General features: G+C 46.1%; 1 long non-coding RNA gene across 1 annotated transcript; it reads left to right on the top strand.

Moving 5' to 3' along the window:
- The first annotated feature begins 72,085 nt into the window (after nt 1–72,085).
- Nucleotides 72,086–139,166, top strand: LOC138674294 (uncharacterized). Its single transcript, XR_011320584.1, has 2 exons — nt 72,086–72,131; nt 135,874–139,166. It is a non-coding gene; the product is annotated as an uncharacterized lncRNA (long non-coding RNA).
- Nucleotides 139,167–144,179: the final 5,013 nt, after the last annotated feature.

Raw genomic sequence — 144,179 nt, 5'->3', positions numbered from 1 at the left:
GTCTGTGTTCTTGCTGTTCAGCTCTGGTCAAAGTCCTATCACATTGCATAGGCTCAGGCCCATGCTCAGATAGTACCGCCAAATGGTGCACAGCTTTACGCTCACGCAAGCGTCGATCGATCTGAATGGCCAAGGACATAGACTCATTCAGAACAGCAGGCATGGGAGACCTCACCATGACATCCTTAAGGGCTTCAGAGAGACCCTTTCTGAAGATTGCTGCCAGGGCACATTCATTCCACTGAGTGAGCACAGACCACTTTCTAAACTTCTGACAATATATTTCCGCTTCATCCTGACCCTGACACAGAGCCAGCAAGATTTTCTCTGCCTGATCCACTGAATTAGGTTCGTCATAAAGCAATCCAAGCGCCAGGAAAAACGCATCAACATCACGCAATGCCGGATCTCCTGGCGCAAGGGAAAATGCCCAGTCTTGAGGGTCACCACGTAACAAAGAAATAATGATCTTTACTTGTTGAACAGGGTCGCCTGAGGAGCGAGGTTTCAAGGCAAGAAACAATTTACAATTATTTTTGAAATTCAAGAGCTTAGATCTATCACCAAAAAACAAATCAGGAATTGGAATCCTAGGCTCTGACATCGGATTCTGAACCACAAAATCTTGAATGTTTTGTATCCTTGTAGTGAGATTATCCATCCAAGAGGACAGACCTTGAATGTCCATGTTTACACCAGTGTCCTGAACCACCCAGAGGTAAAGGGGAAAATAGAGACAAAACACACTGCAAAGAAAAAAAAATGGCCTCAGAACTTCTCTTATCCCTCTATTGAGATGCATGAGTACTTTGGGCCACCTGTACTGTTATGACCTGGTGGTCAGGACAATAATGGACCTGGTGGTTAAGAGCACATGGAATGACCTGATAGTTACTGATAATAAGGATGAACTCTGGGACGTGGGAACTCTGCTGACCGCAATCCCTAAACTTATCAAACACACTAGAAATAGCCGTGGATTGCGCCTAACGCTCCCTATGCAACTCTGCACAGCCTAAGAAACTAGCTAGCCCTGAAGATAGAAAAATAAAGCCTACCTTGCCTCAGAGAAATTCCCCAAAGGAAAAGGCAGCCCCCCACATATAATGACTGTGAGTAAAGATGAAAATACAAACACAGAGATTAAATAGATTTAGCAAAGTGAGGCCCGACTTACTGAACAGACCGAGGATAGGAAAGGTTACTTTGCGGTCAGCACAAAAACCTACAAAAAGACCACCACAAGAACGATCCAGGAGTGAACTAGACCAATACTGGAACATTGACAGGTGGCATGGAGCAAAGATCTAAGTGGAGTTAAATAGAGCAGCAGCTAACGAATTAACCTCGTCACCTGTGAAACTCAGAAACACCCACCAGAGGAAGTCCATGGACAGAACCAGCCGAAGTACCATTCATGACCACAGGAGGGAGCCCGACAACAGAATTCACAACAGGGAGGGGGTGTGTCTGTATGTAAAATCGTCCTTAAAACCCATCCTGCGTGATAATATAGGTGAATTTAATGAAAATGTAGAATCCCTGTGGGTGGAGATAAGGGGAGGGGGAAAAAATGATAAATTACTGATAGGGGTTTGTTATAAATATCCAAAAATAATGGAAGTAATGGAGAATTGTTGTGAATTCTGTTGTCGGGCTCCCTCCTGTGGTCATGAATGGTACTTCGGCTGGTTCTGTCCATGGACTTCCTCTGGTGGGTGTTTCTGAGTTTCCTTCCACTGGTGACGAGGTTAATTCGTTAGCTGGCCTGCTCTATTTAACTCCACTTAGATCTTTGCTCCATGCCACCTGTCAATGTTCCAGTATTGGTCTAGTTCACTCCTGGATCGTTCTTGTGACCTGTCTTCCCAGCAGAAGCTAAGTTCCAGCTTGTATTTCTTTGGTTTGCTATTTTTCTGTCCAGCTTGCTATTTTTATTGTTGCCTTGCTTGCTGGAAGCTCTGGGACGCAGAGGGAGCGCCTCCGCACCGTGAGTCGGTGCGGAGGGTCTTTTTGCGCCCTCTGCGTGGTCTTTTTGTAGGTTTTTATGCTGACCGCAAAGTAACCTTTCCTATCCTCGGTCTGTTCAGTAAGTCGGGCCTCACTTTGCTAAATCTATTTCATCTCTGTGTTTGTATTTTCATCTTTACTCACAGTCATTATATGTGGGGGGCTGCCTTTTCTTTGGGGAATTTCTCTGAGGCAAGGTAGGCTTTATTTTTCTATCTTCAGGGCTAGCTAGTTCCTTAGGCTGTGCCGAGTTGCATAGGGAGCGTTAGGCGCAATCCACGGCTATTTCTAGTGTGTTTGATAGGATTAGGGATTGCGGTCAGCAGAGTTCCCACGTCCCAGAGCTCGTCCTTTATTATCAGTAACTATCTGGTCATTCCGTGTGCTCTTAACCACCAGGTCCATTATTGTCCTGACCACCAGGTCACAACAGTACAGGTGGCCATAAGTACTAATGCATCTCAATAGAGGGATAAGAGAAGTTCTGAGACCATTTTTTTTCTTTGCACTGTGTTTTGTCTCTCTTTTCCTCTTTACCTCTGGGTGGTTCAGGACACAAACATGTAAACATGGACATTCAAGGTCTGTCCTCTTGGATGGATAATCTCACTACAAGGGTACAAAACATTCAAGATTTTGTGGTTCAGAATCCGATGTCAGAGCCTAGGATTCCAATTCCTGATTTGTTTTTTGGTGATAGATCTAAGTTCTTGAATTTCAAAAATAATTGTAAATTGTTTCTTGCCTTGAAACCTCGCTCCTCAGGTGACCCTGTTCAACAAGTAAAGATCATTATTTCTTTGTTACGTGGTGACCCTCAAGACTGGGCATTTTCCCTTGCGCCAGGAGATCCGGCATTGCGTGATGTTGATGCGTTTTTCCTGGCGCTTGGATTGCTTTATGACGAACCTAATTCAGTGGATCAGGCAGAGAAATTCTTGCTGACTCTGTGTCAGGGTCAGGATGAAGCGGCGATATATTGTCAGAAGTTTAGAAAGTGGTCTGTGCTCACTCAGTGGAATGAATGTGCCCTGGCAGCAATCTTCAGAAATGGTCTCTCTGAAGCCCTTAAGGATGTCATGGTGGGGTTTCCCATGCCTGCTGGTCTGAATGAGTCTATGTCCTTGGCCATTCAGATCGATCGACGCTTGCGTGAGCGTAAAGCTGTGCACCATTTGGCGGTACTATCTGAGCATGGGCCTGAGCCTATGCAATGTGATAGGACTTTGACCAGAGCTGAACAGCAAGAACACAGACGTCGGAATGGGCTATGTTTTTACTGTGGTGATTCCACTCATGCTATCTCCGATTGTCCTAAGCGCACTAAGCGGTTCGCTAGGTCTGCCACTATTGGTACGGTACAGTCTAAATTTCTATTGTCTGTTACTCTGATTTGTTCTTTGTCATCCTATTCTGTTATGGCATTTGTGGATTCAGGCGCTGCCCTGAATTTGATGAACTTGGAGTATGCTAGGCGCTGTGGTTTTTTCTTGGAGCCCTTGCAGTATCCTATTCCATTGAGACGAATTGATGCTACGCCTTTGGCCAAGAATAAGCCTCAGTACTGGACCCAATTGACCATGTGCATGGCTCCTGCACATCAGGAGGATATCCGCTTTCTGGTGTTGCATAATCTGCATGATGTGGTCGTTTTGGGGTTGCCATGGCTACAGGTTCATAATCCAGTATTGGACTGGAAATCTATGTCTGTGTCCAGCTGGGGTTGCCAGGGGGTACATGGTGATGTTCCATTTTTGTCTATTTCGTCTTCCACTCCTTCTGAAGTTCCAGAGTTTTTGTCGGATTATCGGGATGTATTTGATGAGCCCAAAGCTAGTGCCCTACCTCCTCATAGGGATTGCGATTGTGCAATTAATTTGATTCCTGGTAGTACGTTTCCTAAGGGCCGATTGTTCAATTTATCTGTGCCAGAGCACACCGCTATGCGGAGTTATATAAAGGAGTCCTTGGAGAAAGGTGATATTCGCCCGTCGTCATCACCGTTAGGAGCAGGGTTCTTTTTTGTGGCCAAGAAGGATGGTTCTTTGAGACCTTGTATTGATTACCGCCTTCTTAATAAAATTACAGTCAAATTTCAGTATCCTTTGCCGTTGCTGTCTGATTTGTTTGCTCGTATTAAAGGGGCTAGTTGGTTCACCAAGATAGATCTTCGAGGGGCGTATAATCTTGTGCGTATTAAACAAGGCGATGAATGGAAAACAGCATTTAATACGCCCAAGGGCCATTTTGAGTACCTGGTTATGCCATTCGGGCTTTCCAATGCTCCATCGGTATTTCAGTCCTTTATGCATGACATCTTCCGAGAGTACCTGGATAAATTCCTGATTGTGTATTTGGATGATATTTTGGTCTTTTCGGATGATTGGGAGTCTCATGTGAAGCAGGTCAGAATGGTGTTCCAGGTCCTTCGTGCGAATTCCTTGTTTGTGAAGGGGTCAAAGTGTCTCTTTGGAGTTCAGAAGGTTTCATTTTTGGGGTTCATTTTTTCCCCTTCTACTATCGAGATGGACCCTGTTAAAGTCCAGGCCATTTACGATTGGACTCAGCCGACATCTGTGAAGAGCCTGCAAAAGTTCCTGGGCTTTGCTAATTTTTATCGGCGCTTCATCGCTAATTTTTCTACTGTTGCTAAACCGTTGACTGATTTGACCAAGAAGGGTGCTGATGTGGTCAATTGGTCTTCTGCAGCTGTAGAGGCTTTTCAGGAGTTGAAGCGTCGTTTTTGTTCTGCCCCTGTGTTGTGCCAACCAGATGTTTCGCTCCCGTTTCAGGTTGAGGTTGATGCTTCTGAGATTGGAGCAGGGGCTGTTTTGTCGCAAAGAAGTTCTGATGGCTCGGTGATGAAGCCATGTGCTTTCTTTTCTAGAAAGTTTTCGCCTGCTGAGAGTAACTATGATGTTGGTAATCGTGAGTTGTTGGCCATGAAGTGGGCATTCGAGGAGTGGCGTCATTGGCTGGAAGGAGCCAAGCATCGCATGGTGGTCTTGACAGATCACAAGAATTTGACTTATCTTGAGTCTGCCAAACGGTTGAATCTGAGACAGGCTCGATGGTCGTTATTTTTCTCCCGTTTTGATTTTATGGTTTCGTACCTTCCGGGCTCTAAGAATGTGAAGGCTGATGCCCTGTCAAGGAGTTTTGTGCCTGACTCTCCGGGTGTTCCTGAGCCGGCGGGTATTCTCAAAGAGGGGGTAATTTTGTCTGCCATCTCCCCTGATTTGCGGCGGGTGCTGCAAAAAATTTCAGGCTGATAGACCTGACCGTTACCCAGCGGAGAAACTATTTGTCCCTGATAGATGGACTAGTAGAGTTATCTCTGAGATTCATTGTATAGAGTTGGCTGGGCATCCTGGAATCTTTGGTACCAGAGATTTGGTGGCTAGATCCTTCTGGTGGCCGTCTTTGTCGCGGGATGTGCGTTCTTTTGTGCAGTCCTGTGGGACTTGTGCTCGGGCTAAGCCCTGCTGTTCTCGTGCCAGTGGGTTGCTTTTGCCCTTGCCGGTCCCGAAGAGGCCCTGGACGCATATTTCTATGGATTTTATTTCGGATCTCCCCGTCTCTCAAAAGATGTCGGTCATTTGGGTGGTTTGTGATCGCTTTTCTAAGATGGTCCATTTGGTACCTTTGTCTAAATTGCCTTCCTCCTCTGATTTGGTGCCATTATTTTTCCAGCATGTGGTTCGTTTACATGGTATCCCGGAGAACATAGTTTCTGACAGAGGTTCCCAGTTTGTTTCGAGGTTTTGGCGATCCTTTTGTGCTAGGATTGGCATTGATTTGTCTTTTTCCTCGGCTTTCCATCCTCAGACAAATGGCCAAACCGAACGAACTAATCAAACTTTGGAAACATATCTGAGATGCTTTGTTTCTGCTGATCAGGATGATTGGGTGTCCTTTTTGCCGTTGGCTGAGTTCGCCCTTAATAATTGGGCCAGCTCGGCTACTTTGGTTTCGCCGTTTTTCTGCAATTCTGGTTTCCATCCTCGTTTCTCTTCAGGGCAGGTTGAGTCTTCGGACTGTCCTGGTGTAGATACTGTGGTGGATAGGTTGCAGCAGATTTGGACTCATGTGGTGGACAATTTGACATTGTCCCAGGAGAAGGCTCAACGTTTCGCTAACCGCCGGCGCTGTGTGGGTCCCCGACTTCGTGTTGGGGATTTGGTTTGGTTGTCGTCTCGTTATGTTCCTAAGATTTCTGAGGTTATCAATCCTGTGTCATTTCGTTTGGCCCTTCCTGCTTCTTTTGCCATCCATAATGTGTTCCATAGGTCGTTATTGCGGAGATACGTGGCGCCTGTGGTTCCATCCGTTGATCCTCCTGCCCCGGTGTTAGTTGAGGGGGAGTTGGAGTATGTGGTGGAGAAGATTTTGGATTCTCGTGTTTCGAGACGGAAACTCCAGTACCTGGTCAAGTGGAAGGGTTATGGTCAGGAAGATAATTCCTGGGTTTTTGCCTCTGATGTTCATGCTGCCGATCTGGTTCGTGCCTTTCATTTGGCTCATCCTGGTCGGCCTGGGGGCTCTGGTGAGGGTTCGGTGACCCCTCCTCAAGGGAGGGGTACTGTTGTGAATTCTGTTGTCGGGCTCCCTCCTGTGGTCATGAATGGTACTTCGGCTGGTTCTGTCCATGGACTTCCTCTGGTGGGTGTTTCTGAGTTTCCTTCCACAGGTGACGAGGTTAATTCGTTAGCTGGCTGCTCTATTTAACTCCACTTAGATCTTTGCTCCATGCCACCTGTCAATGTTCCAGTATTGGTCTAGTTCACTCCTGGATCGTTCTTGTGACCTGTCTTCCCAGCAGAAGCTAAGTTCCAGCTTGTATTTCTTTGGTTTGCTATTTTTCTGTCCAGCTTGCTATTTTTATTGTTGTCTTGCTTGCTGGAAGCTCTGGGACACAGAGGGAGCGACTCCGCACCATGAGTCGGTGCGGAGGGTCTTTTTGCGCCCTCTGCATGGTCTTTTTGTAGGTTTTTGTGGTGACCGCAAAGTAACCTTTCCTATCCTCGGTCTGTTCAGTAAGTCGGGCCTCACTTTGCTAAATCTATTTCATCTCTGTGTTTGTATTTTCATCTTTACTCACAGTCATTATATGTGGGGGGCTGCCTTTTCCTTTGGGGAATTTCTCTGAGGAAAGGTAGGCTTTATTTTTCTATCTTCAGGGCTAGCTTGTTCCTTAGGCTGTGCCGAGTTGCATAGGGAGCGTTAGGCGCAATCCACGGCTATTTCTAGTGTGTTTGATAGGATTAGGGATTGCGGTCAGCAGAGTTCCCACGTCCCAGAGCTCGTCCTTTATTATCAGTAACTATCTGGTCATTCCGTGTGCTCTTAACCACCAGGTCCATTATTGTCCTGACCACTAGGTCATAACAGAGAATATCCTCGTAAAGCAAATAGATGAAGCTGCGACTCAAGGAGAAGTCATTATTATGGGGGACTTCAACTACCCTGAAATAGATTGGGGAACAGAAACTTGCAGTTCCAGCAAAGGTAATCGGTTTTTGACAACTATGAGAGACAATAACCTTTCACAACTGGTTCAGGACCCAACAAGAAGGGGGGCACTGCTAGACCTAATATTAACCAACAGGCCAGACCGCATATCAAATATAAGTGTTGGGGGTCACTTGGGAAATAGCGATCACAAAATAATAAGTTTTCATGTATCCTTTAACTCCTTCATGACCCAGCCTATTTTGACCTTAAAGACCTGGCCGTTTTTTGCAATTCTGACCAGTGTCCCTTTATGAGGTAATAACTCGGGAACGCTTCAACGGATCCTAGCGGTTCTGAGATTGTTTTTTCGTGACATATTGGGCTTCATGTTAGTGGTAAATTTAGGTCAATAAATTCTGTGTTTATTTGTGATAAAAATGGAAATTTGGCGAAAATTTTGAAAATTTCGCAATTTTCACATTTTTAATTTTTATTCTGTTAAACCAGAGAGTTATGTGACACAAAATAGTTAATAAATAACATTTCCCACACGTCTACTTTACATCAGCACAATTTTGGAAACAAAATTTTTTTTTGCTAGGAAGTTATAAGGGTTAAAATTTGACCAACGATTTCTCATTTTTACAACGAAATTTACAAAACCATTTTTTTTAGGGACCACCTCACATTTGAAGTCAGTTTGAGGGGTCTATATGGCTGAAAATACCCAAAAGTGACACCATTCTAAAAACTGCACCCCTCAAGGTGCACAAAACCACATTCCAGAAGTTTATTAACCCTTCAGGTGCTTCACAGCAGCAGAAGCAACATGAAAGGAATAAATGAACATTTAACTTTTTAGTCACAAAAATGATCTTTCAGCAACAATTTTTTTATTTTCCGAATGGTAAAAAGAGAAACTGAACCAAGAAAGTTGTTGTCCAATTTGTCCTGAGTACGCTGATACCTCATATGTGGGGGTAAACCACTGTTTGGGCGCACGGCAGGGCTTGGAAGGGAAGGAGCGCCATTTGACTTTTTGAATGAAAAATTGGCTCCACTCTTTAGCGGACACCATGTCACGTTTGAAGAGCCCCTGTGTGCCTAAAAATTGGAGCTCCCCCACAAGTGACCCCATTTTGGAAACTAGACGCCCTAAGGAACTTATCTAGATGCATAGTGAGCACTTTAAACCCCCAGGTGCTTCACAAATTGATCCGTAAAAATGAAAAAGTACTTTTTTTCACAAAAAAATTCTTTTAGCCTCAATTTTTTCATTTTCACATGGACAACAGGATAAAATGGATTCTAAAATTTGTTTGTCAATTTCTCCTGAGTACACCGATACCTCACATGTGGGGGTAAACCACTGTTTGGGCACATGGTAAGGCTCGGAAGGGAAGGAGCGCCATTTGACTTTTTGAATGAAAAATTATCTCCATCGTTAGCGGACACCATGTCGCGTTTGGAGAGACCCTGTGTGCTTAAACATTGGAGCTCCCCCACAAGTGACCCCATTTTGGAAACTGGACCCCCCAAGGAACTTATATAGATGCCTAGTGAGCACTTTAAACCCTCAGGTGCTTCACAAATTGATCCGTAAAAATGAAAAAGTACTTTTTTTTCACAAATAATTTCTTTTCGCCTCAATTTTTTCATTTTCACATGGGCAATAGGATAAAATGGATCCTAAAATTTGTTGAGCAATTTCTCCCGAGTACGCCGATACCTCATATGTGGGGGTAAACCACTGTTTGGGCACAAGGCAGGGCTCGGAAGGGAAGGCGCGCCTTTTGACGTTTTGAATGGAAAATTAGCTCCAATTGTTAGCGGACACCATGTCGCATTTGGAGCGCCCCTGTGTGCCTATGCAATGGAGCTCCCCCACAAGTGACCCCATTTTGGAAACTAGACCCCCCAAGGAACTTATCTAGATGCTTACTGAGCACTTTAAACACCCAGGTGCTTCACAGAAGTTTATAATGCAGAGCCATGAAAATAAAAAATAATTTTTCTTTTCTCAAAAATGATTTTTTAGCCTGGAATTTCCTATTTTGCCAATGGTAATAGGAGAAATTGGACCACAAATGTTGTTGTCCAGTTTGTCCTGAGTACGCAGATACCCCATATGTGGGGGTAAACCACTGTTTGTCGCACGGCAGGGCTCAGAAGGGAAGGCACGCCATTTGGCTTTTTAAATGGAAAATTAGCTCCAATCATTAGCGGACACCATGTTGCGTTTGGAGAGCCCCTGTGTGCCTAAACATTGGAGATCCCCCACAAATGACCCCATTTTGGAAACTAGACCCCCAAAGGAACTAATCTAAATGTGTGGTGAGCACTTTGAACCCTCAAGTGCTTCACAGAAGTTTATAACGCAGAGCCATGAAAATAAAATAAAAAATATATTTTTTAAAAAATGATATTTTAGCCTGCAATTTTTTATTTTCCCAAGGGTAACAGGAGAAATTTGACCCCAAAAGTTGTTGTCCAGTTTCTCCTGAGTACGCTGATACCCCATATGTGGGGGTAAACCACTGTTTAGGCACATGCTGGGGCTCGGAAGTGAAGTAGTGACGTTTTGAAATGCAGACTTTGATGGAATGCTCTGCGGGCGTCACGTTGCGTTTGCAGAGCCCCTGATGTGACTAAACAGTAGAAACCCCCCACAAGTGACCCCATTTTGGAAACTAGACCCCGAAAGGAACTTATCTAGATGTGAGGTGAGCACTTTGAACCCCCAAGTGCTTCACAGAAGTTCATAACACAGAGCAGTGAAAATAATAAATACATTTTCTTTCCTCAAAAATAATTTTTTAGCCCAGAATTTTTTAATTTTCCCAAGGGTAACAGGAGAAATTTGACCCCAATATTTGTTGTCCAGTTTCTCCTGAGTACGGTGATACCCCATATGTGGGGGTAAACTACTATTTGGGCACTTGCCGGGGCTCGGAAGTGAAGTAGTGACGTTTTGAAATACAGACTTTGATGGAATGCTCTACGGGCGTCACGTTGCGTTTGCAGAGCCCCTGATGTGACTAAACAGTAGAAACCCCCCACAAGTCACCCCATTTCGGAAACTAGACCCCGAAATGAAATTATCTAGATATGTGGTGAGCACTTTAAACCCCCAAGTGCTTCACAGAAGTTTATAACCCAGAGCCGTGAAAATAATAAATACGTTTTCTTTCCTCAAAAATAATTTTTTAGCCCAGAATTTTTTATTTTCCCAAGGGTTACAGGGGAAATTGGACCACAAAAGTTGTTGTCCAGTTTCTCCTGAGTAAGCTGATACCCCTTGTGTGGGGGTAAACCACTGTTTGGGCACACGTTGGGGCTCAGAAGGGAAGAAGTGACTTTTGAAATGCAGACTTTGATGGAATGGTCTGCGGGCGTCACGTTGCGTTTGCAGAGCCCCTGGTGTGCCTAAACAGTAGAAACCCCCCACAAGTGACCCCATTTTGGAAACTAGACCCCCAAAGGAACTTATCTAGATATGTGGTGAGCACTTTGAACCCCCAAGTGCTTTACAGAAGCTTATAACGCAGAGCCGTGAAAATAATAAATACGTTTTCTTTCCTCAAAAATAATTTTTTAGCCCAGAATTTTTTATTTTCCCAAGGGTTACAGGAGAAATTGGACCCCAAAAGTTGTTGTCCAGTTTCTCCTGAGTACGCCGATACCCCATGTGTGGGGGTAAACCACTGTTTGGGCGCACGACGGGGCTCAGAAGGGAAGTAGTGACTTTTGAAATGCAAACTTTGATGGAATGGTCTGCGGACGTCACATTGCGTTTGCAGAGCCCCTGGTGTGCCTAAACAGTAGAAACCCCCCACAAGTGACCCCATTTTGGAAACTAGACCCCCAAAGGAACTTATCTAGATATGTGGTGAGCACTTTGAACCCCCAAGTGCTTTACAGAAGCTTATAACGCAGAGCCGTGAAAATAATAAATACGTTTTCTTTCCTCAAAAATAATTTTTTAGCCCAGAATTTTTTATTTTCCCAAGGGTTACAGGAGAAATTGGACCCCAAAAGTTGTTGTCCAGTTTCTCCTGAGTACGCCGATACCCCATGTGTGGGGGTAAACCACTGTTTGGGCGCACGACGGGGCTCAGAAGGGAAGTAGTGACTTTTGAAATGCAAACTTTGATGGAATGGTCTGCGGACGTCACGTTGCGTTTGCAGAGCCCCTGGTGTGCCTAAACAGTAGAAACCCCACACAAGTGACCCCATTTTGGAAACTAGACCCCCCAAGGAACTTATCTAGATATGTGCTGAGCACTTTGAACCCCCAAGTGCTTCACAGAAGTTTACAACGCAGAGCCGTGAAAATAAAAAATCATTTTTCTTTCCTCAAAAATGATGTTTTAGCAAGCAATTTTTTATTTTCTCAAGGGTAACAGGAGAAATTGGACCCCAGTAATTGTTGCGCAGTTTGTCCTGAGTATGCTGGTACCCCATATGTGGGGGTAAACCACTGTTTGGGCACACGTCGGGGCTCGGAAGTGAGGGAGCACCATTTGACTTTTTGAATACAAGATTGGCTGGAATCAATGGTGGCGCTATGTTGCGTTTGGAGACCCCCTGATGTGCCTAAACAGTGGAAACCCCTCAATTCTAACTCCAACACACCCCTAAACCTTATCCCAACTGTAGCCATAACCCTAATCACAACCCTAACCCCAACACACCCCTAACCACAACCCTAATTCCAACCCAACCCTAACCCTAAGGCTATGTGCCAACGTTGCGGATTCGTATGAGATTTTTCAGCACCATTTTTGAAAAATCCGCGGGTAAAAGGCACTGCGTTTTACCTGCGGATTTACCGCGGATTTCCAGTGTTTTTTGTGCGGATTTCACCTGTGGATTCCTATTGAGGAACAGGTGTAAAACGCTGCGGAATCCGCACAAAGAATTGACATGCTGCGGAAAATACAACACAGCGTTTCCGCTCGGTATTTTCCGCACCATGGGCACAGCGGATTAGGTTTTCCATATGTTTACATGGTACTGTAAACCTGATGGAACACTGCTGCGAATCCGCAGCCAAATCCGCACCGTGTGCACATAGCCTAATTCTAAAGGTATGTGCACACGCTGCGGAAAACGCTGCGGATCCGCAGCAGTTTCCCATGAGTTTACAGTTCAATGTAAACCTATGGGAAACAAAAATCGCTGTACACATGCTGCGGAAAAACTGCACGGAAACGCAGCGGTTTACATTCCGCAGCATGTCGCTTCTTTCTGCGGATTCCGCAGCGGTTTTACAACTGCTCCAATAGAAAATCGCAGTTGTAAAACCGCAGTGAAATGCGCAGAAAAACCGCGGTAAATCCACAGCGGTTTAGCACTGCGGAAAAATCCGCAGAGGACCAGAATACGTGTGCACATCCCGAACCCTAACCCTACCCCTACCCCTACCCCTAACCCTACCCCTAACCCTACCCCTACCCCTAACCCTACCCCTAACCCTAACCCTACCCCTAGTTCTTACCCCAACCTTAGTGGAAAAAAAAAAAATATTTATTTTTTTTATTGTCCCTACCTATGGGGGCGACAAAGGGGGGGGGTCATTTACTATTTTTTTTATTTTGATCACTGAGATAGGTTATATCTCAGTGATCAAAATTCACTCTGGAGCGAATCTGCCGGCCGGCAGATTCGGCGGGCGCACTGCACATGCGCCCGCCATTTTGGAAGATGGCGGCGCCCGGGAAAGAAGACGGACACCGGCAGGCTCGGTAAGTATAAGGGGGGGGAGATCAGGGCACGGGGGGGCGTCGGAGCACGGGGGGGAGGCGTCGGAGCACGGGGGGGGGGGGGCGTCGGAGCATGGATGAGGATCGGTGTGCGTGCGGGTGGATTGGAGCACGGGGTGGGGGATCGCTGTGCAGGGGGGTGGATCGGAGCACGGGGGGGATCGCTGTGCGGGGGGTGTATCGGAGCACGGGGGGTGTGACTGGAGCACGGGGGGTGTGATTGGAGCACGGGGGGAGCGGACAGGAGGACGGGGGAGCGGAGCACAGGACGGAGGGGAGCGCTGCACAGATCGCAGGGCTGGGGGGGCGATCGGTGGGGTGGAGTGGGCGCACATTAGTATTTCCAGCCATGGCCGATGATATTGCAGCATCGGCCATGGCTGGATTGTAATATTTCACCAGTTTTTTAGGTGAAATATTACAAATCGCTCTGATTGGCAGTTTCACTTTCAACAGCCAATCAGAGCGATCGTAGCCACGGGGGGGTGAAGCCACCCCCCCTGGGCTAAACTACCACTCCCCCTGTCCCTGCAGATCGGGTGAAATGGGAGTTAACCCTTTCACCCGATCTGCAGGGACGCGATCTTTCTGTGACACAGCATATGCGTCACAGGTCGGATTGGCACCGACTTTCATGACGGATACGCTGTGTCACAGGTCGGGAAGGGGTTAAAAAGATGTGTAATAGAGGGGTTACACGGACACTAAACTTCAGGAGGGCAAATTTCCAATGGATGAGAGAGGATCTTGGTGCAATTAAGGCTACTTTCACACTAGCGTTAACTGCAAACCGTCACAAAAACGTCTTTTTTCCGAAAAAACAGATGCGTCAAAAAAGTGGAAAACGTATGCAACGCATACAGCATTTCGACGGATCCGTCGCAAATCCGATAAACGGTTGCGTTGAAATGCTGGATGCGTTGCATACGTTGCATCCGTTTTTACCATCCGTTTTTACGACGGATCCGTTGTTAAAATGGGAGGCACCAAAATTTGATTGGCTACTGGAAAATAAGGGAAATCTATATACTGACTGTATTTACAGCCCATCTTTGAGGGTTTTAGTTTAGTGGCAAGGATGGATGGTGTACTTGGGAGGATTGCGAGATTGGTTACTGACGTTATATTTGAAACGAATCGCCTGGATATCATAGTGCGGGAGAAGGAGGCGGCAGCAGAAAGACGGAGGATGCAACGGAGAGTGCGACGATTCTGGATACATCCGATCAATGAGCTGCGGATGACCAGGGGTGTCCAGTCCACTCTCTATCTGGAGTTGCGGTGCAACCCACAGAAATTCTTCAATTATGTACGGATGAGGATGGAACATTTTGATTTTTTGGTTGGAAAACTAGGGGATGTCATCCAAAGGCAGGACACAAGGATGAGGCTTGCCATCACACCGGCGGAGCGGCTCCTGGTGACACTGCGGTAAGCATCTTTTTTTATGTGATTGCTCATATTGAATGTTATTACATGCTGCAGACAATACTGTGCTGACACATTGCGCAGCATTTTCTGCAGCATGTAATTTTTTGGTTTGTTTGAGGCCATCCCACTGTTTTTTTTTTATGTGATTGCTCATATTGAATGTTATTACATGCTGCAGACAAAACTGCGCTGACACATTGCGCAGCATTTTCTGCAGCATGTAATTTTTTGGTTTGTTTGAGGCCATCCCACTGGTTTTTTTTTTATGTGATTGCTCATATTGAATGTTATTACATGCTGCAGACAAAACTGCGCTGACACCTTGCGCAGCATTTTCTGCAGCATGTAATTTTTTGGGTTGTTTGAGGCCATTCCACTGGGTTTTTTTTGTTGATGGTCTGTGCAATTTTTTTTTACATTTTTTTTTTCTGCAGCTTCCTAGCTACGGGTGAGTCTCTGACTTCACTCCATTTCCAATTCAGGCTGGGGACTTCCACTATTGGCGGAATAGTGAAGGACACATGTCGGGCTATTTGGGACACTTTACAGCCGGAGTATATCCCACAACCATCAATGGAGATCTGGTTGAGAAGTGCAGAACAATTTGAGAGAATTTGCAATTTCCCAAATTGTGTTGGTGCCGTGGACGGCAAACACATAAGGATTGCTAAACCGGCAGAAACAGGATCCGAGTACTACAACTATAAAAAATACTTCTCCATTGTACTCATGGCTATTGCTGACGCCAACTGCCGATTCCTTGCTGTGGACATAGGAGCGTATGGCCGGTCCAACGATTCGCAAGTTTTTAAAAACTCTCCAATGGGTCGTTGCCTGTATGGAGATACATACAATTTCCCGCCAGCCAGACCGCTCCCAGGAACAAGTGAACCAGCCATGCAATATGTTTGTGTAGGTGATGAAGCGTTTCAACTGTCGCCGCACCTACTGAAACCTTACAGCAGCCGTGAATTAAACCGTACCAAGCGGGTATTTAATTACCGTCTTACCAGAGCAAGAAGAGTAGTAGAGTGCTCTTTTGGTATATTGACGGCAAAGTGGAGAGTTCTGCTGACGGCAATAAAACTGGAAACCAAAACTGTAGACGATGTTGTCAAGGCATGTGTGGTGCTCCATAACTGTCATTTCAAAGGAGCCCGTTTCCTTGGATGACGAAGAATTGGAGACAACCTTGTGGGATTACCGCAGTGCCTCTGTTCGCTCCACAGGTTCTGTTACTAGGATGAGGGACCAGTTTGCGGATTATTTTTTGTCACCTGTTGGGCGGATTCCATAGCAAGACATCATTGTGTGACATGTTTTTCATGGCTTTTGTTGTTTATGTAAAAATTGTGTTTCTGGCAAAAAAAAATAAAAATCCCAAAGCGTGGTTTGCTTGGTAATAAAACCATTGTGTTATACCTTTCAAACGTCTGGTGTTTCTTTTCATTTAACCTTTAATAGTTACCATATTACCTTAATGAATCCACACACACAGAGAATAGATTTTAAATCAGAAAGATTTTTATTTTAAATCTTGAATTTTTTTTTAGCATTTTCTAAAAACATTTTGTTTTTCTTTTCAAAATAACTTTTGTTTTGAAAATTTATAAACTTATTTTGTTACTACAAGTCTTGGTAGTGTTGGGTGGAGTAACTATGGGAGGAGGGGCTGGAATGTTGGACCACGTCGGTAGGTGGGATTGGGGAAACCCTACTTGTTTGGTCTGCAGTGGAAGGGTGGTGAAAAGCAGGAGGCTGACCAGAGGGGGGTTGTGTTCGGGTATTTGTAAAACTGAATGGGGAAGGAAAGCTGGGCAAGGAAGAAGAAAACACTGGGGAATACATTTGGGTTGTGGGTCTGGTTTGGTATTGGGACTGACATTGATATTGGGGGGCATGGTGTTGAAATGGTGACTGGGATGTGTGGGGAGGTGTGGGGGTAGATTGGGGTTCGTGGAGGACCTTGAGTAGAGCATTATGGCAGCTATTCATTACCCGCATCTGCTGATCAAAAGAAAGCTTTTCCATGCTCCTGAGCATGGATTGAAAAAAAAAGATTTGCCGGAGATTGACTTACATCTAAATGCAGCTTATCCAAGCGACTGCTGGTTTCATGGTGGGTTTCACTGATGCGTGATTGCACCATGTTGAAACCAGCAGTCACTTGCTCTCCCAAAATTTTAAAAGAACTTTGGAAGGATGCATTTAGATGTAAGAACTCAGGAGCATAGCTCCTTTCCTGACCCCTCTGTCGCTGCCGCCACGAACCTAACGGTGGTGTAGAGGTGGCAGGGTCAGAGGGGTGGGGTAAAGGGAACGCTATCTGTTGACCATCAGATGCGAGTAACGAAGGCTGCGCTCCAGTGCCTGAGGTGGATGAAGTGGAGGGGTCAGAGGTGTGGGGCCTACCGACGTGGTCCCAGTTGGCGGACTCAGGAGGGATCGCTCCAAAAAAAAATTAATATATTGATATGAAAAAGCCCGGACTGAAACAAAAGTTTTGTGATTAGACAGGTTCTTACTAGGATGTTGAATACTTACACTCTACTCAGCATGGTTCGCCTCAGGAAGAAGAGGGCAGGGGCGTATCTGTAGCTCCTCTTCTTCCTTCCTGCTGAGCCACTCGGGGCCTGCATCTCCTCGTTGAATTCCCTCTTAAAGCGATCCCTCAGTGATCGCCACCGATTCCTAACTTTGCCATCTGTGAAGACAGGAATGAAGAAAAAAAAAAAGGTAAATGCAAGACATTACATTCAGCTCTAAACATCACTGAAAAGTGAATACTTACATAGTTTGCTCTGCTGCTGTGGAAGAAGGTCCTCCCACCTTGGAAAGATGTTATGGCATACTTCCAACCAGAGCCGACAGGTGACACTGGTATCAGCATGCCTGCGGTCAGCCATGTTCCACAGCGGCTCCCGCTCGCGAACCTCCTCGATTAGGGCTTCGATTTCTATATCAAAATCTTCGGCGGGAGCACACTGTGAAGCCTGTGAGAAAAAAAAAATAAAAAAATAAAAATTAGTAGACTGAAAAACAAAATTACCAATCGAAGCCCCCCAAAAAACCAACTCACTGATGGCCGACCGCGGCGTCGATTCCGCCGACTCTGGGAGCGCCTGGGAGAACCTTCACGCTGTGCTGGAAGTTCAGCAGCAGCAGCAGCAGGAGCAGCAGGAGACTGAAATAAAGGATAAAAAAAATTAGCTTTAATGTATGTATATGTTTTCTGTTTTGTGTATGGTGCAGTGTGATGTGTGAAGCAAGTGTTTCGCCACTACTTACAATTGGTTTCTCCTCCACTTGGATGTCTCCACCCGTCTCGGTCCCTTCTGACAGCTCCTCATCGGATTCTGATTCCTGTTTAAACATAATAAATGCATGTAGTGAACAAAAATGATGTAAATTTAAAAAAAAAAATTTGTTTACTTACCGATACGCGCTGTTGCTGTGGAGGAGGGCTGTCAGAAGAGGACATTGTGTTCCTGGTGTTAAGGCCGGTGGCTGTGGTCCTGGTGGCTACGGCCGGTGGCTGTGGTCCTGGTGGCTAAGGCCGGTGGCTGTGGTCATGGTGGCTACGGCCGGTGGCTGTGGTCCTGGTGGCTACGGCCGGTGGCTGTGGTCCTGGTGGCTACGGCCGGTGGCTGTGGTCCTGGTGGGTCTGTAAGTTAAAAGACACTTGCAATCTGCTCTACACATTGAAGTAGCAGATTTGGGGTCTTCAAAACTTACTTTGAAAAATTTGAGGATGTGGTCCTGCTGGCTACTGCCGGTGGCTGTGGTCCTGGTGGCTACGGCCGGTGGCTGTGGTCCTGGTGGCTACGGCCGGTGGCTGTGGTCCCTAGTGTATCTGTAATATAATAAGTATAATGGATTTATAGTTAGACCACCGCAGAACTAGGTAATGTTTAACAATAAACACCCTGTTTTAAAATGTGAGAAATAGGTGAACACCAAAACCCAAAAACAGGTGCACGTTATACCATTCATTTCCATGTCCCCCAAAAAAAAAAAAAAAAATTAAAATGTGAGACACCATGGAAAAATATTTTTACCACATTTTTTTTTTAAAAAATAACCTCCCCCAAAAAACCTTCCAAGGATAACCTTTAGTAAAAAATGAGCCCTCAACCAACTCTGTATTGCATGTGTAACCATTGGTACATACACCAGTTTTAAATTTACCTTTATGAAATTATACTACGGACAATTTTTTAATAAACAGTTTATTAATATTTTTTTTTTTTCGTTTTTTTTTTTTTTAAATCACAATGGAGCAGAAATGCTCTTTATTTTAAATACAAGTACATCAACTGGGAATGGTTTCACCATTAAAAAAATCAACACTTTTTAAAAAAAAAAAACCACTCACACATTCTAACCACAAGCTGCAGACCACTAGACTTTGCAATAATACATCAGATGAAAAAAAAAAAAAAAAATTCACACAGGCTGCAAAAACCACTATACTTAGTAAATACCTCAAAAAAGTACATTAACCAATATGGCATTGACAAATGCACATGCAACCAACAAGACGCACACAAACATACCTGCAAGCAGAGTCATAACACAAGCATAACACATGAACAGGCATAATATTGGCGAAGGCATAATAAGGTGCAGGCACGTGAACACATACATACAAAAGCACACAGCAGTACAAAAATACACACACACACACACGGCCATCAGTCCTCCGGCTGGAGCTTGATGTCTTCACAGTGGCAGGCCTCAGGGTGGATCTGGACTCTAGCAGGGCACTGGCTGTTGCAGGACGACGGCAGGCCTCAGGTTGTATTCAGGTTTTAAGCTCTTGCTGTAGTCAGTACGTCATACACAAATGCACACACACACACACAAATGCGCACACACACACACACACACACACGGCCATCAGTCCTCCGGCTGGAGCTTAACGTCTTCACAGTGGCAGGCCTCAGGGTGGATCTGGACTGTAGCAGGGCACTGGCTGTTGCAGGACGACGGCAGGCCTCAGGTTGTATTCAGGTTTTAAGCTCTTGCTGTAGTCAGTACGTCATACACAAATGCACACACACACACAAATGCGCACACACACACACACACAAATGGCAATACTCACACTGTTGGAGTGTGTCTGGAAGGTCCTTGCTGCCAGGCTGGGGTCTTGCTGTCAGGCTGGGGTCTTGATGTCCGGCTGGGGTCTTGATGTCAGGCTGGGGTCTTGATGGCAGTCTTGCTGGCTTCTTCTTGCTCTGTCTTCTTTTTGGCATATGTGGGGTTGAAGGCCCAGGCCAGGTTTATATAGATTTGGGGATGTCTGGCCAATTAGCTAAAAAATCCTGGTTCTGAGCATGCTCAGTAGAAAAAAACGTATTGCAGCGCTGCATTGCGTCGTACGACGTGTCTCGACGCATCCGTCGCTCATAGACTTTCATTGTAGCCAAAGACGCATGCCGCTGGATGCGTCGGGACACGTTTTTTTGTCGGAGCCAAAAAACGTTACAATCTATGTATTTCCAGACGACGTGTCGCCTAATTTTGACGCATCCGTCGTACGACGTATACCGACGTATGCCAATCCGTCGCAATACGTCGCCAATACAAGTCTATGGGGAAAAAACGCATCCTGCAAGCACTTTTGCTGGATGCGTTTTTTCGGCAAAACGACGCATTTGAACGTATTGCAGTTAACACTAGTGTGAAAGTAGCCTAACTGGGACGATATCCTGAGACACAAAAATACACAAAGAAAACGGGAGACATTTATTAGCATCCTGGATAGGACCTGTGCCCAGTATATACCGTATGGGAATAAACATACTAGAAATAGGAGGAAACCAATATGGCTAAATAGAGCTGTAAGGGGCGCAATAAGTGACAAAAAGAAAGCATTTAGAGAATTAAAGGAAGTAGGTAGTGAGGAGGCATTAAATAAATACAAAAAATTAAATAAATTCTGTAAAAAGCAAATCAAGGCAGCAAAGATTGAGACAGAGAGACTCATTGCCAGAGAGAGTAAAAATAATCCTAAAATATTCTTTAACTACATAAATAGTAAGAAACTAAAACATGATAGTGTTGGCCTCCTTTAAAATAGTCTGGGTGAAATGGTGGATGAGGATGAGGAAAAAGCCAATATGCTAAATGACTTTTTTTCATCAGTATTTACACAAGAAAATCCCATGGCAGACAAAATGACTAGTGATAAAAATTCCCAATTAAATGTCACCTGCTTAACCCAGCAGGAAGTACGGCGGCGTCTAAAAATCACTAAAATTGACAAATCTTCGGGCCCGGATGGGATACACCCTCGAGTACTGCAGGAATTAAGTACAGTCATTGATAGACCATTATTTTTAATCTTTAAAGACTCCATAATAACAGGGTCTGTACCACAGGACTGGCGCATAGCAAATGTGGTGCCAATATTCAAAAAGGGGGCAAAAACTGAACTCGGAAACTATAGGCCAGTAAGCTTAACCTCTACTGTGGGTAAAATCCGGGAGGGCATTTTAAGGGATGCTATACTGGACTATCTGAAGAGGAATAACCTCATGACCCAGTATCAGCACGGGTTTACTAGGGACCGTTCATGTCAGACTAATTTTATCAGTTTCTATGAAGAGGTAAGTTCTGGATTGGACCAAGGGAACCCAGTGGATGTAGTGTATATGGACTTTTCAAAAGCTTTTGATACGGTGCCACACAAAAGGTTGATACATAAAATGAAAATAATGGGGATAGGGGAAAATATGTGCATGTGGGTTGAGAGCTGGCTCAGGGATAGGAAACAAAGGGTGGTTATTAATGGAGCACACTCGGACTGGGTAGCGGTTAGCAGTGGGGTACCACAGGGGTCAGTATTGGGCCCTCTTCTTTTTAACATATTTATTAATGATCTTGTAGGGGGCATACAGAGTAGAATTTCAATATTTGCAGATGACACTAAACTCTGCAGGGTAATCAATACAGAGGAGGACAATTTTATATTACAAGATGATTTATGTAAACTAGAAGCTTGGGCTGATAAATGGCAAATGAGCTTTAATGGGGATAAATGTAAGGTCATGCACTTGGGTAGAAGTAATAAGATGTATAATTATGTGCTTAATTCTAAAACTCTGGGCAAAACCGTCAATGAAAAAGACCTGGGTGTATGGGTGGATGACAAACTCATATTCAGTGGCCAGTGTCAGGCAGTTGCTACAAAGTCAAATAAAATAATGGGATGCATTAAAAGAGGCATAGATGCTCATGAGGAGAATATAATTTTACCTCTATACAAGTCACTAGTTCGACCACACTTAGAATACTGTGCACAGTTCTGGTCTCCGGTGTATAAGAAAGACATAGCTGAACTAGAGCGGGTGCAGAGAAGAGCGACCAAGATTATTAGAGGACTGGGGGGTCTGCAATACCAAGATAGGTTATTACACTTGGGGCTATTTAGTTTGGAAAAATGAAGACTAAGGCCATGTGCACACGTTCAGTATTCTTCACGTTTTTTCGCTATAAAAACGCGAAAAAAAACGCTTACATATGCCTCCTATTAATTACAGTGTATTCCGCATTTCTAGTGCAAATGTTGCTTTTTTTCTGCAAAAAATCGCATTGCGGAAAAAAAAGCAACATGTTCATTAAAAATGCGGAATTGCGGGGATTCCGCACACCTAGGAGTGCATTGATCTGCTTACTTTCCGCATGGGGCTGTGCACACTATGCGGGAAGTAAGAAGATTATGTGCGGTTGGTACCCAGGGTGGAGGAGAGGAGACTCTCCTCCACGGACTGGGCAACATATAATTAGTAAAAAAAAAAAGAATTAAAATAAAAAATAGTCATATACTTACCCTCTGATGGCCCCGGTGTCTTCCTGCCTCTCAGCGGTGCATGCTGCCGCTTCTGTTCCTATAGATGGTCTGTGTGAAGGACCTGCGATGACGTCGCGGTCCTGTGATTGGTCGCGCGACCGCTCACGTGACCGCGACGTCATCGAAGGTCCTGCACACACACACCATCTATAGGAATGGACGCCGCTGAGGAGATCGGCTGTCTGCAGGGTGAGTATAACCATTTTTTTAAATTTTTTTTATTATTTTTAAACATTCTATCCTTTACTATAGATGCGGCATAGGCAGCATCTATAGTAAAAAGTTGGTCACACTTGTCAAACACTATGTTTGACAAGTGTGACCAAGGTGTCAGTCAGTTTTCCAAGCGATGCTACAGATCGCTTGGAAAACTTTAGCATTCTGTAAGCTAATTACGCTAACTACGTTTTCTTCAGGAAATTTCTGCAAGAAATCCTGACGTGTGCACATACCCTAACGGGTGATCTTATTTTAATGTATAAATATATGAGGGGACAGTACAAGGACCTTTCTGATGATCTTTTTAATCATAGACCTGAAACAGGGACAAGGGGGCATCCTCTGCGTTTGGAGGAAAAAAGGTTTAAGCATAATAACAGACACGGATTCTTTACTGTAAGAGCAGTGAGAGTATGGAACTCTCTGCCGTATGATGTTGTAATGAGTGATTCATTACTTAAATTTAAGAGGGGACTGGATACCTTTCTGGAAAAGTATAATGTTACAGGGTATATACACTAGATTCCTTGATAGGGCGTTGATCCAGGGAACTAGTCTGATTGCCGTATGTGGAGTCGGGAAGGAATTTTTTTCCCCAATGTGGAGCTTACTCTTTGCCACATGGTTTTTTTTTTGCCTTCCTCTGGATCAACATGTTAGGGCATGTTAGGTTAGGCTATGGGTTGAACTAGATGGACTTATAGTCTTCCTTCAACCTTAATAACTATGTAACTATGTAAATGAAACGCTGTGTCCTGTTAGCGAACACAGGATGCTGCAGACGAACGCTACTGGGATCCCTGAGATTTACCCCCACTAAGCTGGTGGTTGATCCCGCTCTGACCCTCGTTGGCTTTTGAGCCCGCGTCTGAGGTCGCCCCGAGTCAGATGCAAAGATCAAGCGGGAGTTCCCACCCTCAACTGACCAGTTGTCAGGATAAGTTAAGATTACAGCACAGAGTGCGTGCAGTGCCGTGCAGGCGTACACTGCTGGTTTGACGCAGTACAGATCGTGCTCTGGTGTAGGATAGCACTGTCAGGTGCTAGGTAGCTCCAACATTCACGAACATTCAACAACGCAAGGAATGGGAATGATTAAGGAGCAATCACCAGAACAAGCACACATCCACACACACGATAATAGGTTTATACTGTATTAGCGTGTGGCCATGCGAACCTTTTATAACTGTAGCTCTCAAGGACCTTCCTAGTGGTCCAATAGGAGCTGCTACAGGACCTGAGCGTGTGACCCCCAACGTTCAATGGGAGGTCATCCTGTGGGCATGCTCAGTATGGGAAAAGCAGGACTTAGTCCCTGAAGCGCCTGCTCACTGCTGATCAGTACTGGCTACAAAGGCAGAGCCTGGAAAGGCAGCAGTAACCAAGTGCACAGTATCAGCTTGAGCCAGACGCTGGGACCGACGTCTCTGCTGAGCAGGCTCCACTGCGGCTGGAGGAGAATGGGAGACCGCAGCGGACATAGCTCGAGATTCCCCCTGTGCAGCAGCGGGAACTCAAATCCTAACATTACCCCACTCCTAGGGCACCCCTTCTTGGACCTGGCTATGCTCAAAGGCCGCAATGAGCAGCGGAGCCCGAATGTGCCCAACGGCTCCCAGGTCCTGTCCTCTGGGCCATGACCGTTCCAATCCACCAGATAGAATTTTTTGCCACGTACCACCTTACACCCCGTGATAGCATTCACCTCGTAATCATCCGTGGACGAGCCTGATGTCCAGGCAGATGATTCGGAAAGCCGAGACATGTGAACGGGTTTTAGGAGGGAGACATGAAAGGTGTCGGTGATACCTAGGCGTAGAGGAAGGGCCAACCGATAGACCACAGGGTTGACTTGTTCCAGGATCTTGAAGGGGCCTATATAGCGAGGCGCAAACTTAGTGGACTCAACTCGCAGCCTGATGTTATGGGCGGAGAGCCACACTAAGTCGCTAGGAGCAAAGGTCGGAGCGGGGCACTGATGTGCATTGACAGAAACCCTCATTCTCTCCTTGGAGGCACGGATGGCATCCTGTGTGCGGTCCCAAATGTCACGTGCCTCCACCGCCCAGTCTGCCACCCTAGAATCGATGGACGACACGGGCATGGGCACAGGGACACGAGGATGCTGTCCGTAGTTAAGGAGGAATGGGGTCTGCCTTGTGGAGTCGGCTATGGTGTTGTTCAATGCAAACTCCACCCATGGTAGCAAGGATGCCCAGTCATCCTGCCTGGCGGAGACAAAATGTCGCAGGTATGTGACCAGAGTCTGGTTGGCCCTCTCTACCAACCCATTCGTCTCGGGTCGTATGCAGAAGAGAGATTCAGCTCAATGCTGAGTAAACAACAGAGCTCTCTCTAGAACCGAGGCACAAACTGGGGACCCCGGTCACTGACAATTTTGTCTGTCATGCCATGTAGGCGGAAAACATGTTTAATGAACAACGCCGCCAAGGCCCGTGCAGAAGGTAACTGTGGAAGTGGCACCAAGTGCACCATTTTAGAAAAATGGTCGGTGACTACCCAGATAACGGTGCAGCTACGAGACTTGAGTAAGCCCACCACGAAGTCCATCCTGACCATCTCCCAGGGCCTGTCTGCCACCGGCAGGAGGTAAAGTAGCCCAGCAGGCCATTGCCGAGGAGACTGGCGCAGGAGACACACGGTCAAATATAGTTCCCGACTTCACGGGCCATATGCGGCTACCAGTACGTCCTCGCCAGAAGCTCAAATGTCCTCTTGGTCCCAAAATGTCCACCCACCCTGGAAGAGTGAGCCCAAGAGAGAACCTCTGGTTGCAAATTAGATGGTACAAAAGTCTTGCCTGGGGGCACAGACTCTAGTGAAACCAGAGCCACAGTTCTCAGGCTCTCTGAAGGGACAATAAGACGAGGCTCCTCCTCCCCCTCCTCTGATGACACAAAGGAGCAGGAGAGAGCGTCGGCCCCAGTGTTCTTCTCCCCGGAGAGAAAAAATGGAGGGTAAAGTGGAACTGGTAGAAGAACAGGGAACATCTGGCCTGGCGAGAGTTTAGCCGCTGGGTGGTTTGTAAATACACCAAATTTTTGTGGTCGGTGAATACTTGGAAGGGGTAGCGAGTCCCCTCCAGAAGATGCCTCCACTCCGAAAAGGCCAACTTAATGGCTAGCAGCTCCTTGTCTCCAATGGAATTATTCCTCTCCGCTAGTGTGAAGGTCTTGGAGAAGAAGGAGCAAGGATGCTTAAGACCTTGAGCATCCTTCTGGAAGAGGACAGCTCCAGCACCGACGGTAGAGACATCCACCTCCATGATAAATGGTTTATCAACATCGGGGCGATGTAAAATGGGAGTGCCAGCGAAGTGTGACTTGATAGCGAGGAAGGCCTTGGAGACCTCATCCGACCACATTTTTTATGATTAGCTCCCTTCTTGGTGAGGGCAACCAGGGGAGCTACCAAAGTTGTGAAGTGGGGAATGAACTGGCGATAACAGTTGATGAACCCCATAAAGCGCTGCACCGCTTTGAGAGAATGGGTTTCCTGCCAGTCCATCACAGCCTGTAGCTTGGCAGGATCCATAGCCAATCCTTGGGCAGAGATGATATAGCCCAGGAAAGGCAAAGACTCCTGCTCAAACACACACTTCTCCAACTTGGCATAGAGGGAGTTTGCCCGTAGGAGGTCGAAGACTTTGCAAACATCACTCCAGTGGGAGTCTATATCTGGAGAGTAGATAAGAATATTATCCAGATGGACTACAACCGAGGTGGAGAGCATATCCCGGAAGATATCGTTCACAAAGTCTTGCAAAACGGCTGGGGCATTACAAAGCCCAAAGGGCATCACCAGGTATTCATAGTGCCCATCTCTGGTGTTAAAAGCCGTCTTCCACTCAACCCCCTCACGGATGTGTATCAGGTTGTGAGCACTCCGCAGATCAAGCTTAGCAAATACCCTCGCTCCACGCAACCCATCGAAGAGCTCAGATATCAAGGGCAGATATTTATTCTTAACGGTGATGGCGTTAAGACCCCTGTAATCTATGCATGGACGTAGTTCTCCGTTCTTCTTCTGCACAAAGAAGAACCCTGCCCCTGCAGCTGACACTGACTTCCTAATGAATCCTCTTGCCAGATTCTCCTGAATGTACTGAGACATTGCCTCTGTCTCCCGGAGAGATAACGGGTAGACTCGACCCCAGGGAGGCTCAGCACCAGAGGAGAAGTCAATAGGACAGTCATAGGAGCGGTGAGGCGGAAGGGTCTCTGCAGCCCTCTTGGAGAACATGTCCGCATATGGCCAATAGTGCTAGGGGAGAGAGGAAAGATCTGCGGGTACTTCAGTTGTAGCAACCTGAACGCACTCCCTCAGACATCTACCCTCACAAGATTCACTCCATCCCAGAATTCTCCCTGAGGACCACTCTATATGAGGAGAGTGGTAGCGTAGCCATGGTATCCCAAACAGGACCTCATCAAATTCCTCCGGAATGACTAGCAGAGAGATAATCTCCTGATGAGATGGAGACATGGATAAAGTAAATAGGATGGTTTGTTGTGTTATCTGTGAGGGCATTATCACCCCATTTACCACTTGGACGGTCACAGGTTTGGCAAGCATCACCAGGGGTATTGCGTGTCGCTGGGCAAAGGGAGATGACATAAAATTGCCCTCTGCCCCGGAAGCCACGCAAAGCTCTACCATAAGAGTGTATGGGCCTATGGTAATTGTCCCCTTGAAGGACAGTTTGGAGGAAAACGTCGCCGTGTCTAGTGTACCTCCTCCTATAATCACTAGACGCTGACATTTTCCCGACCGCTGGGAACATCTTGAGGCGAGATGTCCTGACTGCCGGCAGACATGACAGATGTTGAGTGCACGAGCGGTCCGGCACTTAGATCCCGCTCGTGACACCTCCATGGCCTCATGTGACTCAGACACCTGGACCGGAGATTTCAGAGGTTTGGCAAAGGTGGGAGCCAGCCGAAACTTTTGCCTACACTGGGCTCGCTCCAACCTTCGCTCATTAAAACGAAGGTCGATGCAAGTTGATACAGCTATTAACTCCTCCAGTGTGATGGGAATCTCCCTGGTGGCCAAAGTGTCCTTCACATGGTCAGCCAGCCCCCTCCCAAATACAGGGATGAGGGCTTTATCCGGCCACTCCAGCTCAGATGCTAAAGTCCGAAAGTGGACGGCAAAATGGCTGACCATGGACGAGCCCTGGGTCAATGCCAGCAGTTGGAGCGCCGTATCATGGGTGACTCGAGGTCCTAAAAAGACCTGTTTCAGAGTACTCAGAGCGGAGCACTCTGCACCACATAATCTTTGTGCTCCCACAGGGGCGTAGCCCACTCCAACGCCCTGTCCGACAGGAGGGATATAATGAATCCCACCTTTGCCCGCTCTGTGGGAAAACATGCAGCCAGGAGCTTGAGGTGTATAGCACAATGGCTCACGAATCCCCTACATGACTTGCTATCACCAGAGTATTTATCTGGCAGTGGGAGGCGGGATAAGGTCAGAACAGAGGTTACAGTGGACAATCTTGCTGCAGCCACGCTAGCAGCCTGAACAGCTACTGTGGTAACATCCACAGCTGAGGTTGTACGCTCGAGAGCCACCAACCTGCCCTCCAGCTGCTGGATGTACCGCTGCAACTATTGTTTATCTGCCATTACTACCCAGACCCTGGCACTAGTATAATATTACGGCTGGCGGAATGCACAGAATAGAATAAAGATGGTAAAGGTGCATTTGCAGCCTGGGGTCCACCGTGCAGAGATGGAACCTGCTGCTAAGTAATGGCGGCACTATATGGCGGTACTACGCCGGATTAAACTCGGGTTCAGACACCTGGTAAGAACTAAAGTGAACTCTGTTGCTTCACAGAGTCGCAGTGAAACAAATGAAACGCTGTGCCCTGTTAGCGAACACAGGATGCTGCAGACAAATGCTAGTGGGATCCCTGAGATTCATCCCCCACTAAGCTGGTGATTGATCCCGCTCTGACCCTCATTGGCTTTTGAGCCCGCGCCTGAGGATGCCCCGAGTCAGATGCAGAGATCAAGCGGGAGTTCCCACCCTACACTGACCAGTTGTCAGTAAGGCCGGACTGGCCATCGGGCACTTCTGGCAAATGCCAGAAGGGCCGGTGCCAGTAGTGGGCCGCTGCACGCTGACTTACCCCCCCCACCAGCGCCGCCACCGCATTCAGCTATACCAGCTTCTATGACACCGGTTCAGTTGAATGCAATGATGGAGGAGAGAGCGTCTGCTGATGACTCCTCTCCCATCATTCCCAGCTCTGCCTCTGACACTGCGGGTGCGCGCGCACTCACTGTGTGCCAGGCAGTGCAGCGGCAGCCGCCGAAACAGGAGCAGGGAGCAACGAGGGCATGAGGAGAGGTAAGGAGTGTGTTTTTTTGTTTTTTTTTACTGAACTGTGGGGCCATTCTCGGGGGGGAGGAGAGATGCGGGCTGGGCTGTATACTACTATGTGGGCTGTGCTGTATCCTGCTAAGTGGGCTGTGCTGTATTCTACTATGTGGGCTGTGATGTATACTACTATGTGGGCTGTGCTGTACACTGCTACGTGGGCTGTGCTGTATACTGCTACGTGGGCTGTGCTGTATACTGCTACATGGGCTGTGCTGTATAATGCTATGTGGGCTGTGCTGTATACTACTGTGTGGGCTGTGCTGTATACTACTGTGTGGGCTGTGCTGTATACTACTACGTGGGCTGTGTTATCTGCAATGCAGGTTGTGCTATATACTATGCGGGTTGTGCTATATACTCTGCGGGCTTTGCTATATACTATGGGGTGTATATTATATTCTATGGGGGAGGCCGTGTTATATACTATGTGGCTGTGTTATATACTATTGTGGAGGTATATTATATTCAATGGGGGGAGGCTGTGTTATATACTATGGGGGTATATTATATTCTATGGAGGAGGCTGTGTTATATATTATGGGGGGCTGCATTATATTCTATGGGGGCTAAATTATATATTATGGGGAGGTGGGCTGTATTATATTCTATGGGGGGCTGTATTAGATTTTATGAGGGATGATTGCATCATACTCTTTGATGGGGCTGCATTATATTCTGTGGGGAGGTGGGCTGTATTATATTCTATTCAGAACTTCATTATATTCTATGGGGGGCTGAATTATAGTTATATTTTTTGAGAGGTGATTGCATCATACTCTTTGAGGGGGCTGCATTAAACTATGAGGGGGGCTACATTATATTCTATGGAGTGGCTGCATTATACTCTGGGGTGGCAGCATTATACTCTGGGGTGGCTGCATTATACTATATGTGGGCTGCATTATACTGTATCGAGGACTATGGGGAATACATTATACTATATGAAGAACTATGGGGTGCATTATACTATGGGAAGTGAATTGTACTACATGGATGACGATGGTGGTGCAGTATACTATATGGAGTACTATGAGGAGTGTATTATGCTATATGGAGGACTGAGCAGTGTATGTTAGGGTTGAGCGAAACGGGTCGAACATTTTCAAAAGTCGCCGACTTTTGGCTAAGTCGGGGTTTCATGAAACCCGATCCGACCCCTGTGCGGGGTCGGCCATGCGGTACGCGACTTTCGCGCCAAAGTCGCGTTTCAATGACGCGAAAAGCGCCATTTCTCAGCCAATGAAGGTAAACGCAGAGTGTGGGCAGCGTGATGACATAGGTCCTGGTCCCCACCATCTTAGAGAAGGGCATTGCAGTGATTGGCTTGCTGTCTGCGACGTCACAGGGGCTATAAAGAGGCGTTCCCGCCGACCGCCATCTTACTGCTGCTGATCTGAGCTTAGGGAGAGGTTGCTGCCGCTTTGTCAGAAGCAGGGATAGCGTTAGGCAGGGTCCATTAACCACAAAACCGCTTGTGCTGCAGCGATTTGCACTGTCCAACACCACCCTCGGTGTGCAGGGACAGTGGAAGTTTTTTTTTTTTTTTTTTTCCCCTCAGCGCTGTAGCTCATTGGGCTGCCCTAGAAGGCTCCCTGATAGCTGCATTGCTGTGTGTACGCCGCTGTGCAAACCAACTGCTTTTTTCAAAGCACAAATCCTCTTGTTCCTTCCTTTCTGCACAGCTATCTTTTTTGTTTGTCCACACTTTTTATTTCATTTGTGCATCAGTCCACTCCTTATTGCTGCCTGCCATACCTGGCTGAGATTACTGCAGGCAGGGAGATAGTAGCTGCCTGCCATACCTGGCTGAGATTACTGCAGGCAGGGAGATAGTAATTGTAGGACATTCCCTGTTTTTTTTTTTTTTTTTTTTTTGGTGGGAGATTAAGATTGGCAATTTGGCATTTCTGCTAGAGTGCCATCCCTGTGTGTGCCATCTCTCTCACATAGTGGGCCATAGAAAGCCTTTTCATTTTTCTGTATTTTTTTTTGTGGGGTGTATAAATTCTCCCTGATAAAAATACAGTGGGAGATTAATATTGGCCTTTGGGCTTGTGTGCCAGTCCTGAGTGTGCCATCTCTCTCACAAATAGTGGGCCATAGAAAGCCTATTTTATTTTTTTTGGGGTTTTATAAATTCTCCCTGAAAAAAAGGGAGATTAATATTGGCCTCTGGGCTTGTGTGCCAGTCCTGAGCGTGCCATCTGTGCCAGTCCTGAGCGTGCCATCTCTCTCACAAATAGTGGGCCATAGAAAGCCTATTTATTTTTTTTTTTGGTTTTATAAATTCTCCCTGAAAAAAAGGGAGATTAATATTGGCCTCTGGGCTTGTGTGCCAGTCCTGAGCGTGCCATCTGTGCCAGCCCTGAGCGTGCCATCTCTCTCACAAATAGTGGGCCATAGAAAGCCTATTTAATTTTTTTTTTTGTTTTATAAATTTTCCCTGAAAAAAGGGAGATTAATATTGGCCTCTGGGCTTGTGTGCCAGTTGTGAGCGTGCCATCTGTGCCAGTCCTGAGCGTGCCATCTCTCTCACAAATAGTGGGCCATAGAAAGCCTATTTAAATTTTTTTTTGGTTTTATAAATTCTCCCAGAAAAAAAGGGAGATTAATATTGGCCTCTGGGCTTCTGTGCCAGTCCTGAGCGTGCCATCTGTGCCAGTCCTGAGCGTCCCATCTCTCTCACAAATAGTGGGCCATAGAAAGCCTATTTTATTTTTTTTGGGGGTTTTATAATTTCTCCCTGAAAAAAAGGGAGATTAATATTGGCCTCTGGGCTTGTGTGCCAGTCCTGAGCGTGCCATCTGTGCCAGCCCTGAGCGTGCCATCTCTCTCACAAATAGTGGGCCATAGAAAGCCTATTTATTTATTTTTTTTGTTTTATAAATTTTCCCTGAAAAAAGGGAGATTAATATTGGCCTCTGGGCTTGTGTGCCAGTTGTGAGCGTGCCATCTGTGCCAGTCCTGAGCGTGCCATCTCTCTCACAAATAGTGGGCCATAGAAAGCCTATTTAAATATTTTTTTGGTTTTATAAATTCTCCCAGAAAAAAAGGGAGATTAATATTGGCCTCTGGGCTTCTGTGCCAGTCCTGAGCGTGCCATCTGTGCCAGTCCTGAGCGTCCCATCTCTCTCACAAATAGTGGGCCATAGAAAGCCTATTTTATTTTTTTTTTGGGTTTTAGAAATTCTCCCTGGAAAAAAAAAGGGAGATTAATATTGCCCTTTGGGCTTGTGTGCCAGTACTAAGCGTTCCATCTCTCTCTCTCTCTCTCTCAGTCAGTGGGCCATAGAACGCCTATTTTTGGTTTTATTTGTTTTATAAATTCTCCCTGAAAAAATCATTTTATTTTATTTGGTTTCTAAATTCTTCCTGATAAAATCTTTTTTTTTTTATTATTTTTTTTTCTAAAGTCTCCCTGAAAAAAAAAAAAAAAAACAGTGGGAGATTAATATTGGCCTTTCTGCTTGTGTGCCAGTCTTGACTCCTGGGTGTGCCATCTCTCTCTCTCTCTCTCTCTCTCTCCAATTGTGGTCCATAGAAAGCCTATATTTTTTTTCCTTGATTTGGGTTCTAAAATCTACCAGAGAAAATAACTACATCAATCATTGGTAGAAAAATATTGGCCTCTGGGTTTGTGTGCCACTCCTGACTCCTGTGTGCGTCATCTCTCAGTCAGTGGGCCATAGAACGCCTATTTTTGTTTTTATTTGTTTTATAAATTCTCCCTGAAAAAATCATTTTATTTTATTTGGTTTCTAAATTCTTCCTGATAAAATCATATTTTTTTTATTATTTTTTTTTCTAAAGTCTCCCTGAAAAAAAAAAAAAAAAACAGTGGGAGATTAATATTGGCCTTTCTGCTTGTGTGCCAGTCTTGACTCCTGGGTGCGTCATCTCTCAGTCAGTGGGCCATAGAACGCCTATTTTTGGTTTTATTTGTTTTCTAAATTCTCCCTGAAAAAATCATTTTATTTTATTTGGTTTCTAAATTCTTCCTGATAAAATCACATTTTTTTTATTATTTTTTTTTCTAAAGTCTCCCTGAAAAAAAAAAAAAAAAACAGTGGGAGATTAATATTGGCCTTTCTGCTTGTGTGCCAGTCTTGACTCCTGGGTGCGTCATCTCTCAGTCAGTGGGCCATAGAACGCCTATTTTTGGTTTTATTTGTTTTCTAAATTCTCCCTGAAAAAATCATTTTATTTTATTTGGTTTCTAAATTCTTCCTGATAAAATCACATTTTTTTTATTATTTTTTTTTCTAAAGTCTCCCTGAAAAAAAAAAAAAAAAACAGTGGGAGATTAATATTGGCCTTTCTGCTTGTGTGCCAGTCTTGACTCCTGGGTGCGTCATCTCTCAGTCAGTGGGCCATAGAACGCCTATTTTTGGTTTTATTTGTTTTCTAAATTCTCCCTGAAAAAATCATTTTATTTTATTTGGTTTCTAAATTCTTCCTGATAAAATCACATTTTTTTTATTATTTTTTTTTCTAAAGTCTCCCTGAAAAAAAAAAAAAAAAACAGTGGGAGATTAATATTGGCCTTTCTGCTTGTGTGCCAGTCTTGACTCCTGGGTGCGTCATCTCTCAGTCAGTGGGCCATAGAACGCCTATTTTTGGTTTTATTTGTTTTATAAATTCTCCCTGAAAAAATCATTTTATTTTATTTGGTTTCTAAATTCTTCCTGATAAAATCATATTTTTTTTATTATTTTTTTTTCTAAAGTCTCCCTGAAAAAAAAAAAAAAAAAACAACCAAAAAAAACAGTGGGAGATTAATATTGGCCTTTCTGCTTGTGTGCCAGTCTTGACTCCTGGGTGTGCCATCTCTCTCTCTCTCTCTCTCTCTCTCTCTCTCTCTCTCTCTCCAATTGTGGTCCATAGAAAGCCTATATTTTTTTTCCTTGATTTGGGTTCTAAAATCTACCAGAGAAAATAACTACATCAATCATTGGTAGAAAAATATTGGCCTCTGGGTTTGTGTGCCACTCCTGACTCCTGTGTGCGTCATCTCTCAGTCAGTGGGCCATAGAACGCCTATTTTTGTTTTTATTTGTTTTATAAATTCTCCCTGAAAAAATCATTTTATTTTATTTGGTTTCTAAATTCTTCCTGATAAAATCATATTTTTTTTATTATTTTTTTTTCTAAAGTCTCCCTGAAAAAAAAAAAAAAAAAAAAAAACAGTGGGAGATTAATATTGGCCTTTCTGCTTGTGTGCCAGTCTTGACTCCTGGGTGTGCCATCTCTCTCTCTCTCTCTCTCCAATTGTGGTCCATAGAAAGCCTACATTTTTTTTCCTTGATTTGGGTTCCAAAATCTACCAGAGAAAATAACTCCATCAATCATTGGTAGAAAAATATTGGCCTCTGGGCTTGTGTGCCACTCCTGATTCCTGTGTGCGTCATCTCTCACTCAGTGGCCCATAGAAAGCATATAGTTTGTTACATTTGTTTTCTAAATTCTCCCTGCAAAAATCTTTTTTTTTTTTTTGGGGGGGTTTCTAAAGTGTTCCTGAAAAAAATAAAAATAAAAAAAAAATAATAGTGTGACATTAATATTAACATTTGTGCTTCAGTGACAGTCCTGCGTGTGGGGCATCTCTCTAATTTGCAGCCACCAAAAAAAGAGTGTGTAACATTGGGCCTGATTTTCGCTGTGGTCTCACCAACCTGTAAAGGGGTAGCTAAATCATACTGAAGTTATAGCTCACCGTGTAAGTTGTGTGACTGCAACAAATAACGTTAGTTTGGTTACGTTTTTAAAACAATGAGGAAGTCTAGTGGAAGAGGTCGTGGCCGGGGGCGTTCATTGTCAGCTGGTAATGAGGGTAGTGGTAGTGGTGGAGCATCAGGTGGTCGTGGGGGAAAAAATATTGCACCTAAGTCTGGAGCTGTGGAGCCAGGTTCGTCGTCCGGCTACACAAGGCCTCGAACGCTCCCTTTTCTGGGATTAGGAAAACCGCTTTTAAAGCCGGAGCAGCAAGAGCAAGTTTTGGCTTATCTTGCTGACTCAGCCTCTAGCTCTTTTGCCTCATCTCGTGAAACTGGTAAAAGTAAAAGCAGCGCGTCGTTAGTGGATGTTCACGGTCAGGGACAAGTCACTTCCTTGTCCTCTTCAGCAAAAACAACAACAGAGAAGAATGCAGCAGGCGACACAACGGGTTACTCCATGGAGCTCTTTACACATACCGTCCCTGGCTTAGAAAGTGAAGCAGTTAACAGTCCATGCCCATTACAAATTGAATCTGACATGGAGTGCACTGACGCACAGCCACAGCCAGACTACTATGCTGGTCCTTTGACTCAGACCACAACATTGCCCTCGCAGGGTGCTGATCAAGAATCAGACCCTGATGAGACTATGTTGCCCCATCACGAACGCTATACCACCGAACGACACGGTGACACAGACGAAGTTGCGCAGGAGGTACAAGAAGAGTTATTAGATGACCCAGTTCTTGACCCCGATTGGCAGCCATTGGGGGAACAGGGTGCAGGCGGCAGCAGTTCTGAAGCAGAGGAGGAGGAGGGGCCGCAGCAGGCATCAACATCGCCACAGGTTCCATCTGCCGGGCCCGTATCTTGCCCAAAACGCGTGGCAAAGCCAAAACCTGGTGGAGGACAGCGTGGCCATCCGGTTAAAGCTCAGTCTGCAATGCCTGAAAAGGTATCCGATGCTAGAAAGAGTGCAGTCTGGCATTTTTTTAAACAACATCCAATTGATCAGCGCAAAGTCATCTGTCAAAAATGTTCTACTTCCTTAAGCAGAGGTCAGAATCTGAAAAGTCTCAATACTAGTTGCATGCATAGACATTTAACCACCATGCATTTGAAAGCTTGGACTAACTACCAAACGTCCCTTAAGGTTGTTGCACCCTCGGCCAATGAAGCTAGTCATCAACGCAACATCCCTTCCGGCAGTGTAGGACCACCATTTAGCGCACCACCTGCTGTATCTGTGCAGGTATCTTTGCCAGGCCAAAGCAGTCAGGGTCAGGGAATCACCAGTTTCGTAGTAGGAAACACTGCATCTAGGGCACCGGCGGCAACAATACCATCTCCCACCGTCTCTCAGTCTGCCATGTCCACCGGCACCCCCGCTAGTTCCACGATCTCCAGCTCTCCAGTCCAGCTCACCCTACATGAGACTATGGTTAGAAAAAGGAAATACTTAGCCTCGCATCCGCGTACACAGGGTTTGAACGCCCACATAGCTAGACTAATCTCGTTAGAGATGATGCCCTACCGGTTAGTTGAAAGCGAAGCTTTCAAAGACCTGATGGACTACGCTGTACCACGCTACGAGCTACCCAGTCGACACTTTTTTTTCCAGAAAAGCCATCCCAGCCCTCCACCAGCATGTTAAAGAGCGCATCGTCCATGCACTCAGGCAATCTGTGAGCACAAAGGTGCACCTGACAACAGATGCATGGACCAGTAGGCATGGCCAGGGACGTTACGTGTCCATCACGGCACACTGGGTAAATGTGGTGGATTCAGGGTCCACAGGGGACAGCAAGTTTGGGACAGTTCTGCCTAGCCCACGGTCTAGTAAACAGTTGTCTGTAGCCGTTCGCACCCCCTCCTCCTCCTCCTCCTCCTCCTCGTCCTCCTGCAGAAGCAAGAGCTCGTCCACAGACCGCAGTCGCACAAACACTCCATCCGCACCTGCCACTGTTGCACACCAGGTCTCCCATTATGGGGCAGCTACTGGCATACGTCAGCAGGCTGTATTGGCTATGAAGTGTTTGGGCGACAATAGACACACCGCGGAAGTTCTGTCCGAGTTCTTGCAGCAAGAAACGCAGTCGTGGCTGGGCACTGTAGATCTTGAGGCAGGCAAGGTAGTGAGTGATAACGGAAGGAATTTCATGGCTGCCATCTCCCTTTCCCAACTGAAACACATTCCTTGCCTGGCTCACACCTTAAACCTGGTGGTGCAGTGCTTCCTGAAAAGTTATCCGGGGTTATCCGACCTGCTCCTCAAAGTGCGTGGACTTTGCGCACATATCCGCCGTTCGCCTGTACACTCCAGCCGTATGCAGACCTATCAGCGTTCTTTGAACCTTCCCCAGCATCGCCTAATCATAGACGTTGCAACAAGGTGGAACTCAACACTGCACATGCTTCAGAGACTGTGCGAACAGAGGCGGGCTGTTATGTTTTTGTGGGAGGATACACATACACGGGCAGGCAGTAGGATGGCAGACATGGAGTTGTCAGGTGTGCAGTGGTCGAAGATTCAAGACATGTGTCAAGTCCTTCAGTGTTTTGAGGAATGCACACGGCTGGTTAGTGCAGACAACGCCATAATAAGCATGAGCATCCCCCTAATGCGTCTGCTGATGCAAAGTTTGACGCACATAAAGGATCAGGCGTCTGCACCAGAGGAAGAGGAAAGCCTTGATGACAGTCAGCGATTGTCTGGTCAGGGCAGTGTACATGACGAGGTACCGGGCGAAGAGGAGGTGGAGGATGAGGAGGATGATGGGGATGAGTATATTTTTAATGAGGAAGCTTTCCCGGGGGCACGGGAAATTGGTGGCGTGGCAAGGCCGGGTTCTGGTTTTTTGAGGGACACAAGTGACGTAGATTTGCCTGCAACTGCCCCTCAACCAAGCACAACCGCAGATTTGACAACGGGAACTTTGGCCCACATGGCGGATTATGCCTTGCGTATCCTCAAAAGGGACACACGCATTACAAAAATGATGAACGATGACGATTACTGGTTGGCCTGCCTCCTTGATCCTCGCTATAAAGGCAAATTGCAAAATATTATGCCACATGAGAACTTGGAACTAATATTAGCAACAAAACAATCAACTCTTGTTGACCGTTTGCTTCTGGCATTCCCTGCACACAGCGCCCGTGATCGTTCTCACACGAGCTCCAGGGGCCAGCAGACCAGAGGTGTTAGAGGGGCAGAAATCAGAAGTGGCGTTGGCCAGAGGGGTTTTCTGACCAGGTTGTGGAGTGATTTTTCTATGACCGCAGACAGGACAGGTACTGCAGCATCAATTCAAAGTGACAGGAGACAACATTTGTCCAGTATGGTTACAAACTATTTTTCATCCCTTATCGACGTTCTCCCTCAACCGTCATTCCCATTTGATTACTGGGCATCCAAATTAGACACCTGGCCAGAATTGGCAGAATATGCATTGCAGGAGCTTGCTTGCCCGGCAGCTAGTGTCCTATCAGAAAGAGTATTCAGTGCTGCAGGTTCAATACTAACAGAAAAAAGGACTCGTCTGGCTACCCAAAATGTAGATGATCTAACCTTCATTAAAATGAACCACAACTGGATTTCAAAATCTTTTGCCCCACCCTGCCCGGCTGACACCTAGCTTTCCTATGAAAAGGTCTTGCCTGTGGACTATTCTGAATGACTTTTCCAATCTCGTAATTTTCTTCACCTGATTGTCCAGCATACGACATGTTTCCACCTCACGAAATGGCCAAACTCCCCACACGGGGCCGTGCTATCGCCACTTTGCGCTTGGACCCTTGAGAGTGCTGTTTGTCTGAAGAGGTGGGTGTGGCCGCTTTTGGTCGACGGCACTGCCACTGGGTCCCTCATAGTACAATAAAGTGTCTCTGGCGGTGGTGGTGCGCACCCAACGTCAGACACACCGTTGTAATATGAGGGGCCCTGTGCCTGTAACGCCGGCCACAAGACAGTTCCCCCCCCCAGCTCAAACAGTGCTCTACCACTAGCAAAATTATCTCTCACAGCTTCACCAATGTGTAGTCTAGGCGCTGACATCCTTCAATGCCTGGCACTGACAATACCATTGTTTTGACATTTTTGTTATGTTAGGCCTTCGAAGCCTGTCTGCGGTCCCTTCTTTCTACAACTACTACACTGACCAGGCCACTGCTGGCCGTGTTACCCTGGAACCAATTTAAAGTGCCTACAGCCAGCCCAATTTTGTTATGTTAGGCCTTCGAAGCCTGTCTGCGGTCACTCCTTCCACTAGACTTCCACTGACCAGACCACTGCTGCCCGTGTACCCCTGGAACCAATTTAAAAGTGCCTACAGCCAGCCCAAGTTTGTTATGTTAGGCCTTGGAAGCCTGTCTGCGGTCACTCCTTCCACTAGACTTCCACTGACCAGACCACTGCTGCCCGTGTACCCCTGGAACCAATTTAAAAGTGCCTACAGCCAGCCCAAGTTTGTTATGTTAGGCCTTGGAAGCCTGTCTGCGGTCACTCCTTCCACTAGACTTCCACTGACCAGACCACTGCTGCCCGTGTACCCCTGGAACCAATTTAAAAGTGCCTACAGCCAGCCCAAGTTTGTTATGTTAGGCCTTGGAAGCCTTTCTGCGGTCACTCCTTCCACTAGACTTCCACTGACCAGACCACTGCTGCCCGTGTACCCCTGGAACCAATTTAAAAGTGCCTACAGCCAGCCCAAGTTTGTTATGTTAGGCCTTGGAAGCCTGTCTGCGGTCACTCCTTCCACTAGGCCTCCACTGACCACACCACTGCTGTCCGTGTACCCCTGGAACCAATTTAAAATTGCCTACAGCCATGTGTTATTATTTTAGGCCTTCGATGCCTGTCTGCGGTCACTCCTTCCACTAGGCCTCCACTGACCACACCACTGCTGTCCGTGTACCCCTGGAACCAATTTAAAATTGCCTACAGCCAGCCCAATTTTTTTATTTTAGGCCTTCGATGCCTGTCTGCGGTCCATTCTTTCAACTACTACTACACTGACCAGGTCACTGCTGCCCGTGTACCCCTGGAACCAATTTAAAATTGCCTACAGCCATGTGTTATTATTTTAGGCCTTCGATGCCTGTCTGCGGTCACTCCTTCCACTAGGCCTCCACTGACCACACCACTGCTGCCCGTGTACCCCTGGAACCAATTTAAAATTGCCTACAGCCAGCCCAATTTTTTTATTTTAGGCCTTCGATGCCTGTCTGCGGTCCATTCTTTCAACTACTACTACACTGACCAGGTCACTGCTGCCCGTGTACCCCTGGAACCAATTTAAAATTGCCTACAGCCAGCCCAATTTTTTTATTTTAGGCCTTCGATGCCTGTCTGCGGTCCATTCTTTCAACTACTACTACACTGACCAGGTCACTGCTGCCCGTCTACCCCTGGAACCAATTTAAAATTGCCTACAGCCATGTGTTATTATTTTAGGCCTTCGATGCCTGTCTGCGGTCACTCCTTCCACTAGGCCTCCACTGACCACACCACTGCTGTCCGTGTACCCCTGGAACCAATTTAAAATTGCCTACAGCCATGTGTTATTATTTTAGGCCTTCGATGCCTGTCTGCGGTCACTCCTTCCACTAGGCCTCCACTGACCACACCACTGCTGTCCGTGTACCCCTGGAACCAATTTAAAATTGCCTACAGCCAGCCCAATTTTTTTATTTTAGGCCTTCGATGCCTGTCTGCGGTCCATTCTTTCAACTACTACTACACTGACCAGGTCACTGCTGCCCGTGTACCCCTGGAACCAATTTAAAATTGCCTACAGCCATGTGTTATTATTTTAGGCCTTCGATGCCTGTCTGCGGTCACTCCTTCCACTAGGCCTCCACTGACCACACCACTGCTGTCCGTGTACCCCTGGAACCAATTTAAAATTGCCTACAGCCAGCCCAATTTTTTTATTTTAGGCCTTCGATGCCTGTCTGCGGTCCATTCTTTCAACTACTACTACACTGACCAGGTCACTGCTGCCCGTGTACCCCTGGAACCAATTTAAAATTGCCTACAGCCATGTGTTATTATTTTAGGCCTTCGATGCCTGTCTGCGGTCACTCCTTCCACTAGGCCTCCACTGACCACACCACTGCTGCCCGTGTACCCCTGGAACCAATTTAAAATTGCCTACAGCCAGCCCAATTTTTTTATTTTAGGCCTTCGATGCCTGTCTGCGGTCCATTCTTTCAACTACTACTACACTGACCAGGTCACTGCTGCCCGTGTACCCCTGGAACCAATTTAAAATTGCCTACAGCCATGTGTTATTATTTTAGGCCTTCGATGCCTGTCTGCGGTCACTCCTTCCACTAGGCCTCCACTGACCACACCACTGCTGCCCGTGTACCCCTGGAACCAATTTAAAATTGCCTACAGCCAGCCCAATTTTTTTATTTTAGGCCTTCGATGCCTGTCTGCGGTCCATTCTTTCAACTACTACTACACTGACCAGGTCACTGCTGCCCGTGTACCCCTGGAACCAATTTAAAATTGCCTACAGCCAGCCCAATTTTTTTATTTTAGGCCTTCGATGCCTGTCTGCGGTCCATTCTTTCAACTACTACTACACTGACCAGGTCACTGCTGCCCGTGTACCCCTGGAACCAATTTAAAATTGCCTACAGCCATGTGTTATTATTTTAGGCCTTCGATGCCTGTCTGCGGTCACTCCTTCCACTAGGCCTCCACTGACCACACCACTGCTGCCCGTGTACCCCTGGAACCAATTTAAAATTGCCTACAGCCAGCCCAATTTTTTTATTTTAGGCCTTCGATGCCTGTCTGCGGTCCATTCTTTCAACTACTACTACACTGACCAGGTCACTGCTGCCCGTGTACCCCTGGAACCAATTTAAAATTGCCTACAGCCAGCCCAATTTTTTTATTTTAGGCCTTCGATGCCTGTCTGCGGTCCATTCTTTCAACTACTACTACACTGACCAGGTCACTGCTGCCCGTCTACCCCTGGAACCAATTTAAAATTGCCTACAGCCATGTGTTATTATTTTAGGCCTTCGATGCCTGTCTGCGGTCACTCCTTCCACTAGGCCTCCACTGACCACACCACTGCTGTCCGTGTACCCCTGGAACCAATTTAAAATTGCCTACAGCCATGTGTTATTATTTTAGGCCTTCGATGCCTGTCTGCGGTCACTCCTTCCACTAGGCCTCCACTGACCACACCACTGCTGTCCGTGTACCCCTGGAACCAATTTAAAATTGCCTACAGCCAGCCCAATTTTTTTATTTTAGGCCTTCGATGCCTGTCTGCGGTCCATTCTTTCAACTACTACTACACTGACCAGGTCACTGCTGCCCGTGTACCCCTGGAACCAATTTAAAATTGCCTACAGCCATGTGTTATTATTTTAGGCCTTCGATGCCTGTCTGCGGTCACTCCTTCCACTAGGCCTCCACTGACCACACCACTGCTGCCCGTGTACCCCTGGAACCAATTTAAAATTGCCTACAGCCAGCCCAATTTTTTTATTTTAGGCCTTCGATGCCTGTCTGCGGTCCATTCTTTCAACTACAACTACACTGACCAGGTCACTGCTGCCCGTGTACCCCTGGAACCAATTTAAAAGTGCCTACAGCCAGCCCAAGTTTGTTATGTTAGGCCTTGGAAGCCTGTCTGCGGTCACTCCTTCCACTAGACTTCCACTGACCAGACCACTGCTGCCCGTGTACCCCTGGAACCAATTTAAAATTGCCTACAGCCAGCCCAATTTTTTTATTTTAGGCCTTCGATGCCTGTCTGCGGTCCATTCTTTCAACTACTACTACACTGACCAGGTCACTGCTGCCCGTGTACCCCTGGAACCAATTTAAAATTGCCTACAGCCATGTGTTATTATTTTAGGCCTTCGATGCCTGTCTGCGGTCACTCCTTCCACTAGGCCTCCACTGACCACACCACTGCTGTCCGTGTACCCCTGGAACCAATTTAAAATTGCCTACAGCCATGTGTTTTTATTTTAGGCCTTCGATGCCTGTCTGCGGTCCATTCTTTCAACTACTACTACACTGACCAGGGCACTGCTGGCCGTGTACCCCTGGAACCAACATCAGAAAATATAAAAATAAGTATTTTGCTTATAAAAAAGAAAATACTGGTGAGATATCAAATGCAGACATTTTAACATTAAAAACAAACACACAACTAAAATCTGGTACAGTACTAAAAATGGCCACCAGCTACAATTACTTTCTCCTGCAAGTAGTTAACTGAAAGTTTTTTTAAATTGAAAACACACATATGGCATCCACCGAATGTTGTCCTGTCGCGTCTTCTTTATATTATTGCCGAGAAGATGCAAAATAATGAAAATAATAAAATCATTAATTACCAAAATAATAGAGAAAGTCAACACCACATTGCAAATAAACATTCATTCCAAATAAAGAAGCAGGGCGCGTCCGAGGGTGAGTATATACCTAATAAGAATCTAATCACCCTCGGACGCGCAATGCTTATTTCCAACAGCCTTCCTTCCTAAGAATCATCCCTTCCGTGGTGTAGAGAGACGTTGTGTTACACTCCAAGGTGTTCCCCAGGTTGCCTTTCCTGAGCTTCGATCTACCGGCTCTCGTTTAGTAGTTGTTGGAAACTACGCTGCATTAGGCCTTCAAATTGGGTATGGGGTGTAGAGAGATGGTGTGTTCCACTCCAAGGTGTTCCCCAGGTTGCCTTTCCTGAGCTTCGATCTTCCGGCTCTCGTTTAGTAGTTCTTGGAAACTACACTGCATTAGGCCTTCAAATTGGGTATGGGGTGTAGAGAGAGGGTGTGTTACACTCCAAGGTGTTCCCCAGGTTGCCTTTCCTGAGCTTCGATATTCCGGCTCTCGTTTAGTAGTTGTCGGAAACTACGCTGCATTAGGCCTACAAATTGGGTATGGGGTGTAGAGAGAGGGTGTGTTACACTCCAAGGTGTTCCCCAGGTTGCCTTTCCTGAGCTTCGATCTTCATGCTCTCGTTTAGTAGTTGTCGGAAACTACGCTGCATTAGGCCTACAAATTGGGTATGGGGTGTAGAGAGAGGGTTTGTTACACTCCAAGGTGTTCCCCAGGTTGCCTTTCCTGAGCTTCGATCTTCCGGCTCTCGTTTAGTAGTTGTTGGAAACTACGCTGCATTAGGCCTTCAAATTGGGTATGGGGTGTAGCGAGAGGGTGTGTTACACTCCAAGGTGTTCCCCAGGTTGCCTTTCCTGAGCTTCGATCTTCCGGCTCTCGTTTAGTAGTTCTTGGAAACTACACTGCATTAGACCTTCAAATTGGGTATGGGGTGTAGAGAGAGGGTGTGTTACACTCTAAGGTGTTCCCCAGGTTTCCTTGCCATTGCTTCGGTCTTCCGACTCTCGTTTAGTAGTTGTAGAAAAGTACACTGCATTAGGCCATACAAAATGGGTATGGGGTGGAGAGAGATGGTGTGTTACACTCCAAGGTGTTCCCCAGGTTGCCTTTCCTGAGCTTCTATCTTCAGGCTCTCATTAAATTGTGGTTAAATGGAACAACTGCATTTGGCGTACTAGTTGGTTTGGGGCCTACTATCGGTGTCTGCCACTCCTTGCTGTTCTCCTCCACTGAACAAAGCTGTGCCGCCTGTTTACTACGGTTGCCAATTTTGAACTGCATTTCGACTACTTACTGATTTGGCCCTACTCTCTGTGTCAGCCTCTCATTCCAGTTGTCCTCCACTGCAATGCCCCCTGGTTATTCCTGTGTTACCAATTTTGAACTGCATTTAGCCCACTTTCTTCTTTGGGCCTATATCTGTGTTTCCACTTCATCGTGCCCATTGCCCAGCCAGTGATAGATGAGTCTGCTGGTACATTGACCCATAACGCAACATTCCCCGTGCACGCTACACAACAACATTGTGACCCTGCTGAAAGTCAGGTTGCTCTTCCCGCATACCATACCACCTTACACGGGGACAAAGAGGAAGGTGCAGATGAAAGTGCAGGTTCCTTCATCAGGTGGGGGGAGGAATACTAGTTGGCGACGTCACTGGCACAGGGCCTCTCATAGTACGCAAAAGTGTTGCTGCCGGTGGGAGGCGCCCCCGCCGTGCAAACACACCGCTGTACTTTGAGGGGCCCTGTGCCAGTGCCAATGCCAACGAGTGGGCCCCCCCTGCTTGCTCAGGTTCACAGCACTTGCAAAGTTGAAATACTTACCTCTCCCTGCTCCACTGCCGTGACGTGGTCCAGATTTCCTGGGCCCACTAATTACTTGAACCAGCCCTACCCCCCACAACTTTAGCCAAATGACCCCCAATTTCAAATGCCTTCCAATTATTATAAGGTAAATTACGCTTGACAAGCTTCATTAAGAAGAATGGATGGTTTTGACATTAAAATGGGCACTCTAGGTGTTTTCCTGGCCCCCACTCACTGCCGACTATGCTGCCCCATTGACTTGCATTGGGTTTCGTGTTTCGGTCGATCCCGACTTTACGTCATAATCGGCCGATTTCACTCGACCCGACTTTGGACATAGTCGGGTTTCGCAAAACCCGGCTCGACTCTAAAAAGGTCAAGGTCGCTCAACTCTAGTGTATGTTAATATATGGCTGACTATAGTGAGTGTATTATACTATATGGAGGACTGTGCTGCACATTATAATATATGGAGGACTACGGGGTGTATTTTCCTAAACAAGTAAAATGCTGCATATTCAGATTGTTATTGCTGGAACAAAAATCATTGTTATCAGCAGCACATCGCCGGTGTAAACTGTAGATTTGCTGCTGATAACATGATACTGTATGGTGATCTGTTAGTGATCTATTAGTGATCGTTCTGTTCCATCATTATTCCTCAGCTGGTGGAAAGAGGTCGGGAAACAAGCGTTGAACAACTTCAGTATTGTCGATCAAACTCATTTAGCGGCCTGAACTCAGCGCTTGTAAGTACAACCGAAATGTTTTTGTGTGATGTGCAATATGTTAGCATTTGGGGCCCCATTTTAAACTTTCCCTAGGGCTCCACTTTGCCTAAAACCGGCCCTGCCTACAAGTGTACAAAGATATTATACATCCAAACAATAATCAATAAGCATACCATACAAATAGGGCCAACAGTACAGAGGTATCACCCCCCACTAGCACTACCCCAATATATTGGGTTAACAGGACAATGGAGTAAACTAGTCCTACAAATCATAATGAATATTTTATTCATACAAAAATAACTCGTACATCAATTCAATCAGTTGCTATAGTAGCATATACAGAAGGATGAGGAGGAGACATACGAGTGCACTGGGTCCTCAAAGAGGAACCAATATATCCGGGGTAAATTACATGAGAAAAATAATCAATTGTAGACTGAGGTACAACAATACAGAAGACAAATACTCCATTAGTGCTCCTAATCAATCAGTCACACCCTCATGCTTACCCATATGTGAACGGATGGCTCCCCTAAGCAGCTAGCGGCCCCTTGATGCGCGTTTCGCGGTCCAGCTTTCTCAAAAGTAATTCCGCTACAAGGTCCCTCTGGTACTGCAACATTTTAGTACACCTCTCTGCCTCTGGTAGAAGAGATTGAAAGTTCTACTTGTAGCGTGGGTCTAGACGTGTCTCCAACCAGTAATGAGTGTCACCCAAAATTTTTATAATGCGAGAGTCACATGAAATGCCAGACTGCTAACAGGCAAGACTTCCGTGTCCTCACCAACTGGACAACTGATCATGCTGTCCTCCTCCTCCTCCTCCCTGTCCTCAGGCCATCCCCGCTGAACAGACGGTATGACAGCTGTGTTTGTAATACTGTCTATAGCGCATAAAAATAGCTCCTTTTCTTCCTCCTCCTCCTCATTGACTACCAATCCACAATGAGAAGACATGAAGCTGAGTTGAGTGCCATCACCCTGTATGGTTCCTTGCTCCATGTCCTCGTACTCTGCCTGCAATGCATGCTCTTTTATTGTGAGCAGAGAGGTTTTCAGAAAACTGAGAAGCGGGATGGTGATGCTAATTATGGCGTCATCGCCGCTCACCATCTTGATGCAATCCTCAAAGTTTTGGAGGATGGTACATATGTCGGTCATCCATGTCCACTCCTGAGGTCTTATGTGTGGAGTCTGAACTAAATATCGACGGCCTTGTTGATGTTGGTAGTTAACAACTGCGCTCTTCTGCTCACAAAGCCTTTCAAACATAAGCAGCGTAAAGTTCCAGCATGTGGGGACATCATACACCAGCCTGTGAGCTGGAAGCTGCAAACGCTGCTGAAGCACGGCAAGGGTGGCTGAAGCTGTAGCTGACTTTCTAAAATGGGCAGACAGACGGCGTCAGTACACTAGCAGATCCGGCAGCTCCGGGTAGCTTTTCAGAAAATGTTGAACCACGAGGTTAAGCACATGGGCCAAGCAAGGTACACGCGAGAGCTCACCTTGCCTCAGAACCACCACCAGGTTATGGCCATTGTCACACATGACCATGCCTCGCTGAAGGTTGAGCGGTGTCATCCAAACATCTGACTGCTCTTTCAACTTTGTTCGGTTTGTCACCTATGCAGATTAGCTTCAGCACAGCCTGTTGCCGCTTGGCTGAGGCAGTGCTGCAGTGCTTCCAGCTTCTGACTGATGTATTGATTTCAGAGATGGAGGATGAAGAGGAAGAGGAGGTGCAGGTGCTGTAGACTGTGGGGGCAACCCTGATTGACGTAAGGCCAGCAATCCTCGGCGTGGGGAGGATGTGTTCTATCCCAAGGTCCGACTGGGTCCCGGCTTCCACTATGTTAACCCAGTGTGCCATCACTGAGATGTACCATCCCTGCCCACAAGCACTTGTCCACGTGTCCATGGTTAGGTGGACTTTCCCTGTAACAGCATTGTTGAGGGCACGGGTAATGTTGTGGGACACGTGCTGGTGTAATGCCGGTATGGCACACGGGGAGAAATAGTGGCGACTGGGGACAGAGTACCTTTGAATGGCGGCTGCCACCATTTTGCAGAAAGCTTCAGTCTCGACGAGCCTAAAAGGCAGCATTTCTTGCGCAAGCAGAAGAGAAATATTATAATTTAGGACTGTGGAGCGTTGGCAGGGTATTTCCGCTTGCATTCCAAAGACTGGGTTATAGACAATTGAAGGCTGTGCTGGGACAAGGACGTGGACAGGCTTGATGATGGTGCTGCTTTACTGTGGGCCACAACAGGTGCAGGGGTAGAGACATCTTCACATGCACGGTATACTGGGGATTGGCTTCTCCGCAAAACAGTGGAAGAAGCAGGTGTGTGATCTGTAGGCAGTGGTCCTGGAGCCTTGGGTTTGGCCCACAAACTCGGATGCTTTGCTGCTATATGCGTGATCATGCTGGTGGTGGTTAGGCTGGTTGTTTTGGTACCCCTGCTGATGCGCACATGGCAGGTGTTGCAAATGGCCTGTTTGGGGTTATCGGCAGAGTCTTTAAAAAATAACCAGACTCGGGAAGATCTCACAGGTGGAATGGCAACTACACTCATGTTGGTGTTACGGGGAACGGATGCACGCCTTCTGTCTGTGGCCACAACACTGACTCTTCCTGCCTGTTGGGGGGATATGCCTCCTTCCTCCTGTGTGCTGCTGTCCTCGCTATGCAGGACCTCTTGCAAGGTTGGGTCACTCATTATGTCATCCAACACCTCGTCTTCCAAATCCGCACCCTGCTCCTCCTCCTGTCTTTCTGACAATTGTGTCTCATCATCGTCCACCTCTTGTGACACTTTCTCACCATTGTCTTCGTGTGACCAGAGCTGGTCAAAGCTTTGGGCAGCTCTACATGCGATATCATCTGTCCCCACATGAAGTTGACTGGCAGAGAGTCCAGAATCTTGAAATGGAAAACTGAACAGCTCTTCAGAGTGCCCAAGTGTGGGATCAGTTGTCTCAGGGCACTCGGCATGGTGGGAGGAAGGAGGATCAGTGTGAGGAATATCCGGGCCACACTCACGGCTACTCAGACTTGACCGTGTGGAAGATATGGTGTTGGTTGTGGTGGCTAAGTAACTGGAAGCATTATCCGCTATCCAACCAACAACCGTTTCACACTGGTCTGGCTTCAATAGTGGTGTGCTGCGGTCCTCTAAAAACTGGGACAGGCAGGTCGAGCGAGAGGATGTGGGTCTTTGTTGTTGCCCACTTTCACCTTGGCCACAGCCTCGTCCACTGCATGCACCATCACCATCACGTACACTTCCCCATCCCTTGCCTTGCCCAATTTAAATGGACTACTGCACTATTTCAAATCCTCAACACAAATATATTTATAAGTAGTGAAATAATATCTGATCAGTATGCCTGCAAATCTACGATTTTACCAACCCAAACACCAGCCCGGCCACAGCCTGATAGAACAGACTGTATTCAATTTTGGGGGGCTTGTTTGTGAAGTAAATTAATGCTAAATAGTGCTGTATACAATTAGAGTATAAGGCAGCAAAAAAAGGGGTACACCAGCCTACAATGACCAAACTTGGAGCACACTGATATATGAGGGCTCTCACGGAAATACCACAATGGCAAAAATGTGCCCTTTTAATATTTTTTATGCTAAATAGTGCTGTATATAATTTCAGCAACAGACAGCAAAAAAAGTGGTCCTCCGGCCTACAATGACCAAACTTAGAGCACGCAGATATATGAGGGCTGTCACGGAAATTCCACACTGGCAAATATGTGGCCTTTTTGTAATTTTGGAAGCGAAATAGTGCTGTATAGAATTAGAGTCTCAGACAGCAAAAAAAGGGTCCACCGGCCTTCAATGCCCAAAGTGAGAGCACACAGATAAATGAGGCCTTTTTCGGTGAATTTAAAACACAAAAAAAAAAATAATGTGGCACAAGGCTAGCACAAACAACTATGCTATGTATGCCTGACAACCAATGATTTTTCAACAGGCCTCAGTCCGACAGAACAGGCTGTATATTTTTTTGGGGAGGAGGTGAATTTTTGGAAAAAAAAAATCCAACTAGGTATATGGTAAGAAGCTGCAGCTTTGGGAGGGATGCAGTGGGAACAATGGACGCACATACAGTGCCTGCAGGCCTTGCACTGATGTGGATATGCTGTGCCCTGCTTTCCTAGCGCTCCAATATCGGGACCCACGAATTAGCCCTAAAAAGGACTGTTGGTTTCTCAGGAGTTGTGGATGTAAGAGTTGCAGACCTACACTAACTATAAAAACCACGATTCTGACCCTATTTCGGCACCAGCTCTCCCTACTCTCTTTGAAACAGGAACAGAATGCGGTGACCAGGGCAGCGTCAGGTCTCTTATACTCGGGATGATGCTATGCGGCCCAGCCAATCACTGCATGACCACAACAAAGATGGCTGCGGTGTTTCATGGCCTGGCAGACAATCCCTGCACTGTGATTGGGTCTCTAAAGTCCGCCAAAAATGCTGGGTGGAGACATCAGTTACCGCCGAATAATCCCGGAAATGCTTGCTGCTCGCCGTGTACACCGAGCATAGTGATACTTGGGCGAGTAACGAGTAGTGGAGAGCACGTTCGCTCATCACTAGCGCCTTCCTGTAATAATGTCCCCCATCCTGTGACCCTTTCCTGCAATAATGTTCACAAACATGGCCCCTTCCTGTAATGTATGTCTTCCATCCTGGTAGAATGTCCCCCACTTGTGATTGGCCATATAATGTAATCCTGGAACCCCTCCTGGTATAATGTCTCTTTTTCCTACTATAATCTCCATCCTGGACCTCTCCCAGTAATATTTGTTTCCCATCCTGATATAATGTCCTCCCTCCATGGCCCCTCCCAGTGATATACAGTCATGGCCAAAAATATTAACACCCCTGCAATTCTGTCAGATAATACTCAGTTTCTTCCAGAAAATGATTGCAATCACAAATTCTTTGGTATTATTAGCTTCATTTAATTTTTCTTAAATGAAAAAACACAAAAGAGAATGAAGCAAAAAGCAAAACATTGATCATTTCACACAAAACTCCAAAAATGGGCCAGACAAAAGTATTGGCACCCTCATCCTAATACTTGGTTGCACAACCTTTAGCCAAAATAACTGCGACCAACCGCTTCCATCAATGAGTTTCTTAGAATGCTCTGCTGGAATTTTAGACCATTCTTCTTTGGCAAACTGCTCCAGGTCCCTGATATTTGAAGGGTGCCTTCTCCAAACTGCCATTTTTAGATCTCTCCACAGGTGTTCTATGGGATTCAGGTCTGGACTCATTGCTGGCCACCTTAGAAGTCTCCAGTGCTTTCTCTCAAACAATTTTCTAGTTTTGAAGTGTGTTTTGGGTCATTGTCCTGCTGGAAGACCCATGACCTCTGAGGGAGACCCAGATTTCTCACACTGGGCCCTACATTATGCTGCAAAATTTGTTGGTAGCCTTCAGACTTCATAATGCCATGCACACGGTCAAGCAGTCCAGTGCCAGAGGCAGCAAAGCAACCCCAAAACATCAGGGAACCTCCGCCATGTTTGACTGTAGGGACCGTGTTCTTTTCTTTGAATGCCTCTTTTTTTTCTCCTGTAAACTCTATGTTGATGCCTTTGCCCAAAAAGCTCTACTTTTGTCTCATCTGACCAGAGAACATTCTTCCAAAACGTTTTAGGCTTTTTCAGGTATGTTTTGGCAAACTCCAGCCTGGCTTTTTTATGTCTCGGGGTAAGAAGTGGGGTCTTCCTGGGTCTCCTACCATACAGTCCCTTTTCATTCAGACACCGACGGATAGTACAGGTTGACACTGTTGTACCCTCGGACTGCAGGGCAGCTTGAACTTGTTTGGATGTTAGTTGAGGTTCTTTATCCAACATCCGCACAATCTTGCATTGAAATCTCTTGTCAATTTTTCTTTTCCATCCACATCTAGGGAGGTTAGCCACAGTGCCATGGGCTTTACACTTCTTGATGACACTGCGCACGGTAGACACAGGAACATTCAGGTCTTTGGAGATGGACTTGTAGCCTTGAGATTGCTCATGGTTCCTCACAATTTGGTTTCTCAAGTCCTCAGACAATTCTTTGGTCTTTCTTTTCTCCATGCTCAATGTGGTACACACAAAGACACAGGACAGAGGTTGAGTCAACTTTAGTCCATGTCAGCTGGCTACAAGTGTGATTTAGTTATTGCCAACACCTGTTAGGTGCCACAGGTAAGTTACAGGTGCTGCTAATTACACAAATTAGAGAAGCATCACATGATTTTTCGAACGGTGCCAATACTTTTGTCCACCCCCTTTTTTATGTTTGGCGTGGAATTATATCCAATTTGGCTTTAGGACAATTCTTTTTGTGTTTTTTAATTTAAGACAAATTAAATGAAGATAATAATACCAAATAATTTGTGTTTGCAATCATTTTCAGGAAGAAACTGAGTATTATGTGACAGAATTGCAGGGGTGTTAATACTTTTGGCCATGACTGTACGTCCCCTATCCTGGTATAATGTCACCCCTCCTGGGCCCCTTCCAGTAATATATGTCCTCCAACCTGGTATAATTCCCCTCTTACTGGGCCTCTTCTAGTAGAGGGGGGATGTCCCCCATCCTGGGATAATGCCCTCCATCCTGGGCCGTTTCCTCTAATACAAGTCCCTTGTTATGGTATAATGTGCCCCATTCTGGGCTTTTTCCAGTAATAATGTTCCCACTCTTCTCCAACAAATTAAAAAAAAAAAACTATTCTACTCACCTTGCCTCACACACAATGTGCCAGATCCTCTTCCATAGTCAGTTCAGAAGCGGGCAGCTGACTTTATGATGTGCGGCGCCCCAGGGTCCTGGTCGTCACAGTGGTATTGCTTTCCTCTCAAGGAGAGTGATGCTATGTTTGGAGGCAATGAGGGAGAACTCTTTGTCAGGTAACACAATGCATGCAACATGTTCACACTCCATACCAGAAGGGGTAGCTCTAAGCCTGCTTAAGGTGAACTCCCCTATAAGAACATCCTGATCTGGAGGGAAAGGGTTCAGTTCCTGTGAGGGAGACAGAGGGAAAGGAAGCATAGGAGCCGTGTAGCCTAAAGTGCTGCAACTCCTAGGAAACAGACGGATAGAAAGCCGAACAGATTGCAGAGAGTGTAAAGGAAGTCAGAGCAAAGGAGAGGATACCAGAAGGGGACCAGCCCTACACCGAGGGAATAACGACCGTTATGCTTTGCTCCAGAGACCGGCAGGACAGCTAATTGCAAGTTACCTGTCCGCCGTTCACCCATGAGGCACGGTGGCAACCTTTGGACTGTGGATGCTGAAGTCTTCAGTAAAGGTAAAGAGACTGCAACCTTGTGTCCTCGTTCCTCTCTGCACCTCTCACCATCCACCATCTACACACTCGTAAGCCTTGGGGACATACTTCACCTGCGGGCAGGTATACCATCTAGCTGCCATAACATCACCCCAGCGGACCCCTTAAAGCAGCGTCGGTCACCCTGACCGAATACCACAGGTGGCGTCACGAACACAAACTCTATCCCTTTAAAGACCTTTCCCTTTTACACGGACGTCCCAGTGCCACGGACTGGGTCAGCCACCTTGACTTCTCCCTGTGAACCGCAGGACCCGGTACCGAGCACCCCATGGCCCCATGGGGGCAATCCAACTTTGGCGTCATGAACAGGATCTACTAAACCCCGTGAATCGGGTCATGTGCGCCTAAAAGACTGTGCATTGCCGCCAAAAATTGCCGCCATTGCCACACCGCGTGTAGCGCGAGGGGGAGGAGATGTACCTTCATGGGTAGAGCTAGCCAAAAAGGGCGCGAAGCAGGAAGAACGGGTGCCACGCTGCTTCCTGGAATGCCGAAAGTGAAGATGTACAGCGGAGCCGCTAGAGGAGACGTCGGCTTCCATCAGGTTAGCGAGGGGAAAGAACAATGTCTAACCCAGGAGGGGAGTTGGCGACGGTCACAGCCGCAGACCTAATAGCACCCCCAGGCCTCACTGCGGACATTCCCGCAGGCCCCGCGATAGACGCAGCCGCAGGGCTTGTACTGCCGCCAGGTCCCGCAGAGCCCGTCTCTCCCATCAGCCAGCCGGGCACCGGCCCAGCTACAGCGGCCATCATGCCATACATACTGTACCTGGAGCAGCCTGGCTCCTGCAATATTCTGGAGAATCGCATACATTAGCTGACTTTAAAGAAAGACTCTGCAGCCTGCTTGAAGTTTATCCCCTGACAGAGCATCAGAAAGTTCACATTGTAACGGGCCAACTGTTTGGAGCGGCCCTGAGGGAGGTGAAATCCTGGCCAGCTGCAGATAAAGGGACTGTGCAGCGGATCTTTGCTAAGCTTAAAACCACCTTTGACACCTGCACCGCTACAGAAATCAAGTTGAAGTTTTATGGGTGCAAGCAGAGGCCGCAGGATAGCCTATGGGACTATGCCCTTAATCTCCAGGAAGCACTGCGGGCAATCAGGCAGGTTGATCCTAACAGCGTGCAAGATGAAGACAAACTCTTAAAAGAGCGGTTCATTGAAGGACTCCTGTGCAATAACCAAAGGGCCCAACTGCACCTCCTGGCCATGCAGAATCCGGACCTAGCCTTTGCGCAATTCAAAGACAAGACCATCCAGGTGCTGCAGGAATGGCAGCCCAGCCATGCAGTACCCCCTAGGCATCAAGCCCTCCGTACCACCAGGAGGTGGCGCCAGATCCTCAAATCCCTGCTGAGGCCGATGCCCAGATCCTTGAAGATGATTCTCCCGCAGGACTACGTCTCCAGCTGCAGGAGCTGACCAAGAACTTTGCTGTGCTAGCCCAGACCGTGCAGTCCCTACAGGAGGCCCCCAAGGAAAAGATCAAGCTGGCTTCCAGACCGGAGGATGTTCCCTGGCGATGACAGAAGAGGATCCCGCCGACCAGAGGAAGAGATGATGATCGCTATCATCAGGACGGACGACCCATCTGTCGCCGCTGCAATCAGGCAGGCCACATTGCAAGGTACTGTCATATAATCGAGCAACCCCTGGGGCAGAGGGCCAATCCCCAGGAGTAGGACGACCAGGCCCAAACAACTGGTGAGCCAAATATCTGGGGGGACGACCTGTTCTCCCCATTGTGATCGACGGCATCCCCATGAACGCTTTGTTGGACACTGGTTCTCAGGTGATAACTATGTCTTACATTCTATATAAACGTTATTGGGCTGACACAGACATTACTCGTGGCCCTGATGATGATTTCACCATAGTAGCCAGTAACGGTCAGCCATTACCACAAGAGGGATACAAAGAGGTCACCATTAAGGTGGAGCGGGTAGAATTGAAGGCCCAAGGAATGGTGATTGTTGATATTGATCGACGTGAAAGTAACCCCATGATGACCATTGGTACTAATGTCATAGAAAATTGTCTTGCAGAGATTATTGTCTTATTAGAACAGGTGGCGGAAACTGCTGGTTCCAGTGAGCAACGTGTCTTGCAGAAAGAAAGCAGAGCTCTGGTACAGAAACAGCAGGTAGAACTATCTGGTGGAGAAATTGGCCATGCCACAGTGAGTGATTCAATCCCCATCGCAATACCCCCCATGAGTGAAATGTTAATATGGTGTCGGGCAGCAATAGGCCTCAGAGGTAAAGACTACCATGCCCTGGTAGAACCTGTGTATTCAGATAGTAGGTCCACAATCCTGACAGCCCGAGGGGTGGTTGAAGTCCTCAAGGGGAGGGTGCCAGTACGTGTCCTTAACTGTGGAGAGAAAGAGGTCCACCTAACCAAATATGCTACAATTGCCAAACTGTTTACTGTTGATAATAATGTGATACAGGCAACAGAACCCTTGGTCCCGTTCAACCAGGTGGAGGACAAGGGCTCTGCAGGACAAATGGAAGATTGGTGTCGGAAATTACACGTGGGCACTGATGCTACACCGTCACATAAGAAACAAGGGAATTACAGGGTGGTCCATGAGTATGAGAGAGTATTCAGCAAACACCCACTATATTTTGGGCAGGTAATAATAATAATCTTTATTTTTATATAGCGCTAACATATTCCGCAGTGCTTTACAGGTTGCACACATTATCATCACTGTCCCCGATGGGGCTCACAATCTAAATTCCCTATCAGTATGTCTTTGGAATGTGGGAGGAAACTGGAGTACCCGGAGGAAACCCACGCAAACACGGAGAGAACATACAAACTCTTTGCAGATGTTGTCCTGGGTGGGATTAGAACCCATGACCCCAGCGCTGCAAGGCTGCTGTGCTAACCACTGCGCCACCGTGCTGCCCATTCAACATCATAGTACCACGGGAGATCATCCGCCCATTAAATAGAGATACCACCGGCTCATTATCAGTGTGCCAAAGAGATGTTGCGAGAGATGAAGGAGGCTGGGGTAATTAGAGACAGTTGTAGCCCCTGGGCAGCTCCATTAGTCCTCGTCAGAAAAAAAAGATGGCACGATGAGAATGTGTGTAGATTATAGGCAGATAAACCGCATTACACACAAAGATGCATACCCACTGCCCAGAATCGAAAAGTCATTAGCTGCTTTAAAATCTGCTAACTACTTCTCTACCTTGGATCTCACCAGTGGGTACTGGCAGGTTCCCGTAGCAGAGGCGGATAAGGAAAAGAAGGCCTTCACCACACCGATGGGTCTCTGTGAATTCAACTACATGCCATTTGGACTGTGCAACGCCCTAGGAACGTTTCAGAGTATAATGGAGTGCTGTCTTGGACACAAGAATTTTGAAACCGTCTTGCTGTATCTGGACGATGTCATCATCTTCTCGAAGACTTATGAGGACCATCTGGTTCACCTGGCCGAGGTGTTCGAAGCTCTGTCTAGCTTTGGTCTAAAGGTAAAGCCCTCCAAATGCCATCTGTTAAAGCCCAAAGTGCAGTACCTGGGCCATGTGGTGAGTGCTGAAGGAGTGGCCCCAGACCCTGACAAGGTCACTGTGATCAGAGACTGGCCGAAGCCCAGCAACCTCCACGAAGTCCGGCAGTTCCTCGGGTTGGTAGGCTACTACAGAAGATTTATCAAAGACTTCACCAAGAAAGCCGCGCCACTACAAGACCTGTTAGTGGGCCAATCCAAGAAAACCAAAGGTAAGAATACCCCATTTGACTGGGACGACGGACTGGAGAGATCCTTCACTCGTTTGAAGTTGGCTCTGATGGAAGATGAGGTACTGGCTTACCCTGAATATGACCAACCGTTTGTGCTGTACACAGATGCCAGCAACATGGGACTAGGAGTCATGTTGTCCCAGGTCCAGAAAGGTAAAGAAAGGGTAATCGCGTACGCCAGCAGGAAACTTCGTCCCACTGAAAGGATCCCTGAAAACTATGGTTCCTTTAAGCTGGAGTTCCTCGCCATCATCTGGGAAGTGACGGAGAGATTGAAGCAGTACTTGGCCTCGGAAAGATTCACCGTCTTCACAGATAACAATCCACTGACACACTTGGACAAAGCAAAACTTGGTGCCCTGGAGCAACAGTGGATGGCCCAGTTGTCCAATTATGATTTCACCATCAAGTACCGCGCAGGGCACAAGAATGGGAATGCCGATGCATTGTACAGAATGCCCAACTTGCCAGAGATGGGAGAATATTCGGAAACACTCGAAGAAATAGAATTACCAGCTTTCCATCGCCCCAGGGCGACTCAGTATTCCCATCATGTGAGGAACAGGCGCAAGGACAAACAGGACGCCACGCTAAACCCCCTCCCCCACCATGGATGGGCAGAGACCCAGGACAGTGACCCCGTGGTCCATCTGGTGAAAGAACTCCTGACGCAGGCAGGTTCACGCCCTGGTCCAGATGATCCACAAGAGATGCAACAACTGTGGAAGGAGAAAGGCAAACTATTTATCTACGATGGTAAGCTGTGCCGGAGAAACATTGACCTACGCACTCATGAGTTAGTTTGCCAAATAGTGGTTCTGAGACAAGATGCGCCGATGGTTCTGGAAGCATACCACAATGGAGCAGGACATTATGGAAGAAGTTGGAGAGTCTACTTCGTGGAAGGTTCTACTGGGTTGGCATGAGAAAGCCATCGAAAAGTGTTGCCGAGAGTGTGGCTCATGTAGCCTGCGCAGAAAGGACCGTGACAGTTAGAGGGCTCCCCTACAGCCCATAGTCACCAAACAGCCACTTGAACTGGTGGCCTTAGACCACGTGAAGCTAACACCAAGCCGGTCAGGCTATGTCTACGCTCTGACCATCGTGGATCACTACTCCAGATTTCTGGTAGTTGTACCTGTCAAGGATCTGACAGCAAGAACAGCAGCCAAGGCCTTTCAATGGTATTTCTGTAGACCACACGGATATCCTGAGAAGGTACTTACTGATCAAGGACCAGCCTTTGAAGTGGAAGTGTTTCAAGAATTCTGCAACCTGTACAGATGCAAAAAGATCAGAACAACACCGTACCACCCACAAACCAACGGAATGTGTGAAAAGATGAACCAAGTAGTGATTGACCTACTGAAGACCTTACCTATACAGGAAAGGAACTTATGGCCAGAAAAGTTGCCAGACTTGGTAGACTTGTACAACCACATTCCAGTGAATTCCACCAACTGTACTCCAGCATACCTAATGAGAGGAAGATCCAGCAAACTACCTGTTGATCTAGACATGGGAGTCCTAACCCCAGAAAATACCTCGTCTGATGCAGATTGGGATACAGAAAGACAGCAAAAGTACCGCCAAGTACAAGAGTGTGTCGAAAGAAGTCTATCTCAAGCCAGACAAAAACAAGAGCGAGACTATAACCAACGTGCTCCTGCAATTCCCTTGTCACCAGGTGAGCAAGTGTTAAAGCGTAAAAGGAGAATGCACAAACTTGATGATCAGTGGGAAGCAGAAGCATATACCATCTTACCGTCCAACTTTGACAATACTAAAGTCTGTCTTATCAGCAAAGATGGAGGAGAAACTTCGATGGCAGTATCCAGAGACCATCTCAAGAAATGTCCTGATAAATTGAGGAACAGAGAAACCGATCCAGGAACATCTCCACCTATGGAAGAGAAGATGATACACACTGTTCTTGGAGATTTTCATGGAATCAAGTACATGAGGCCATCGTGATACCTGTCTTAACGTTTCCCCAGCAGGAAATACCAGAACAAAATGTGATTCCAGACCATGCTGAACCAGAAGAGACTCTACACCAACAGGTTCAAGCAGCAAATGTCACCCCCCCGAAGTGGAACCAGAAAATCCACCCTCTGCTATTGGTGAATCTGTCAGACCTATGGTGAGTCTAAGAAGACGCAGACTCTTGCCCAATTTACCTACACAATGCAGGCCTACAGATAGCACACACACCATTGGGTCCACTACAGTAACAGCAGACATGTTAGATCAGGAACTGCGCAGGTCTACTCGTAGTACCAAAGGTCAAATCCCAGAACGTTGCAGGGATTAATAATGTCAATAATTGCTGTTTCATGTTTGAATTGTTTGCTTATCTTTGTTACAGGTTTAAAAAAAAATGGACATTGCGGTAATGGACAATGCTTACCCAAAAACTTTTTTGTAAATAGTTTGGCACCTCCAAGGTGCACCCTGGTTCTGCCCAATTTGCCGGCGTGGGTAGAGCCTTTCTTTTCTTCATCTGACCAAAGACAATACCGGATGAACCTTTATACACTTGGGGTTGTAACGTTCAAGTGTCCTCACCTCCCATAAAGGGAAGAATCAGTTATATTAATTTGTTTTATAGCATTTCAAAAATTTGTATATCTTTTGCTAACCTGTAACTGTTGTTTTCTTTTCCCAGTCCGGGAGTACTGGATTTAACGAGAGGGGTGTGCGGCACCCCAGGGTCCTGGTCATCGCAGTGGTATTGCTTTTCTCTCAAGGAGAGTGATGCTATGTTTGGAGGCAATGAAGGAGAACTCTTTGTCAGGTAACAATGCATGCAATATGTCCACACTCCAGACCAGAAAGGGGAGCTCTAAGCCTGTTTAAGGTGAATTCCCCTATAAGAACATCCTGATCTGGAGGGAAAGGGTTCAGTTCCTGTGAGGGAGACAGAGGGAAAGGAAGCATAGGAGCCATGTAGCCTAAAGTGCTGCAACTCCTAGGAAACAGACGGATAGAAAGCCGAACAGATTGCAGAGAGTGTAAAGGAAGTCAGAGCAAAGGAGAGGATACCAGTAGGGGACCAGCCCTACACAGGCTGCCTCCTTCTTAGGCGCAGAATCCTGGTAGCTGGAACATCGAGAGAGTAACGACCTTTATGCTTTGCTCCAAAGACCGGCAAATTGCAAGTTACCTGTCCGCCCTTCACCCAGGAGGCACGTTGGCAACCTTTGGAGGCTGGGGCGTGCTAGAGTCCCTATAAACAGCCTCAAGCCACCAGTCATATGGGTTTGTCCTATCCTATATGGGAGACAGAGAGAGAGACATTACATCTGTGAGGACCTTATGTGAAGCCTTAGGCAGTAAGGATCTACACCACTGCAGTGCAAGGAAAGGCTACTGATTTCCACCGGGACAAGGGGACTCTGGACTTGCCTCCAAACCGGCCGGACTCTGCCTACCCTGTGATCTGGTGCCCTGGACTGTGGATGCTGAAGTTTTCAGTAAAGGTAAAGAGACTGCAACCTTGTGTCCTCGTTCTTCTCTTCACCATCCACCATCTACACACCAGGAAGCCCTGGGGACATACTTCTCCTGTGGGAAGGTATACCATTTAGCTGCTATAACATCACACCAGCGGACCCCTTAAAGCAGCGTCGGTCACCCTGACCGAATACCACAGGTGGCGTCACGAACACAAACTCTATCCCTTTAAAGACCTTTCCCTTTTACACGGACGTCCCAGGGCCACAGACCGGGTCAGCCACCGTGACATTCCCCTGTGAACCGCAGGACCCGGTACCGAGTACCCCATGGGGGTGATCCACATGCAAGCGATGGGCAGCGCTTGACATCACCACCATACGTTGCCAGTGACTTGCATGCAGACTTCAGCTGCTGGCCTCTGATTGCCCGCAGCGTGTATTGCAGTGCAGGGACCCAGTCTGTGTGCCACAATACATTTCACCTGAATGTGCGTCCTCAGACGTACATCCAGCTGAAATACTTGCTGGCGTCGGCGGGCCCCCTTCCAGCACAGGCCTGATCGCTGCTGCACCTGCTGTGACCTGATAGTTACTCCACTGTTTACGTGGCTAAATTACTTCTCCTCTTGAATGCCTAAGTGTTTCTCTAACTATTTCTACAAGGGGCACATTCGACAGACCAACATGCTGCCTGGCTTCACCATCTGTAGTGCTAGATAATGCTAAGATTAAAAATCTCTCTCAATTTGCCTTTTTAGATTTCTGAAATCAATAAAACATTTAAAAAACTATAACATTAGTAAATTATAGTTTCGTAGTTTTAAAGGGAGTCTTTCTCACTCTATTCATGTGTAAGGGGGGTACAGAAACTTTCCCACGTCCCTACCCCTCTTGAAGAAGCGTATAACGTTTTACTGCTGTGTACATATATCATCCTGCTAAGTGTTATGTCTGTAAGTAGAGATAGGGTATGTGTAGTTCCCCGAATTGGAGACTAGATGGGGCACATTAGTGTACATAGTTATTTAGGAGGAGCTAGCAGTGGTTACATTTTCGGGGTACTGGCCCTCGTCAGTGCAAAGTGGAGATCTGGTTTGGCTGATTGAGAGGTGTCTGACCGGGATCCAAGAAGTATCGTTTCTCCTTGCGGAGAGTGACATGATAAGCATGTCAAGGTGAGGAGACTTAAAGCCGCAATGCTCCTCTGGGAAATATGCAAATTGTCTCTTCAGAGAGGAAGAGGACTAGAAGTCAAGTGCCACGTCCCGGTCTAGTGCTAGCGTCCCGGTCAGACGCCTCTCAATCAGCCAAACCAGATCTCCACTTTGCACTGACGAGGGGCAGTACCCCGAAACACAGAAACTTACTAACTATGTTACTATGTTACTATGTTACAGTGTCTGCAAATTGAGATTCTGGTTTGGCTATTATCCTAAGTCATGTGACAAGGCTCGGTAAAGAGTCGACATTGACTGTTAGGATTGCTACTTCCAATAGGTGGCACTAGAGTTCTAGTCCTCTTCCTCTCTGAAGAGACAATTTGCACATTATAAGTTTGAAATGGACTCTGTCTCTTTGTATGCAACAATTCTGGCGGCCGAACTTCAGCCAGCCCGGTGGGACCCTGACAATGCAGAAGGTGAAGCACAAGGTATGCTGCAGCAGGGACATTATATTCATGTGACGGGAGACCAGGGCGCGTTAAAGCACATTCTGTCGGCTATGACTACGGCCCTGTCGCTCCCTCACACATACAACAGCATTACATCCAGGTAAACAGGAGAGGACGCAGAAGAGGGCTCCTGCGCAAGAACAGAGTACGGACCCTCAATATAACACTTATGGGGCCTTGGGTCACTGGCAGGACAAGCTTTCCTTTAGATATCCCCACACTCAATGTCTAAGGATCTGCATGACGGCTATTGGGTGGACAATAATAATAATAATAATTTTTATTTATATAGCGCCAACATATTCCGCAGCACTTTACAATTAAGTGGGGACATGTACAGACAATAAATACAGTACAAGTTAAGACAATTTAAACAGTGACATTAGGAGTGAGGTCCCTGCTCTACAAGGAAATGGGGGGACACAATAGGTGAAAGATCTCCACCTTATTTATAATGCTTATTTCACATTTTCGTCTGCCTCAGCCCCGCCCCTCTCTCCCCCCCCCCCCCCCCCCCAAATTGGCAGAGTTGTGACACTAAAAAGGCAGATCCTGCAGGTATTATGTCATTTGATTACAAAAATAATTGTTTTTTTTCCTGTTGAAAAATCTTAGTTGCTGATGTTTGCATTCACAATGGCAAAAACATTTTGCAGCCAGACATTTGCGCCCCCTGCTGCTCAAATGGACACAAATATTAATATTTACATTATTAAGGTAATAACTTTGTCAGAAAATAGAACAAATGTTATGAACTCATACAATCAGGTATAACAGAATTCGCAAAGAGCTTCACTAGTAAAAAATGATCTGATAAAACCAAAAAGTAACATAAAAATTTCCATTTTCAGATCAGGTAAATGTGAAATACATATAAAAAAAAATCCTTTCTAAATACCAAAATTAACTTTAACAGCAAATGACAGATAATGAGAGAATAATATATTACATTAGACTGAACCACAAATATACAGTAGATAAAATAGACTTTAGACTTAGCTTCCTGTTATAGGGAAGGAAGAGTGTATTTTTTCAAGCAGAGGCATTGCAAGGAGATGCTGGTGAAGTTTGTGCTCCCAGTTCTAGATCTGCAGCAGATAAAACAGTTATTAATCAAAACTGCAGCACACAGCACAGTAAGTGATACATCACTAGAATCAGGGTCTCTGCCCCTACGTTATTCAGCTCTCATGGGGTAGCAAAAACCAGGAGACAGATTATTTTTAATACCGGACAAGCTTACTGCAGTGCACATGCGGGTTACTTTTCCTCTTGAACTTCTAGCAATCAGACCAAAGTGTTCTGGTCGCGCATGCGCCACCAGTCATAATAGTTACCATTGTATGGTGCCCAGGACAGTAGCTGTGGGCAAGTTGCTGCTTCTTTACACCCTGGCATCCTACAATAGACCCTGGCATCCCAGTCCATAAGCGCCGTGCTGTGAAATTTGCTTTTAACTCAACCTTACTGGACAGTTCAATTACATCAGTCTCTGACATGCAGTGTCGGGCACAGCACGCTTCGGTTCCAGTTCCATCAACACAGTAAATTTTAAGGCTTTGCTTACGTTCAGCACAGACTATCCCCGCGCTTCATCCTCTTACCAGTCCCAGGGATTTCCCGTCCGGCCCACAGCACCGCCAGGATGCGTTACATCTCCCCGTTCCCTAGTTTGGGCCGTAGGTCCGTACATTACAGGAAGGTTCACATGAAATTTATTACCAGCCCATTGTTATGACCTGGTGGTTAGGAGCACCCGGAATGACCTGATAGTTAAAACTCACACAGGACAAGCTCTGGGATGTGGAAGCTCTGCTGACCGCAATCCCTAATCCTATCACACACACTAGAAATAGCCGTGCAGCGCTCCTGACGCTCCCAAGGCGCCTCGTCACAGCCTAAGAGCTAGCTAGCCCTAGAGATAGAAAATAAAGCCTACCTTGCCTCAGAGAAATTCCCCAAAGGAAAAGGCAGCCCCCACATATATTGACTGTGAGTAAAGATGAAAGTCACAAACGCAGAAATGAAACAGGTTTCAGCAAAGGGAGGCCAGACTTACTAAACAGACAGAGGATAGGAAAGGAATCTTTGCGATCAGCACAAAAAACTACAAAAAACCACGCAGAGTGTGCAAAAAAGACCTCCGCACCGACTAACGGTGCGGAGATGCCACTCTGCATCCCAGAGCTTCCAGCTAGCAAGACAAAATCATGATATCCAGCTGGACAAGAAAACAATGAACGAATTAGATACTATCAGGAACTTAGCATTTGCTGGAGTAGACAGGTCACCAGAAAGATCCAAGAGCGAACTGAACCAATGCAGAAACATTGACAGCTGGCATGGAGTAACGATCTAAGTGGAGTTAAATAGAGCAGCCAACCAAAGGATAAACCACGTCACCTGTGTAAGAAACCTCAGAAGCAGCAGCTCCACTCTCAGCCACCAGAGGGAGCCCACGGACAGAACTCACCGAAGTACCATTCACGACCACAGGAGGGAGCTCGACAACAGAATTCACAACAGTACCCGCCCTTGAGGAGTGGTCACCAAACCCTCACCAGAGCCCCCAGGCCGATCAGGATGAGCCAAATGAAAGGCACGAACTAAATCGGCAGCATGAACATTAGAGGCAAAAACCCAGGAATTATCTTCCTGACCATAACCCTTCCACTTGACCAGGTACTGGAGTTTCAGTCTCGAAACACGAGAATCCAAAATCTTCTCCACCACATACTCCAACTCCCCCTCGACCAACACCGGGGCAGGAGGATCAACGGAGGGAACCATAGGCGCCACGTATCTCCGCAACAACGACCTATGGAACACATTATGGATGGCAAAAGAAGCTGGAAGGTCCAAACGAAATGACACAGGATTAAGAACTTCAGAAATCTTATATGGCCCAATGAAACGAGGCTTAAACTTAGGAGAGGAAACCTTCATAGGAACATGACAAGATGACAACCAAACCAAATCCCCAACCCGAAGTCGGGGACCAACACAGCGCCGGCGGTTAGCGAAACGTTGAGCCTTCTCCTGGGACAATGTCAAATTGTCCACCACATGAGTCCAAATCTGCTGCAACCTGTCCACCACAGTATCCACACCAGGACAGTCCGAAGGCTCAACCTGCCCTGAAGAGAAACGAGGATGGAAACCAGAATTGCAGAAAAAAGGAGAAACCAAAGTAGCCGAGCTGGCCCGATTATTAAGAGCGAACTCAGCCAAAGGCAAGAAGGACACCCAATCATCCTGATCAGCAGAAACAAAGCATCTCAGATATGTTTCCAAAGTCTGATTAGTTTGTTCGGTTTGGCCATTAGTCTGAGGATGGAAAGCCGAAGAAAAAGACAAATCAATGCCCATCTTAGCACAAAAGGACCGCCAAAACCTTGAAACAAACTGGGAACCTCTGTCCGAGACGATGTTCTCCGGAATGCCATGCAAACGAACCACATGCTGGAAAAACAATGGCACCAAATCAGAGGAGGAAGGCAATTTAGACAAGGGTACCAAATGGACCATCTTAGAGAAGCGGTCACAAACCACCCAAATGACCGACATCCTTTGAGAAACAGGGAGATCAGAAATAAAATCCATGGAAATATGCGTCCAGGGCCTCTTCGGGACCGGCAAGGGCAAAAGCAACCCACTGGCACGAGAACAGCAGGGCTTAGCCCGAGCACAAGTCGCACAGGACTGCACAAAAGAACGCACATCCCGTGACAAAGAAGGCCACCAAAAGGATTTAGCCACCAAATCTCTGGTAACAAAGATTCCAGGATGACCAGCCAACACCGAACAATGAACCTCAGAGATAACTCTACTAGTCCATCTATCAGGGACAAACAGTTTCTCCGTTGGACAACGGTCAGGTCTATCAGCCTGAAACTTCTGCAGCATGCGCCGCAAATCAGGGGAGATGGCAGACAAAATTACCCCCTCTTTAAGAATACCCGCCGGCTCCGGAACACCCAGAGAGTCAGGCACAAAACTCCTTGACAGGGCATCAGCCTTCACATTCTTAGATCCCGGAAGGTATGAAACCACAAAATCAAAACGGGAGAAAAAGAGCGACCATCGAGCCTGTCTAGGATTCAACCGTTTGGCAGACTCGAGATAAGTCAAATTCTTGTGATCCGTCAAGACCACCACGCGATGTTTAGCTCCTTCATGCCAATGTCGCCACTCCTCGAATGCCCACTTCATGGCCAACAACTCTCGATTGCCAACATCATAATTGCACTCAGCAGGCGAGAATTTTCTAGAAAAGAAGGCACATGGTTTCATCACCGAGCCATCAGAACTTCTTTGCGACAAAACAGCCCCTGCTCCAATCTCAGAAGCATCAACCTCGACCTGAAACGGGAGCGAAACATCTAGCTGGCACAGCACAGGGGCAGAAGAAAAACGACGCTTCAACTCCTGAAAAGTCTCTACAGCCGCAGAGGACCAATTGACCACATCAGCACCTTTCTTGGTCAAATCAGTCAACGGTTTAGCAATACTAGAAAAATTAGCGATGAAGCGACGGTAAAAATTAGCAAAGCCCAGGAACTTCTGTAGGCTCTTCACAGATGTCGGCTGAGTCCAATCATAAATGGCCTGAACTTTAACAGGGTCCATCTCGATAGTAGAAGGGGAAAAAATGAACCCCAAAAATGAAACCTTCTGAACTCCAAAGAGACACTTAGACCCCTTCACAAACAAGGAATTCGCACGAAGGACCTGGAACACCATTCTGACCTGCTTCACATGAGACTCCCAATCATCCGAAAAGACCAAAATGTCATCCAAATATACAATCAGGAATTTATCCAGGTACTCTCGGAAGATGTCATGCATAAAGGACTGAAACACAGATGTAGCATTAGAAAGCCCGAATGGCATAACCAGGTACTCAAAATGGCCCTCAGGCGTATTAAATGCTGTTTTCCATTCATCGCCCTGTTTAATTCGCACAAGATTATACGCCCCTCGAAGATCTATCTTGGTGAACCAACTAGCCCCCTTAATCCGAGCAAACAAATCAGACATCAGCGGCAAAGGGTACTGAAATTTGACTGTGATCTTATTAAGAAGGCGGTAATCAATACAAGGTCTTAAAGAGCCATCCTTCTTTGCCACAAAAAAGAACCCTGCTCCCAATGGTGACGACGGGCGAATATGACCCTTCTCCAAGGATTCCTTTATATAACTCCGCATAGCAGCGTGCTTTGGCACAGATAAATTAAACAGTCGGCCCTTAGGAAACTTACTACCGGGAATCAAATTAATAGCACAATCGCAATCCCTATGAGGAGGTAGGGCACCGGATTTGGGCTCCTCAAATACATCCCGGTAATCTGATAAAAATTCAGGGACTTCAGAAGGAGTGGAAGGCGAAATTGACAACAATGGAACATCACCATGTACTCCTTGACAACCCCAGCCGGACACAGACATAGATTTCCAATCCAATACTGGATTATGGACCTGTAGCCATGGCAACCCCAAAACGACCACATCATGAAGATTATGCAACACCAAAAAGCGAATATCCTCCTGATGTGCAGGAGCCATGCACATGGTCAATTGCGTCCAGTATTGAGGTTTATTCTTGGCCAAAGGCGTAGCATCAATTCCTCTCAATAGAATAGGATACTGCAAGGGCTCCAAGGAAAAACCACAGCGCCTGGCAAACTCCAAGTCCATCAAATTCAGGGCAGCGCCTGAATCCACAAATGCCATAACAGAATAGGACGACAGAGAGCAAATCAGAGTAACGGACAAAAGAAATTTAGACTGTACCGTACCAATGGTGGCAGACCTAGCGAACCTCTTAGTGCGCTTAGGACAATCGGAGATAGCATGAGTGGATTCACCACAGTAAAAACACAGTCCATTCCGACATCTGTGTTCTTGCCGTTCAGCTCTGGTCAAAGTCCTATCACACTGCATAGGCTCAGGCCTATTCTCAGAGAACACCGCCAAATGGTGCACAGCTTTGCGCTCACGCAAGCGCCGATCGATCTGAATGGCCAAGGACATAGACTCATTCAGACCAGCAGGCGTGGGAAATCCCACCATGACATCCTTAAGGGCTTCAGAAAGACCCTTTCTGAAAATTGCCGCCAGGGCACATTCATTCCACTGAGTAAGCACAGACCACTTTCTAAACTTCTGACAGTACACCTCCGCTTCATCCTGACCCTGACACAATGCCAGCAAGATTTTCTCTGCCTGATCCACGGAATTTGGTTCATCATAAAGCAATCCGAGCGCCAGAAAAAACGCATCAACATCACGCAATGCACGATCTCCTGGCGCAAGGGAAAATGCCCAGTCTTGAGGGTCACCACGCAACAAAGAAATAATGATTTTTACTTGTTGAGCGGGGTCACCAGAGGAGCGGGGTTTCAAAGCTAGAAACAGTTTACAATTATTTTTGAAATTCAGAAACTTAGATCTATTCCCAGAAAATAAATCAGGAGTAGGAATTCTAGGCTCTAACATCGGATTCTGAACCACAAAATCTTGAATGTTTTGTACCCTTACAGTGAGATGATCCACACAAGAGGACAGACCTTGAATGTCCATATCTACACCTGTGTCCTGAACCACCCAAAGGTTTAGGGGAAAAGAAAGACAAAACACAGTGCAAAGAAAAAAAAATGGTCTCAGAACTTCTCTTATCCCTCTATTGAGATGCATTAATACTTTGGGCCAGCTGTACTGTTATGACCTGGTGGTTAGGAGCACCCGGAATGACCTGATAGTTAAAACTCACACAGGACAAGCTCTGGGATGTGGAAGCTCTGCTGACCGCAATCCCTAGTCCTATCACACACACTAGAAATGGCAGTGGAGCGCTCCTGACGCTCCCAAGGCGCCTCGTCACAGCCTAAGAGCTAGCTAGCCCTAGAGATAGAAAATAAAGCCTACCTTGCCTCAGAGAAATTCCCCAAAGGAAAAGGCAGCCCCCACATATATTAACTGTGAGTAAAGATGAAAGTCACAAACGCAGAAATGAAACAGGTTTCAGCAAAGGGAGGCCAGACTTACTAAATAGACAGAGGATAGGAAAGGTAGCTTTGCGATCAGCACAAAAAACTCCAAAAGACCACGCAGAGTGTGCAAAAAAGACCTCCGCACCGACTAATGGTGCGGAGATGCCACTCTGCATCCCAGAGCTTCCAGCTAGCAAGACAAAATCATGATATCCAGCTGGACAAGAGAACAATGAACGAATTAGATACTATCAGGAACTTAGCTTTTGCTGGAGTAGACAGGTCACCAGAAAGATCCAAGAGCGAACTGAACCAATGCAGAAACATTGACAGCTGGCATGGAGTAACGATCTAAGTGAAGTTAAATAGAGCAGCCAACCAAAGGATAAACCACGTCACCTGTGTAAGAAACCTCAGAAGCAGCAGCTCCACTCGCAGCCACCAGAGGGAGCCCACGGACAGAACTCACCGAAGTACCATTCACGACCACAGGAGGGAGCTCGACAACAGAATTCACAATACTCATGCTGCCAGAATGATATGTACTCCACATGCCTCCTGCCCACTACACCTTAAACTTCCATTTGTCACAAACCTCACATTTTCTGTAACTAATGAAACCAGGAAGTGACTCTACTTTTTACTTGACTAAACACACTTCCAGGCTGGGCTGGTCCCAAACATTTACCTGTATCCTATACTATTCCTATAACTGTACACTAATAAGGTCCACCACTGCCCTATCTATCCTAATGTTTCAACCCATCACTACCTAAGTATTCGCCTATTTTGTACACTTTCCCTACCCCTGAGCTGAGTGTACCAGTGTTATCATAGGCATTACCTTACAGTACCCACACAGCAGCATCAGCACTTATAACACTTTACTGATTTCATATTACACAATAAAATGAAATACATCCCCAAGTCAATATTCACAATGCAAATTGTTGTCTTCAGGGAGCAGTACACGACAGACTCTGTCACAACCTTACACCATGACAGCTTAGCAAGGCTTAACCAGAAGTCTCTTTTCTAGATGAGGAGTCTGCAACTTTATCATGCACCCAAAACACTGTTGCAGTAATCTAGATGACTTCACTCATTGACATTTTGGCTCCATGATCACAGATGCAAGGTGTGATTGGCCAGTAATATTTATTTGTATGGCATTTTCCCTTCCCTAAAATGCTCCTGATGAAGCAGGGCGAAACATACGTTGAGGAGCTGGGATGCGCAGCCATAAGACTTTGCCATGTAAGTTGTCATTTTTTCTTGTCTCTTACTGCTTGTATGTTAGGGTACCGTCACACAGTGGCACTTTTGTCGCTATGACGGTACGATTCGTGACGTTCCAGCGATATCCATACGATATCGCTGTGTCTGACACGCAGCAGCGATCAGGGATCCTGCTGAGAATCGTACGTCGTAGCAGATCGTTTGGAACTTTCTTTCGTCGCTGGATCTCCCGCTGTCATCGCTAGATTGGTGTGTGTGACACCGATCTAGCGATGCGTTCGCTTGTAACCAGGGTAAACATCGGGTTACTAAGCGCAGGGCCGCGCTTAGTAACCCAATATTTACCCTGGTTACCAGCGTAAATGTAAAAAAAACAAACAGTACATAATTACATTCCGGTGTCCGTCAGGTCCCTTGCCGTCTGCTTCCCGCACTCACTGACTGCCGGCCGTAAAGTGAAAGCAGAGCACAGCGGTGACGTCACCGCTGTGCTGTGCTTTCACTTTACGGCCGGCAGTCAGTGAGTGCGGGACGCAGACGGCAAGGGACCTGACGGACACCGGAATGTAAGTATGTACTGTTTGTTTTTTTTTACGCTGGTAACCAGGGTAACATCGGGTTACTAAGCGCGGTCCTGCGCTTAGTAACCCGATGTTTACCCTGGTTACCCGGGGACCTCGGCATCGTTGGTCGCTGGAGAGCTGTCTGTGTGACAGCTCTCCAGCGACCACACTACGACTTACCAACGATCACGGCCAGGTCGTATCGCTGGTCGTGATAGTTGGTAAATCGTATAGTGTGACGGTACCCTTATAGTTCATTAATCAAACTTACTGGCAGATAAGATTTTTTAAATTCTACGATTGTACATATTGTTCCTTCTCCGGTCCCTAGGTTTTTGTGTTTAATGTGTCTTTCTATGGCTGATGTGTGTCCTTTTCATTGGGGTTACCGTGAAATTTTTTTTAACTCATTTTATTGAAAGATAAAAGACAGATCTCAATAAACAAAATGTGAAGAAACAATTGGCTGATTACCTGAATTACTTATTATTCTATAGAGGTGACAAACAACCAATTAAGATTCAAAATATAATTATCAGTTTATTGATACAGAAATACTAAAGAGTTTACTGGGGACTTTTAAATCGATGGAAGTCTTCAAACAGAGGCTGGATTAACATCTGTCTGAGATGGTTTAGTGAATCCTGCATTGAATGGGGGTTGGACTCGATGACCCTGGAGGTCCCTTCCAACTCTAACATTCTATGGTTCTATGATGGCATCCAGACCACTCAGATATTTATGATCTAACCTAAGGATATGTCATCAATATAAAAAAGTCACATACAACCCCTTAAATCACAAGTAATATATGTTTCAAAACATAATGAGAAGGACAATGTCCAAACGCACTTTGGGACAGGCGCCATTCCAGCAGGAGAGGACTTACATGGGTATGTTTTATGTAAACATTTATTAATAAAGATTGCAAACTTTTTAGCAGGGTGTTCTTTTTTTTGGGTAACGGATGTAGGAATAGAAGAGATAAAACTTGAATTTACTGTATTCGCTGGTACGTAAAGGACAGTTTGATCTTTAATATGCAGATAGTCAAGAAACCTAAAATCTCGATATGAGTCCATCCTATTTATCTCCTATTTATGAGCACAAAAAGGCACAAATAGTTAAAGCACTGACATACTAATGAGATAGGACGCCATCGAGAAGGTCCAGCCCTCCTGCTCATGAATACTAGGACCGGGAGGGAATATTATCAGCATTGCTCTACCGTCTGACTGCTCCACACACATCCATCTGTTCCACAGTAAGTACCAGCCTCTGTATTAAGTAACTAACACATCATTTATTTATTTAGTTAGTTTGCCCTTTTCTGTCTTTATTATGTATTCCATTTACTATATTTTTTATTCAGCATTTAACTATTTTATTATTTATTGTCGCACCAATATTTTATCTCATTACATTTGAGCGCATCCTTTGGAAGGATGAGGACATTTTGATGGCCACTTCGTATTGAAATGAGTGTCAGAGACCTAGCCATGTAGGACAAGAGTTGCCATCTAAGCTGAGATTTAGGAGTGTTGACTCCTCCGGTGTTATTTAGGGGGTCAGAGCAATCTGGTGATGAGATAACAACAACAGATGGTAGGAATCACTAAGGCAGGTGACTTCACTTCCAGAATAATGGAACAGTACGGAAAAAAAGTTCTGAGTTCACATTTAAAATTTCATATTTCTAAATTAAATAGCCCAGTTTTAGCAAATCATTACTGCTGACTGCCCTTGTGCAGTTTTGGCATTTTCTGTGCAAGAGAGTAAAAAGTGTGCATTTGCACCTATCCCTCGGATGCAGAAGTGCAGAGCGTGCTACTTATGCAAAACTAATAGTTATGTCACTTTTATTGGCTGTAGTTTTCGACAGGGGGCTGCAAAAATTAAAAGCAAAAATTCTACGATTAACAATCACCCAGACTCGAAATGCATCAGTATTTTTATTGCCCGAGCTACAATTTTAATTAAGTCTCAATTAAGAATTCTTGTTTTTAACTAGCTTTGCTGGATTGAAAACCCTTTTCCATCACTTCAAATAAAGCTGTTTGATACCTCCCAAGCTTTATCCGTACACATTGGAGTGGATTGATCTGGGATTGAGCAACATACATATATTTGATGGCTGAACTGTATCTACCAACTTTCTTATATTTTGAACCTGTCTGCTAATTCATGCCTCCTGATCCACGGGATACATGAATCAAAGACCAGCAACATTTTACAGCTCCATTTCAGAAAAAAAACACTTCATACAGGCAGCTGGGGTTGAAGAGACTTAGTCCAAGAAGCAGGTCCTCGCCGGCCTCACCCCTACCACTTGACTGATAGATATAGCACTATTAATGTATAGAGAAACCTATCTATCAGTCAAGTGGTAGGGGTGAGGCCGACGAGGGCCTGCTTCTTGTATAAAATCAAGTTTATTGAAGCAAATGAACAATACAGAAATGGAATAACGCTGAAACACAGTTGGTTAAAACATTAGGATACAACCCATAATTCAGACATGAAGGTAATGTCCCAGCGGTTTCCGAGTGCTATTGGCCAATGCCAATGTTATCACTTTCGATATAGTAATAATAACTTTCATTATTGTAACAGGTAAACAACAACAAATAAAACTATTCATAACTCACTATAGAGAACGTCACTAAATAGAAAAGGCAGTTAGAAAGAGGGAAAATTAAAGAAAAGAAGAAAGGAGGGAGAAAGAAGGGAATGCGGGTAAAAATAGAAGGGTGCGATAAGTACGGGAAATGCAGCCCCCCCTCGGGTGGGTCCCAGTCCCCATGTAGCAGTGGAGAAGCCAATATATTGTTGACATTGATTTCAAGCCATGGTAGCAAGTTGGGGCAAAGGGGCAGCATCCACATTATGGACGCATCTGGAGCGGTTTCAAATGTAGGTTAGGATCCGGATAGCCACGCGTCCAGCTCTGGGGTCTCCCTGAATACAATCCATGGAGCCCAAACGTTATACAATTTGTCGGGATCCCCAGTGGACTGGTTTATCAATTGTTCCATTCTGTAAATATCGTTCAGTTCCGCAACAAATTCGGAGCATGAGGGGTAGCGATCCTGCTTCCAATATCAGGGAATCAAATTCCTGACTGCCGTGAGAAAATGTCTGAGAAGACTCCTTTTAAACCCAGAGATCGATAGGTCACACAGAGACAAAAGGGCTAGTTCTACCGTGGGCTGTATTTTGCGAATAGATAATTTATTATAAAGATCAAAGACTAACGTCCACAGTTTCTTTATAGGCGGGCATTCCCACCAGATATGGACATATGTCCCCTTTTCTGTTGCGCATCTCCAACAGATATCTGGGATCACCGGGAACATAGCATGAAGAGGACCTGCTTCTTGGACTATCCCCTTGACTGACAGATATAGCATTATTAATGTATAGAGAGACGACCTGTCAGTCAAAGGGATAGTCCAAGAGGCAGGTCCCCGCCGGCCTCACCCCTACCACTTGACTGATAGGTTTCTACTACAGGAAAGAAATATATCTTGGTACCGTGTTAGCCAGTGGATAGAAAAATATTTAGAATTGAGAGTCCTCAGTGGTTGATACCTTTTAATGGCTAACTGAAAAGATGGTAACAAATTGCAAGCTTTCGAGACTACACAGGTCTCTTCATCAGGCAAAGACTAAAACAAATTCTGAAGAATCACATATTTATGCACAACATAGTATAGGGAAAAAAAAAAGGGGAAAAAAAACCATGGATAAGCCAGGTGACATGAAGCAGAATTACCATGGGTTTCTACTATACATTAGTATGTCTACATCTGTCAGTCAGTGGGAGAAAGAAGGGAACAATCCCCTGGGGACCTACCTTCTAGTCAAATTATCCCAGGCCGTCATATTAAGGCATGTTCTCTCTGAAATGTCCCAGTGTTTCAAAGTGAAACATACAAGTGTCCAATACTGGAGCATGGATCAGCTAACAGATTCCCTTAAATGCACAAATAATGTAGTTTGAAAGACCTCATTGACAAGCATACGTCATACCAGCATGATTCCAGCCATGCATGGATCCTAATATCTACAACATAGATGGAATGTAGAGCACTATAACATATCTGTCTGAGAAAGCCACCCAAGAGATCAGAAACAGTGATCAAGTGAAAATGAAATGAAATGGGCAAGTTGTCCGGACTTTGCCACCAAAAGCAGCACCCATCAAACTACTTGGAACTTTTCCTTCTCGCTCCAATGTCCAAAAGACCTGGTGAACAGACCTTCAACCATGGGTATCTGTTGGGCAAGATTAATTATATAGGATGAATTTTATCTGCCTCATCTTGTATTTTGTATTTGGCAGTAGATCATCTTCAGCTCTACTGAAGCACCATGCATACATGTTCACCCCCAGTCCTTTACCTATAGGATTTCGTTATCACGAGATCAAGATTGCATAAGTAAATATTCATAACAGGAACATGGCTATGAAGGATAATGGTGTTGGCTTGTGGCACATGGGGAGATTATGATTTTTTTGGCAACTAGACTGTGACAGATGATCAATGTCAGTAGTTCTGTTCAAAAGGGACATATAGATTTGACCTTAAAATCATCAACATTCTCAAAATCTGTCTCACAGCTACAGAGGCCATCAATGCAATATCAGAAGGCTAGTTTAACAGGTATCTTGTTACTGGGGATTTACAGAACCTATAGTCACAGTCCACCGTGACACTACATCAGAGTTGTGAGTATTCAATCATTTGGATACTATAGGCCCAGTTACGTTGTTGGCCATTATAAGATTTCTGATTACTTCTGTATTTCACACCTGACGATTATCATGTCACAGCATGTATTATTCTTGACTGACACCAGCTACAATCTCATAGTGCGTGCAGACCACCAATGAGATGATGGTATTACGTGAACTGTAGAGAACAAGCCCAGAATTACACATACCCTGTTCCACCATTAGCCTCTTCTTTGATGTGCCGGGTATAGATATTTCATGTAATCAGTAAATGTTATTTTAGTGATAAGAAAAGATTATGTACCTTTTAGAATAAGTTGTCATGCATGAACCATATTAAAGTTGATCTGAAGTACTAAGTGCTTTCAGGTCCGCTCATGTAGGACATTGCCCCTTTTTTCGCCAAATATGTGTATTCCTCATTCAATAACAGTTTTCTGCAATGTGCTGTTCCTCTGTTGTTCATCCTAGAAATTAATGAATACATTGACAAATGGGTGTAACCAGATGGGGAGGTGTTCCTACGCAATATGACTTTGTCCAATTACTGTTGATAATATCAAACTTGTAGGGATACACCCATTTGATCAGGAGAATTTAAACACCCAGTTTTCAACTTACCGTATTCATAAATTTTCCACGAGAAATAACTGTGAGAGGTGCAGTTTCCAAAATGGGGTCACTTATTGGAGGTTCGGCTGTTCTAGCACCTTGAGAACTCTACAAATATGGTGTCTGCAATTTATTCCAGGCAAATTTACACTCCAAAAATCAAATGCTGGTCTCTACCTTCCAAGTCCTGCCATGTGCCCAAACAGTTCATGTTGACCACATATTGTGTGGTCCATTTTCTCCTGCTACATATGTCAAATGAGAACATTTGGGCTATAGCAATATTTTAGTAAAGAAAACAAAATTATTTTAATGTCATGGACCAATGTTCTGCAATTTCTGAAAATTACCAGTTTTTTTAATGTTCACTACACCCCTGCAGATTCACTTTTCTGTTGACTTGGGATAGATTAAGCCTGGGTACAAGATAACATGTCACGTATTTCCAACCCACTTCAGGCCCATTTACACTGACCGATAACGGACCCATCCTTCATTATAATTGAGTCACTTGAATACGTTGAGCAACTGAACGATGTGCCCAAAAATGCTTGTTCCTCATGCATGAAATCATTTACATGAGCAAAAAAATTCTTAATCAATTTTCGTAAATTTTGTAATGTAAATGGAGACTGATTCGTCGACAATTTGACCAATAAAAGGAAGAGTGTAAATCATAAATAAAAGCCATAAATAGCTTTAACCGTGTTCCAAGGCAATAGATCAATAGCAGTTCAAGCTTTGGAATGAGAACATATTTTGAGTTAGTGGGAAAAAAATTGCTTCGATAGTTCGAATAAATATTCTGTGTATTGTTTGTACAGTATGAATTTTTCAAACTAATTTCCATCACTTATAGAATTTGGGACGGATTATCAGCCTGTGTGAGAACGATTGTCAATGTTACGATGTAGCGAATGGTATTGAACTATTTCATTCACGGTTCTCAACCTGTGTCTGACATCACTTGCTAGTCATGAATACAATCTCATCGTTCGTTTAACCCATTACTTGCCAAATTAAAATTTTTACAAGTACGGATTTTTCAGAAAAGGGCGTCCCAATACTCAATTAAAAATGACAAAGACATGATTTCCTATTTTGAAAACATTCATTTTACAAACACAACACAAAAAAATTGGACCTAATTTTAAAAATTATAAAATCTTAATTGCTAGAAGCTAAAGATTAGGCGTCCCAAAAAAAGGGCATTGGTAGATATGGGATAAAGGGAATCGATCACCAGGTTTTTGCCCATCTGAGAGTAGCATGACATAGAGACAGAGACAGCGATGTGTCACTTATTGAGTTCCTTGCGGTCATTTTGAAATCACTGTTTTCTCTGCTGCCGATCTAGCAGATCTCTGATTGCTGAGCCCTGTGTAACCCCGCCCACACCGCCTAGGCAGAAAGCTGTTAATCAGTGGTGGGGGCGGGGTTATACAGAACTCATGGAAGGACTACATGGCAGCAGGTTCACTAGTCCTCAAATTATAATATTCTGCTGACAAAACAGTGATTTTATCAAAGCTACACAAAGCAGCCTAGTAAGTGATATATCACTGTAATTTAGGATCTCTGTCTCTACATTATGCTGCTTTCAGATTAGGTAGTAAAAACCTGATGACAGGTTCCCTTTAAATGACTATCTGCTTTTGAAATTGAACTCTTCATCTCACCTGCGGCAACCAGACGCCACTTGAACCCCTATCATAGCCATAAATAATCACATGTGTCTTTTTCCACTGCAGTCTATGGTAGTAATGCCTCCAGCCAAGCACACAAATCCCTACCCGGCCATTGAAATGAAATCCCTATTTAGTCTACATTTCTGATCTCACATGCAGGAGTGCAGAAGGCAGGCTGGTCAGAGTCAACAGCACTCATATCACATCTGGCTATTGATCCTGCCTCAGATGTGCGTAGGATTACACGAAACGTCAGATAATCCACTTCTGGACACAATCCTACGCTTCATGTCATCATTTCCTGGAATAGAAAAACAAAATACATCATCATACACAAAGAGCATCGCGTTCTTGTACTTAAGTAATTAAAGTCGTAATGGATTTCAGGTAACCGCGAAACTAATGTTCTCTAAATAGAGTTTAATGGTCATTGCCCAAACAGTAATAATAATAACGATGAGGTTAGTGACGCGTTCTGGGCTGAATATGATTTACGTAATCTGGAAATTGCTTACAACACAAAGAATCAGATTTTTAGTTCTACAAAAGATGAGTGACAACCAAAATGACTGCCTTCAATGAGGGTGTCAACCATCTTTCCCACTGAACGGAAAGTTTATGTGGTGTTGTAATAATTACGGAGTGGGTAATGGGCAGTTTAGGAATTCACATTGCTGCTCTCCAATGAATCTGTAGAAGGATAGCGCTTTCCGAAAACAGATCCTTCATAAATTTAGGGCACATCAAGTACAAATTGAAGAAACTATTTTATAAGTTTGCCTTAACGCTTTTATACATTTTATGCAAATGTTAGATGTGCACAAATGACAAACCAGGCAGGAAAATCACAGAACTGGAGAGGCAATGTCCATCAGTTAAAGTCCACCTTACCTGGTTGATAGTTCAATAAAGAAATATTTAGGGCACTGACGGACACAGACATAAGAAGGTCCTGTGCAAGAACAATATATTGGCCCTTTTCAGCCCAATATTGTAGCTCATCAGAATGTGCAATTATTCCTACTTTGGAGGTGATAGTGGGCCCCATTACCTCCTCTGCCCCTGTGTGGCTACACAGATTGCACCAATGGTATATCTGCTCCTGATTTAGGGTATATTCTTGCAATGATTTTTCCCATGAAAAAAAAATGTACTGGTATTTGCAAAGAAATCCATGGCAGAAATTTGAGGCTGAACGTAAAATTTCAGTTGCAGATTTACAGTTTGAACTGCTTTGGGTTGACACTTGGATACATGCCATGGTTTTCTATTCTAGATTTACACCAAACTATTTCAATGATGGACTTTTCTCAAACAGCTTTCAAATCCATAGTGGTGATATGAAAAGAAATGCGGAATATCTATTAAAAGTGGTGAGAAGCAGATGGTGGGCTGTTTTTAATAAAATTCCATTGAGGGCTATGCTCCTCAATCTGTCTTTTTGTGACTATACGCCAAGCATTAAATACAGTAAACATTAGCCAAAACGCACAAAACTTGGTGGGACCAGCCAACCATTTGATGTATATTGGGACCACTGACTCTTCCTTTATACATGATGTTTAGAAAAGTAGGTTTGGGCAATTTAAAAAAGCCTTGTCACGTACCATATATATGTATTTTTTCCCTGGTGTAAATGCCGTAGTTCTCCTGAAACTAGCATTGTTTTTCTGTTCTTCCTGTGCATCGCCGTCCCTGATATGAACAAAAAAACTAACCGTCACATCCAAACACAAATCAGGTCTGAACAGGTGCTTACCTAGAGTCACCAACTCATATACAATAAAACCAAAAGGTAGCGCTCTGTAGCGCCATAGCAAGATTGGCATTAGATCTTGGCAACGAGGATCGCCTTAAAGTGGCTGCCAGGCACACATGAATTGGCCAATTTATGCACTAAGCATTCTAAATTTTTCCATATTTCTAGTGCAGCAATGCAATTCAATTTTCATATTTCATGTTTGCATGCTATAGCACTACAGAGTGCTACCTTTTGGTTTTATTGCCGTTTCTGATACATGGCCCCCTTCTTCCCTGTATGCTAGTCTTGCTAGCCAACCAGGAGTGGTCATCAGTCCTTATACGTAATCTTGACACTCAGCTGAATAAAAAATACTGCATTTATATACAAGGAAGAGGGAGTCATATCTCTGGAACAGAGAAGTGCAGGGACAAAAATTAAACAATATTGGAGTCAAGAGAACAGCAGTATTTACAGCAGGCAAAAATTCAAATTTATAGGTAGATAGACAAACAAATAGATAGCCGGCATAAATCAGTCTCTCTCTCATCATGGGTTATTGCATGCTTTATAATTGGACTCACACCTCTAATGCACATCCTGGATTTGCAGATCGCTGGAGCACCGTGTTCTGTTCCGGCAGAACCTCTGGGAGAAAACATGCTATTTTTGAACCAACTCTCCAGATTAACGGCTAAACCTCACTTACAGGAAGAAATTGGAGAAACAGACTGTACTACAATCACATTAGAGATCATTAAGGCTGGAAAACTTCTAGCTTAGTCAATTTGCCGAAAGATTTCTCTCTGTGGTTGGACCATAAAACTCCCAAGTGAAAGGTAATAAGGCAGAATTACATAGATGAGGCTGGGGATTTTTGCCAAGTTTCAACTCTGTAGCACTGGAAATAACACTTTGAATGTATATAACAAAAATGTTAAGGAAAAGGGTGGATGGAGGTTGTCCAGGGTTCGTAACTTAGAATCAGAGATTACGTCAGAGGGCCCATTCATTACTGCATATGCACCCTTTTTGTCCATTTTGCCTGTTTTTCACATGGGCCTAACTCTTATTTTAAATTGTGTCTTTTTTAAAGTCTGTTTTATATTTCGCCTGTGTCTTTTTTATGTTCAGGCTTTAATAGGGCCGTATTTAGAGTTTATGCTGCCCTAGGCACTTTTAGTGCTGCCTCCCCGATTGGCGAGTATGACACTATCGGCAGTGACTTTGGCACAAATTGCTGATGTGAAAGTAGCCTTTTGCAGCAGATCCGGCAGTTTTTCCACATCTGCCGTGTAACGGATAACTTACAGTAACACTGCAAAATAAGAAAAAAACTTGGCACTCAAGAAGAATTTAGGTGTAAAGAAGATCCTTTAATGTGCATCCACAAAGATATAAGTTTGAACGTTTTTGGTCCACATCTGGACCTTCATCAGAACTATTTTACTGGTATAGTAGGTAAAGCGTGTATAGGGTCAGTGTTGGTTCCAACTGGCCTGGATGCAATGGGAGATCCTGTGGATGTCAGCGCACGTGGAGTATGGCGGAAGCCGCTCAGAGAGAATTCTTCTTGAGTGCTAAGTTTTTTTCTTCTTTTGGAGTGCCTTGTTGCTTCTTTTTCATTTACAGCAACACTGCGTTCGGCCTCATTCATTCCCTATGGGACTTGCGGACATGTGTGGCACTTGCAGTTTTGCCGCGATCTGGCAAATGCTGTACTTGCAGCAATGGGAAAAAACGCTGCTAGCAGTGTTTTTTGTCTCACTGCAAGTGCAAAACCACAAGTGCCGCACATGTCCGCAAGTAGCCATCACTAGCTGTCCCTGCACCTTCCTAGCTCATCCCTAACCATTCCTCTCTGACCTAAAACTACACTAGAAAGCTTTAGAAAAACAATTTATTCACTGACATATTCCTATAATAATGAGGGTTCTAGGCTACGGTGTAGACTGGGATGGGCAGTCTCCGGGTCTCCATTGTCTCTGTGCACACCCTCAGTCCCTGCCTCACTGCCAGTGCACAGACCTCCCTCCACCGGACCCGGTAATGGTCGCTCGCAGTAAGAGGTGTATCTAGGGTTTCTGGCACCCGGGGAAAGAATTCATTTTGGCAACCACCCCGCCAAGGTCATATGCGATTTTCACACTCAGTCATGTACCCACGAGCTGCTCTCCCTAATGCTCTCAATGTTCAGTGAAAAACTGAGAGAAGCAAGAAGAGAAGCTTGTTTTCACAGGACCATAAGTATGAAAGTCGCATATGAGTGAAGTGTCCATGTGATGACTGCTGGAACCTGCAGAGCTGAATCCTGACATTGCAGGCTCATGAATTCTCACAACTAATGCACTGCACACTTTTAGGATTCTCCCTTGCCGGTGGACAGTCATGTCAGCACAAGCATGCGATTTGTATACTTCTGACCACATTCCGACTAGACGTGCCCCAGCCTCACTCAGTTCACTTTCATTGAGTGAGGCCACACATGTCTAGTCAGCATGTGACCACATGTATGTAAATCGCCAGCACGAGAGAATCCGGACAGCGTGCAGTGCGCACTGTGAGAACTCAGAACTCTGCAGTCACAAAGAATGACTGCAGACTTATCACAACATAATGAAAAGAACCTAGCACTCAACTTGATGCTTTAGTGCAAATTTTATTGTAGTAGTACCCAATAAACGTTTCGGTCCCTCATACGGACCTTCGTCAGTAACTACATGTGAGAAAACAAATAACCAAACATAAACAAAAGTAAAAAATAATAATCATACAAAACAAAGTATATACATAGAATATTTGAAAGAGAAACAGCATCGGTATAGGATTCAGGTCAAATATATAAGTGAAATATACGCTGAGGAGAAGTACACCGAATATCGAGGCATAATTAGTTCCACTTCATGTAATAGGAGAGGACAACCAGAAAATGTGAAAGAGGAAGGTAAGGTACATGCCGTACTAATAAGTGGTGAATGAGACCATAGGGTCACAGGGCACTAAAGGAGCAGCGTCTGGGGATATGAGAGAGTCCTGTTAAAGACTCCTATAAGCCAGTTGGATAGTGATGTGGAGGAATATTAGATTTTTTTTTTTTTTTTTCTTCTTCTCTCTCTCTCTCTCTCTCTCTCTCTCTCCGTCCCTGAACTGAAAAGCTGGTGTTACACAGTGCAAATCGCTACAGCGCACAAGCGACAACATGGCGATAGGCGTCCACGCCCCTAAGACCTATGTCATCACTCTGCCCACGCCCCTTCATTGGCTGAAAAAAAAATGGCGCCAAGCGCGTCATACGAAACGCGACTTTGGCGCGAAAGTCGCGTACCGGATGGCCGACCCCACACAGGGATCGGGTCGGGTTTCATGAAACCCGACTTTGCCAAAAGTCGGCGACTTTTGAAAATGAACGATCCGTTTCGCTCAACCCTATTTGAGACAGTTGGGTTTCGCGAAACCCGGCTCGACCCTAAAAAAGTCAAGGTCGCTCAACCCTACTCACTACCCTTAAAGATCACATATCCAAGAACATCGAGAAGCATCGACGGGAGACGGAGGAAAGAAAACGTATTAAATTCAACAGGGACACGGAGGACTACGAGCGCCAGCAGGTATACAGATGGCAGGACAACTTCTCCGGTCGTCGAAATACATCTCGCCAAGCTCCGCGTACCTCCCTCGACTACTCGACATCAGGCTCAGAGCAGGATTTAGGTACCCCTGCTACACTCCCACCACGTTTTTTAGGCCAACAACGCTTCCCATGAAGAAGACCACGAGGCGCGGCCACGGACACAGGAGGAGACACGGTCCAAGGGAGGATCACGAGATCTCAGGTACCAATCCGTTGGTAATTAACATTTCTGACAGACTGCTTGGTGTAGCGGAATACAAAGTACTACAGAAAGGGTTGTCATTCTGCCCGTCATATCAATGTCATACATTTGATCTTGAAATGGATCTCCAACGATTTTTTCGCACTCTCAGACTGAAGGCCTTTTTTTCCACATCCCCAGAATCGCCCTCCATACAGCCCTCAACGGTACCACTTGACTATCCTCTTTCCTCACGGAGTTTAGGCCTCTATACTAAAAGCCATTTCAGACCTCCACATGGCTCACATGCCATGGAATCCTTTATAGGTTTCATCAAAGAGTCGTTCAAATCACTATGTGAGGACATCAGAAGGGGCAGGTTATTTTTTCCCCCCAATCTCTCCTCCATAGAACGACAGGCTTTACGGGGCCTACAAAATGATAGTAGCCTTATTTTCAAACCCGCTGATAAAGGGGGCGCCCTCGTCATAATGAATAGGTCAGATTACCTCAACGAAATTAAACGTCAATTAGATAACTCCACGGTCTATGTTAAATTACGAGATCCCATAGCCGCTATCCGGCAAATCATCTCTGATACACTCTTGAAATATTCTGAACTGGGGGTCCTAGACCCTAAAACACGGGAATTTCTCACTAATTCACACCCAATCACTCCAGTATTCTACACTATTCCTAAAATCCATAAGAACTTGGAGAAACCCCCAGGGAGGCCCATAGTCGCCTCAACCGACTCCATCCTCTCCCCTCTGGCCATTTATTTAGAAAAGATCCTTACTCCACTAATTAGGTCATCCAAGTCCTTCATCCTGGATACAGGATCCTTCCTCAATATCCTTAAGGATATAGGACCCATTCCTCCACACTCCACACTGGTAACCATGGATGTAAAAGACTTGTATACGTCTATCCCTCACATTGAAGGTATTAATTCCGTCCATAAACTTCTGACCCATTCTGGCTTTCTACCTGATCAGATTAACTTGTGTATTGAACTATTGACTATCATTCTTACCCGTAATTATTTTTTGTTTCAGGATGACTTCTATCTACAAATCCGTGGCACCGCGATGGGCTCCAATGTAGCACCCCCGTATGCTAATTGCTACATGGCCGATTTTGAGGAGAGTCAGATATACTCCCATCCTCTGTTTCGTGACAACGTTATCGTACGGAGACGCTACATCGACGATGTTTTCTGCATATGGGGGGGCTCGTTGGAAGCCCTCGCGTCCTTCTTTGATTGGCTAAACACAGCTTGGCCGGGTATTTCTTTCACCATGTCGCATAACACCACACAGATCAACTTTCTGGACACTATGGTCATTCTCCAACCTGATGGCTCTATCACTAGCGACCTTTACACTAAAAGTACCGACCGTAACAGCTTGTTACATTTCACGAGCTTCCACCCTCCTGCCACTAAAAATTCGGTACCCAAGTCTCAATTCCATCGGGTCTCAAAGATTGTATCAGACACGGAACTTAGACCAGTCCGCCTTCAGGAAATGGCCACTAAATTTGCCCAACGGGGTTACCCGCCATCTGTACCGGAAAAAGCTGCCGCTCCTTCACCCCCACGACCCAATAGAGCCTCCAATCGGATCCCGTTCGTTCATTCATATCACCCGTTTGCCAACATTTTACATAGGTCCATATGTCAAAACTGGCACCTTTTGTCTAAAGCATACCCTAACGTAGTCGAATTCCAAAACCCCTTTCTCCCCTGTTTCAAACACCCACCCAACCTGAAGGACTCTTTGGTGTGGGCAGACTTGGGATCAGGTAGTCCATCCCCTCGCCAACGATTTTTACAGAGTCCACGCACAGGGACTTTCCCGTGCCTTAATTGCTCACAATGCCATAACGTCCTTAAAGGCTCCTCCTTCCACCATCCTCGCTCAGGAAAATCATACCGCATTCCAGATTACTTTACCTGCGCCTCATCATGGGTCATATACTTAATTAAATGTCCCTGTGGACTTTTATACGTAGGTGAAACCACGCAACCTATACGTGATCGTGTTTCTAAACACAAGTCAACGGTCCGCTGCAAGAATTTGCTGTTACCCATCCCCCTTCACTTTAACAACCATGGCCATAATGTCTCACAACTACAGTTCCAGGTCATAGAACACATCCCCCCTATCCGTCGTCGTGGCGACCGGGTAGCCCGTCTCAAACGGAGGGAGGCTTTTTGGATTCATACGTTGGAGACCCTTCGTCCCTTGGGACTCAATAGAGACTATGATTTGGCCTCCTTTCTCTGAGAATGCAACTAGACAGTTTTTTCCACATTTATTTTCCACCTCAACCAGGGTAGCCAGTCCGTACCTAATCTACGGCTTTTTCATGTCATGTTATTATTACTTTGGTATTGTGTATTTTTCCTACAGGTTATTACGGACTCCTATAACGCAATTGTTACTTACTTGGACAATGTATCTTATGAATGTACTTTATACCGACAACTGACCCTCTCTCTCTTTTACCACTAGAGCCGTCTGTACTGAGGTCTCTTTGTACCACCCGTATATCACTCTGGATCAAGTCTGTTAGCCGCACCTTGCCTACTCTGTCACATGGCAGAATGATACGCCATAGGAGCACCATCACTACGGAGATCGTTCACCAATCACGGAATCTCCGTTAGGCACTTCATCTCTACGTTTTTTGTCCTAACCTGACTCTTTATTTAGCTATCTGGAACCCTCCCTCCTAGGACTCTTATCCCCCCTACTAGTGTACTGTTTGATAAGGCTACTCTGCCGGCGCTATCCCCTGTGCTCCCCTTTAGCCGCTCTATTGTATCGCTCTATTTCTATAACAACGTGACGTCACTTCTGGGTGCTACACCGCATGAGCTCTTCTCATAGCCGCACACTTAGTTTCACCTCACGCGACGTCACTTCCGGTTCTTCGCCCAGCCGCTGATTGGCTGTTGGGCTGTTCCCGGTCCCGCCCTCCGCCCATGTAGCGGCGGCCCCTCTGATCCCCGATCAGACCAGCGGTGGACACCGCGTCTGACAGCGGCATCATTCTTCTCTGCTACTCTTGGTAACTACAGCACTAGCGCAGCCTTTGCCCTGCTTTCGGTATACCGGTATGTAACTTGCCTCCATTGTTTTCCCACAGTACTACTCCTATCCGGTTTACTTATAAGGTATGCCTCATCTAATATTCCCCCACATCACTATCCAACTGGCTTATAGGAGTCTTTAACAGGACTCTCTCATATCCCCAGACGCTGCTCCTTTAGTGCCCTGTGACCCTATGGTCTCATTCACCACTTATTAGTACGGTATGTACCTTACCTTCCTCTTTCACATTTTCTGGTTGTCCTCTCCTATTACATGAAGTGGAACTAATTATGCCTCGATTTTCGGTGTACTTCTCCTCAGCGTATATTTCACTTATATATTTGACTTGAATCCTATACCGATGCTGTTTCTCTTTCAAATATTCTATGTATATACTTTGTTTTGTATGATTATTATTTTTTACTTTTGTTTATGTTTGGTTATTTGTTTTCTCACATGTAGTTACTGACGAAGGTCCGTATGAGGGACCGAAACGTTTATTGGGTACTACTACAATAAAATTTGCACTAAAGCATCAAGTTGAGTGCTAGGTTCTTTTCATTATATTGTATGAAGGTGTGGGAACCTAACCTTAGCACCATTTCACCAGTAGTGCATACGGTTGTTTTGTATGTGCAGACTTATCACAAACCTGGATATTCCCTTTAATGCTCCTAACATAAATAAAAACATGAGAGTTAGTTAGAATCACAAATAACATTTACATCCAGGTACCTTATAGATGATGTCATCTCTGGAGCCGTTCTCCTTTTCTTCATCTTGTCCAGACACCATGATGAGTTCTCATCCACAGCCGTCTCTGCAGACTTTCATCTTCACCGCTCTTTTGCAGAAAATCTCCACATGATGTCCTTAAAGATAGAAATGTCATTATAATGCTCCTGAACAAAAAATTGCCCCTCACTATATTGTCTGCACAAAATATGACCCCCACATTGTCCCGCTTATGGTACATGCTCTTCACACTGACCTCTCCTTTCCATACCGGCCCCCTCTTCACACTGTCCTCTCACACTGTGTCCCCCCTATAGGGCCCAGTATTTACACTGTACTCTCTCATCACACTCCCCCTCCTTGGTATACTGTTCCCTCCTGGCTGTGCCCTTCCACTGTCCCTCCATGCTATGCTCCCACTACTCAGTTTCTATTCTGTGCCCACTCACTTTTCCCCCTCCATACTGTCTCCTCACACTATTCCCCTCCCTCCTCATACTGTCTCCTCTCACATCCCTCCTATTCACCATACTGTCTCTTCATATATTTACCCCCTCACTTTCTATAATGCCTGCTCACCTGACTCCCCATACTGTGTCTGCAAACATCCCATCACCCTCACTCCCCGTACTCTGTCCACATATATTTTTCACATCTCTACTCATACTGTGCCCACATACATGCCCATACTGTTTCCTCATACATGCCACCATTTCCCAGTACTGTTTCCTCATACATGCCCCCCATTTCTCCATACTGTTTCCTCATACATGCCCTCATTCCCCATACTATTTCCTCATACATGCCCCTATTCCCCTGTACTGTTTCCCATCTCCCCCTTTGCTCTTCATTTTGTGTCCTCAAATCTCCCCCACACATCAAATCCCTCCATCCCCACTCAAATTCTTCACACATAATAAATCTCCCAATCCCCACTCCAATTGCCCCCTCCCCGTGCACTTAATCTTTGATGTCTTCTGCTCCACTGGAGCACTTACCACCAGTGTTTGCCTCTGCAGCACGAGTGAGCAACATCAGCAGCATGATCACATGATCTGATCACACTGCTCACGTCACTCTGACCCGGCAGTCAGAGCATCAACTGTACTCACTTCTGTAAGATGCGGGTACAATTGATCCCTGGGCAGGGGCGGACACTGACAGCTTGGGGCTGAGACAAGAACTGTGTCTGGGCCCCCTCCTTTTATGGTGACAAAGCTATATATATATATATATATATATATATATATATATATTGTAGCATGGCTAAAGGGTTTGTAGTCGATGGGAGGTATGTGCCACATAAGTGCCTGGTTGCTGTAATGTAGCCCGGAGTATTCCTTTCTTGCACATAATCTTGTATATGTGTTTCAGGACCTGTGGTAATGTCAGACCACATGGCTAATCATGTGATGGGTTACTGGGTGGGGTTAGCTCTTTATAAGACTGGCTAATCCTTTACACAGCAGAGATGTGTGGAGGTGAAACCCTCCTGAGTGTGTTACGGCTTCAGGACTGAGCCGGATGAACTGGACACTTGTTTTTCTTTACCTGAACCAAAGGCTATTTGTTTTCTGTTGTTTGCAACATGGTTCATGAAGCAATAAACCCAGTGAACTTTAAAGGAACACGTCTCCTGAGTGTCAGCCGTCGCAGCTGAGTGAGTGAAATCCTTACAATTGGTGGAGGATGCGGGCAGCGTTCCCAGCGGAGACGTGAGTTTATTTTGAATGTCCTGGGTCAAGGCTGTTGCAAGCCAGCAAGCATTGCCGGAGAAAATGGAGGACCTGCTGAAACAATTGGTCCAGATGCAGTCACAGCAGGAGAAAAGGCAGCAAGAGACGAACAGGCTGTTGATGCAGCAGATACAACAGAGCCAGCAGGAGCAACGGCAGCAGATGCAACAAAGCCAGCAGGAGCAACGGCAGCAGTTACAACAGAGCCAGCAGCAGATGCAGCAGAGCCAGCAGGAGCAACGGCAGCAGATGCAGCAGAGCCAGCAGGAGCATCAGCAGCAGATGCAGCTTCTGGCAACCGCCATCCAGGGCAAGGCGAGCGCCCCAACCCCAGGTTTGGCTGATGACACCCACATCCGGAAAACGGTAAGACGCGCGTTGCAGAAAAAGACTCCCGGGGATGATGTTGAGGCCTTCCTGACGGTGTTTGAGAGGGTCGCTGAGAGGGAAAAACTTCCGCCAGAGCAGTGGGCAGAGGTACTTGCGCCATACCTGACGGGAGAACCCCAGAAGGCGTACTATGATTTGACCTTGCAGGATGCCAAAGAGTATCACAAATTGAAAGCCGAGATTCTCGCACGTTTGGGGGTGACACTGACTGTCAGGGCACAGCGAGTTCACTCCTGGGGCTATCACCGGGACAAACCACCTCGTTCCCAAATGTTTGATCTGTTGCACCTGGTCCAGAAATGGCTGCAGCCAGAATCCTCTGCGCCTGCACAGATGGTAGAACGGGTGATGATGGATCGGTTTGTCCATTCCCTCCCGAGGCCTATACAGTCTTGGGTTGCCCAGGGTGATCCCCAGAATGCCGACGAGCTGATCGGACTGGTTGAGAGGTACCAAGGGTTGGAAGGCTCCTTCGGGAGGCAGCCCATGCCGTACTGGGGATCCCAGAAGGCAGCTGAGTCCCAAAAAGGGGTGGTGCGTCCAAGGTCACAAAGGGCGGGGGAGGTGGTGCCCAAGGTCCCCACGGGTGATATTATTTGTTGGAGGTGCCACAAGCCAGGACATATAGCTGCCCGTTGTTCCCAAACCACTGAGCAGATGGACTGCAGCATGGGACGCCGTTGTTCATACTATGCGTATCCAGCTTGCGGTGTGAACTCTCCGCCCAACGAGGGACCTCAAGCATGTCCCGTGAAGGTGAACGGTCAAGCAGTAACGGCACTGTTAGACTCGGGGAGCCTAGTGACCCTGGTGAGGGCCACTTTTCCTCTCCACCTGCTCCCGGGAAAGAAGGTCGGAGTGCGGTGCATACATGGTGATGCAAAGGACTACCCTGTGGCCAGTGTGAACATTGAAACGACATGTGGCACGGAGTCCCACATAGTCGGCGTCGTTCAGGACTTGTTGCACCCTATAATTATTGGCCGGGATTTCTGTTTGTTTTGGGATTTGTGGGGGAAAGGTTCTGAGCTCCCTAGCAAGAGTAGGGAACCAGTGAACCCGGGAAGGGTGGTGCCACACCCAGAGTCAGACAGATTTCCTTTTTGTGTCCTGGCTGGAGATGAGGAGGAAGTGTCCCCTGCATCTGACATTCTGGAGTTAGAGGTATCCGGTGAAAATTTTGGGACTGCCCAACATAGGGACCCCACTCTGAGGGAAGCCTTTAATAATGTCACAGTTATTGACGGGGTGGTACAGGAGCCGGGGGCAGACACAAGATTTCCCCATTTTCTAATGAGCAGGGAGTTGTTGTACCGGGTAACGAAAATAAGGGAGGAGTTGGTAGAGCAGTTGGTAGTGCCGGGTCCATATAGACGAAAGGTGTTGGACATGGCCCATTCACACATCTTGGGTGGACACCTAGGGGTGGAAAAAACGCAGGAACGGGTTGTGCAGAGGTTCTATTGGCCTGGGTGCCACCGGGAAATAGTGAACTATTGCAGGTCCTGCCCTACATGTCAGCTAACTGCTCCCACTCCTCATTTCCGGAACCCCCTTGTGCCACTGCGCATTATTGAGGTGCCATTCGAGAGAATTGCCATGGACTTGGTCGGTCCCTTAGTTAAATCAGCCCGGGGCCATCAGTATATATTAGTCATCCTGGACTACGCCACACGCTATCCTGAGGCAATTCCCTTGAGAAATTCTTCTTCAAAGAGTATAGCTCGCGAGTTGGTCCATGTCTTTTCCCGGACAGGTCTGCCGAAGGAGATCCTGACTGACCAGGGGACACCTTTCATGAGCAAGGTGATGAGGGAACTATGCAAAGCCCTGAAAATCACCCAGTTGAGGACCTCGGTGTACCATCCCCAGTCAGATGGCCTTGTTGAGAGATTTAACAAGACACTGAAGAGCATGCTGAGAAAAGCTATAGAGAAAGACGGTAGAGACTGGGATTGTCTCTTACCCTATTTGATGTTTTCCATTCGTGAAGTTCCACAGGCCTCCACAGGTTTCTCACCGTTTGAGCTTCTGTATGGCCGACATCCACGAGGACTCCTGGATATAGCCAAGGAAACCTGGGAAGCCGAAGTCACGCCCCACAGAAGCGTCATTGAGCATGTGGCCCTGATGCAGCAGAGGATTGCAAAGGTGATGCCTATCGTGAAAGAACACCTTCTCCAAGCACAAGAAGCTCAGGCCAGGGTCTACAACCGGTCTGCAAGAGTGAGGCAATTCAATCCGGGAGACCGAGTTCTTGTGTTAGTTCCGACAGTGGAAAGCAAGTTCTTGGCCAAATGGCAAGGGCCATATGAGGTTGTCGAGAAACTTGGTGAAGTAAACTATAAAATTCACCAACCAGGAAGACGGAAACCATTCCAAGTATACCATGTCAACCTTATCAAGCCGTGGCAAGATAGAGAGCCGACAGTAACTCCATCGTTGTTAAGCAACCCAGAAGATGAGGTTGGAGCGGTTACTATAGCGGAGACGCTATCGGAGTCCCAGAAACAGCAATGCCGGGAGTTACTCCAGAAAAACAGGGACATGTTTTCCGAGTTGCCTGGGTACACGAAGGTCATAGAGCATGAGGTCCTGACAGAGCCCCATGTGCGCGTGAACGTGAAGCCCTATAGAATTCCTGAGGCCCGTCGAGAAATAGTCTCCAAGGAAGTGGAGCGTATGTTGAAGCTTGGAGTCATTGAGGAATCCAAGAGCGGTTGGTCGAGCCCAATTGTCCTGGTCCCAAAACCTGATGGGGAGTGGAGATTTTGCAACGACTATAGGAAGTTGAATGAGGTCTCCAAGTTCGACGCATATCCCATGCCCCGAGTTGATGAGCTCATCGAAAGGCTTGGGCCCGCCAGGTACATAACCACCTTGGATTTGACGAAGGGGTATTGGCAGATCCCCATGGCACAGGAAGCCAAGGAGAAGACGGCGTTTTCTACACCAGATGGATGCTTCCAGTATGTCCGGATGCCATTTGGCCTACAGGGAGCTCCGGCCACCTTCCAAAGGGCTATGGATAGAGTCCTTGCACCCCACAAGGCATACGCTGCTGCGTACCTAGATGATATCGTCATCTTTAGCCCGGACTGGGAGAGTCATCTGGAGAAAGTCCAAGCGGTGTTTGATGCTATAAGAGAGGCCGGATTTACAATAAACCCGAAGAAGTGTGCATTGGGTAAAGAAGAAGCTAAGTACCTTGGATACATAGTGGGTCATGGAGAAATAAAACCCCAAATCAGTAAAGTGGAGGCAATTCAAACATGGCCAAAACCAGTTTCCAAGAAGCAAGTTAAAGCCTTCCTGGGAATCGTGGGATATTACAGGAGGTTCATCCCAAACTTCGCCACAATGGCGGCGCCTCTGACTGACCTGCTAAAAGGGACAAAATCAGTAATGGTTAAGTGGTCCGAAGAAACAGATTCAGCCTTCCAAGAAATGAAAGAGGCTTTATGTAAGCAACCCGCTCTGATGGCCCCAAACTTCAAGAAAGAGTTTATTCTTCAGACAGATGCCTCAGATGTTGGGGTGGGAGCAGTCCTTTCCCAAGAACTACATGGGGAGGAGCATCCTGTTCTCTATCTGAGTAGGAAGCTGTCCTCATCTGAAAAGAACTACTCAGTCGTTGAGAAGGAGTGCTTGGCCATAAAATGGGCAGTGGACACATTGCGGTACTATCTGCTGGGACGTAAATTTAGACTGGTATCTGACCATGCCCCGCTTAGGTGGATGAGAGAAACGAAAGGAAGAAATGCTAGAGTCACCCGTTGGTTCTTAGCCCTGCAGGACTTCAGTTTCCATGTGGAACATAGGGCCGGAAAGCTGCACGGTAATGCGGATGCCCTATCGAGAATCCCTTGTTTAGTGGGGGAAAGTGCCAAGCCCCACGGCTTTAGGCAGAGGGGGGAGGTATGTAGCATGGCTAAAGGGTTTGTAGTCGATGGGAGGTATGTGCCACATAAGTGCCTGGTTGCTGTAATGTAGCCCGGAGTATTCCTTTCTTGCACATAATCTTGTATATGTGTTTCAGGACCTGTGGTAATGTCAGACCACATGGCTAATCATGTGATGGGTTACTGGGTGGGGTTAGCTCTTTATAAGACTGGCTAATCCTTTACACAGCAGAGATGTGTGGAGGTGAAACCCTCCTGAGTGTGTTACGGCTTCAGGACTGAGCCGGATGAACTGGACACTTGTTTTTCTTTACCTGAACCAAAGGCTATTTGTTTTCTGTTGTTTGCAACATGGTTCATGAAGCAATAAACCCAGTGAACTTTAAAGGAACACGTCTCCTGAGTGTCAGCCGTCGCAGCTGAATGAGTGAAATCCTTACAATATATATATATATATATATATATAGAGAGAGAGAGAGAGAGCCACACACACATACATGTGTGTATATTACAGGGCCGGCGTCAGCACCCGGGCAATTGCCGTGGCCCTGGCGAGACGGAGGGGCCCACTCACACTGTCTGGGATACTGCACACACACACTGCTCAGCAGGGCCACCATCAGGTCATTACTGCCCTGACTGGCGTATGGGGCCCGATGAACAGAGGGGACGCGCATCAGGCCCCGTCTCTTCAGGTCACATGCTGACCTCATGGACCCGCCATTAACTTCTCCCTCCTCACTATTCCCCTCAGCGGGGGGAGCGCACTCAGCGCAGGGAATGAGAGCATGGTGTGACAGGGGAGCGGGGAAGGAACAGGAACAGCCCCTGGGAGAGAAGAGAGCTGGGCAGGGAACCGGTGGCTGTGTCCGCAGCTAGCTCCGGGATGTTCCTCATCCAACATTGGCCAGTCTGTGGATGCCCAACCGTGCACTATGGCGGCGGCTGTGGAAGTCACTGGGAGCAGCAGCTGCAAATGTAGCAACAACATCTCCAGCACCGGTAAGGAAGAGAGGATGAGGCACATCTTCCAGACCTGTGATGGGGATGGCGACGGCTATATCAGCAGGTATGGGGGCGCAACTTTCCACCTTGCTCCTGAATAGTTGGCTGCAGGGGGCACTTATTCCCCTGTGAGTGCAGGAGGCCAGCCTGAGAGCCCTTGTGCCCACTGCTGATGCCACCCTCCGGGCCCTGGGGGCACAGTTGCTCCACTCATTCTGCCCTGGTACAGCACATGTCCCCCCCCTGCCCCTGTTCTGCCCACCTTTCCTGGGTACAGTAGGGGGAATCTGCTGGCAGGGTCAGTCCTCAGGGCGCTGCTCCCATTGCCCTCAGAAGAGGAGTTATTTCTAGCAATTCCTGACATTTGTACCCATGTACTTAGAACAGTTTATGAAGGGCAGCACTGGCACATGAGACATCCCAGTACGTGACATTCGGGCCCAGTCTTACAGGATTTATGGGAGATATGACACATCTTAGTTTACCTAAGGCCATGTTCACACTGAGGTGTGAGTGCACTAGAATCTGAAGCAAAAAAATCTGTGGCTGACCCTGTGGTGCTCGATGTGGGGTCTGCGTGTGGAATATCCCATCCCGTCCCATTGTGTACAGCCACCCACTGCAGTGTCCAGTAAGATTGTTCACTAGGTGACATGTCACGGGTTAAAAAAAAAATCCACCGGAATGACCAGCAGCGCACATTACCCACTGGAGATTATGGGGACGATTTTCGGATAGTTCATATGGAAATCTGCTCTGTGTTGACTAACTCTAAGGTCGGCTCATACTGAGGTGTTTTTTCTCATTTTTTGCAGTAGAACATCTTAAAAAAACACCAGTTTTAGAGTTTGTGTAGTAAAACACTGCAAAAAACCATCTGTGTGAACATGTCCTACAAGAGGAAAAAAAACAATCTGTTTTTCAAGAAGAAAATTCTTCAGAAATCATTACTTTTCTCTTGCGTTGTGCACACCTAAAACCTCCTTTATATTAGTAGTTTCTGGACTTTACCTGAGCTCTTTTTCAACACTTTATTCTTAAAACAGTAGCTTTTTTTTTTTTTTTTTAAAGCCGTCGCTCAAAGCGCTGTGTTCCAAATTACAAGCATAGTGGATGAGATTTATAGAAATCCCATGCCATGCATGAACTCACCCATGGCACGGGTTTACGAGCCACAGCATGTTGATTATCTGCAGCGGAGATGCTAGTCTGCATAGTCTCACCCATAGCTATTCATTTGATGCAGTAAATCCGCATGGTTCACTGAACACATGCGGATTTACCTGCATGATTAGAACACAGCGTTTTGGATGCAGCGAAAATACTCTGTGTCCAAAACATTGCTATATCCTGATCATGGGGACATAGCCTAACCTGTGGATTAACACTATATCTGCCTACTAATAGCGTTTGGGGACATGACAAGTTCCCTCTATTGAGTGTATCTGTGCATCATGAATCGTGGTATGTGGTAAAGGGGTAACATAGTAACATAGTTAGTAAGGCCGAAAAGACATTTGTCCATCCAGTTCAGCCTATATTCCATCATAATAAATCCCCAGATCTACGTCCTTCTACAGAACCTAATAATTGTATGATACAATATTGTTCTGCTCCAGGAAGACATCCAGGCCTATAGTAACATAGTTAGTAAGGCCGAAAAAAGACAAAAGGCCGAAAAAAGACAGTGGGGTGGCCCACTGAGACTCTTTCGCCCGGGGCCCTAAAAAACCTGGAGCCGGGCCTAGTATATTACATACCGTATATACTAGAGTATAAGCCGAGGCACCTAATTTTGCCACGAAAAACTGGGTGCAGCGAGAATGGCTGTCCTGTGTGAGTTTGAGAAGCCACAAAAAACCGAGAAAGGGATTTACAGTTTCCAGGAGCACCTCCAGGACCCAGAAGCAAGGAGAAGACCATGTTTCACGGAGCTGGCAGAAAGCCATGCGCACCACCATACTAGACTGTTGGGGGACCACTGGGACTGGATCTCAGTCCCCAACATCACCGTGAGTTTGTTCCTGTTTTGTGCACATGTTAGGGCCTAGTGTAGGCTTCAGTAGTCAGTACACGGGAGCCGTGTGGCCTGCTTAGTAAAGGCCAGGGAGGTTATATGTAGAGTAGCATCATTCTTTGTTTATTGTTTGCATTTACTTGTGTGACATATATTGAGTCTGTAAAAGTTGGAGCACTGTGCTATTTTATGGACAAGCTAAAGAAAATAACTCTTGTAAATTATCTTTTGCCATTGCATACCCCTGTTTGCATCTTCCTCATCCACTTCATTCCTTGCCTTCCAATAAATCTACTTTTTGCTGTTTGCACCTCATCTTGTGTACGGTAGTCTTCCAGCACCGTGGTGGTCCCCCGGCCATCGCTTCAAGTGGCGCTGCGAGCAGGGTACTGTCACCAAGATGGAGGCAGCAGACAGCAACGGCGGGAATGCTAATGTTATTGGAGATGCTGTGGGCATTGGTGGAACCCCTGCAAGGACACTCCCTATGGGCACCATATTTAGTGTGCTACCAAATTTTGACGGCAATAATATGCCACTGTCCGACTGGGTGTCCCGGCTGCAAAGCACCCTGAAGATTTATAACATCAGCCCAGACTTTTAAGCGGACATTGCTTTAACTGCCCTAGAGGGAGAAGCCCATAGAAACGTCTTCCTACAACCAGAACTCACCTGCAGTACCCTGAAGGAGCTAGTGAAGTTCCTGGAAGAGATCTACGGCGAGACTGCTAGCGCCGGACACCTTTGCGCCAAATTTTTCTCTAGGCTGCAGCAGGAAGAAGGAATTTCTCAGTATGCAACAGCACTGCAAGAAGTGTTAGCAGAGGTGCAGAGAAAGGAGGCGGATGGATTTGGCGGCATGGGCTTTAAAGATCGGATACTCTGGGAGCAATTCATCCTGGGACTGCACAGCACATCCTTGAGGCGAGCACTGTCAGAATGGGTCCGGACAGATCCGGCTATTACGTTTCATCAAATCCTGGTGGAAAAGGTGGCCAGAAGTAAAGAAGAGAGCTATGCGTCTGGGGTGATGCGCGTCCAGGGCGCCAATACCAGAGGGGACCTAAACCATCAGGAGGTGCTGGTCCAGGTGGTGCAAGACTTGCAGCGGTCTCTTGTCAATGTGCAAGAGAAACTGACCCAGATGAAGCGAAGGGTGGGAGAACTACAACAGTCTGACCCACCGTACTCATGCAACCATTCTTCGGCCAGACCGATAAGGGATCAGTGGGAGCAAGCCCCCTCCCATCAGGCATCGGGGGCATGAGGAGAGGCTCAAGGTGCCCCCCGGCGAGGAGGAGGCATCCAATGCGAGGAATGTGGAGGACTGGTGCACCTTGCTAGAGACTGTCAGAACTATACTCAAGGCCAGCGGAAGCCGCCATTAAACTACCAACCCCTGCAGTAGTGCGGCACTCTGCGGGGGAGGCGAGGAAAGAGGCCGCTCCATATCATAATGAACACTTGATTGCTGGGTTTCCCATCCTACGTGCTGAATTCAAGGGAGTTCTAGTGTATTGCCTGATAGATACCGGGTCACAAGTGACGACGATGCCAGAATCGTATTTCTAGCAGCATTTCCAGGCCCTAGCCAAGCCAGAAAAAGAGACATTGATCCGGTTGTTTGCTGCCAACCAACAACCAATTCGGTCACAGGGGTCATGTGGATGAATATTCAAATCTGTGGGCAAGAAGTGGGGAGCAAAGGGATCCTGCTAGTCCCTGAGCCTATCAAAGAAGATGTGCCTGTAGTACTGGGAATGAATATCCTACGTGAACTCGATCAGATTATGTTTACCAAATGGGACCTGGATATTGGAAGAATGCTACTACACATAAGCCTACTCAAGAAGCCCTTCAACGACTGATCTGCTTCTGTGGGACGCAGAAGAGTGTGCCATCCTATCAGACCGTAGGGGTCAGCAGGGCTCCTTGTAAAGAACCTGTAGTCCTGCCTCCCAAGCGAGAAACTATAGTATACCTTACAATGGGGACACATCGCAACCTTGATGGGTTGAAATGATTGTTCAGCCTGTGGTAGGCGGAGGAGTGGACCAAGAAGTCATGATAGCTTGTACGATAGCTGTGGTCCAGCGAGGACATGTCCCCATAAGAGCTTTGAATGTGGTCAACGGGGAGGTCACCTTGCCACGAGGGGCAGATCTTGCCCTGGTGTACTTACATAAGGGTGAAGTGGTGAGTTGGAAGGAGATGTCTTTATCGCCGAAATAAGGTGTTGGGTGGACCCTAGCAGTTGCTGCAGGGGCCGAAGAGACACCATCCCCGGAGTGGAGTGGATGGGTCATCCTTGCTCAAATGGAAGTGGATGTGAAGGCTCTGGGCCCTAAGCGTGTGCAAGCAATAGAAGCTATGCTGTGGGAAAATCAGGACGCAGCATTTGCCCATCACGCCGAGGATTTTGGCTGTACTGAAGCCATCACGCATGAGATACCGACCAGAGAAGCTCGTCCAATTCGAGAATGATATGGGCAGATCCCGCCCAAGATGTATCCAGAGGTGAAAACATTGCTGAGGAGATGCTAGATTCAGGAGTGGTGCAGAGTAGTCAGAGCCCTTGGGCAGCCCCGGTGGTGCTCGTCAAGAAAAAGGATGGGACCATCGGATTCTGTGTAGATTACAGGAAACTCAATGCATGCACTCTTCGAGACTCATATCCATTACCCCACATCGAGGAATCCTTGACAGCGTTGGGGAAAGCCAAGTACTTCTCCACCCTGGACCTAGCAAGCAGATACTGGTAAGTAGCCGTGGCAGAGAAAGACAAAGAAATAACCACCTTCATCCTCCCTATGGGGCTGTTCGAGTTTAACCGGATGCTCTTCGGGCTCTCCAATGCTCCGGGCACGTTTCAACGGCTGATGGAAAAGTGTTTGGGAAACTTACATTTTGAGGCTATCCTGATCTATCTGGATGACATCATTGTGTTTTTGGCCTTATTCAAAGAACACCTTGGACAGGTCCTCGGAAGACTGCGGGCTCATAACCTGAAGGTGAAGGCAAAGAAGTGCCACCTTTTCAAGAGAGAGATCGAGTACCTGGGCCACATAGTGTCACAAGATAGAGTTCTACCCTCACCAGAAAAAGTGGCTGCAATTCAGAAGTGGCCAGTTCCTCGAACAGTGAGAGAACTCCAGGCCTTTCTGGGGCTCGCTGGGTACTACCGCCGGTTTGTTCAAGACTTTGCGAATGTGGCGGGTCCTCTCAATGAGTTGCTGAGGAGGACCGCTGGAGTACTGAAGACCCAGTACATCCTTTGGGCCCAGAGACAAGATGAGGCCTTCCAGGCTATAAAGAATGCCCTTACCTCAGCGGCTATTTTGGTCTACGCAGACTTCGATCAACCGTTCCTGTTGTACACAGATGGTAGCCTTCATGGACTCGGTGCAGTACTTTCTCAGATACAGGATGCACAGGAAAGAGTCATCGGGTATGCCAGCAGGTCCCTGCGAGACAGTGAAAGAAACCCTCACAATTACAGCTCCTTCCGGTTAGAGCTCCTGGCCCTGGTGTGGGCCATGACAGAAGTTTGAGGGCTTCCTGACAGGGACCAAGATTCAAGTTCGAACAGAGAATAATCCCCTGGCCCACCTTGAGAATGCTAAATTGGGGGCCTTAGAACGGTGGGTGGCTCGCCTAGCCAAGTTTGACTTTACCATCCGTTATCGCTCTGCTATCGAAAATGCAAATGCTGATGGGCTGTCAAGAGTGACTGTGGAGACTCCAATGGGGGATCTCGATGAACAACTCAAAGAGGAGGAAACCCCAGACTTTTGTAAGTTTAAGCCCCCAGTAGTTGCGGCCCAGTCAAGAAGGGAGGCCTGTGCATTACCCGGTCTCCGGGGAGAACCAATGAGGAATGGGGACATGTTCAGGATGGAGATGAAGGGCTGAGACAGATGAAGTGGTGGGTAACTCAGAAGCGGAAGCCTGGCAAACAAAAGAGAGATGATCTGGACCCTGAAATTAAGAGTGTGTTACACCAGTGGGATAGACTGGAAGTGCGAGAGTCAGTGCTATATCGCAAGAGACAACTGCCAAAAGATATGGAAGTAAGGTGGCAGGTGGTTATCCCAGGAAGAATGGCTCAAGAAGTAGCTAAAGAAGCCCACGAATTTGGAGCTCACTTCGGGCCCTCAAAGACCTACCAATGATTACAGCGGTATGTGTATTGCCCCCAGTTGGAGTCTGGTGGAAGAGATTTGCTGGCAATGTTGAGTATGTGACCTCATTAAGAGTACCGAACAGAGGGCACCCATCCAGACCATACAAACTAAGGAGTCGCTAGAAGTCTTGATGATCGACTCCATCCTCGTGGAACACTCGGCCCAGGGGCTACAGTAGTGTTTGGTGATGACCAATCATTTCTCTAAGTTCGCTGTAGTCACCCCGACTAGAGATCAGACTGCGGAATCAGTGGCGCGAGCCATCTGTCAAGACTTCATCCGGGTGTATGGGTGCCCAAAGCGCATCCACTCCAACCAAGGCGCATGTTTCCAAGGCAAGGTGATGGAAGAACTGTATCGTATGTATGGTGTCGAGCAGTCCCGGACCACCCTTTACCATCCTCAAGGCAACGGAGCATGTGAACACTTCAACCAAACCTTACTTCAAATGCTGAGAGTGTTGGAGGAGGATAAGAAGGCGTGTTGGCCAGACTACCTGCCAGAGTTGGTCTGGACCTACAACAACCATGGGTTATACCCCCTATCTACTGCTGTTTGGAAGAGCTGGACAAGAGATCATTGAGCTGAATTTGGAACAGCCAGAGGAGCTGATGGAGCGAACTGTCACCTCATGGGTAAAAGCACCGGCAACGATTACAAACGATACGGCGGTTTGCCAGGTGGGACAGGGGGAGCCATGTATACAAGATGGGACAGGGTGAGCCATGCATACAAGATGGGACAGGGGGAGCCATGCATCCAAGATGGGACAGGGGGAGCAATGTATACAAGATGGGACCAGGGAGTCATGCATACCAGATGGGACCGGGGGAGCCATGCATACCAGATGGGACCGGGGGAGCCATGCATACAAGATGGGACAGGGGGAGCCTGCATACAAGATGGGACCGGGGGAGCCATGCATACAAGATGGGACCGGGGGAGCCATGTATACAAGATGGAACAGGGGGAGCCATGGATACAAGATGGGACAGGGGGAGCCATGTATACAAGATGGGACAGGGGAGCCATGCATACAAGATGGGACAGGGGGAGTCATGTATATAAGATGGGACCTGGGGAGCCATGCATACATGATGGGACAGGGGGAGACATGTATACAAGATGGGACCGGAGGAGCCATGCATACAAGATGGGACAGGGGGAGCCATGCATACAAGATGGGATAGGCAGAGACATGCATACAAGATTGGACAGGGGGAGCCATGGATACAAGATGGGACCAGGGGAGCCATGCATACAAGATGGGACAGGGGGAGCCATGTATACAAGATGAAACCAGGGAGTCATGCATACCAGATGGGACCGGGGGAGCCATGCATACCAGATGGGACCGGGGGAGCCATGCATACAAGATGGGACCGGGGGAGCCATGCATACAAGATGGGACAGGGGGAGCCTGCATACAAGATGGGACCGGGGGAGCCATGTATACAAGATGGAACAGGGGGAGCCATGGATACAAGATGGGACAGGGGGAGCCATGGATACAAGATGGGACAGGGGGAGCCATGTATACAAGATGGGACCGGGGGAGCCATGTATACAAGATGGGACTGGGTGAGCCATGCATACAAAATGGGACAGGGGGAGCCATGTATACAAGATGGGACAGGGGAGCCATGCATACAAGATGGGACAGGGGGAGTCATGTATACAAGATGGGACCTGGGGAGCCATGCATACAAGATGGGACAGGGGAAGCCATGTATTCAAGATGGGACCGGAGGAGCCATGCATACAAGATGGGACAGGGGGAGCCATGCATACAAGATGGGATAGGCAGAGACATGCATACAAGATGGGACAGGGGGAGCCATGGATACAAGATGGGACCCGGGGAGCCATGCATACAAGATGGGACCAGGGGAGCCATGCATACAAGATGGGACAGGTGGAGCCATGCAAACAAGATGGGATCGGGGGGGCCATGCATGCAAGATGGGACAGGGGTAGCCATGCATACAAGATGGGATCAGGGGAGCCATGCATACAAGATGGGACAGGGTGGATGTTGTGAATTCTGTGGCCAAGCTCCCTCCTGTGGTCGTGAGTGGTACTTCGGCTGGTTCTGTCTATGAGCTTCCTTTGGTGGATGAGAGTGGTACTGCGGCTTCTGAGTTTCCTTCCTCAGGTGATGAGGTTAAGTCGTTAGGTGCTGCTCTATTTAACTCCACCTAGTGCTTTGATCCTGGCCTCCAGTCAATGTTCTAGTATTGGTCTTGCTTTCTCCTGGATCGTTCCTGTGGCCTGTCTATCCTGCATAAGCTAAGTTTTCCTTGTGTTATTTTTTGTTTGCTATTTTTTCTGTCCAGCTTGCTATATTGGTTTTTCTTGCTTGCTGGAAGCTCTGGGACGCTTAGTCGGTGCGGAGGGTCTTTTTGCCCCCTCTGCGTGGTTGTTTGTAGGGTTTTGTGTTGACCGCAAAGCAATCTTTCCTATCTTCGGTCTGTTCAGTAAGTTGGGCCTCACTTTGCTAAATCTATTTCATCTCTGCGTTTGTATTTTCATCTCAACTCACAGTCATTATATGTGGGGGGCTGCCTTTTCCTTTGGGGAATTTCTCTGAGGCAAGCTAGGCTTATTTTTCTTTCTTAGGGCTAGCTAGTTTCTCAGGCTGTGCTCGAGGCGCATAGGTCTGGTCAGGAGGGCTCCACGGCTACCTCTAGTGTGGTTGGATAGGATTAGGGATTGCGGTCAGCAGAGTTCCCACGTCTCAGAGCTCGTCCTATGTTTTTGGGTAATTGTCACGTCACTTTGTGTGCTCTGAACTTCAAGGTCCATTGTGGTTCTGAATTACCTGTTCATAAAAGGTGGAGCCATGAATACAAGATGGAACAGGGGGAGCCATGCATACAAGATGGGACAGGGGGAGCCATGTATACAAGATGGGACCGGGGAGCCATGCATACAAGATGGGACAGAGGGAGCCATGTATACAAGATGAGACCGGGGAGCCATGCATACAAGATGGGACCAGGGGAGCCATGCATGCAAGATGGGATTGGGGGGAGCCATGCATACAAGATGGGATGAGGGAGCCATGTATACAAGACGGGACAGGGGGAGCCATGTATACAAGATGGGACAGAGGGAGCCACATCTTGTATGCATGGCTCCCCCTGTCCCATCTTGTATACATGGTTCTGCTCCCCCTGTCCCATCTTGTATGTATGGCTCAGCTCCCCCATCTTGTATGCATGGCTCAGCTCCCCCATCTTGTATGCATGGCTCAGCTCCTCCATCTTGCATGCATGGCTCAGCTCCCCCGATCTGGTATGCATGGCTCGCACCCCCCCATCTTGTATTCATGACTCAGCTCCCCCTCCATCTTGTATGCATGGCTCAGCTCCCCCTCCATCTTGTATGCATGGCACAGCTCCCCCCATCTTGTATGCATTTCTCCCCATCCTCATTCGTCCTCCTTCTCCTCCCCCGTCCTCCTTCGTTCTACTTCTCCTCCCCACCCTCCATCTCCCCATCCTACTTCTCCCCGTCCTCCTTCTTCTCCCCTGTCCTCCTTGTCCTCCCCGTCCTCCTTCTTATCCTCCTTCCCCTCCCCATCCTCCTTCTCCTTCTTGTCGTCCTTCTCCTCCCCCGTCCTCCTTCATCCTCCCCCTTGCCATCATACTCACCCTCCTCACAGCACGCTGAATGGACTCCCTGCTTCTCTGTCCATATTCATCACCTTAGTGAGCGGTACCACGTGACCGATATGAGCATAGGATGAGCTGCCGGCACTGAGACCAATGGAGCTGCAGGCACCGCTGGAGGAGGGTGAGTATGTCGCCTTCGAGGAGGGGGGGAGTGGGGGAGGTGGAGTGAGGGGGATGGTGGGTGCTTGGGCTTTTGCCCCAGACAAAAAAAACAAACATAAAAAACCAAAAACCTTGTTCAGGTGCCGCCCCCAGCATCCTTCTGCCCTAGGCACGTTCCCTCACGTGATCAGTGGCAAATACAGCCATGGGCCTTAATGTGGACAAGCTTTAGGATTTCAAGTGATTCGTCAATAGTGGTGATGTACACCAGAATTTTGGAGCAAATTTTGCATTATTATCATAACTTGCATGTCTGTGTACTAAAAAGTCGCAAAACAGTAAAAAAAAATATTTTTTCATCACATTCATTTTACAGAAAAAGGTGCCAGTGGACAGCTTTCAGACATTTATGGTATATCAATATAATATTCTAAGACAGTAACAAAATAAACATACTATGCTATAAATAAATAAAAAGCAATCTTAGAATATTACAGTTGGAAGGGACCTCCAGGTTTATTGTGTCCACCCCCTGCTCAATGCAGGATTCACTAACCCATCTAGATGTCTGTCCAGCCTCTGTTTGAAGACTTCCATTGAAGGAAAACTCACCACTAGGGTTGAGCGAAACAAATCGGACAAATTAAAAAATTGCCGACTTTTGGCAAAGTCAGGTTACATGAAACCCAACCTGATCCTAGTGTGGGATCCGCCATGAGGTCGCCGATCTGCGTGCAAAAGTCGCGTTTCGTATGACGCTTTTAGTGCCATTTTTCAGCCAATGAAGGAGGACGCAGAGTGTGGGCAGCATGATGACATAGGTCTCGGTCCCCACCATCGTAGAAAAGGGCATGACATTGATTGGCTTGCTTTCTGTGGTGTCACAGGGGCTATAAAGGGGTGTGCACACTGACCGCCATCTTACTTCTGCCTATCTTAGCATAGGGAGAGGTTGCTGCAGCTTCATTAGGTGAAGGGATATAGATAGGGAGGGAAGATTAACCCCCAAACTGCTTGTGCTGTAGCGATTTCCACTGTCCAACACCACCATTTGTTTGCAGGGACAGTGAAGGTAATATTTTTGTGCATCAGCTCTGTAGCTTATTAGGCTGCCTTATAAGGCTCCCTGATAGCTGCATTGCTGTTTGTACGCCGCTGTGCAAACCAACTGCTTTTTTTAAAGCAAAAATCCTGCTGCTCCTTTCTGCACAGTTATCTTGTTTATTTGTCCACACTTTTGTGTGCAGCAGTCCTTTTTATTGCTGCCATTCTTGTCCTGAGATCATTGTAGGGAGATTGGAAGATATATGAAAAAATACAAGGACTGTAGTACAATTTCAGACACTTTCTGCCACTTAGATTGTGTTGTTATATACACTGGGCCTGAGTTTTGGTTCAGTCTCCCCCCAAAAAAAATGAGATTCAAATTCTCACAAAGTGGATATACTTCTGTCCTGTTAGTTTGTCGTATACCAGCCAGCCACTTTCTGCTGCTTAGATTGTGTTGTTATATACACTGGGCCTGGGTTTTGGTTCAGTCTCCCAAAAAAAGGGAGATTCAAATTCTCACAAAGTGGATATGCTTCAGTCCTGTTAGTTTGTCGTATATCAGCCTGCCACTTTCTGCCACTTACTTTGTGTTGTTTTATACACTGGGCCTGAGTTTTGGTTCAGTCTCTCAAAAAAAAAAAAAGTGAGATTCAAATTCTCAACAAGTTTATATATACCTTCTACCTTGTTTTACAGTACCATATAACGGTTGTTATTTTGGTTAGATTTTCCAAAAAATGAAGTCTCGTGGAAGAGGCCGTGGGCGGTGGTTGCCAGCTGGTACTGATGGTGGTGGTGGTGGTGCATCTGGTAGTAGTGGCAAAAGCACAATAGCAGCTAAGGCTGGAGGTGTTGAGCCAGCGTCATCATCTGGCTACACAAGGCCTCGAAGGCTCCCTTATCTGGGAGTAGGAAAACCGCTTTTAAAGCCGGAGCAGCAGGAAAAAGTTTTGGCTTTCCTTGCTGACTCAGCCTCTAGCTCTTTCGCCTCCTCTTCAGAAAGTTCCAAATATAAAAGCAGCGAGTCGTCAGTGGATGCTCCCGGTCAGGAACAAGTCACTTCCTTGTGTCTTTCACCCGAACAAAAAGTGAAGGATGTGTCAGGCGACACTACAGGTTACTCCATGGAGCTCTTTACACATACCGTGCCTGGGTTAGAAAGGGAAATTGTTAACTGCCCATTACAAGATGAATCGGACATAGAGTGCACTGATGCACAGCCACAGCTAGATTATTATGCTGTTCCATTGACTCAGATCACTACATTGCCCTCGCAGTGTACTGAGCCAGAATCTGTCCCTGATGAGACTATGGTGCCCTGTCCCAAACGCTATAGCACCTTACACGGTGACACAGAGGAAGGTGCACATGACATGGAAGAGGAGGTGATAGATGACCCAGTTGTTGACCCAGATTGGCAGCCATTGGGGGAAGAGGGTGCCGTTGTCAGTAGCTCAGAAGCGGAGGAGGATGATCCGCAGCAGCCATCTACATCGCAAAAGCTGTCATCTGGCAGGCCCATATCAGGCCAAAAACGTTTGTCAAAAACAAAAACAGTTGTAGGACAGTGTGGCTATCCGGTGAAAGTAGCACAGCGTGCAATGCCTGAAAAGGTATTCCATAGTAGGAAGAGTTTAGTATGGCAATTTTTTTAACCAAGATCCGAATGATTAGTCAAAAGTTATCTGTAAGAAATGCTCAAAGACCTTTAGCAGAGAGAATAATCTTCAAAATTTACATACAACGTGCATGCTTAGACATTTAACCAGCATGCACTTGCAAGCCTGGACTAACTACCAAACGTCCCGTACCGTTGGTGCACCTGCTCAGAATGAAGGAAGTCAGCAACGCTACATTGCTTTCCTCACTGTAAGCCCACTGGTTAGGACACCACCAGCAGAAGATGTGGAGGTATCGTCGCAAGGCCAAAGCAGTCAGGGACTCACAAGGTTATTGGTAGGAAACACTGTGTGTAGGCCAACATCAAGAATACCATCACCAACCCTCTCTCAATCTGCCATGTCCACCACCACCACCGCCGCTAGTTCCACCATATGCACCTCTCCAGTCCAGCTCACCCTACAAGAGATTCTTGTTAGGAAAAGAAAGTACTCATCCTCTCATCCGCATACACAGGGTTTGAATGCCCACATTGCTATACTAATCTCGTTAGAGATGATGCCCTACCGGTTGGTTGAAAGTGAAGCTTTCAAAGACCTGATGGTCTATGCAGTTCCACGCTATGACCTACCCAGTCGGCACTTCTTTGTGAGAAAAGCCATCCCAGCCCTCCACCAGCATGTCAAAGACCGCATTCTCCATGCACTGAGGCAATCAGTCAGTAGAAAGGTGCACCTCACAACAGATGCATGGACCAGTAGGCATGGCCAGGGACGTTACGTGTCCATCGCGGCACACTGGGTTAATGTGGTGGATGCAGGGTCCACAGGGGACAGCCATAGTGGGACAGTTCTGCCTAGCCCACGGTCTAGGATACAGTTGGCTGTAGGTGTTCGCCACCCCTCCTCCTCCAGAAGCGAAAGCTCATCCACAGAGCGCAGTCGCGCGACCACTCCATCTGCAGCTGCCAGTGTTGCACACGAGGTGTCCCATTATCGAACAGTTAGTAGCAAGTGGAGCGCCCCCAGACGCAGGGACGAGGGGTACTCGGTACCGGTCCTCTCTGTCTCGGTCCCGGGGTTGTCACGGTGGCTGGACCCGGTCCGTGACCCTGCTAAGGGGCGTCCAATGAAAGGTGGTGAAAGTCTGTCAAGGGTTCATGACGCCACCTGTGGTGTTCGGTCAGAGTGACCGACACTGCTTGGGGTCCTCTGGGGTGATGTTATGGCAGCTAGATGGTATACCTTCCCACAGGTGAAGTATATCCCCAGGGCTTCCCAGTAGTGTCGGTGGCGATGATGTGAGGCGCGGTTAATAACAAGGCCGCAGGGGTGCAGTCTCTTTACCTTTTTACTGAAGACTTCGGGATCCTCAATCCAGAGCACTGCTAACAGGGCTGGCTGAGTCCGGCCGGTCCGAAGGCACATCCAGAGTTCCCTTTGCAGGTGGAAATCAGTGCCTACCAACTAGCGCCTGTGTGTTGTAGTCTTTCCCTGCTGAGCACCACGGGATAGTCCTCACAACTTTCGTATCTGTTCTTCTCTCTCTCTCCGTCTCCCAGTTTATCTGGCTAGGACGCACCCGTTTGACGGGAAGGCCTGGAGTTATTCTGGGACCCTAGAGACGCCCCTCTCCCACAATTGCCCCCTATGTCTGCTTAGGTGATTTAAGGTAGACAGCCAACCTATAATCAACTGTCCTGCCGCTGTTTGAAGTAATGCTTGAAGTCTGTTACTTCCTCTGCGTTCCGGCCACCGGCTACGCGCCTCAGTAGGATGTTGCCGTTCTCGGGGCACGACTCCTACTGGTTCTATCTCCTTTGTGCAGTGATCTTGTTTCTCACTTCTCCACAAAATACTTCGCGTCGTGTCCTTCCCTAGGATGCTGCCGCAAGGTAGTGCAGGCGCGGCTTCGTAACGATCTGTCCTTGCTGCTAGGTACCTGCCAGGTCCTCCCTGGAGCTCTCCCAGGCTGCGTTCTGACTAACTTCCTATCCAACCCCCAGTTTTACCAGAGTGTGAGGAGTGGCCTAATACATAGTGCCTTTTGCTCACCCTGGTGGCCGGAGTGTGAAGTGTAATGTGTGACTGTGATACCTGGTCAGGTGAACTCCTTTAGTGCAATCAGACATAACATCACTCCCCTTAGTGGCAGAGCGACATTACTGCAATGACCAGGACTCTGGGGCACTGTATAAGTGTCAGCAGGCTGTGTTACAAATGAAGTGTTTGGGCGACAACAGACACACCGTGGAAGTACTGGCCGAGTACTTGCAGCAACAAACTTAGTCATGGCTGGGCAGTGTACATCTTGAGGCAGGCAAGGTAGTCAGTGATAACGGAAGGAATTTTATGGCTCCATAGCCCTTTCAGAATTTAAATACATACCTTGCCTGGCTCACACCTTGAACCTGGTGGTGCAGTGCTTCCTCAAAAATTATCCGGAGTTACCAGCCCTGCTCCTGAAAGTGCGAAGACTTTGCTCACACATCCGCCGGTCGTCCGTACACTCCAGCCATATGCTGAACCATCAGCGATTGCTAAATCTTCCCCAGCACTGCCTAATAATCGACGTTGCAACAAGGTGGAACTCCATACTGCACATGGTTCAGAGGCTGTGTGAACAGAGGCGTGCTGTAATTAATTTGTGGGAGGATACACATATACGGGCAGGCAGTTGGATGGCAGACATGGAGTTGTCTGGTGTGCAGTGGTCGAAGCTCCAAGACCTCTGTCAAGTCCTTCAGTGTTTTGAAGAATGCACACGGCTGGTAAGTGCAGACGACGCCATCATAAGCATGAGCATCCCACTAACGTGTCTGTTGATGCAAAGTTTGACGCACATTAAGGAGCTGGCGTCTGCAGCTGAAGGGGGAGGGAAGCCTTGATGACAGTCAGGCATTGTCTGCTCAGGGAACTCTCCTGGACGAGGTGGCGGACGAAGAGGAGGATGATGGGGATGAATATTTATGGGAGGAGGATGTTTCTCAGGGGGCAATAGAAACTGATGGCATTGCAAGGTCAGGTGCAGGGTTTTTTGCGGGACGCAACTGATGTTGATTTGCAAGAAAGTGCTCCTCAACCCAGCACAAGTAGTGAATTGACACCTAGAAAATTGGCCCACATGGCTGAGTATGCCTTGTGTATCCTAAAAAGGGACCCCCACATTATCAAAATGATGACCGATGACGATTACTGGTTGGCCTGCCTCCTGGATCCACGATATAAAGGAAAATTACAAAATATCATGCCACATGAGAACCTTGAGCAAATATTGGCTACCAAACAAGCAACTCTTGTAGACCGTTTGGTTCAGGCATTCCCAGCACACAGCGGCGGTGATGGTTCTCACACGAGCCATAGGGGGCAATATGGCAGAGGTGTTAGAGGTGCACAAATCCGAAGTGGCATTGGACAGAGGGGTTTTATGACCAGGTTGTGGAGTGATTTTGCAATGACCGCTGACACGACAGGTACTGCTGCATCAATTCAAAGTGACAGGAGACAGCATTTGTCCAGTATGGTTACAAACTACTTTTCCTCCCTTATCGATGTTCTCTCTCACAGGTCACTCCCCTTTGATTACTGGGCATCTAAAATAGACACCAGGCCTGAATTGGCAGAATATGCATTACAGGAGCTCGCTTGCCCTGCTTCTAGTGTGCTATCAGAAAGAGTCTTCAGTGCTGCTGGTTCAATGCTGACCGAAAAAAGGACACGACTGGCTACCCAGAATGTTGATGATCTAACCTTCATTAAAATGAACCAATCATGGATTTCAAATTATTTTGCCCCACCTTCTCCTGCTGACACATAGCTTACCTGAAAAATGTCTTGCTTTTGGCCTCCTCTTACTGACTTCTCCAATTCCTCCATTTGCAGCTGCTTAATGTCCACCATAGGCCATTTTTATACCTCCCTAAATAAGCTGACTCCCCCCACAGGGCCGTGGCAAGCACCCGTGCGAGTGCCGTTTCCCTGGACAGGTGGGTGCGCCAACTCATGGGCGACGGCACTGGCACATGGTCCCTCATAGAACAATGAAGTGTCTCAGACGGTCGTGACGTATTCCGCGTTATCTGGGCCCACGAAAATCTTGAGCCAGCCCTATTCCCCCACAACTTTAGCCAAATGACCCCCAGTTTTCAATGCCTAACTATTATTATAAAGTAAATTAAGATTGACAAGCTTAAGAAATAAGAATTGATGTTTTTGGCATTAAAATGGGCACTGTAGGTGTTTTCCTGTCCTCCACTCACTGCCGACTTTGATTCCCCATTGACTTGCATTGGGTTTCGTGTTTCGGTCGGCCCCCGACTTTTCGAAATAATCGGCCGATTTCACCCGACCCGACTTTTGACAAAGTCGGGTTTCGCGAAACCCGACTCGATCCAAAAAAAGTAAAAGTCGCTCAACGCTAGAGAAAGCAAAAGCAATTGAATTACCAGCTTTTAAGCTCTCTAGCTCTGTATTAAATATAATTACATATATATATAGATTAAAGATTCAAGATTCCAAGAAGCTTTATTGGCAGGACCAAATACACATCAGTTTTGCCAAAGCAAGTGTATAAACGCAATAGGGATAGGGACTGTGGGGATGTTGGGTAGGAGCTGTAGGGAAGGTGGATGGGGAAAGATCCAGGGTAGGGTGTTATGATCAGGTGACCTTGGAGCAGCATGAAAACTTTCACTGGAGTAGGTGGTAACTATACTGACCGGAAATCCTGATCTTAACACCGCAACTAGAATTAGCCGTGGGGTGTGCCTAACAAATCCTAGACACCTCGACACAGCCGGAGGACTAAATACCCCTATAGATGGAAATAGGAATTCTACCTTGCCTCAGAGCAGAACCCCAAAGGATAGGCAGCCCCCCACAAATATTGACTGTGAGTAGTAGAGGAAAAGACACACGCAGGCAGGAAACAGGATTAAGCAAAAGAGGCCACTCTAGCTAAAATAGGAAAGGATAGGACAGGATACTAAGCGGTCAGTATTAAAACCCTTCCAAAAATATCCACAGCAGAAAATACAAAAACTCCACCATCTAACTAAAGATGTGGAGCGTATATCTGCAACTCCATAGAATCCAACAAGACTGAGAAAACACTGACACAGTCTAAGCTGGATAAGAGAAAACAAATGAATAGCACAGAATATAAACACACAGCTTGTGTGCCACAGAAAAAGAAACAGACACTTATCTTTGCTGAATTGGCAGCTAAGCAGGAGAAGCCAGACAAAGATCCAACACTTCCCAAGAAACATTGACAACTGGCAAGGACCAATGAGTCCTGCAAACCTAAAAACCCCAGTCAGAATTGCAATCAGTAGATACACCTGTCCAAGACTGCAGCCCAGGGACAACTGCATTACCACCTACAACCACCGGAGGGAGCCCAAAAGCAAAATTCACAACAGTAGGGGCTATAGTCCATGGCATAGGGAAGGTGGATGGGGGCAGATCCAGGGTGGGGGCTATAGTCCATGGCATAGGGAAGGTGGATGGGGCAGATCCATTGTGGGGGCTATAGTCCATGGCATCATAGTTCTCTTTCTCGCAGTCTATGACATTCGCTCACATAACGCACTGCTATCTCCACTGCTCTCTCTTCTTCTCCCAGCAGGATATATGTTTCTCTTCCTCCTTCATGGTGATGAAGTCCGGGAAGAGATGTGAGAGTTTCCTGAAGTGAGTGTCCCTCACTGCTGAGTATTTGGAGCAGTGTAGCAGGAAGTGGGTTTCGTCCTCTATGGCCTCCTGATCACAGTGTTGGCACAGTCTTTCCTCCCTGGGCTTGTAGTTCTGCCTGTGTCGGCCACATTCGATGGCCAGACTGTGGGAACTGAGTCTATATCCGCTCAGGATCTTGCTATCTCTGGGGTCCGGGAGTTTCTCCAGATATGGGGCCAGTCTGTAGACTCTGGTACATGATCAGTTTTTGTGAGCTGATGATATAATTCTTCCAGTCACTGACATACCTCTATACAAAAAGCGGCTTAAAAAGCCTAAGCCAGCTCACCAACCAGACCAGCAGTAATGGAGCACGAGAGTCCGTCTTGATCCAAACGTCCAGCAACAGCAAATCCAACAGAAAATAGATACTCCAGCTCCGATAAAAACTTGAAATCTTTAATAATCCAAATGGTTAAAATAGACAATCCTTACATGTGGTGGACCAGACAGGTGTTTGTAATAGATAAGGCTACGCGTTTCGACCTGAATCGGTCTTACTCATGCCTTACTCATGCCTGCGCCTAGGTCTGGTCAGGAGCGCTCCACGGCTACCTCTAGTGTGGTGTGATAGGATTAGGGATTGCGGTCAGCAGAGTTCCCACGTCTCAGAGCTCGTCCTATATTATTAGTAACTTTCAGGTCATTTTGTGTGCTCTTAACCACCAGGTCCATTGTGGTTCTGAATCACCAGTTCATAACAGTACTGGAGGCCCAAAGTACTAATGCTTCTCAATAGAGGGAAAAGAGAAGTTCTGAGACCATTTTTTTTTCTCTGCACTGTGTTTTGTCTTTCTTTTCCCCTAGACATTTGGGTGGTTCAGGACACAGGTGTAGTGATGGACATTAAAGGTCTGTCTTCTTGTGTGGATCATCTCACTGCAAAAGTACAAAATATTCAAGACTTTGTGGTTCAGAATTCTATGTTAGAACCTAGAATTCCTATTCCTGATTTGTTTTCTGGAGATAGAGCTAAGTTTCTGAGTTTTAAAAATAATTGTAAACTATTTCTGGCTTTGAAACCCCGCTCCTCTGGTGACCCAGTTCAACAAGTTAAGATCATTATTTCTTTTTTACGTGGCGACCCTTAAGACTGGGCATTTTCCCTTGCGCCAGGAGATCCTGCATTATGTGATATTGATGCGTTTTTTCTGGCGCTCGGATTGCTTTATGATGAACCTAATTCAGTGGATCAGGCAGAGAAAAATTTGCTGTCTCTGTGTCAGGGTCAGGATGAGGTAGAGATATATTGTCAGAAGTTTAGGAAGTGGTCTGTGCTCACTCAATGGAATGAATGTGCGCTGGCAGCAATTTTCAGAAAGGGTCTCTCTGAAGCCCTTAAAGATGTCATGGTGGGATTTCCCATGCCTGCTGGTCTGAATGAGTCTATGTCTTTGGCCATTCAGATCGATCGACGCTTACGCGAGCGTAAAACTGTGCACCATTTGGCGGTATTATCTGAGCATAAACCTGAGCCTATGCAATGTGATAGGACTTTGACCAGAGCTGAACGGCAAGAACACAGACGTCGGAATGGGCTGTGTTCTTACTGTGGTGATTCCACTCATGCTATCTCCGATTGTCCTAAGCGCACTAAGCGGTTCGCTAGGTCTGCCACCATTGGTACGGTACAGTCGAAATTTCTTTTGTCCGTTACTTTGATCTGCTCTTTGTCATCCTATTCTGTCATGGCATTTGTGGATTCAGGCGCTGCCCTGAATTTGATGGACTTGGAGTTTGCTAGGCGCTGTGGGTTTTTCTTGGAGCCCTTGCAGTATCCTATTCCATTGAGAGGAATTGATGCTACGCCTTTGGCCAAGAATAAGCCTCAGTACTGGACCCATCTGACCATGTGCAGGGCTCCTGCGCATCAGGAGGATATTCGCTTTTTGGTGTTGCATAATCTGCATGATGTGGTCGTGTTGGGGTTGCCATGGCTACAAGTCCATAACCCAGTATTGGATTGGAAATCTATGTCTGTGTCCAGCTGGGGTTGTCAGGGGGTACATGGTGATGTTCTATTTCTGTCTATTTCATCATCCACCCCTTCTGAGGTCCCAGAGTTCTTGTCGGATTACCGGGATGTATTTGATGAGCCCAAGTCCAGTGCCCTACCTCCGCATAGGGATTGCGATTGTGCTATCGATTTGATTCCTGGTAGTAAGTTTCCTAAAGGTCGACTGTTTAATTTGTCTGTGCCTGAGCACGCCGCTATGCGGAGTTACGTAAAGGAATCCTTGGAGAAGGGTCATATTCGCCCGTCGTCGTCGCCATTGGGAGCAGGGTTCTTTTTTGTGGCCAAGAAGGATGGTTCGTTGAGACCTTGTATTGATTACCGCCTTCTAAATAAAATCACAGTCAAATTTCAGTACCCCTTGCCGCTGCTGTCTGATTTGTTTGCTCGGATTAAGGGGGCTAGTTGGTTCACCAAGATAGATCTTCGTGGTGCGTATAATCTTGTTCGTATTAAACAGGGCGATGAATGGAAAACAGCATTTAATACGCCCGAGGGCCATTTTGAGTACCTGGTTATGCCATTCGGGCTTTCCAATGCTCCATCAGTATTTCAGTCCTTTATGCATGACATCTTCCGAGAGTACCTGGATAAATTCCTGATTGTATACTTGGATGATATTTTGGTCTTCTCGGATGATTGGGAGTCTCACGTGAAGCAGGTTAGAATGGTGTTCCAGGTCCTGCGTGCGAATTCTTTGTTTGTGAAGGGGTCAAAGTGTCTCTTTGGTGTTCAGAAGGTTTCATTTTTGGGTTTCATTTTTTCCCCTTCCACTATCGAGATGGACCCTGTTTAAGTTCAGGCCATTTATGATTGGACTCAGCCGACATCTCTGAAGAGTCTGCAAAAGTTCCTGGGCTTTGCTAATTTTTATCGTCGCTTCATCAATAATTTTTCTAGTATTGCTAAACCGTTGACTGATTTAACCAAGAAGGGTGCTGATGTGGTCAATTGGTCTTCTACTGCTGTGGAAGCTTTTCAGGAGTTGAAGCGTCGTTTTTCTTCTGCCCCTGTGTTGTGCCAGCCAGATGTTTCGCTCCCGTTCCAGATCGAGGTTGATGCTTCTGAAATTGGAGCAGGGGCTGTTTTGTCACAAAGAAGTTCTGATTAGGGTTGAGCGAAACGGGTCGAACATTTTCAAAAGTCGCCGACTTTTGGCTAAGTCGGGGTTTCATGAAACCCGATCCGACCCCTGTGCGGGGTCGGCCATGCGGTACGCGACTTTCGCGCCAAAGTCGCGTTTCAATGACGCGAAAAGCGCCATTTCTCAGCCAATGAAGGTAAACGCAGAGTGTGGGCAGCGTGATGACATAGGTCCTGGTCCCCACCATCTTTGAGAAGGGCATTGCAGTGATTGGCTTGCTGTCTGCGACGTCACAGGGGCTATAAAGAGGCGTTCCCGCCGACCGCCATCTTACTGCTGCTGATCTGAGCTTAGGGAGAGGTTGCTGCCGCTTTGTCAGAAGCAGGGATAGCGTTAGGCAGGGTCCATTAACCACAAAACCGCTTGTGCTGCAGCGATTTGCACTGTCCAACACCACCCTCGGTGTGCAGGGACAGTGGAAGTTTTTTTTTTTTTTTTCCCCCTCAGCGCTGTAGCTCATTGGGCTGCCCTAGAAGGCTCCCTGATAGCTGCATTGCTGTGTGTACGCCGCTGTGCAAACCAACTGCTTTTTTCAAAGCACAAATCCTCTTGTTCCTTCCTTTCTGCACAGCTATCTTTTTTGTTTGTCCACACTTTTTATTTGATTTGTGCATCAGTCCACTCCTTATTGCTGCCTGCCATACCTGGCTGAGATTACTGCAGGCAGGGAGATAGTAATTGTAGGACATTCCCTGTTTTTTTTTTTTTTTGGTGGGAGATTAAGATTGGCAATTTGGCATTTCTGCTAGAGTGCCATCCCTGTGTGTGCCATCTCTCTCACATAGTGGGCCATAGAAAGCCTTTTCATTTTTCTGTATTTTTTTTTGTGGGGTGTATAAATTCTCCCTGATAAAAATACAGTGGGAGATTAATATTAGCCTTTGGGCTTGTGTGCCAGTCCTGAGTGTGCCATCTCTCTCACAAATAGTGGGCCATAGAAAGCCTATTTTATTTTTTTTGGGGTTTTATAAATTCTCCCTGAAAAAAAGGGAGATTAATATTGGCCTCTGGGCTTGTGTGCCAGTCCTGAGCGTGCCATCTGTGCCAGCCCTGAGCGTGCCATCTCTCTCACAAATAGTGGGCCATAGAAAGCCTATTTAATTTTTTTTTTGGTTTTATAAATTCTCCCTGAAAAAAAGGGAGATTAATATTGGCCTCTGGGCTTGTGTGCCAGTTGTGAGCGTGCCATCTGTGCCAGTCCTGAGCGTGCCATCTCTCTCACAAATAGTGGGCCATAGAAAGCCTATTTAATTTTTTTTTTGGTTTTATAAATTTTCCCTGAAAAAAGGGAGATTAATATTGGCCTCTGGGCTTGTGTGCCAGTTGTGAGCGTGCCATCTGTGCCAGCCCTGAGCGTGCCATATCTCTCACAAATAGTGGGCCATAGAAAGCCTATTTAATTTTTTTTTTTGGTTTTATAAATTCTCCCTGAAAAAAAGGGAGATTAATATTGGCCTCTGGGGTTGTGTGCCAGTTGTGAGCGTGCCATCTGTGCCAGTCCTGAGCGTGCCATCTCTCTCACAAATAGTGGGCCATAGAAAGCCTATTTAATTTTTTTTTTGGTTTTATAAATTTTCCCTGAAAAAAGGGAGATTAATATTGGCCTCTGGGCTTGTGTGCCAGTTGTGAGCGTGCCATCTGTGCCAGTTGTGAGCGTGCCATCTCTCTCACAAATAGTGGGCCATAGAAAGCCTATTTAATTTTTTTTTTGGTTTTATAAATTTTCCCTGAAAAAAGGGAGATTAATATTGGCCTCTGGGCTTGTGTGCCAGTTGTGAGCGTGCCATCTGTGCCAGTCCTGAGCGTGCCATCTCTCTCACAAATAGTGGGCCATAGAAAGCCTATTTAATTTTTTTTTTGGTTTTATAAATTCTCCCTGAAAAAAAGGGAGATTAATATTGGCCTCTGGGCTTGTGTGCCAGTTGTGAGCGTGCCATCTGTGCCAGTCCTGAGCGTGCCATCTCTCTCACAAATAGTGGGCCATAGAAAGCCTATTTAAATATTTTTTTGGTTTTATAAATTCTCCCAGAAAAAAAGGGAGATTAATATTGGCCTCTGGGCTTCTGTGCCAGTCCTGAGCGTGCCATCTGTGCCAGTCCTGAGCGTCCCATCTCTCTCACAAATAGTGGGCCATAGAAAGCCTATTTTTTTTTTTTTTGGGGTTTTAGAAATTCTCCCTGAAAAAAAAAGGGAGATTAATATTGCCCTTTGGGCTTGTGTGCCAGTACTAAGCGTGCCATCTCTCTCTCTCTCTCTCTCTCAGTCAGTGGGCCATAGAACGCCTATTTTTGGTTTTATTTGTTTTCTAAATTCTCCCTGAAAAAATCATTCTTTTATTTTATTTGGTTTCTAAATTCTTCCTGATAAAATCATATTTTTTTTATTATTTTTTTTTCTAAAGTCTCCCTGAAAAAAACAAAACAAAAAAAAAAACAAACAAAAAAAACAGTGGGGGATTAATATTGGCCTTTCTGCTTGTGTGCCAGTCTTGACTCCTGTGTGCGTCATCTCTCACTCAGTGGGCCATAGAACGCCTATTTTTTGTTTTATTAGTTTTATAAATTCTCCCTGAAAAAATCATTTTATTTTATTTGGTTTCTAAATTCTTCCTGATAAAATCATATTTTTTTTATTATTTTTTTTTCTAAAGTCTCCCTGAAAAAAACAAAACAAAAAAAAAAACAAACAAAAAAAACAGTGGGGGATTAATATTGGCCTTTCTGCTTGTGTGCCAGTCTTGACTCCTGTGTGCGTCATCTCTCAGTCAGTGGGCCATAGAACGCCTATTTTTGGTTTTATTTGTTTTATAAATTCTTCCTGAAAAAATCATTTTATTTTATTTGGTTTCTAAATTCTTCCTGATAAAATCATATTTTTTTTATTATTTTTTTTTCTAAAGTCTCCCTGAAAAAAAAAAAAAAAAAAACCCCCCAAAAAATGGGAGATTAATATTGGCCTTTCTGCTTGTGTGCCAGTCTTGACTCCTGGGTGTGCCATCTCTCTCTCTCTCTCTCTCTCTCTCTCTCTCTCTCTCTCCAATTGTGGTCCATAGAAAGCCTATATTTTTTTTCCTTGATTTGGGTTCCAAAATCTACCAGAGAAAATAACTCCATCAATCATTGGTAGAAAAATATTGGCCTCTGGGCTTGTGTGCCACTCCTGATTCCTGTGTGCGTCATCTCTCACTCAGTGGCCCATAGAAAGCATATAGTTTGTTACATTTGTTTTCTAAATTCTCCCTGCAAAAATCTATTTTTTATTTTTTTGGGGGGTTTCTAAAGTGTTCCTGAAAAAAAAAAAAATAAAAAAAAAATAATAGTGTGACATTAATATTAACATTTGTGCTTCAGTGACAGTCCTGCGTGTGGGGCATCTCTCTAATTTGCAGCCACCAAAAACAGAGTGTGTAACATTGGGCCTGATTTTCGCTGTGGTCTCACCAACCTGTAAAGGGGTAGCTAAATCATACTGAAGTTATAGCTCACCGTGTAAGTTGTGTGACTGCAACAAATAACGTTAGTTTGGTTACGTTTTTAAAACAATGAGGAAGTCTAGTGGAAGAGGTCGTGGCCGGGGGCGTTCATTGTCAGCTGGTAATGAGGGTAGTGGTAGTGGTGGAGCATCAGGTGGTCGTGGGGAAAAAAATATTGCACCTAAGTCTGGAGCTGTGGAGGCAGGTTCGTCGTCCGGCTACACAAGGCCTCGAACGCTCCCTTTTCTGGGATTAGGAAAACCGCTTTTAAAGCCGGAGCAGCAAGAGCAAGTTTTGGCTTATCTTGCTGACTCAGCCTCTAGCTCTTTTGCCTCCTCTCGTGAAACTGGTAAAAGTAAAAGCAGCGCGTCGTTAGTGGATGTTCACGGTCAGGGACAAGTCACTTCCTTGTCCTCTTCAGCAAAAACAACAACAGAGAAGAATGCAGCAGGCGACACAACGGGTTACTCCATGGAGCTCTTTACACATACCGTCCCTGGCTTAGAAAGTGAAGCAGTTAACAGTCCATGCCCATTACAAGTTGAATCTGACATGGAGTGCACTGACGCACAGCCACAGCCAGACTACTATGCTGGTCCTTTGACTCAGACCACAACATTGCCCTCGCAGGGTGCTGATCAAGAATCAGACCCTGATGAGACTATGTTGCCCCATCACGAACGCTATACCACCAAACGACACGGTGACACAGACGAAGTTGCGCAGGAGGTACAAGAAGAGTTATTAGATGACCCAGTTCTTGACCCCGATTGGCAGCCATTGGGGGAACAGGGTGCAGGCGGCAGCAGTTCTGAAGCAGAGGAGGAGGAGGGGCCGCAGCAGGCATCAACATCGCCACAGGTTCCATCTGCCGGGCCCGTATCTTGCCCAAAACGCGTGGCAAAGCCAAAACCTGGTGGAGGACAGCGTGGCCATCCGGTTAAAGCTCAGTCTGCAATGCCTGAAAAGGTATCCGATGCTAGAAAGAGTGCAGTCTGGCATTTTTTTAAACAACATCCAATTGATCAGCGCAAAGTCATCTGTCAAAAATGTTCTACTTCCTTAAGCAGAGGTCAGAATCTGAAAAGTCTCAATACTAGTTGCATGCATAGACATTTAACCACCATGCATTTGAAAGCTTGGACTAACTACCAAACGTCCCTTAAGGTTGTTGCACCCTCGGCCAATGAAGCTAGTCATCAACGCAACATCCCTTCCGGCAGTGTAGGACCACCATTTAGCGCACCACCTGCTGTATCTGTGCAGGTATCTTTGCCAGGCCAAAGCAGTCAGGGTCAGGGAATCACCAGTTTCGTAGTAGGAAACACTGCATCTAGGGCACCGGCGGCAACAATACCATCTCCCACCGTCTCTCAGTCTGCCATGTCCACCGGCACCCCCGCTAGTTCCACGATCTCCAGCTCTCCAGTCCAGCTCACCCTACATGAGACTATGGTTAGAAAAAGGAAATACTTAGCCTCGCATCCGCGTACACAGGGTTTGAACGCCCACATAGCTAGACTAATCTCGTTAGAGATGATGCCCTACCGGTTAGTTGAAAGCGAAGCTTTCAAAGACCTGATGGACTACGCTGTACCACGCTACGAGCTACCCAGTCGACACTTTTTTTCCAGAAAAGCCATCCCAGCCCTCCACCAGCATGTTAAAGAGCGCATCGTCCATGCACTCAGGCAATCTGTGAGCACAAAGGTGCACCTGACAACAGATGCATGGACCAGTAGGCATGGCCAGGGACGTTACGTGTCCATCACGGCACACTGGGTAAATGTGTTGGATTCAGGGTCCACAGGGGACAGCAAGTTTGGGACAGTTCTGCCTAGCCCACGGTCTAGTAAACAGTTGTCTGTAGCCGTTCGCACCCCCTCCTCCTCCTCCTCCTCCTCGTCCTCCTGCAGAAGCAAGAGCTCGTCCACAGACCGCAGTCGCACAAACACTCCATCCGCACCTGCCACTGTTGCACACCAGGTCTCCCATTATGGGGCAGCTACTGGCAAACGTCAGCAGGCTGTATTGGCTATGAAGTGTTTGGGCGACAATAGACACACCGCGGAAGTTCTGTCCGAGTTCTTGCAGCAAGAAACGCAGTCGTGGCTGGGCACTGTAGATCTTGAGGCAGGCAAGGTAGTGAGTGATAACGGAAGGAATTTCATGGCTGCCATCTCCCTTTCCCAACTGAAACACATTCCTTGCCTGGCTCACACCTTAAACCTGGTGGTGCAGTGCTTCCTGAAAAGTTATCCGGGGTTATCCGACCTGCTCCTCAAAGTGCGTGGACTTTGCGCACATATCCGCCGTTCGCCTGTACACTCCAGCCGTATGCAGACCTATCAGCGTTCTTTGAACCTTCCCCAGCATCGCCTAATCATAGACGTTGCAACAAGGTGGAACTCAACACTGCACATGCTTCAGAGACTGTGCGAACAGAGGCGGGCTGTTATGTTTTTGTGGGAGGATACACATACACGGGCAGGCAGTAGGATGGCAGACATGGAGTTGTCAGGTGTGCAGTGGTCGAAGATTCAAGACATGTGTCAAGTCCTTCAGTGTTTTGAGGAATGCACACGGCTGGTTAGTGCAGACAACGCCATAATAAGCATGAGCATCCCCCTAATGCGTCTGCTGATGCAAAGTTTGACGCACATAAAGGATCAGGCGTCTGCACCAGAGGAAGAGGAAAGCCTTGATGACAGTCAGCGATTGTCTGGTCAGGGCAGTGTACATGACGAGGTACCGGGCGAAGAGGAGGTGGAGGATGAGGAGGATGATGGGGATGAGTATATTTTTAATGAGGAAGCTTTCCCGGGGGCACGGGAAATTGGTGGCGTGGCAAGGCCGGGTTCTGGTTTTTTGAGGGACACAAGTGACGTAGATTTGCCTGCAACTGCCCCTCAACCAAGCACAACCGCAGATTTGACAACGGGAACTTTGGCCCACATGGCGGATTATGCCTTGCGTATCCTCAAAAGGGACACACGCATTACAAAAATGATGAACGATGACGATTACTGGTTGGCCTGCCTCCTTGATCCTCGCTATAAAGGCAAATTGCAAAATATTATGCCACATGAGAACTTGGAACTAATATTAGCAACAAAACAATCAACTCTTGTTGACCGTTTGCTTCTGGCATTCCCTGCACACAGCGCCCGTGATCGTTCTCACACGAGCTCCAGGGGCCAGCAGACCAGAGGTGTTAGAGGGGCAGAAATCAGAAGTGGCGTTGGCCAGAGGGGTTTTCTGACCAGGTTGTGGAGTGATTTTTCTATGACCGCAGACAGGACAGGTACTGCAGCATCAATTCAAAGTGACAGGAGACAACATTTGTCCAGTATGGTTACAAACTATTTTTCATCCCTTATCGACGTTCTCCCTCAACCGTCATTCCCATTTGATTACTGGGCATCCAAATTAGACACCTGGCCAGAATTGGCAGAATATGCATTGCAGGAGCTTGCTTGCCCGGCAGCTAGTGTCCTATCAGAAAGAGTATTCAGTGCTGCAGGTTCAATACTAACAGAAAAAAGGACTCGTCTGGCTACCCAAAATGTAGATGATCTAACCTTCATTAAAATGAACCACAACTGGATTTCAAAATCTTTTGCCCCACCCTGCCCGGCTGACACCTAGCTTTCCTATGAAAAGGTCTTGCCTGTGGACTATTCTGAATGACTTTTCCAATCTCGTAATTTTCTTCACCTGATTGTCCAGCATACGACATGTTTCCACCTCACGAAATGGCCAAACTCCCCACACGGGGCCGTGCTATCGCCACTTTGCGCTTGGACCCTTGAGAGTGCTGTTTGTCTGAAGAGGTGGGTGTGGCCGCTTTTGGTCGACGGCACTGCCACTGGGTCCCTCATAGTACAATAAAGTGTCTCTGGCGGTGGTGGTGCGCACCCAACGTCAGACACACCGTTGTAATATGAGGGGCCCTGTGCCTGTACCGCCGGCCACAAGACAGTTCCCCCCCCCAGCTCAAACAGTGCTCTACCACTAGCAAAATTATCTCTCACAGCTTCACCAATGTGTAGTCTAGGCGCTGACATCCTTCAATGCCTGGCACTGACAATACCATTGTTTTGACATTTTTGTTATGTTAGGCCTTCGAAGCCTGTCTGCGGTCCCTTCTTTCTACAACTACTACACTGACCAGGCCACTGCTGGCCGTGTTACCCTGGAACCAATTTAAAAGTGCCTACAGTCAGCCCAATTTTGTTATGTTAGGCCTTCGAAGACTGTCTGCCGTCACTCCTTCCACTAGACTTCCACTGACCATACACTGCTGCCCATGTACCCCTGGAACCAATTTAAAAGTGCCTACAGCCAGCCCAAGTTTGTTATGTTAGGCCTTGGAAGCCTGTCTGCGGTCACTCCTTCCACTAGACTTCCACTGACCAGACCACTGCTGCCCGTGTACCCCTGGAACCAATTTAAAAGTGCCTACAGCCAGCCCAAGTTTGTTATGTTAGGCCTTCGAAGCCTGTCTGCGGTCACTCCTTCCACTAGACTTCCACAGACCAGACCACTGCTGCCCGTGTACCCCTGGAACCAATTTAAAAGTGCCTACAGCCAGCCCAAGTTTGTTATGTTAGGCCTTGGAAGCCTGTCTGCGGTCACTCCTTCCACTAGACTTCCACTGACCAGACCACTGCTGCCCGTGTACCCCTGGAACCAATTTAAAAGTGCCTACAGCCAGCCCAAGTTTGTTATGTTAGGCCTTGGAAGCCTGTCTGCGGTCACTCCTTCCACTAGACTTCCACTGACCAGACCACTGCTGCCCGTGTACCCCTGGAACCAATTTAAAAGTGCCTACAGCCAGCCCAAGTTTGTTATGTTAGGCCTTCGAAGCCTGTCTGCGGTCACTCCTTCCACTAGACTTCCACAGACCAGACCACTGCTGCCCGTGTACCCCTGGAACCAATTTAAAAGTGCCTACAGCCAACCCAAGTTTGTTATGTTAGGCCTTGGAAGCCTGTCTGCGGTCACTCCTTCCACTAGACTTCCACTGACCAGACCACTGCTGCCCGTGTACCCCTGGAACCAATTTAAAAGTGCCTACAGCCAGCCCAAGTTTGTTATGTTAGGCCTTGGAAGCCTGTCTGCGGTCACTCCTTCCACTAGACTTCCACTGACCATACACTGCTGCCCATGTACCCCTGGAACAAATTTAAAAGTGCCTACAGCCAGCCCAAGTTTGTTATGTTAGGCCTTCGAAGCCTGTCTGCGTCCCGTTCTTTCAACTACAACTACACTGACCAGGCCACTGATGGCCGTGTTCCCCTGGAACCAATTTTAACTTGCCTACAGCCAGCCCTATGTTATTATGTTAGGCCTTCGAAGCCTGTCTGCGTCCCGTTCTTTCAACTACAACTACACTGACCAGGCCACTGATGGCCGTGTTCCCCTGGAACCAATTTTAACTTGCCTACAGCCAGCCCAATGTTAGGCCTTTGATGCCTGTCTGCCGTCACTCCTTCCACTAGGCCTCCACTGACCTGTCTATTGCTGCCCGTGTACCCCTTGAACCAACATCATTAAATATAAAAAAAATTAATTTGATTATAAAAAATAAGATCGTGTTGAGATCTCAAATGCAGACATTTTAACAATCAAAACAAACACACAACAAATATCTGGAACTGTACTACAAAGGTCCAACAGCTACAATTTCTTTCTCCTGCAAGAAGTTAACTGAAAGTTTTTTGGAGTTGTTAACACAGATATGGCATCCACCGAGTGTTGTCCTGTCGCGTCTCCTTTAAATTATTTCCAATAAGATGTTAAACTATTAATTTAATAAAATCAATAATTAAAAAAATAATTGAGTAAGTCAAAAGCACATTGCAAATAAACATTAATTACAAATCAAGAAGCATGGCGCGTCCGAGGGTGAGTAGATACCGAATAAGAATATAATCACCCTCGGACGCGCAATGCTTATTTACAACAGCCTTCCTTCCTAAGAATCAGCCCTTTCGTGGTGTAGAGAGAGGTTGTGTTACACTCCAAGGTGTTCCCCGGGTTGCCTTTCATGAGCTTCGATCTTCCGGCTCTCGTTTAGTAGTTGGTGGAAACTACGCTGCATTAGGCCTACAAATTTGGTATGGGGTGTAGAGACAGGTTGTGTTACACTCCAAGGTTTTCACCAGGTTGCCTTTCCTGAGCTTCGATCTTCATGCTCTCGTTTAGTAGTTGTAGAAAAGTACGCTGAATTAGGCCTACAAAATGGGTATGGGGTGGAGAGAGATGGTGTGTTACACTCCAAGGTGTTCCCCAGGTTGCCTTTCCTGAGCTTCGATCTTCCGGCTCTCGTTTAGTAGCTGTTGGAAACTACGCTGCATTAGGCCTACTAATTGTGTATGGGTGAAACAGTGGCGCATCTGCGGTCCCTCCTTCCACTAGGCCTCCACTGACCTGTCTACTGCGGCCCGTGTACCCCTTGAACCAACCTAATAAAATATTTAAAAAATTAATTTGATTATAAAAAATAAGATCGTGTTGAGATCTCAAATGCAGACATTTTAACAATCAAAACAAACACACAACAAATATCTGGAACTGTACTACAAAGGTCCAACAGCTACAATTTCTTTCTCCTGCAAGAAGTTAACTGAAAGTTTTTTGGAGTTGTTAACACAGATATGGCATCCACCGAGTGTTGTCCTGTCGCGTCTCCTTTAAATTATTTCCAATAAGATGTTAAACTATTAATTTAATAAAATCAATAATTAAAAAAATAATTGAGTAAGTCAAAAGCACATTGCAAATAAACATTAATTACAAATCAAGAAGCATGGCGCGTCCGAGGGTGAGTAGATACCGAATAAGAATATAATCACCCTCGGACGCGCAATGCTTATTTACAACAGCCTTCCTTCCTAAGAATCAGCCCTTTCGTGGTGTAGAGAGAGGTTGTGTTACACTCCAAGGTGTTCCCCGGGTTGCCTTTCATGAGCTTCGATCTTCCGGCTCTCGTTTAGTAGTTGGTGGAAACTACGCTGCATTAGGCCTACAAATTTGGTATGGGGTGTAGAGACAGGTTGTGTTACACTCCAAGGTTTTCACCAGGTTGCCTTTCCTGAGCTTCTATCTTCAGGCTCTCATTAAATTGTGGTTAAATGGAACAACTGCATTTGGCGTACTAGTTGGTTTGGGGCCTACTATCGGTGTCTGCCGCTCCTTGCTGTTCTCCTGGTTTCCTGTCCTGAAATTCCATTTTCAGCCTCTCGTTAAGTAGTTGTTAATGTTAAACTGCATTTGGCCTACTAGTTGGGTTGGGGCCTACTATCGGTGTCTGCCACTCCTTGCTGTTCTCCTCCACTGAACAAAGCTGTGCCGCCTGTTTACTACGGTTGCCAATTTTGAACTGCATTTCGACTACTTACTGATTTGGCCCTACTCTCTGTGTCAGCCTCTCATTCCAGTTGTCCTCCACTGCAATGCCCCCTGGTTATTCCTGTGTTACCAATTTTGAACTGCATTTAGCCCACTTTCTTCTTTGGGCCTATATCTGTGTTTCCACTTCATCGTGCCCATTGCCCAGCCAGTGATAGATGAGTCTGCTGGTACATTGACCCATAACGCAACATTCCCCGTGCACGCTACACAACAACATTGTGACCCTGCTGAAAGTCAGGTTGCTCTTCCCGCATACCATACCACCTTACACGGGGACAAAGAGGAAGGTGCAGATGAAAGTGCAGGTTCCTTCATCAGGTGGGGGGAGGAATACTAGTTGGCGACGTCACTGGCACAGGGCCTCTCATAGTACGCAAAAGTGTTGCTGCCGGTGGGAGGCGCCCCCGCCGTGCAAACACACCGCTGTACTTTGAGGGGCCCTGTGCCAGTGCCAATGCCAACGAGTGGGCCCCCCTGCTTGCTCAGGTTCACAGCACTTGCAAAGTTGAAATACTTACCTCTCCCTGCTCCACTGCCGTGACGTGGTCCAGATTTCCTGGGCCCACTAATTACTTGAACCAGCCCTACCCCCCACAACTTTAGCCAAATGACCCCCAATTTCAAATGCCTTCCAATTATTATAAGGTAAATTACGCTTGACAAGCTTCATTAAGAAGAATGGATGGTTTTGACATTAAAATGGGCACTCTAGGTGTTTTCCTGGCCCCCACTCACTGCCGACTATGCTGCCCCATTGACTTGCATTGGGTTTCGTGTTTCGGTCGATCCCGACTTTACGTCATAATCGGCCGATTTCACTCGACCCGACTTTGGACATAGTCGGGTTTCGCAAAACCCGGCTCGACTCTAAAAAGGTCAAGGTCGCTCAACTCTAGTTCTGATGGCTCGATGATGAAACCATGTGCCTTCTTTTCCAGGAAGTTTTCGCCTGCTGAGCGTAATTATGATGTTGACAATCGAGAGTTGCTGGCCATGAAGTGGGCATTCGAGGAGTGGCGTCATTGGCTTGAAGGAGCTAAGCATCGCGTTGTGGTCTTGACTGATCACAAGAACTTGACTTATCTCGAGTCTGCCAAACGGTTGAATCCTAGACAGGCTCGTTGGTCACTGTTTTTCTCCCGTTTTGACTTTGTGGTTTCGTACCTTCCGGGCTCTAAGAATGTGAAGGCGGATGCCCTATCTAGGAGTTTTGTGCCCGACTCTCCGGGTTTGCCTGAGCCGGCGGGTATTCTCAAAGAGGGGGTAATTTTGTCTGCCATCTCCCCTGATTTGCGGCGGGTGCTGCAAAAATTTCAGGCTAATAGACCTGACCGTTGCCCAGCGGAGAAACTGTTTGTCCCTGATAAATGGACGAGTAGAGTTATCTCTGAGGTTCATTGTTCGGTGTTGGCTGGTCATCCTGGAATCTTTGGTACCAGAGATTTGGTGGCTAGATCCTTTTGGTGGCCGTCTCTGTCGCGGGATGTGCGTTCGTTTGTGCAGTCCTGTGGGATTTTTGCTCGGGCTAAGCCCTGCTGTTCTCGTGCCAGTGGGTTGCTTTTGCCCTTGCTGGTCCCGAAGAGGCCCTGGACACATATCTCTATAGATTTTATTTCGGATCTTTCCGTCTCTCAAAAGATGTCGGTCATTTGGGTGGTTTGTGATCGCTTCTCTAAGATGGTCCATTTGGTACCCTTGTCTAAATTGCCTTCCTCCTCTGATTTGGTGCCATTGTTTTTCCAGCATGTGGTTCGTTTACATGGCATTCCGAAGAACATCGATTCTGACAGAGGTTCCCAGCTTGTTTCGAGGTTTTGGCGAGCCTTTTGTGCTAGGATGGGCATTGATTTGTCTTTTTCCTCGGCTTTCCATCCTCAGACAAATGGCCAAACTGAACGAACCAATCAGACCTTGGAAACATATCTGAGATGTTTTGTTTCTGCTGATCAGGATGATTGGGTGTCCTTTTTGCCTTTGGCTGAGTTCGCCCTTAATAATCGGGCCAGCTCGGCTACTTTGGTTTCGCCGTTTTTCTGCAATTCTGGTTTCCATCCTCGTTTCTCTTCAGGGCAGGTTGAGTCTTCGGACTGTCCTGGTGTGGATACTGTGGTGGATAGGTTGCAGCAGATTTGGACTCATGTAGTGGACAATTTGACATTGTCCCAGGAGAAGGCTAAACGTTTCGCTAACCGCAGGCGCTGTGTGGGTCCCCGACTTCGTGTTGGGGATTTGGTTTGGTTGTCGTCTCGTTATATTCCTATGAAAGTTTCCTCTCCTAAGTTTAAGCCTCGTTTCATTGGTCCGTATAGGATTTCTGAGGTTCTTAATCCTGTGTCTTTTCGTTTGACCCTTCCAGCTTCTTTTTCCATCCATAATGTATTCCATAGGTCATTGTTGCGGAGATACGTGGCACCTGTGGTTCCATCCGTTGATCCTCCTGCCCCGGTTTTGGTTGAGGGGGAGTTGGAGTATATAGTGGAGAAGATTTTGGATTCTCGTATTTCGAGACGGAAACTCCAGTACCTGGTTAAGTGGAAGGGTTATGGTCAGGAAGATAATTCCTGGGTCTTTGCCTCTGATGTTCATGCTGCCGATCTGGTTCGTGCCTTTCATTTGGCTGGTCGGCCTGGGGGCTCTGGTGAGGGTTCGGTGACCCCTCCTCAAGGGGGGGTACTGTTGTGAATTCTGTGGTCAAGCTCTCTCCTGTGGTCATGAGTGGTACTTCGGCTGGTTCTGTCCATGAGCTTCCTCTGGTGGATGTGAGTGGGGCTGCGGCTTCTGAGTTTCCTTCCTCAGATGACGAGGTTAAGTCGTTAGGTGCTGCTCTATTTAACTCCACCTAGTTCTTTGTTCCTGGCCTCCAGTCAATGTTCCAGTATTGGTCTTGCTCTCTCCTGGATCGTTCCTATGGCCTGTCTTCTCGGCATAAGCTAAGTTCTGCTTGTGTTACTTTTGTTTGCTATTTTTCTGTCCAGCTTGCTATATTGGTTTGTCTTGCTTGCTGGAAGCTCTGGGACGCAGAGGGAGCACCTCCGTACCGTTAGTCGGTGCGGAGGGTCTTTTTGTGCCCTCTGCGTGGTTGTTTGTAGATTTTTGTGCTGACCGCAAAGCTATCTTTCCTATCCTCCGTCTATTCAGTAAGTCGGGCCTCACTTTGCTAAAATCTATTTCATCTCTGTGTTTGTATCTTCATCTTTACTGACAGTCATTATATGTGGGGGGCTGCCTTTTCCTTTGGGGAATTTCTCTGAGGCAAGGTAGGCTTATTTTTCTATCTTCAGGGCTAGCTAGTTTCCCAGGCCATGCCGAGGCGCCTAGGTCTGGTCAGGAGCGCTCCACGGCTACCTCTAGTGTGGTGTGATAGGATTAGGGATTGCGGTCAGCAGAGTTCCCACGTCTCAGAGCTCGTCCTATATTATTAGTAACTTTCAGGTCATTTTGTGTGCTCTTAACCACCAGGTCCATTGTGGTTCTGAATCACCAGTTCATAACAAGCCAGTACATGTCCGGGCCCGTCTGAAGTTTGCTAGAGAGCATTTGGATGATCCAGAGGAGTTTTGGGAGAATGTCCTATGGTCTGATGAAACCAAACTGGAACTGTTAGGTAGAAACACAACTTGTCGTGTTTGGAGGAAAAAGAATACTGAGTTGCATCCATCAAACACCATACCTACTGTAAAGCATGGTGGTGGAAACATCATGCTTTGGGGCTGTTTCTCTGCAAAGGGGCCAGGACGACTGATCCGGGTACATGAAAGAATGAATGGGGCCATGTATCGTGAGATTTTGAGTGCAAACCTCCTTCCATCAGCAAGGGCATTGAAGATGAAACGTGGCTGGGTCTTTCAACATGACAATGATCCAAAGCACACCGCCAGGGCAACGAAGGAGTGGCTTCGTAAGAAGCATTTCAAGGTCCTGGAGTGGCCTAGCCAGTCTCCAGATCTCAACCCTATAGAAAACCTTTGGAGGGAGTTGAAAGTCCGTGTTGCCAAGCGAAAAGCCAAAAACATCACTGCTCTAGAGGAGATCTGCATGGAGGAATGGGCCAACATACCAACAACAGTGTGTGGCAACCTTGTGAAGACTTACAGAAAACGTTTGACCTCTGTCATTGCCAACAAAGGATATATTACAAAGTATTGAGATGAAATTTTGTTTCTGACCAAATACTTATTTTCCACCATAATATGCAAATAAAATGTTAAAAAAACAGACAATGTGATTTTCTGGATTTTTTTTTTCTCAGTTTGTCTCCCAAAGTTGAGGTCTACCTATGATGTAAATTACAGACGCCTCTCATCTTTTTAAGTGGTGGAACTTGCACTATTGCTGACTGACTAAATACTTTTTTGCCCCACTGTGTATATATATATATATATATATATATATATATATATATATACATACTAGATTGTGGCCCGATTCTAACGCATCGGGTATTCTAGAATATGCATGTCCCCGTAATATATGGACAATGATGATTCCAGAATTCACGGCAGACTGTGCCCGTCGCTGATTGGTCGAGGCAACCTTTATGACATCATCGTCGCTGTGCCCGTTGCTTATTGGTCGAGGCCGCCAGGCCTCGACCAATCAGAGACGCGGGATGTCTACATCCTTTATGACATCATTGTCGCTGTGCCCGTTGCTGATTGGTCGAGGCCTAGCGGCCTCGACCAATCAGGGAGCCGGGATTTCCAGGACAGACAGACAGACAGAAAGACAGACAGACAGACAGAAAGACAGACAGACAGATAGACGGAAAAACCCTTAGACAATTATATATATATATATATATATATATATATATAGTGAGGCAGTGACCCCTGTTACAGCTAGGGGGCGCTGTATGTGCTCTCCAGAGTGGGCAAGGAAGCGTAGTGAGCCCATGAGGGCGTACTACAGACACAGCTGTGGCTGTAATTAGAAGAATGAAGCAGTGACTGATTAAAAAGCCCTGTAGTACTGGGGGAAGGGTGTCAGTGTGTTATTGGAAGCAGACAGGGCAGTTGTCTGCAGTGCTCTCTGTGTGGAGCAGCACAGAGGCTAAAGGAACCAGAGAGACTGACACCCTGCGTCTTGGGCTGTCTTATATGTACCCGGCTGCACTCCAGAGGATAAAGAGTGCAGTGCGCTGAGTGAGTACAGAGACTTGTTACCGGCGTGCGGTCACCCAGGGAAACTGGACAGAGGGAAGTTTGGCCTGTGTATTGACTGCATCATATAGCCATGCATTATTAATGGACTGTATGAAGAAGCTGTATACTATATTGACTGTGTGAAGTAACACAATAAAAGAACGTTTTGTTTGAACTTGCTTGGGTCACTGCCGTTTCACTGTGTATGGTCCTACCGCTGCATCACAATATATATATATATATATATATATATATATATAGTACAGACCAAAAGTTTGGACACACCTTCTCATTTAAAGATTTTTCTGTATTTTCATGACTATGAAAATTGTACATTCACCCTGAACGCATCAAAACTATGAATTAACACATGTGGAATTATATACTTAACAAAAAAGTGTGAAACAACTGAAAGTATGTCTTATATTCTAGGTTCTTCAAAGTAGCCAACTTTTGCTTTGATGATTGCTTTGCACACTCTTGGCATTCTCTTCATGAGCTTCATGAGGTAGTCACCGGAAATGGTCTTCCAACAATCTTGAAGGAGTTCCCAGAGATGCTTAGCACTTGCTGGCCCTTTTGCCCTCACGCTGCGGTCCAGCTCACTCCAAACCATCTTGATTGGGTTCAGGTCTGGCGTAGCACCCCATCTCTCTCCTTCTTCGTCAAATAGCCCTTACACAGCCTGGAGATGTGTTTGGGGTCATTGTCCTGTTGAAAAATAAATGATGGTCCAACTAAACGCAAACCGGATGGAATAGCATGCTGCTGCAAGATGTTGTGGTAGCCATGCTGGTTCAGTATGCCTTCAATTTTGAATAAATCCCCAACAGTGTCACCAGCAAAGCACCCCCCACACCATCACACCTCCTCCTCCATGCTTCACGGTGGGAACCAGGCATGTAGAGTCCATCCGTTCACCTTTTCTGCGTCGCACAAAGACACGGTGGTTGGAACCAAAGATCTCAAATTTGGACTCATCAGACCAAAGCACAGATTTCCACTGGTCTAATGTCCATTCCTTGTGTTCTTTAGCCCAAACAAGTCTCTTCTGTTTGTTGCCTGTCCTTAGCAGTGGTTTCCTAGCAGCTATTTTACCATGAAGGCCTGCTGCACAAAGTCTCGTCTTAACAGTTGTTGTAGAGATGTGTCTGCTGCTAGAATTCTGTGTGGCATTGACCTGGTCTCTAATCTGAGCTGCTGTTAACCTAAGATTTCTGAGGCTGGTGACTCGGATAATATTATCCTCAGAAGCAGAGGTGACTCCTGGTCTTCCTTTCCTGGGGCGGTTCTCATCTGAGCCAGTTTCTTTGTAGCATTTGATGGTTTTTGCAACTGCACTTGGGGACACTTTCAAAGTTTTCCAAATTTTTCGGACTGACTGACCTTCATTTCTTAAAGTAATGATGGCCACTCGTTTTTCTTTACTTAGCTGCTTTTTTCTTGCCATAATACAAATTCTAACAGTCTATTCAGTAGGACTATCAGCTGTGGATCCACCAGACTTCTGCACAACAGAACTGATGGTCCCAACCCCGTTTATAAGGCAAGAATTCACACTTATTAAACCTGACAGGGCACACCTGTGAAGTGAAAACCATTCCCGGTGACTACCTCTTGAAGCTCATCAAGAGAATGCCAAAAGTGTGCAAAGCAGTAATCAAAGCAAAAGGTGTCTACTTTGAAGAACCTAGAATATAAGACATATTTTCAGTTGTTTCACACTTTTTTGTTAAGTATATAATTCCACATGTGTTAATTCATAGATTTGATGCCTTCAGTGTGAATTTACAATTTTCATAGTCATGAAAATACAGAAAAATCTTTAAATGAGAAGGTGTGTCCAAACTTTTGGTCTGTACTGTATATATATATATATATATATATATATATATATATATTCAGTATATATACACATTGTATATACCTATACTATGTGTAGACATTTATTTTAGCTATTCTATTCTAACCTGTCAGTGTGATTTTACTGTACACCGGACTGAATTACCGGCTTTTCTATAGAACACCGATGCGTATTTCTCGCAAGTCACACGCATAGTCCATGTGTAATCCGAATTTTTCTCACCCCCATAGACTTTCATTGTTGGATTTTTTGCGCAATATGCTGACAAACGCAGCATGCTGCGATTTTCTCAGCCCGTAAAATACGGCCGAGAAATGTACGGCTGATGGGAGCTGCCCCATAGAGAAACATTGGTCCGTGTGCAATGCGTTGTTTTTGTGCCTCTCGCTCGTCCGTATTCCTCTCTAGTGTGACTCCGGCCTAACGTCTGAATATCCTTTATAAAATGTTGAGCCCAAAACTGGATCCCATATTCTAGATGTGGCCTTACCAGTGATTTATAAAGGGGTAATAATACGTTGAGATCGCGGAATTTTATCTCTGTTTTTATACATGCTAAAATCTTGTTTGCTTTTGCAGCTGCTGGTTGACATTGAGTACCACTATTCAGCTTACATGTAACTAGAATACCTAAGTCCTTCTCCTTTTCTGTAGTCCCAAGTATACTCCCATTTAATGGATATGCAGCAATAGGATTACTCCGTCCTAGGTGCATTAATTTACATTTATCTACATTAAACCTCACTTGCCAAGTGTTTGCCCATTTGGTCATCTTTTATTCAGATCGTTTTACAATATTGCAATCTTAAGGTCAGATTTTAATATCCTTCATAGTTTGGTGTTGTCAGCAAAGACTGACACTTTACTCTCAATCCCATCCACAAGGTGATTAATAAAGAGGTTAAAAAGATTCGGTCTTAGCACAGAACCCTGTGGTTCCCCAAAAATGCCCTAAACATTTTTGCAGACTACTGATGTCAGGCTTACCTCATGGTAGTTGCCTGGATCCACCTTCTTACCTTTCTTAAATATCGGTACCATGTAAGCCATCCTCAAATCCTGTTGCACCATCCCTGTTACAAGAGAGTCTAAGAATATGAGATACAGTGGTCTGTCAATTATTGAGCTGAATTCCCTCAGTATCCGTGGATGAATGCCATCTGGACGGGGGATTTGTCAGTTGTCAATTGCACAACCAACTCTACCCTCTCCTAGTGTATCCTCACCCATCCCCTACAGACTGTGAGCCCTCACGGGCAGGGTCCTCCCTCCTTCTGTACCAGTTAGTGCCTTGTTTTTGCTCATCTTTATTGTATTTGTCTACATATTTGCCCCCTTTTCACATGTAAAGTGCCATGGAATAAATGGCGCTATAAAAATGTATAATAATAATAATAATTGCCCAGATGTAGATGCACTTCTTTTTGTGTTAAACTAGTTATATCAGGTTGTGAATTTTGATTTTTGCCTCGTTGAATGATCCTTGTAACAGACAGTTCATTGGTGAACACAGATGAAAAGTGCCGGTTTAATATCACAGCCTTTTCTTTATCCTCTGTGATTTCCGTATTTTGTTGTTGTCATCTTTTAAGGGGCCAATACCATCATTTTTTTTCTTTTTGGCATTGATTTATTTATAAAACATTTTGGGATTTATTTTAATGTCATTGGGGATTTGTTTCTCTGTAGATTTGCTAGCTTGATTTTATTTTTTATATTTCTTATTTATCCAGCTAGTTTTTGTATGAAGCCGCTAATGGTAACACCAGTATTGATAAATCCCGTCTGTGACTTAGATACTTCAAAAAGATTCACTAACTTGCAAATATTTCAGAGTTTCCTGTTGGAAGATAAATTTGCAGCATCTTTGGATGCTTTTCTCTAAGTTTTCACCAATCTTGGTTGACTTGCTTAAAACTAATTTTTTGTGCCAAACTTTTAGCACAAATTAATGCATCTTCTGCCACATCCCTTTCCTGTGGAAAAAAAAGAAACATTCCCCATTGTTGAGTATGGCACATAAAAAATGTAAAAACTTTGTAAATATGGCAGCATGGGCCAGTGCTTAGTTCAATGAACAGAATATCTTTCTTTTTTTTTTTTACAGGTCCTACTAGAATGAAATCCTCTTACCTGATCCCCTGCTTGGTGCTTATCCTGATGAATGTATACAGTGGTTTCTCTCGCATGAAATCAAGAAACAACAAGCCACCTGTTAATAAAAAGAAAGGCTCAAATGTACCCAAGCCTATTCCAGGCCTTAATCCCAGCCTGCTGCTCTTTAGAGGAAATCGTCTTAGCGTTCGCTTTAACACGACAGATGAATCTCAAGTTTACGCTGCAAACTACTCCATGTTTCCTGACGGACTGTACTACCCCCGACCTAGTACAGTCAATGACTACAACGAATTTGTGAGTTCCTGTCTGAATACCACTTTGGATTTGGAGGCAAACAAGGACAAGATATCGAGGTTCCACTCCGAAATTTATACAAAGGTGACACTAACCATTGTAGGATTCCTCTGCTCAGAGAATTATTACAGTGGGAATAATAGTGCTGATCTATATCCTGGAGGATTATGGGTGGTGACAACAATAAGCGCCATGTTATTGGTGATCAAAACAATTGGGTAAAGTAATTGTACCATGGATTACATTATAATTTATGCTGCATTTACACTGCAAGATAATCATGAACGAGTGCTGTTTCATGGTTATATTGCTGCGTAAACGGGCAGCCGATCACTTGATGAACAAGCAAAATGCTGCCGAAAACTATGGCAGCCTATGCACCCAGAGTGATCTAGCACAGATCACTCAACGCGCGTTGTTTGCTTAGATCTACAGGAATTTGTACGACCACCGATTGGTTAAAGTTTACTTATAGGGGGTCATATCGTAAGTGTAAAAGGACCCCTAGTCTGACTGTCTTTTCCTAATTGTACACCAACATTAAACATTTAGCCTACCCGTCTTCATCTGAGCAAGTTCCTCAGCTGTATCCATTAGAAAAAGGATTGTGACCTGCTCTATCTATGGAGCTTTTCTACCCCAGAGGCATTGTTTCTAGGTTAGCATAGCTCTGTACAAAAACCGCCCAACGGTGCATTGCCAAGCAACAAATGGAGTCTCTTTAATGTCATGGACACGAAGACATTATTGTTATCCCCACACTTTTGCCTACGTTGGAGGAAGAGTTTGAAGCTCCATGAACCTGGGTCAAAATTGATACAGACGATATCTGATGTATTTTATAGTTGACAATTATTGAATATGCATTTAGAGGGGTTTTCCATCTTTATTTTTAAATGTGTTTAAATTAGTCAGATATGCAACTTAGTTACCACCATTGATGATAGTAATTTAGGGATGATTCAGCCCTGGCTTCTGGTACCACCTGGGATTAGCCTTGTTCGGCCAAAAAATCTCACGTTTTAGGTAGGGCTTGTGTAAACCTTGCCCATTGTTTGTCTAGTATACAGAAAATTTGCCAGGACTGGTTGTGAAAGTCAAGACTGGCAAATTAAGGATAGTTGGCATGTATGCTTACTAGAGTCAGGCAAAAAGTTATGCAGGACCATGTGCCTGTGGCTATGTCAGTGGCCGCCAGACCACAGCTCTGTGAACCTCCTCTTACCTGTCGGCATCCTCAACACCTTTGCTTATTAGTACGACCAGTGTGACATCAGTGTTGTGGCATGTCACACAAAGGGTGTTCCACCGGACCAATTAATCTGGGGAGGCACCAGTAAGGTCAGCAGGTAGGAAGTGATTTTCAGTGCTGTTGTTAGCTAGAGGCAACGATCTACCTACATGGCCGGCATTTTTTTTTTACTCAACTCTGAAGGTTGCTAATATAATTGACTTCTGAAAGGTGTTCAGATCTTCCGCTACAAGTCATGGTACTGGTAGGTCCTCGTCTAATTTGCACCCTACTGCATTTTCTGTGACATATGACCAAAGCAGTGTGTTTGGAGACTGGCTGGCTCTAATATTTTAATAGCAAAACAAGATCCCTTCTCTGTCACAGCCAATGTATAGACAGTGGAGGAGGCTGGCTTAGCTATTTAAACTATCAACTAGCAGCCTCTTTTACACATAGATCAGGTCATGTGCCAACATAGGAAACTACGTACTGTGTCGGACAAAATCTGTAAAAGGAACAGCTGGGACCTGAGCTTAAGATCCGAATACCTCAATATAACAACTTATTTTAGCTGGACAAGCCATTGAAAGGGGTTGTTTCCTTACAGACATCTCATTTAATATAAGAGCTGCCGAGGGGATCAGCTTGGCAGAAGAGTTAGATAAACCGAATATATTTATTCTTTCAATATACTGACAAGTATACTGCTCTTTTCCTTCTGATTGTCAGCAGTATATCAGGGTGACTTATAACACAATATACCACATTTAATGAATGTAATCCATGACAGATGTAATGTAGTTTATGAGAAATTGAATACTGTAAAGATTGTATAACTGACTATCTATGTAAGTTTTTGTGATTTAGTTAAAGGGAACCAGCCATTACATTTTTACCTATAAAAGTAAGGTTATCACTGTACAGACCCTTGTCCCCTTATGACAACTATACCTTTTTTGTAGAATTCCCAAGTGCCAGTCATGGGAAAATCTAGCTTAGAAGCCATACGCAAATCATGATGGACGTGCGTCATTGGAAGAAGCAGCTCAAATGCAAACTGATTATTATATGTCTTCTATAATAGAGTTCCCATGACTAACATCTGGTCTCTGCAAAAAAAAAGTATCATCAATATTATGGGGAAGAAGAGCCATGGCACCTCTTACCAGGTGTGAAAATGTACTGCCAGGTGAGGTTCTTTTAAAAGGAAATCTATTAAGATGATCAATGCCATGAGTCCACTAATATTCTCATGTAGCTCTTTGAATAATAAACTAATTAATGCTTCTATTTGTAATAGTCATTGGGCCTTTTTCAAATTCAACTGGCAGCTCACTGGTTAGACTATTGAGCCAGGTGAGCTGTCAGTCAAGATGAAGATGTGAGGACTGGGCGGGGTATAGAGCTAGGGAGGCAGTGGCTCAGGAAGTGCTCCCATCATGTAGGGAGCACTTCAGCCTCATTTGCATATGGATTAAAACATGGTTTTTTTGGCTATGGAGCAGTGTATTTTTATAAATAAAAGGTATTGATTGGCTTATCTTTCAAATAACTACATGACATTTGACAATATAAGCTGTGTTTGGGAAGGGAGTGTAGATCGTCATGAGAGATTCCCTTTAAAAAAAAAATGTAACCAATATTTAAGTCCTGTGTAACCAATGTATTACAATGAACACTATGAATGTTACTGGAAGTGTAAAATATATACTATACTATTTATTAATGTACCAATAAACTTTGTCTGTGATATACATGGATTACTTGGTTTATGCGGAAAGAATAATAAATATTAACTAACATACACACGTGGTCAAAATTGTTGGTACCCCTCGTTTAATGACAGAAAAACCCACAATGGTCACAGAAATAACTTGAATCTGACCAAAGAAATAATAAATAAAAAATCTATGAAAATGAACAAATTAAAGTCAGACATTGCTTTTCAACCATGCTTCCACAGAATTAAAAAAAATAAAACTCGTGAAATAGGCCTGGACAGAAATGATGGTACCCTTAACTTAATATTTTGTTGCACAACCTTTTGAGGCAATTCCTGCAATCAAACGATTCCTGTAACTGTCAATGAGATTTCTGCATCTCTCGACAGCTATTTTGGCCCACTCCTCAAGAGCAAACTGCTCCAGTTGTCTCGTGTTTGATGGTTGCCTTTTCCAGATGGCATGTTTCAGCTCTTTCCAAAGATGCTCAATAGGATTTAGGTCAGGGCTCATAGAAGGCCACTTCTAAATAGTCCAATGTTTTTCTCGTAGCCAGTCTTGGGTGTTTTTAGCCATGTGTTTTGGGTCATTATCCTGTTGCAACACCCACCATTACCTGTGACTGAGACCAAGCTTTCTGACACTGGGCAGCACATTTCTCTAGAATCCCTTGATAGTCTTGAAATTTAATTGTACGGATTCTAAACACCCTGTGCCAGATGCAGCAAAACAGCACCAGAACATAACAGAGTCTCCTCCATGTTTCACAGTAGGAACAGTGTTCTTTTCTTGATATGCTTCATTTTTCTGTCTGTGAACATAGAGGTGATGTGCCTTGCTATAAAGTTCCATTTTTGTCTCATCTGTCCGTAGGACATTCTCGCAGAAGCTTTGTGGCGTGTCAACATGTAGTTTTGCAAATTCCAGTGTGGCTTTTTAATGATTTTTTTTCAACAATGGTGTCCTCCTTGGTCGTCTACCATGAAGTTCACTTTAGCTCATACAACGACAGATGGTGCAATCTGACACTGATTTACCCTGAGCTTGAAGTTCACCTTTAATCTGTTTAGAAGTTTTTCTGGTCTCTTTTGTTACCATTCGTATTATCCATCTCTTTGATTTGTCATCAGTTTTCCTCCTGCGGCCACGTCCAGGGAGGTTGGCTGCAGTCCCATGGATCTTATATTTCTGAATAATATGTGCAACTGTAGTCACATGAACATCAAGCTGCTTAGAGATGGTCTTATAACTTTTACCGTTAACATGTTTGTCTATAATTTTCTTTCTAATCTCCTGAGACAACTCTTTCCTTCCCTTCCTCTGGTCCATGTTTTGTCACCAAACAGCACAGTGAGTATCTGTAGCCCTATATACAGGCCCGCTCACTGATTCCAAGATTGTAGACACCTGTGGTGCTAATTAGTTGACACAACATCTGCAAGGAGTTTGTATGTTCTCCCCGTGTTTGCGTGGGTTTCCTCCAGGTACTCCGGTTTCAAACCATAGATGTCCATGAATTATGTGTAATAGTGAGAAATGAAATTAATACTTCATACTAAAGCCTTTGTTGGTGATGACAGCTTCAAGACGCCTCCTGCATGGAGAAACTAGTCGCATACATTGCTCAGGTGTGATTTTGGGCCATTCTTCCACAAAAACACTCTTCAAATCCTGAAGGTTCAGTGGGATCCTACTATGAACTCTGAGCTTTAGTTACTCCTATAAATTTTCTATGGGATTCATGTGAGGTGATTTAGGCTGGTATAGGGCGCCAGTCACACAGATACGTGCAGTGCTCTGAGGTATAGTCTATTATAGAGGTAGAGTATTCTCCCCTATTAGCATTTCTTAGCATTCCTTATTCAGTGGGGAAAATATGTATTTGATAAACTATTGATTTTGCAAGTTTTCACCCCCTTTTCTATGCAAGGAGAGGACAGCACCTTATCTAGTTTTGCACTAAACACTTTGAAGATCTGAGTTACCTTCATGATAAGAATGAGCAATATAGACCTCTTGATTCATAGTTGCTGTTTTTCCTCCCTCACAAGTACACTCCCCTGATGACATTTCGAGACTAAAGGTACCTTCACACTGAGCAACTTTACAACGAGAACAACAACGATCCGTGACATTGCAGCGTCCTGGATAGCGATCTCGTTGTGTTTGACATGCAGCAGCGATCAGGATCCTGCTGTGACATCGCTGGTCGGAGCTGAAAGTCCAGAACTTTATTTGGTCATCAGGTCGGCGTGATTCGTCATGTTTGACAGCAAAAGCAACTATGCCTGCAATGTTTTTTCATGGAGCTAACAACCAGCGAGAACGATAAGTACGTCACTGGATCGCACCTGCATTGTTCTGGAGTTGCTGTGTTTAATCTCTACAGCGACCTAACAGCGACGCTCCAGCGATCTAGTTTAGGTCGGATCGTTGTCTATATCGCTGGAGCGTCGCTAAATGTGTCGGTACCTTAAGAAAAGAAACGCGTCGCAAGGATTTTTTAGGGGTTTTTTTATCTTGACAACCATACTTGGGTACTGCCCTTGTCAGGGTGGGAGCACCTACAGAGGGCATGACAGTGTAAGATAGGTTCAAGCAACGGCTCCTGAATATCTGGATGAATCCGTCCAACATGGCTACCCTCCATGGATGAAATGGGTGAGATCTACACTTTTTTGCACTTTTGTATGCACTATGACACTTTCTTTTTCCATTTGCCTTATTAGATTGTGGTAGTCTATTGCTAAGGTGATGTAACTAATATCAAGTCTAAGGCTAGGTTCCCATTGCATTAATGGGACCGCGCTAACGGACAGCGTTGCACGGCGAAATTAACGCCGTGCAACGCGTCCGTTAGCGTGCCCATTCACAGCAATGGGGATGCGCATCACTAGCGCATGCCATTTTCGGCACGCACTAGCGATATGCTGGTGTTTTGTGGCGCACCGCGGACGCTGCTTGCGTCCGCGGCGCGCCCGAGGTCCGTTCCCCGCTCTCGCAGATCAGAGATCTGCGAGAGCGGGGACGTTTAGCGCGACCCCTTAACAAAGCATTGCGTTAGCGCAATCCGCTAGCGCTAGGCGCTAAACGGATTGCACTAACGCAATCTGAACCTAGCCTAACTGTTGTTTGGACATAGAGTATATATTACCTAATTGAATTAGTACTTATATGTCTACTAATCATGGGTTTTAGTGCACTCACATTAAGGACCTAGAATATTGTGTATCCAGGATGTTTTTAATTTTATTATATTAGTATTAAAATTTATGTTTTAGTGAATCTTTCCATGCTATAATACATCCTGTTAGGTTTTCTTTATGAAACCCTCCTCCTCTTCACTCATTACTTGTATTAATTGCACCTGTTTGAACTCATTACTTGTGTAAAAGACACCTGTCCCCACACTCAATCACACTCCAATCTCTCCACTCTCCACCATGGCCAAGACCAAAGAGATGCCTAAAGACACCAAGGACAAAATTGTAGACCTGCACAAGGCTGGGATGGGCTACAGGACAAAAGGCAAGCAGCTTGGTGAGAAGGTAACAACTGTTGGCACAATTATTAGAAAATGGAATAAACACAAGATGACTGTCTGTCTTCCACGGTCTGAGGCTCCATGCAAGCTCCTGCCTAATAGTGTAAGGATAATTCTGAGAAAGGTCAGAAATCAGTCCAGAACTACAGTACATGGGAGGACCTGGTCAATGACCGAAGAAAACTGGGACCACAGTCTCAAACATTACCATTATTAGAACACTACGCCGTCATGGATTAAAATCCTGCAAGGTCCCCCTGATCAAGTCAGCACATGTCCAGGCCCACTGAAAACAACAATAGTACACTGCCGCTGTCCTAATACGCTGTATTGTGAGAGCTGCTGGCACCCTGGCAGGTGGGATGTGCGAACCTGCCTAAGCAAATAACCAAAACAAAAGTAAAACAGAGGGCTGCCGCACTGAAACACAAACAGACAACTAAACAAGTAGCGGTGCCCACCTTGCTGTGCTTGCAAACACACCTGTCTGCACAATCCCGGAACTGAAGGAGCAGCACCGGCTGATGTATGCCCAAAGTCTCTGGTGCCTTCGCTATCTGTGCTGGATCTGCAGATGGGGAGCGTCCTCCCTTTACACCATAGGTGGCTCCTGGAGAGCTTGCTGTGACAACCGGCGGTTTACCTCGGCCGAAGGCGCCGCCGTGTAATAGCGAGGTGTGCAGGGGGTGTGGTTTAGCGGTGACGTCACCTGTCCGTGGAAGACGGACATGTACAGGGGCCAATGACCGACGCGTTTCGAGGAAACCGTCCCTCTTCCTCAAGGTTTTTCCTGTGCTAACGCTGAACCTTTATACCCCCGTGCTTCTCCCTGCTAATATGCCAGTTTACCTGATTAGCTAGCAAGTGGCATACAACTTATAACACACTACTAACAAGGCCACCTATAGTGAATTATACACTACCGCTGCACAAGTATTAGAAAGAAGATTATCTCCCTTAAAATAAGTACTAGTGCTGCAGAGGGGATTATCTGCTACTCCAGTCTCCCAAAAGCCCTTTTTACGTAACATAAAGAAAACACTGCTTATTACACACAAATCATATACATGCAAAAATTCTCACATATTATACAATTTATACGACCCCCCCCCCCCCTTTTTTTATTTTTTTTTTATTTTCCACTAGATTAAAATTCTAATTTATTAATCACAAAAGAATAAAATAAAAACATGTATATAAAATTGTGTATAAATATATATAAGTAAGAATAAAAACTACTAAAATGACCCCAACCCTATATAAAATTATTCATAAGAAATCTTATAAACAAACAGAGTTTTATTTAAAAAGGTTATCAATATGCAGTATATAATTGCATTAATCCAAAATATACACCCATGCTTAGATTTAATCCCCCTCGGGAATCCTGCATTGAAATGATGGTACCACCTAATACTACATTAAAGGGCATACAGGTCTATTTCATAATGTAGTCCCTTCGGGGCCAGGCTATCGAGTGTGAAAATCCACTTGGACTCAAA

Source organism: Ranitomeya imitator, chromosome 4, assembly GCF_032444005.1.
Source record: "Ranitomeya imitator isolate aRanImi1 chromosome 4, aRanImi1.pri, whole genome shotgun sequence".
NCBI lineage: Eukaryota > Metazoa > Chordata > Amphibia > Anura > Dendrobatidae > Ranitomeya > Ranitomeya imitator.
The sequence above is the reverse complement of the archived record's forward strand: the minus strand, read 5'-3'. Positions and strand labels throughout refer to the sequence as shown.